We start from the raw sequence: 144,179 nt of genomic DNA on the forward strand, positions 1-144,179 counted from the left end.
ATTGGAACAACCCGGTCACTGAACTGTTCACAGTACCACACTCTGTGCCCTACCTTCCTATTCATAGCGAATCCTACTCCTGTAATACCATTTTATGCTGCTGTTGATATTACCCTACACTCATCTGACCAGAAATCCTTGTCTTCTTTCCATTTCACTTCACTGACCCGTACTATATCTAGATTGAGCCTTTGCATTTCCCTTTTCAGATTTTCTGGTTTCCCTGCCAAGTTCAAACCTCTGACATTCCACGCCCCGACTCGTAGAACGTTATTATTTCGTTCATTATTTAATCTTTTTCTCATGGTAATCTCCCCCTCTGCAGTCCCGTCTCGGAGATCCGAATGGAGGACTATTCTGGAGTCTTTTGCCAATGGAGAGGTCATCATGACACTTTTTCAACTACAGGCCAAATGTCCTGTGAATACATGTTACGTGTCTTTCATGCAGTGGTTTCCATTGCCTTCTGCATGCCGTTGATCATTGCTGATTATTTTACCTTTAGGTGCAGTTTCCCATTGCTAGGACCAGAGAGTGCCCTGAATCTCTGTCCGCTCCTCCGCCCTATTTGACAAGGCCATTGGCAGAATGAGGATGACTTCTTATGCCGGAAGTCTTCGGCTACTAATGCTGATTATTAATCAAAATTTAAGCAGCGGCGGGATTACAACCAGGGATCAAAGACGTTTCAATCATGAATCAAAACGCTACCCCTACACCACAAGTGCAAATTACGAAGTAGAATTCCTTAACTTCATCTACATCGTGGCCGTCAGTCCTGATGTTAAGTTTCATGCTGTTCTCATTTCTGCTAGTTCTCATTACTTTTGCCTTTCTTCCAGGTTGACAAATACTATGAACGGATCTCGATTTTCTTTAGACTTGCTTCCATTATCAATCGTTAAGTCAGAATTGCCTCTTTGGTGCCATTACCTTTCATAAAGCCAAACTGATCGTCATCTAACACATCCTCAATTTACTTGTTACGCTGATTATGCGATAACATTCGTTCTTGTCAGCTCTTACAGTCTTCAGAATTGCGTGGATGATATTTTTCCGAAAATAAGATGGTATGTCGCCAGACTCATACATTCTATATACCAACCTGTATACTCTTCTGTTGCCACTTACCCAATGATTTTAGAAATTCTGATGGATGTTATCTACCCCTTCTGCCTTGTTACATTGTAAGTCTTCCAAAGCTCTTTTAAATTCTGATTCTAATACTGGATCCCTTATATCTTCTAAATCGACTCCTGTTTATTGTTTTATGACATCAGTCAAATCTTCCCCCTCATAGATTCCTTCAGTGTACTCTTTCCATGCCTCTGCTCTCTCTTCTGCATTTGACAGTGGAATTCCCTTTGCACTCCTAATGTTACCACCCTTGCTCTTGATTACACCTACGATTATTTTGACTTTCCTATATACTGAGTCGATCCTTCCGACAATCATTTCTTTTTCTACTTCTTCACATTTTTCGTGCAACCATGTCGTCTTGGCTTCCATGGACTTCCTATTTATTTCATTCTTCAGCGACTTGCACTTACGTATTCCTGAATTTTCCTGGAAATTTTTGCACTTCCTTCTTTCATCGATCAAGGTGTCGTACATCCGACATTTGTATCGGCACAGTGAGTGTACTAATGTGTGCAAACTTAGCTTACCACTTAGTGCGCAAATGGGCAGAACCTCTGAACAGTCTTCTCAAGCCCAGGGTGTCAAACAGACATACTAAATAAATATGACCCTGGCCCTGTAAGGCAGCTAATATTAGGTGCAGATAGTAACAAAAATCATTAGAAATTGTGCTGTCAAGTGCTTGGAATGCATGAATTGATAAAACTGAAAGTTTGGTGTCTATTTTAGAGAGACAAAACAGCTATTCCCCTTTTTATTCTACATATAATTTGTCGACTGTTGCTTTCAGGGGTCAAGTGAAAAACAATAATCATGTTCAATTACATTTGATAATCACAAAATATTTAATTCTTGGATGTATTGAAAAGACGATTATTAAAATTGTTATGTCTACACATGAAAATTTTCTGTCACAGGAAAGAATGAATATTAAAAGTCCTCAGCAGCTCATTTAAATCTACATTTTCATAGATGGTCAACGCACTGAGTTGGTGGAGGACAAATTTACGTTTTGAACCAATGAAAAAACTCTCATGTACGCAATGTGAGTGAAGGTTTGTGTCCTAGCTTTTGATATTCAATGGTCAAAGCTTACGCAAGTTGGAGTGAGCAAAATCTAGACTCAACATTTACTGTGGCCTAATGGGCGATGGTACTTTACCAAGCGGCATCTGCAATGGCGTTGTCTCTGTGTTGGTTCTGAAATACTATTTGCCTCTCTGGGCTGACTGGATTCACTCAGTCGCAACTGTCCTGCATTCCGTAGAACGTTAATCTTTCCCTAGTCGAAATAATGGCTATTGCACACTCACTATGGGTTGGAGCGACATGCACAATTTCTTTGCCCGCAAAAATTCCCCAGGAATATTTAACTACTGCTTTTCTATCTGTCGCCACGATATGTGAAGCGTATCGTCCTCACTTCGCAGAAAGTAAACTCTTAATGCCTTCGCGTATTTCCACATACTTGTGCGGTCCGCCACGAGACGAGAGAGAGAGGGAAAGAGAGAGAGCCTTAATTTTAGGTCTCAAAATGCTTTTATATAATGGGGATCTCCCCACCGTGTCGTGTCTGTGTGGAAAAGTATGGCTTCAGCCAATCACTGTCTTGCTAGAGGTGAATAAACATTTTGATTTTTCTTTCTGGGTCGTGGCATAGCACTGTTAATGACATACAGCCACTTACCCTAGGTCCTGCCCTCCTTTAAGCTAAAGGGAATAATGAGTTGTTCTGGCCTTATCCATTTCGGCGCTGAATCTCGCTGTTCCCATGCTAATGGGATTTTTACGATATCATTAGCCACCTGCTCGGTTCGTCTGCAAAATGCATTTCGCTTTAACTTGTTTCTTTCATGCCACTGTCCATATACTAGAAGAGATCGCCTTGTTATTTTTGGGGTTCAGGAGATAAACTGCAATTGCCTTTTTTTTTTATATAATTGTTATTTTCTGAGGATCTCATACTGTATCATACCGTCTTAGGGATAAAGTTAATGTAAGATCCGTTAAAATCTGCACGTCTTACGAAGGTGAAGTATTTCTTTTGTTACCCATTGTTTCTTCGCAGCTACCTTCTTTATACTTATCTTTTTCTTCACAACTTCTGTGACTGCCTTTTCTTATGTCTATTCCTCTTCAACTGTACTGCCTACTGAGCTATTCCTAATTGCTGTATCTACAGTCTTAGACAACTACAAGCATATCTCGGCATACCTTAGTACTTCTGTATTCCACTTCTTTTGGTGTTTATTCTTCCTGACTAATTTCTTCATCATTATTACAATTGTGATCTGAGTCTATACCTGATCCTGGGTAAGCCTTACAATCCAGTACCTGATTTCGAAATATCTGTTTGACCATGATGTAATCTAACTGAAAGCTTGCCACATTGCCCGGCCTTTCTAAGAATACCTCCTGATCTTGTGATTCTTGAATGGAGTATTTGCTGTTACTAACTGAATTTTATTACAGAACTCAATCTTTCGCCTCTCTTTAATTTCTTGTTCCAAGCGATATTCATCTGTATCTTTTCCTTCTACTGGTACGTAATGGACAACCGTTTTTGCACTCATCATTCTTGTGAATGCGTTCCTTCATGATAAAGAAATCACTCGATTAGAACTGGCAGCATGTTCTCCGAACATGAACCCTATCGAACCCCCTGGGATACATTCAAAAGGCTGTTTTCGGACCAAATGACCCACCAACCAATCTGAGAAGTCCACAACGAATCGCCGTTAAGTAGTGGTATAAGGTGGACCAACAGTGGGCAGTATGCCACGAAGAATACAGGCATGCATCAATGCAAAATGGCGTGTTACTGTGTATTAGAGGTACTGGTGTAGGCTGCAATCTCGAACACAAATTCAGAAGGTCTATGTTGTAATTGTTCAACTTGGGCAATAAAGAGAGCTGAAATGTTGTTTCTATATACCTATATTCCATTTTCATGTAAGAGTCAGAAACTCCTAGAACCGCGGTGATGCATTACTTTGGTGGACGTTTGCATGTACATACTTACGTTTCTACAGAACCCTCAGTGCGCGAGCCCTACTCGCACGTGGCCAGTTTCTATCCAGTAAAATGACTTTTCTGTTACAGACGTTTAATTGTGGCGTTCTCGCCGCTGGAAATGTTCTCAAACACGTTGGACCTACAGCCCCCATGAACCATTGACCTTGCCGTTGGTGGGGAGGCTTGCGTGACTCAGTGACACAGATAGCCATACCGTAGGTGCAACCACAACGGAGGGGTATCTGTTGAGAGGCCAGACAAACGTCTGGTTCCTGAAGAGGGGCAGCAGCCTTTTCAGTAGTTGCAGGGGCAACAGTCTGGATGATTGACTGATCTGGCCTTGTAACACTAACCAAAACGGCCTTGCTGTGCTGGTACTGCGAACGGCTGAAAGCAAGGGGAAACTACGGCCGTAATTTTTTCCCGAGGGCATGCAGCTTTACTGTATGATTAAATGATGATGGCGTCCTCTTGGGAAAAAATATTCCGGAGGTAAAATAGTCCCCCATTCGGATCTCCGGGCGGGGACTACTCAAGAGGACGTCGTTATCAGGAGAAAGAAAACTGGCGTTCAACGGATCGAAGCGTGGAATGTCAGATCCCTTAATCGGGCAGGTAGGTCAGAAAATTTAAAAAGGGAAATGGATAAGTTAAAGTTGGATATAGTGGGAATTAGTGAAGTTCGGTGGCAGGAGGAACAAGACTTTTGTCAGGTGAATACAGGGTTATAAATACAAAATCAAATAGGGGTAAGGCAGGAGTAGGTTTCATAATGAATAAAGCAATAGGAATGCGGGTAAGCTACGACAAGCAGCACAGTGAACGTATTGTTGTGGCCAATATAGACACGAAGTCCACGCCTACGACAGTAGTACAAGTCTATATGCTAACTAGCTCTGCAGATGACGAAGAAATTGAAGAAATGTATGATGACATAAAAGAAATTATTTCGATAGTGAAGGGAGACGAAAATTTAATAGTCATGGGTGACTGGAATTCGACAGTAGGAAAAGGAAGAGAAGGAAACGTAGTAGGTGAATATGGATTGGGGCTAAGAAATGAAAGAGGAAGCCGCCTTGTAGAATTTTGCACAGAGCACAACTTAATCATAGCTAACACTTGGTTCAAGAATCATGAAAGAAGGTTGTATACCTGGAAGAATCCTGGAGATACTAAAAGGTTTCAGACAGATTATATAATGGTAAGGCAGAAATTTAGGAACCAGGTTTTAAATTGTAAGACATTTCCAGGGGCAGATGTGGGCTCTGACCACAATCTATTGGTTATGAACTGCAGATTAAAACTGAAGAAAGTGCAAAAAGGTCGGAATTTAAGGAGATGGAACCTGGATAAACTGAAAGAACCAGAGGTTGTACAGAGTTTCAGGGAGAGCATAACGGAACAATTGACAAGAATGGGGGAAAGAAATACAGTAGAAGAAGAATGGGTAGCTTTGAGGGATGAAGTAGTGTAGGTAGCAGAGGATCAAGTAGGTAAAAAGACGAGGGCTAGTAGAAATCCTTGGGTGACAGAAGAAATATTGAATTTAATTGACGAAAGGAGAAAATATAAAAATGCAGTAAATGAAGCAGGCGAAAAGGGATACAAACGTCTCAAAAATGAGATAGACAGGAAGTGCAAAATGGCTAAACAGGCATGGCTAGATGACAAATGTAACGATGTAGAGGCTTATCTCACGAGGGGTAAGATAGATACTGCCTACAGGAAAACTAAAGGGACCTTTGGAGAAAGGAGAACCACTTGTATGAATATCAAGAGCTCAGATGGAAACCCAGTTCTAGGCAATGAAGGGAAAGCAGAAAGGTGGAAGGAGTATATAGAGGGTCTATATAAGGGCGATGTACTTGAGGGCAATGTTATAGAAATGGAAGAGGATGTAGATGAAGATGAAATGGGAGATATCACACTGCGTGAAGAGATTGATAGAGCACTGAAAGACCTAAGTCGAAACAAGGCCCCGGGAGTAGACACCATTCCATTAGAACTGCTGACAGCCTTAGGAGAGCCAGTCCTGACAAAACTCTACCGTCTGGTGAGCAAAACGTATGAGACAGGCGAAATACCCACAGACTTCAAGAAGAATATAATAATTCCAATTTCAAAGAAGGCAGGCGTTGACAGATGTGAAAATTACTGAACTATCAGTTTAATAAGTCACGGCTGCAAAATACTAACGCGATTTCTTTACAGACGAATGGAAAATCTGGTAGACGCCGACCTCCGGGATGATCAGTTTGGATTCCGTAGAAATATGGGAACACGTGAGGCAATACTGACCCTACGACTTATTTTAGAAGCTAGATTAAGAAAAGGCAAACCTACGTTTCTAGCATTTGTAGACTTGGAGAAAGCTTTTAACAATGTTGACTGGAATATTCTCTTTCAAATTCTGACGGTGGCAGGTGTAAAATACAGGGAGCGAAAGGCTATTTACAATTAGTACAGAAACCAGATGGCAGTTATAAGAGTCGAGGGATATGAAAGGGAAGCAGTGGTTGGGAAGGGATTGAGACAGGGTTGTAGCCTCTCCTCGATGTTGTTCAATCTGTATATTGAGCAAGCAGTAAAAGAAACAAAAGAAAAATTCGGAGTAGGTATTAAAATCCATGGAGAAGAAATAAAAACTTTGAGGTTTGCCGATAACATTGTAATTCTGTCAGAGACAGCAAAGGACTTGGAAGAGCAGTTGAACGGAATGGGTGGTGTCTTGAAGGGAGGATATAAGATGAACATCAACAAAAGCAAAACGAGGATAATGGAATGTAATCGAATTAAGTCGGGTGATGTTGAGGGTATTAGATTAGGAAATGAGACACTTAAAGTAGTAAAGGAGTTTTGCTATTTGGGGAGCAAAATAACTGATGATGGTCGAAGTAGAGAGGATATAAAATGTAGACTGGCAATGGCAAGGAAAGCGTTTCTGAAGAAGAGAAATTTGTTAACATCAAGTATAGATTCAAGTGTCAGGAAGTCGTTTCTGAAAGTATTTGTATGGAGTGTAGCCATGTACGGAAGTGGAACATGGACGATAAATAGTTTGGAGAAGAAGAGAATAGAAGCTTTCGAAATGTGGTGCTACAGAAGAATGCTGAAGATTAGATGGATAGATCACATAACTATTGAGGAGGTATTGAATAGAATTGGGGAGAAGAGAAGTTTGTGGCACAACTTGACTAGAAGAAGGGATCGGTTGGTAGGACATGTTCTGAGTCATCAAGGGATCACCAATTTAGTACTGGAGGGCAGCGGGGAGTGTAAAAATCGTGGAGGGAGACCAAGAAATGAATACGATAAGCAGATTCAGAAGGATGTAGGTTGCAGTAATTACTCGGAGATGAAGAGACTTGCACAGGATATAGTATGGAGAGCTGCACCAAACCAGTCTTTGAACTGAACACCACAACAACAGATGCATTATGTACTAAGCGACTTTTATTGTTTTGTGATTGATTTTCTGTACTGTAGTATATGTTCCTTAAATGAATAAGTTGTATTAATATCACTCAACCAGCAAGATTGATTGATAAGACTTAGGTATATCCATAATTGCTCACTACAAGATCGAAATAATCCTCAATTTTGTTATTCTTTTGCCTAATTTTTAAAACTAAAACTAGTTTTTCAACATTTATTTATGAAGCAGTCTCTGACCTCCTTGAAAATATCCAACAATTTCATTTTCCCCAGAAAACATATTAAAGTGGGTTTTCCCCATTAAAAATACATGTAGCCTAGTCTAGCTTCATTACACCCCCCCCCCCCCTCACCCCTTGGGTAAGTGAGTGCCGGTACATGTAGTTGGATGATTTGATGGTAATACACTGCCGTAAAAAAAAAAAAAGAAAAAAAACAACTACTCCCCTTCAGAGGTTAGCAGTTCGCTCAGTATTTATTGTTACAACAATGCATACAGAGTACATGAAATGATCATATTTACAGATCAATAGTAAAAGCCGTTCTGAGGTAATAGGTATCGACCCATGCTGAAACAGCCCTATTAGTATGTGGTACAGCCTCCTTGGGCGGCAATGCAGGTACTGATTCTGGCATCATCGTACAGATGGCGAACATTGTCCTGTGATACGTCATATCACGCTTGCTCGATGTATTCTGTGGGACTTGTTGGCTGACGAGTCGCATGAGTGAACTCTCGTCCCATCACGAGCTCTATTGGATGGTTCAAATGGCTCTGAGCACTATGGGACTTAACATCTGAGGTCATCAGTCCCCTAGAACTTAGAACTACTTAAACCTTACTAACCTAAGGACACCACACACATCAGTGCCCGAGGCAGGATTCGAACCTACGACCGTAGCGGTCGCACGGATCCAGACTGAAGCGCCTAGAACCGCTCGGCCGCACCGGCCGGCAGCTATATTGGAGACAGGTCCGGAAATCGCGCTGGCCAGGGAAGTTGCTGCACTTCTTGTAGAGCACGTTGAGTTTGGCGGGTAGTGTGTGGACGAGCACTATGCTGTTGGAACAACACGCCACCTTCCTGTTACAAGAATGGCAAAAGAACGAATCCGACAACATTCTCCACGTACCGATCGCTGATTAGGTGAACGAGGGTTGTCGCTTGTTGCACCACAGACCATAAGGATTGCGTGGGGCCAGCGTGTCTTGAACGAGACAGAGCTCATCAGGTCTACGGCGTACGCACGAACTACCATCGCTTGCGTCGATGAAGGCTACAATTTGACCCCTTCCCAACTCGTTCAGTTGGCTGTATGAAGCACGAGTGCTTCTGGGTGGGATGGTTGTCTGCTTGCTTCAAACGTCTGCAACGCACTGAGTCTCCTGGATAGCATTTCCTATTGTAGGCAGGCACAAAAGGCGGTCTAGTAGCTATGCCTCTATGCTATCTGTTGGCGCACGACGTTGAAATCATTATGAACACAGCTACTATCCTCCAGAGGGCATACTTCGTCATCGGATCAACATTGACACTTCCCACGTGTACTAACTTATTCTGGCATTGCATATTTTATATGAAAAGTTGTGTGCAGACTTAGTTCGCAATTTAGCATACTGCTGTATACATACATAGCTCGACTTTAAGAGTGTAAATTTTGATATAGGGTAATTAAGAGTAATTTGGCCATTACTGCTTAACCTTAGTAACCGAAGTAATAAAAATGTAATTACAATGAAATGAACACCCTTAGCTGCTTACAGGCGTTGACATACGTCAACGGGGACAGATGAAAATGTGTGCCCCGACCGAGACTCGAATCCGGGATCTCCTGCTTACATGGCAGACGCTCTATCCATCTTTTTTTTATTTAGGCCGCTTTTTTTTCTAACCACTTTTTTTTCTGCCAGTGGGCATTAATTGAAATCAATAGGGAAAGTTCAAAATTTGTGCTGGAGCAGGATGCGAACCTGGACCTCCCGTTTACTAGCCAGATACACATAGCACTTTTTCCTTGTTTTATTTTTAATGTGTTTCTTATTTTTTTAATTTTGTTTTTTAAGTTTATTTTTTATTTGTTGTAATTGTAAATTTTTCTCTACCAACTTTTTTTTATATGGAAAAAGGCGTCTTTCATTTACGACAAACAAAAGTAGAATGTATATCCGGAGCAACAACAGAACAAGAGTTCCTTCTAAACTATGAAATAGAATTCGAAACTAATAGTATGATAATGGATAATAAAGAATGAAAAATGTAACCAAATCCCGCACGCCATTCCATGTGCGTGGTTCATCTGCGTACAGATTCCATGTTCCAAATTGATAAAACATTTCGCAGCGTGTGGAGCTCCATGACGGCGGTCATCCTCTGCCCGGTACTCCCCAACTGTGGGGGGGGGTTATCGAAGACACTGCGCAAATAGTTCGCAAATAGTTGTCGGTATCGGGATGTACACTCAAGTGTGCTATGACTGTCCTGGAGAAATTGCCAGTAATCAAGTACCATCTTCTCATCATCTCGAAAGAGGTAGTATATGGACATGCCTTTAAACCATGTGAGAGCGTGAGTCTTCGCAGGTGGGAAATAAGTATCCTCTGGACAAAGGAGGAGCCGTGGCTCAATTGTGTGAGGCGCGATACGTAGGTAGCAGGCGAGGATCTTCCGCACTAGCAGCCATACCTCTAACGCCGATCCACATGTTAAACGGTGTTCGTCAGTATCCACGAGGTGGCAACGTGGGCAAAGGGGGGAATCCGTCATCCCAATAGCGTGCAGTCTTTGTCGTGTTACAACCTTCCCGTTCACCACCTGGTACCACGCGGCTCGTACCCACGTGGGGAGGAACGGCTTCTGGATCGCTCTCCACACTGCAGGCCACAGGGTGGTCGGGCTTTTCCTCTCCATCACATTGCGAGGGATGGACCTTAGCAGCAGCCTGTAAACATCTCTCGCCTTGGGAGTGCGAGTGTTGGGGAGGTCTGGGTGCACGTAACTATACTCAAGAATAAATGCCGATAGGTGCGAGAGTGAGGGTGTAATGTGCGCAATCGTGACAGGTGGCAGAAGAGACGCCGGCAGCAATTCCTCTAAGGGAAACATCTTTGTGGGTCCACAATTTCATCATTGTGCACAAGTATAACGCTGTAACTCTCGCTCGTACATTTATAAGTCCCAGTCCGCCATCACGCGGAGGGAGGGTGAGTGTTTCGTAGCTGACTTTGAATAGGTGTCCGGCGGTAAGGTAACATCCAAACGCTGCTTGCAGTCTGTGTGCCATCGCTGTCGATATCGGTAGGACCTGGGCCATGTGGATCATCTTAGTCGCCACGTGAAGGTTGAGGTATTCCACACGCTATAGGAGGTCCATCCGTCGAAGTAGGTTCCGGCGAACTTCTGTGCATATTGCCTGTAGTAATCGTGCATAGTTCATGGCAGCCGTGCGGCGCACATCCTGTGTAAATGTTATGCCCAAGAACCGGATCTTGTTGACTAGTGGGAGTGGGGCTAAAGCATCCTCCTGTAGACCTCTCCCAATGGGCATCGCTGCCGACTTGGCCACATTCATGAGGCTGCCTGCTGCCAATCCATAGCGATTGATCCATTGTATCACCGAGCGTACCTCGTCACCAGATCGGACAAGTAACAGAAGGTCACCAACATATATCCTACAGTGAAATATGTAATCCCTCAATGACATGACCGAGAGCCTGTTTTTCAACCCTCCGACAAGTGGTTCGAGTGCGATCGCGTAAAGGATCATGGAGATTGGGCATCCTTGGCGAACTGACCGTCGGATCGGAAAGGGACCCGCAATCCGTCCATTCACCAGTACACGGGTTGCAGCTCCACGAAAAAGGCGCTGAAAGATGTCGAGAAAGTCAGGCGGGAAGCCCATGAGGGCCATAACGGACAGAAGGAACTTGTGGTGAACTCTGTCGAAGGCGTTGTCGAAATCAATGGAGACCAGAGCAGCTCGAAGGCGACAGGATGTGGCGATGGCTATTAAATCCCTGCATTCGCTGGTTGCCGTTTGCATGTTGGTCACCCCGCCCTGTGTCGTTTGCTCCATGGAGAGGAGTAAGGGCAGAACCTTCTTTATGCGGCTGGCGAGTAGTCGGGCGAAGATTTTATAGTCCGTGTTGAGCATTGTAATTGGCCTGTATTCCTCGACCGTCCGACCTCTGGAAGGCTTGTGTATCGGTATGAGGAGACCTTCCACGAATCCAGGTGGCACGTGGGAACCGGGGGTCATCAGTTCTTGGTACATGGTGATGCATCGGGGCATCATTAGATCGCGGAAAGTCCGATAAAACTCGAGCGGCAGTCCGTCTGGCCCGGGAGATTTGTTGAGTGCTCCCTTGTTAAGCGCGTCCTCGATGTCGTCCCGTGTAAGTCAAGCTAACAGCGTCGCCGCTGCTGCATTGTCGAGGGTGTGCGACACGTGCTGCAGTATGTCGTGCTCGTCCGCTTCCTCTGTATTCACCTCGTCGTAAAACCGGCGATAGTGATCTGCAAAGGCTTCTGTAACCGACGCCTGAGTCATTACGACCCTACCACCTGGCAATATGAGGTCCGTGATCAGCTGCTGTCGGCGTCGGCGGCTGTCGACCACGATGTGATGCATGGACGGGTTTTCTCCTTCCGCTCGGTCTTGACGTCGCGATCGCACGACGACCCCCTCCAAACGTTTCCTCGTAAGCGAAAATATTTTACCTTTAATTCGGCGGCTTTCCATTTGTCGGTTTGGAGATGGTGGTTGGCTGGCGAGTTCGCGGAGCATCGTGTAATAAAAGTCCAAAGTGTGACGATGCCAAGCTGCGATATGTTTTCCGAACTGTGTTAGCACACGCCGAAACGCTGGTTTTGCACATTCTACCCACCATGCTAGAGTCGAAGGGTATCGGGGAAGACGACGTTCGCAATCCATCCATGTGTTGGCGATAATCTGACGGCATTCCGGGGCTTGAAGACGTGCCACATTCAGCTTCCAGGGTCCTCGGCTGCGCCGTATCCGCTGCTGCTGTAGAGCGAGTGTGCATATGAAAGCGCTATGATCGAAGAAGGCAAGCGGCCAACGTTCGGCGTCCAATACTCCCGGCGCTAGAGCTCGTGAGACATAAATGCGGTCTAGGCGACTGGCTGAGTGACTAGTAAGGTATGTCGGCTCGGGACGGTCACCGTCCACTGTCTCCCATATCACGAACCAGGAGCCGAAGTTCTTGACAAGTCGAGAAATGAGGGACTTGGTCTTTGGGGTGGAGCACACAGTTAAAGTCGCCGCCGAAGATATATTGATCGAAGGGACTGATAAAGAGGGGGGCGATATCCTCCGAGTAGAACAGCGATCGTTCGCGGCGTTGGTCAGTTCCTGATGGAGCGTAAATGTTAATGATGCGCGTGCCCAGTGCTGTGATCGCCAGCCCCCTTCCTGACGGAAGGTAAGTCACGTCTTCGACGGCAATTCCGTCGCGCACTAGTATTGCCGTACCGCTGCCATTCCGGTCCGTCGGTCACATAACCGTAGAAAACGGGGAGGGCCACTATATACACTTCTTGCAACAGGGCAATGTCAACATCCGAAGAACAAAGCATCTCACGGAGCAACTGGATCTTCACTGCCGTTCGTATCGTGTTGAGGTTAAGCGTAGCGATACGATAAGCTTGTTGCCGAACCGCAGGTGCTAAGTTATGCATTAAGACTGGAACTACCTATGACGCTTCTGACTGTATTGACACCTCCGCATCCCCCCCAAACCTCACCTGCAGTCCTTTCTAGAGATCCGGCGCCAATGGCGTGAGCCCTGTTGGCGTAACTTGCATGGTGCCGTCGTCGTCGTGGTCATCCGCCCACGTCGGGGAACTCAAAGCCAGATCGGTTTCCCTAGCTTCCTCAGGACACGGCATGAGTGCTTGCACTCCAGGAGGTGGTGGGCAGCATCTGTCCTGCGTATCGGCATCCGATTTTGCCACTGTAGATACGTGTGGTTTGTCCTTAGTTCCGTTCGGTGGTGCCACACTGCAGCAAATGGCGGCTGCCTCTGTGGTAGCGTCGTCATTGAAGGTGGAGTCGTCATCCTCTGGAGGCTGTGTCGCATCCCGTTCGGAAGTTGCTCTACGCCTCCGCTTCCGTCGCTTCGGAGAGCATTGGCCGTGCGGTTTAGACGCTTCAGTCTGGAACCGCGTGACCGCTACGGTCGCAGGTTCGAATACTGCCTCGGGCATGGATGTGTGTGATGTCCTTAGGTTAGTTAGGTTTAATTAGTTCTAAGTTCTAGGCGACTGATGACCTCAGAAGTTAAGTCGCATAGTGCTCAGAGCCATTTGAACCATCGGAGAGCATTGCTTCCTGGTGTGTCCTGTGTCAGACGATCGCAAAGATTCACGACGTTCCGGCACAAAGGCAGCCGTAGGCACAATAAGCGAGTCTGCGGCCATGCTATCGTAATGTATCTTATCCGTCGACGGGGACGGCTGCATCGGAGTTGAATCCGTAGCTTGTGGAACGGGTGTGTCGTCATCGCCCTGTATTGGAGGATGGAGCCGCGACCCAACAGTGGATGTCGGCTGTCGTGGTGAAGTGGTTGCTGTCGTGAGGGCTGCTGCATAAGTCACAGGAAGCAGCGTCGGCTGCGACGGCAGGTCCGCGTCAGCCGGCGGCAGTTGAGTGATTCGACGTAGGATACATTCGGATCTGAGGTGTCCCTCCTTCCCACAACCAGAGCAGGTCTTCGGTTGCCCATCGTAGATGACGATGGCACGGCAGCCACTGATATTCAGACATGAAGGAACGTGTCTTTTAAGTTCTATTCGGACCTGGCGGACTCCGTTCAGCACAGGATATGTCTGGAATTGCGTCCAGTTTTCCGCAAATGATCATGGACCGTGCCGTAGGGGCTCAGCGCTGTCACGACGTCCTCCGCCGATAGTTCGAAAGGAAGTTCGAAAAGTCTGATCGTGCGAAGTCCCATGCCAGAATAATCGACGTGCACAGTCCCCACATTGCCATCAGCATGGCAGAAACGGAGGCCCTGTTTCGTTTCCCGAAGGATCCGTTCACATGTTGCGTCGTTGATGATCTTGACATATACGATACTACTCACAATGGACAAGAGAATGCCGAGAATGTCGGTCGCCGGGGTTTAACTTCTTCTCGTAGAAATCGTTCGACTTCGAGTGCTTTGGGCCGTGCAAATTCGTTGCGGAACGTAAATTTGAGCGTCGATTTTCTGTATTGGTGCGCCATAGTGATCTATATGCTGAGTACGGCACGCGCGAAACGGCCGAATACGATGTAAACAACACGAGCGCTCGCTCGGCGGCAGGAACACAAACAGCGCGTCCTCACCGCAGCACAGCCAAAGGCCAACTGCCCATGTCCGAAAGAACAGATACCACCTTAGTATAGATATAATAAAAATGTATTGAATCATTCAATATGGGGTGTAAAGTACTGATACAGTAAAAGTATCAACTTAAAAGTACCAACAAAAAGGTCTCAGTATCGGGACAAGAGTGCTCGATGCCAAGAAGTGCCGTACTTTTCCGTGTCTCTAGTATTGCTCTACTGGCGCCAGCAGTCCGCCGCTCGGCCGGCACGGAGGAGGCCGCGCCCTGCTGCCCCGCGTGTGGTGCCGGTCGGCGGCGTATTTATTGCGCGGCGACGGCGTGTGTATTAAAGAAGCCGTAAATCACGTCCCGCCGCCTGACAGCCGGAAACAATATTGCTGGCGATCCGCGCCGGCATCGGATGCGACTCGGACGTTAATATCTACGGCCTGCGCCGGGCGCCGGGCGCCAGAGCAGCAGAAGAAGAAGGAGCGGCCGGGAAATATATTTCCCGTCCAGCTTTCTTTTTCATAACTGTCGGGACGGCACGGGACAGCGTTCAATAACGTGCCGGGTGCCCCGTCTCGATAGCAGACTGACAGCCTCGAGATACGATGCAAGACGCCCAACTTCCGAAAAGATTCCTGCTGCTCCCATCACGCCTCGCAGTTGCTACAGTTTATAAATATTTTTTATATTAATGACAATTCTTCGGACGAGTTTCGTGTTGTCCTCCATGTATATCTATTTGGTAATAATTTTTTAATTTCTGTTCTCTGTGATCAGTATTAGGAGCGCTATTTTATTTTTTCAAGCTCCGACCGGTCGCATAATTAAAACGACAGTGAAGATAGGATGAAGCTTTATGCAGATGTTTTGTGCAGTTTCTCTAGCAGGGCCGGCCTTTGGCAAGTGCAAACGGCGCAGCCGCACAGGGCCCTACGCTTTTACGGGTCTCGTGCTAAGAATTAGGTTATATTGAAACTATCACTTGAAATGTTGGTAGTACAGTTATATTGCAAAAATGAAGTAAGATGCTTCTGAAACAACTTTTAATTCTAATACGAATGTAATATAAATGAAGTATACACCCATTATCAGACGACTACATGGCTACTGGTGTACATCACAGAAAATATCGCTGCATCAGATTCGAGGGATGTAAGGACTATGATAAGAACGCTTGATAGTAATATATATCCTTATCATCGGATCAAAACAGACCGGGAAGTGCACCTTTGAAAGTTCTCAGTAAAGATGAAAATGTAATGTACAAGATCGTGAGGACATCGTAGAGAGTCCGCAGCTCGTGGTCGTGCGGTAGCGTTCTCGCTTCCCACGCCCGGGTTCCCGGGTTCGATTCCCGGCGGGGTCAGGGATTTTCTCTGCCTCGTGATGACTGGGTGTTGTGTGATGTCCTTAGGTTAGTTAGGTTTAAGTAGTTCTAGGGGACTGATGACCATAGCTGTTAAGTCCCATAGTGCTCAGAGCCACATCGTAGAAAGATGGGAAGACTATTTGAAACAGCTAAATGACCTATGTCACAAACCAACAACTCTGGAACTTGAATCTGTGAACAAAGTAAACGAAGATGAGAAAGAACCAACAATTGTAACGGAAGAAGTAAAGAGTGCAGCAGCAGTAGGTACAGAGACAAAATCCAATACCAAAGAAACAAGGAACCAAGAAATGCAGTAAGCACAGTACAATTAGCCTCATTTCACATACAGCGATAATTATGTTAAGAATCATTAATAAAAGAGATAATGGAAGAGAATCTGGCTGAAGAACAATTTAGCTTTAGACAGAATACCGTCACAAGAGATGTCATAGGACTGTTGTGAATTTTGTAAGAGAGGTTTATTCAAAAGGAAAGGGACCTATACGCGTATGTGTTTTATACACCTAGAAAAGGCTTTTGATAACGTTGCTTGGGATAAGATTGCTTGTGTATTCGCAATCTACCGACAAAGCTTTTTTTATTGTTGTAAACTTTCTAGATCTCCTTCAAACAAGCTGTCAAGGGACGACCCTGTGATTGGGTTCACTTAGGAAATCAGATTCAATAGTGTGAACACTTATTTAACCACATAGAGTGTACAAAAAATGGATAGAATTTGTCGTACGGTTCACACAAAAAAGTAAAGAAATATTGGCATCATGTTCTAAAGAGAATTATACTCGCTATCGGCTACCTGGCTCAGTATAATAACGCATTAAAAAGAACTAGCGACAAGCTCTAAGATAATAATAGTAATTTTCTTGGTTTGACTGAAATGATAGTAGTATTCGACCCTGTTATGCAGGAATATTTAAGGCGAGTGAAAACCCAAGAAAATCATGACTACTAGCCTAAAGAGAAAACATTCAAATTGAACTCATAAATTTGCTTGCCGAGAATATGAAAAACAGAATTACTGATTTTGTAACTGAAAGTAAATATTTTTTAAAAAAAATGGTTCAAATGGCTCTGAGCACTATGGGACTCAACTGCTGAGGTTATTAGTCCCCTAGAACTTAGAACTAGTTAAACCTAACTAACCTAAGGACATCACAAACATCCATGCCCGAGGCAGGATTCGAACCTGCGACCGTAGCGGTCTTGCGGTTCCAGACTGCAGCGCCTTTAACCGCACGGCCACTTCGGCCGGCTTAAATATTTTTCAGTTGTACTTGATTGTACTCCTGATAAAAAGCTACAATAAACAAATGACATTGAATGTCAGGTTTGTAAACTTGCCAGAAGACGTTATGACTAGAAGAAAGCTTTCTCGACTTTCTGAGCGTCACTTTAACAACGGGAGGAAGGAAGTTTGACTAAAACCCTATTGTTGAAACTAAATCAACTAGGTCTCGAAATTCATGATTTCAGAGGCCAAAGTTATGATAATGGCGCAGTTATGAATGCTCAACGAAATGTTGTTCAAGCCTGAAGCCTAAAGTGGCACCATCTTAACCTCGTGTTATCAGATACTACAAGATTTACATCGGAAGGAGTCACATTTCTTGGTGTAATTTAATATGCATTGTTTTTGGCGCATGTGCTCAGAGACGAGAAGTCTTATTGATCAGAGTAGCGACTTTAACAGTGAAGTAGTTTTCGAAATACTCGATAAGAAAGATACCAAAGTATGAGATGCCCTTTTTGGGATGAGCAGTAGTACTGATGAATCGAAAACAAATATCGAAAGTAGCGGAATAATGTTTGTTCTGATGCAGTCAACATTGTTGCCAAATTTATTCATAGTCGCTGCGCCGGCCGGGGTGGCCGAGCGGTTCTAAGCGCTACAGTCTGGCACCGCGCGACCGCTACGGTCGCAGGTTCGAATCCTGCGTCGGGCATGGATGTGTGTGACGCCCTTAGGTTAGTGAGGTTTAAGTAGTTCTAAGTTCTAGGGGACTGATGACCTCCGATGTTAAGTCCCATAGTGCTCAGAGCCATATGAACCATTTGAACCATGGTGGCTGCTCTTCTTGAGTGGGCCCCCACCTCCTCTCCATACGGAGTAGATGTGGCAATGTATCATTACTGACGTCACCACCAACCACTCCTCCCCCCTCCTCGACATTCCTTCCTCTCCCCCAAGTCCCCTTCCCTACCCCACTTGTGAATTGGTGGGAAAACGACTCGATCTGTGCTTAGCTGCTGGAGGGAAGCATGTAAGGTACTCTTCTGGGAATTGTATTCATTTATTTATGTGTGTATTATCCTGCTGGACGAATTTCGAAGCTGACAATTACTCTGAAGCCTTGCTACTTGAAATTCCAGTACACACAACCGCTCATAATTGGTGGGATGATAAACAAACGCTCTCATCAAAAGCCGGATCTCACAACACGAAATGGGCTATAAATTTGAGCATAATATTATTTATTAATTTAAAAGTTAATTAAATCAATTTTGTTTCCCTTTCCAATCACGTGTGTGCATATGTTCACGTTTCTATGTGCTCTAGTCCACAATCCCACTCGGAATTGGTAACTATCCTACAGCCACTGCCCGAAGAATTGCCTCCCAAAAATTTGCAAGTGAACTGTCAACTGAAAAAGCTGTACACGCACACATACGCAAATGTTAAGAAGGGACAGGACAGCAAACTATCACTGAGTTTCCTTCTACCGCGCTAAAAGTGAAAAACGTGTACACAGGTACATTGTAAAGAGGGATAGAGCAGCAAACTCACTGAAGTGTAGGAAAGCTAATACTCAGTACCTCAACTGATTGAAAACATTTGACTGCTCTATTAGATATTGAAATTGTCGTGAAGAAGCCACCACTCGTAAACCATGGATCGTAATGCAACACACGCAATGGGAATTGGGAAAATCATTGCAATAACACAACTACCGAAAAAAATAGACCACAAAAGATCTCGTCAGGTGAGAGTGGCGTCAGCTGCATGCGTGTTCCATTCAGTGTGTGGATATAGACTATGCAGCTAAGAACCAGTCTTACCTCCTACCTCCCCCCTTCCCTCCCTCTACTCCATCCATAGGTAGGGATACAGAACCTGTTCTAGCCTGTCACTATGTCACTGATAGTACACAAAGAGATCCATTTGCTGGAAGTAATATACTGTTCCCGGTCTGAAGAAATCACTCACCGACGGAGAAAAGACTCGAAGAACAGGACGTTTCCTGCGAGCTATTAATCATATTTCTGGGAAAGATTGCCACCCCCGCTCCCCCCCCCCCCGAACAGTTTCTCCAGAAAACTCCCCCCCCCCCACCCTACAACAATAACGGTTAACACAGGTGCGCTTTCAATCGTTCTATATGTACTGGGACTATCTGAAAGTGGTCATCGGTTAAGAAAAATCAGTCTCATGTAGGAAAAACACTGAAATAATGTCCAGCTTAAACGAGATACACGCGGATCTTTATACTAGCCGTCTCGCTGTGAGCCGAACTGTCCGCTCTGCCCCAGACAGGTGGGGAACAGTGCACAGCGCTCGCTAGCCTCCGCCGCTGCATGTGGTTATAGCCCGTCGCCACACGCGTTAAAACCCGAACTACTCTGTAGCACCAAAGAAACTGGTTTAGGAATGCGTATTCAAATACAGAGATGTGTAAAAAGACAGAATACGGCGCTGCGGTCGACAACGCCTATATAAGACAACAAGAGTTTGGCGCAGTTGTGAGGTCGGTTACTGATGCTACAGTGGCAGGTTATTAAGATTTAAGTGAGTTTGAACGTAGTATTACAGTCGGCCATGAGCGATACGACACAAAATCTTCGAGGTGGTGAAGACGTGGGGATTTTCCGGTACGACCATTTCGTGAGTGTACCGCGAATATCAGGCATCTGGTAAACCATCATATCTCTGACAACGCTGCGACCTTCAAGAACGAGATCAATGACGACTGAAGAGAATCTCTCAACGTGACAGAAGTGCAATCATACCTTAAATTGCTCCAGATTTCGATGCTGGGCCATCAACAAGTGTCAGTATGCGAACCATTCAACGAAACATCATCGATATGGGCTTTCGGAGCCGCAGACCCACTCGTGTACCCTCGATGATGGCACGACACAAAGCATTGCGTCTCACCTGGTCCTGTCAACAGCGACAACGGACTGCTGACGACTGGAAACATGTTGCCTGGTCGGACGAGTCTCCTTTCAAAATGTATCGAGTGGGCGGACATGCAGGGGTATGTAGACAACTTCATGAATCCATGGAGCCTGCATGTCGGTAGGGGACTGTTCAAGCTGGAGGAGGCTCTGGAATGGTGTGGGACGTGTGCAGTTGGAGTGTAGATACGTATAGATACTAATGTAACAAGTGATACGTAAGTAAGCGTGCTGCCTGATCACCTGCATCCATTCATGTCCACTGTGCATTCCTACAGACTTGGGCAATTACAGCAGGACAATGCGACATCCCACACGTCCAGAACTGCTGCAGAGAGGCTTTACGAACACTCTTCTGAGTTTAAACACTACCGCTGGCCACCAAACTCCCCAGACATGAACATTATTGAACATGCCTGCGATGCCTCGCAATGCGCTGTTCAGAAGAGATCTCCACCCCATCGTAATCTTACGGATTCATGGACAGCTCTGCAGAATTCATGGCGTCAGTTCCCTCCAGCACACCTTCAGACAGTAGTCGAGTCCATGCCACGTCGTGGTGCGACACTTCTGCGTGCTCGTGGGGGCCCTACGCGATATTAGACAGGTGTACCAGTTCCTTTGGCCCTTCAGTGTATTTCAGTGGATCATAATTTCCCTCCGAAAGCTCATAAAAATGTGAAAGTTGTTTTAATGATTATCAGTAGCTCAGGGAGAATCAGGAGTACCGTCCGTGTATTGGCAAGTTTACGGTTGTTTCTGCGCCTGAGGTACTTCGTCCGGTATAGTACCGCTCGCGCTCGGCTCGTGTCAGTTCGTTCGTAGCCTCATAACTCGCGGTTGTGAAGTCTGTGAGTGTGTATTTTGGGCCACGTGACTGTAACGAGCAAATTAGTGATTCGTTCGCGATCTCTATCTGGCTGAAACATGCCGTACAAACTTCGAGAACTGGTTGTCACTGTGAAAACATATAGGAAGAAAGACTCATTGGTTACAACACAACGGGGATTCTGGAGAGAATTCAATGTGCGCGATGTTCCATCAGTGGCAACAATTTTATCGTTTGTAAGGAAGCTGAAGTAAACAGTGACAATCGTGAACATAGACCTTCACTGAGTGCTGAGGTTATTAATAATGTTCGAAGACCTTGGAGAAATCTCCAAGAAAATCGTTGCTTCGATTGAGCCAGGAGACAGGCATTTCATATGGCACATGTCAGAGAGCTGCGAAGAAGTCAGCATTGCGACCGTACAGAGAGATGCAAACATTGCAAGAAACGGACCATGTGAAAAGAATGCCTTACTGTCGATGTTTACAGGGGTTTCTTACTCAGCGTCCAGACATTCTCTCTGTAACTTAGTTTACAGATGAGGCATGCTTCCATTTGCCAGGTTACGTCAACACACAAAAAAGCAGACACTGGGCTGGTGTAAACCATCATATTATCCACGAAACACCAGTGCTTGATGAAAAGGTGGGAGTGTGGTGCGCTCTGTCAGCTTCCTGGATTGCTGGCCCTATTTTCTTTGATACGACAGTAGACGCTACAGTCTACACGGGCATCTTCAATACATTTGTGGAGCAGTTGGATGAAGTCTAACTAACATTATTTTCAACAAGATGGAGCAATGTGTCGTACATCTAATGCTTCCATTCAACTTGTAACCAGGTTCTTTGGTGACCTTGCAGTTTGACAGAATTTGTGGTACCCAGATCACTTGACCCAGTCCCTCAGGGATTTTATTCTAGGTGGGGTAGCACAAGCACAACTGTATATCTCCGTAAGGACATTACATACGAAATAGGCAACGTTAACGAGGATACACTTCATTTCACAGAACGTCGTGGAATATGTTGAAAGGAGTACAGTTATCCATCGATGCTTGTGGAGGGCAATTCCAACATTAAATGTGAGGACTTTTTATTTATGTGTGTAATCCCACAATTGTGTATTATTATCTAGCAACATTGCAAACATACCTCATTACTGGTTGAAATGTTATGCCTCATTAAACTAGTCCAGCTTTATATGGACCAAACTTTATGTGGACCACACTGTATTTTCGTGTGTTGTCGCCCTGTTACCTCTTCAGTTGTTTAGATTACTATTACCTGTACTAAAAAGTTTGAAACATTTCTACTGGTAACTTCCTTGTCGGTGTAGGTCAACACCTGCTCGGTATTTCAGTGGGGAATGGTAAAGATAACAATGAGGGGCTGTTCTGATTCACTGTAGTTAAATTCGTGCAGGGAGTCGTTTGCGTCATGAGGCTATTGTTATATTTTTTGTTCGCCATTATTTGTAGGTCTTGGAGTTCACTGTAGTCTCTTACTTGTGTAATCGTAGTAGTAGACACAGTGGGAGGGAACTGAAGATGAGTAAATTTATTATTTACTGCTACCATATATTTGTCCAGGTTTCGCTAAGTCACTGAAGTCAAGTACCGGAATGGTTCCTTTGAAAAGGAAACGACCGGCTTTCTTCCTTTTGCTTCGTCTCTAATATCCTCGTCGACAGAGCGTTAAACCCTAATCTAGTTTTCTTCCTTCCTTCTTACCAGGAATCTTTCTGTGCTTGTTTTACTTCTGGTACGTGAGTCTGCAGTCTGATGTTTATTCTGAAACATGCGTGTACGCCATGCTTTTCGTTTGTTAATGTTTCGCGAACTTTGAGTTTTATGTGCGTAAGTCCCACTGTGCTACATCTTGTGTTGCCATGAATGTTTGTGGCTCTCTGTTAGTAGTCGGAATGTTGCAGTTATTATTTTCTGCAGACACAGCTGTTTCTCTGGATTAATGCAGCACACGGTCTGAAGAGTCGCCGTCTCTTTTCAAATGGCGGAACGACTCGTGTGCACCGACCAGCGAAAGACGTTTAATCTGTAGTGTTTGGAGAGAGTAGTTCATAGCGGAAGTGGTTCTGTGATGTTCATGGGCTGTTTTCCATACGATGGCTTGGCCCAACTCGTTCAAATTACCTTCAACATGAATGTTCATGTTTATTTCAACATTAACGGTGACCAAGTCTCGTCCTTTCTCCTAAGTATGCTGTGGACACTCCCGTCTACCAAGATGAAATCGGCCTCGTTCACAAGGCTCCCCGCATACATTACTGGCTTGACAAACACACAGCCACCTTATCAAAACTTCGACTGGTTCGCTAAATCACTCAAACTTAATCGCATGGAAAATGTCTGGGGCTGTTTGGACCTGCGAGTGAAACGCGGCAGTCAGCGTCCCCGCAATAAGGTAGCTTTAAGGGATCACTGAGCGACTTCTACTGGATTACTAAGTCATTAAAAAAGATAGATTTCAGTTGTTTATTACACAAACTGTAAAAGATAGAAACACATTGGGCATGTCACTGATAGAGGAAGGTTTAAAGCTTTGATGTTGTTTGTTTGTAACAACATGGCGACTACACCACAAGAGAAATCATTTTATGTGCTGGAATTTACGCTAAGGCAATCCATTGTTCGAGAGCAAAGTGCATTCAGCAGGACGCCGCCTCTGTACAAGCAGAGTCGGCCACGCACGTCTGATGAAAATATCGAGCGTACACGAGATGCGTCCAAATGGAGCCCTGGGAAGTGCACCAGACTGGCAGGCCAGAAACTCCAGCTTTCTCCAACAACGATGTGGTGTGTTCTGAAACGACACCTGCACATGAAGCCTTACAAGATGCAGTTACTGCAGCAGTTGCATCCCGGCGACCATAACAGTAATTACGTATTTTGCATTTCAGTTCTCCAGGATATGGCAGAGGACGCTTTTTTGGAAAGACTCATCTCTTCGGATCAACCGACGTTTCATCTGTCGAGTAAATTAATTTAAGAATTTCGGGGCACAAAATCCTTGCGTCGTCGTCGAACATGAAAGAGACTAACCGAAATTGAATGTGTTTTGTGCCGTTTCTGTTCACAATGTTTATCGATCTTTCTTTTTTGCCGAGAAAACTGTGGCAGGAATGTCATACCTGGACATACTGAGAAATTGGTTATTTCCTCTCTTCACGAAGATTCGAGTGATTTAATTTTTATACATGACGGCGCCCTGCTTCACTTTGACGTTGTGGTGCAGCTTTATCTCAACATCATCCCAGAAGGTTCGACTGGAAAAGGTGGACAACAAAATCTTGTTCATTGTTTATGGCCTTCCAGGTCACCAGACGTTACACTTGAGATAGACTCAGTCTTTGTCCCACCTACGGCAGCTACTTTTCAAGAGCTGAGAAATCGAATTCTTGAAGCTGTCGATTAAGTAAACAGGGACCTTTGATTTGTATGCGGAATGAAATGGCCTGCTGTTTCGGCGCTTCTCGAACAACGCGTGGTGCTCATGTTGAGAGTATGATGTAGCGTAAGAGCGAACATAAATATTTGGACCTTGCTCTATCCAGTGACATGCACATTTTGTTTTTCTGTTTCATAGTATGTCTGTCACAAACAATTGAAATATGTTCTTTCTGTTTGAATCATCCTGTATAAGTGGCGATCAAAAAGTTTCCGTTCGAAACCCGTAAAGTCTAGAATCGGTACGACAATCATACAAAATCACCGTGAGCACTGAGACAATCATCTCACCGAGGCACCAAGTTGGAGGTACCCGTCTGGTGAAAGACCGTGACCTGCCGAATGAAGAAGTCTGCAACTGTTTGCTGCACATCCTCGTCCTTTATTAACATATCGAAGTCGTTAAGGAGAGAGATCAAGACTACAGAGCGAGTGCTCGAGTGTCTTACACTTGAGTTGGAGTAACCTCTGTGTCACGATATTTGCGATATGACTACGTGCGTTATCATGAAGCAGCACGCAACTTGGCGCAACATTCCGCAACGAAGGTTTTCGACAGACATGCTGCCCCATACACATTATTTAGTCTCCGATGGATGTCTACTGGTGTTTGTCCATCGGCAGCCAAGAAATGGATTAACAGCACTTTGGTACTGTCTGTACGTATTTAGTTTACAGTCCCACATTTACCGCACGTACGGCGCAAAGACGCGAATGCCACACTAATCCCTTGTCTACATGTCGGTGCTTATATACCCGCATCACAGTCGCACTACGTTGCATAAACAGTGCAGGAACGCCTGAAACGGAAACGCTTAAATGTTTTAATCGCCTCTTATAGCATGCCGTGAAGAATGTTGTGGACGCTCCTCTTCGCGTAATTGAGAGCGTTATCAAGACTAGAGGAGGTGTGGAGGTGTTTTGTGATATTAGCATAATATTTCATGGGTGATTACTTGTTCGTTTAGTTTGCCTATTTCGGTTGCAGTCAACATTTCTGTCTAGTCATGTGTTTAAACGTAAACAGCTGCGACATAACGTACTACTCAGATATACGGGGGTGAGTCAAATAAAAATTTAAATTTGTAAAAACAAATCGAAATTTCGCGCCGTTATTCTGTAAGTTGGTAAGCGTGCTACAATCAGCGTGCAGAATGGCCTGTAGGTGGCAGCATAGTGCAGATGCACACATACCGTCGCAGTATCAGTATAAAGATGGTCGCCCCACTTGCGACTTGCACCAGGGAAGAACAGCGTTCTGTTATTCGGTTTTTGCGTAGTGAAGGTGTGAAACCTACTGAAATTCATCGATGAATGAAGGTTCAGTACTGTGATGCATGTTTATCACAGCAGCAAGTCTACTAATGGAGTAGGAAGTTCGCAAATGGTGTGACTTCAGTGGAAGATGCTCCTCGTCCAGGTCAGACACAACGAATTGTGACTCCACAGAACACTGCAGCAGTTGAAGCCATAGTGAAGGAAAACCGCCGAGTGACACTGAGGAACATTGCAGAATGTTTACGGATTAGTCATGGGTCAGCACACCACATTGTGCATGATGTGCTCTAGTCTCACAAAGTGTCTGCAAGATGGGTGCCACGGTAGCTGACTTCTGAAATGAGAGAATGACGTGTTGATGCTTGTGAAGAATTTCTTCGGCGCTTTGAACGGGAAGGTGGTGGCTTACATGCAAGAATCGTTACTTGGGACGAAGCCCGGGTCCACTTGCACCAACCGGAAACGAAGAGAGCGAGCAAGGAATGGCGCCATTCCTCATCACCAAAACCAAAGAAGTTTCGAACAGAACCATCAGCGGGGAAGGTTATGCTGACTCTCTTTTGGGACGAAAAAGGCGTCATTTTGAAGCATTACATGCCTAGAGGGACCACTGTCACCAGTGCATCATACACAGATCTCCTAAAAAATCATCTGCAGCCTGCAATCAAATCAAAGCGACGTGGATTTCTGTCAGCAGGTGTCCTTTTGCAACATGACAATGCAATGCCCCACACCGCCCGTCCAACAGTTGCAATAATCACAGACCTGCATTTTGAGTGTCTTCCTCATCCACCATACTTACCAGACCTTGCCCCAAGTGTTTTCCATATGTTTGGACCACTCAAAGACGCAATGGGAGGAAAGCAGTTCCGTTCTGATGAAGAGGTACGCCACGCGGTGCATGAGTGGTTGCACAGACTACCAAAAGAATTTTTTTCTTAAGGAATTTATTGACGTTGTAAGTGCTGGAGGACTTGCATTGAGCGTGAGGGAGATTATGTTCAAAAGTGATACAGCTTTGTACCACTTCTGCACAACAAATAATATTTTCAAAAATATTTAAGTTTTTCATTTGAGTCACCCTCGTATAATAGCGGTCTGTGCCATGTACAGCAACGCCTCGTTGTCAACTGAAATATATCTGAAACCTTTTATAGAATCGGTATATGAATACAGTGAGGTGATACAAGTCATGGGATACCTCCTAATACCATGCCGGACCTCCTCTTGCGACCGAGCGAGGTGGCGCAGTGGTTAGCACACTGGACTCGCATTCGGGAGGACGACGGTTCAATCCCGTCTCCGGCCATCCTGATTTAGGTTTTCCGTGATTTCCCTAAATCGTTTCAGGCAAATGCCGGGATGGTTCGTTTGAAAGGGCACGGCCGATTTCCTTCCCAATCCTTCCCTAACCCGAGCTTGCGCTCCGTCTCTAATGACCTCGTTGTCGACGGGACGTTAAACACTAACCAACACCACCTCCTCTTGCGCTGCGAAGTGCACCAACACGGCGTAGCATGGATTCGACAAGTCGTGGGATGTCCCTAGCAGACTAATTGAGCCATACTGCCTTTACAGTCACCCATAATTGCGAAAGCTTTGCCGGTGCAGGAAGTTGTCCACGAACTTGCCTCCCTATTATGTCCCATAAATGTTCAGTGAGATTCATGTCGGGTTATGTGGCTGGCCTCATCATTCGCTCGAACTCTCCTGAAAGATCCTCTAACTAATCGCGAACGATTGTGGCCCAGTGACTTGACACATCGTTGTTTCGGAACATGAAGTCTATGAATAGCTGCAAGTGGTCTCCAAGTACCGAACATAACCATTTCCAGCCAATGATCTGTTCAGTTGCACCAGAGGATTCAGTGCATTCTATGTAAACACAGCCTACACCGTTAAGGAACCACCACCGGCTTGCACAGTGCCTTGTTGACGGCTTGGGTCCTTGGCTTCTTGGTGCCTGCGCCACACTAGAACCCTACCATCAGGTCTTACCAATTGAAATCGGGACTCATGTTACCAGGCCAATTTAGCTTCCAACCGATATGGTCACGAGCCCAGTAGAAGCGGTGCAGGTGATGTCGGCTGTTAGCAAATTCACTCTCGTCGGTCGTCTGCTGCCGTAACGCATTAACGCCAGATTTCACCGCACCGTCCTAATAGGTACGTTCATCCAACGCCCCAAATTGATTTCTGCTATTATTTCACGAGTACTGCTTGTCCGTTAGCACTGATAACTCTACGCAAACGCCGCTTCTCACGGTCGTTAAGTGAAGACTCTCGACCACTGCGTTGTCTGTGGTGAGCGGTAATGCCTGCAATTTGATATTGTCAGCACACTCTTTACAGAATGGATCTTGGAATATAGAACTTCCTAAACATTTCCGAAAATAAGTATCCCACGCGTCTAGCTCCAACTACCATTCCGCGTTCTGAGTCTCTAAGTTCCTGTCGTGCTGTCGTAACCATGTCGGACACCTTTTGACATGACTCACCTAAGTACAAAAGACAGTTCCGTCAGTGTACTGCCCTTTAATACCTTGTGTACGCGATGCTACCGTTGTATGATGTGCGTACCTCCATCTCATTAGTTTGATCACGTCAGTGTATAATTATCTCTGAATATCACTCCACTGACACACAAGTGAGCCATGTCGAGCTGGCACCAGTCTTATTTTGTTCATGTATCGTTAAGATCGATTGTGGTTGAGGTAAGCTATCTTTGCTTTTCGCGTGTCTTATCTTGCGGCTTCGGAGGCGAAGCGAGTTGGCTTTTAGCCTTAGACTCGTAACCCTCGAGATCTCGTGTCATTCGCGGGGGAGACGAGTGTCAACGGCTGCCGAACGAGTGTGATGACCGTTACACGTTGTGATGTGAAATAGGTTGGATGTTTTGCCAACATGGGCAGCTTGCAGATACAAGTTCTGTGACTTCGCTGCGAACAAAATTTGAAGGGAAGAGGTGAAGCTGTGGAACCAGCTCCTTCGTATTGTGTACCTGATATGGAGTAAGTCACCGTAATTGTTTGTTCACCGACGCACTCAGAGATTTTAAACTTTATTATTATTATGTGAGACTTTCTTGGCCTAGTTTTAATGGTGGCCGTTATTTGAAAATTTTCTCAGACGTTTTATTGTGTCTCTTGCAATCAAATGATTTTATGTTGCTGTTTTTAAAGCTTGCACTCTATTAATACAGTTGTCCATGTGTAAGTGAGTCAAAGCTTCTGCCCAGTGTTTCTATGTTTCTCAGTTGTTGGACTGTCTTCGTGATTCGGGCAGAAACTTTTAATTGTGCCAGCGCCTTGGCGGGGACCACAATGTCATCCTAGGTCAAGGCCTGGCAGTGTTTAGGAACCTGGCCACTATCGGAGTTGGTCATATATCCCCTTCCAAAGTTTAGTATTTATCTTCCTTCCGTCAAGGCGGGTTAAGCTGGTAGATACATATTTCGTATGTAAACTGTTTGTATATGAACTTGTTTTCTGAAATATTACGGACTGGCAACTGGCTAAACTTTAAACTGCATATCAGCTGCTGAGTTCCGCGTGCAGCTTTTTCTAGTAATTTTTTATTAACACGTCTGAGTACGTAAACATTTATTTTTTTAAGACCAGTGTCTCTGTTTTAGTTTTTTTTAATTAAGTGATTCTATCATGTTATGTAATGGCATCTTAGTTTGGCACTAGTGCTCAATTGTTTTTAAGTCACACTTTAGCAGTAATTGTTTCATTATATCTGTTTTTAGGGAAGTCCAATATGGGAGTTTGAAGTTCTCAAGTTTGTCAGTAACCACCTTTTCTTGATTTGGAATTGTTTGTTAGAGTACTGACTACGTTGGGTTTATAATTTTATTTGCAAAGTTTTATCTAGTGGCTCGTCCACGATTTGTAATTCTCAAATTATTTTTTTAAAGGCGTAATGCCAATAAAGTGTCTTAATTACAATGTGTGACTACCAACCATGATTCCATCCCGCTTCCTCTTTTATGGTATTTAAGACATGCTTTGCAAGTGTGGTACGACTAAGGACACAGTCACGTCGATTAAATATTTGGGCGTAACATTGCAGAGCGATATGAAGTGGGACAAGCATGTAATGGCAGTTGTGGGGAAGGCGGATAGTTGTCTTCGGTTCATTGGTAGAATTTTGGGAAGATGTGGTTCATCTGTGAAGGAGACCGCTTATAAAACACTAATACGACTTATTCTTGAGTACTGCTCGAGCGTTTGGAATCCCTATAAGGTCGGATTGAGGGAGGACGTAGAAGCAATTCAGAGGCGGGCTGCTAGATTTGTTACTGGTAGGTTTTATCATGACGCGAGTGTTACGGAAATGCTTCAGGAACTCGGGTGGGAATCTCTAGAGGAAAGGAGGCGTTCTTTTCGTGAATCGCTACTGAGAAAATTTAGAGAACCAGCATTTGAGGCTGGCTGCAGTACTGTTTTACTGCCGCCAACTTATACAGGGTGTTACAAAAAGGTACGGCCAAACTTTCAGGAAACATTCCTCACACACAAAGAAAGAAAATATGTTACGTGGACATGTGTCCGGAAACGCTTACTTTCCATGTTAGAGCTCATTTTATTACTTCTCTTCAAATCACATTAATCATGGAATGGAAACACACAGCAACAGAACGTACCAGCGTGACTTCAAACACTTTGTTACAGGAAATGCTCAAAATGTCCTCCGTTAGCGAGGATACATGCATCCACCCTCCGTCGCATGGAATCCCTGATGCGCTGATGCAGCCCTGGAGAATGGCGTATTGTGTCACAGCCGTCCACAACACGAGCACGAAGAGTCTCTACATTTGGTACCGGGGTTGCGTAGACAAGAGCTTTCAAATGCCCCCATAAATGAAAGTCAAAAGGGTTGAGGTCAGGAGAGCGTGGAGGCCATGGAATTGGACCGCCTCTACCAATCCATCGGTCACCGAATCTGTTGTTGAGAAGCGTACGAAAACTTCGACTGAAATGTGCAGGAGCTTGATGCTAGTACTGTAGAGCAATGAGTCGCATGTCAACACAAGCACCGAAGTCAACATTTCCTTCCTTCAATTGGGCCAGCTGGCGGTGAATCGAGGAAGTACAGTACATACTGACGAAACTAAAATGAGCTCTAACATGGAAATGAAGCGTTTCCGGACACATGTCCACATAACATCTTTTCTTTACTTGTGTGTGAGTAATGTTTCCTGAAAGCTTGGTCGTACCTTCTTTTAGCACCCTGTATTTCGCGGAAAGACCACAAAAATAAGGTAAGAGAGATTAGGGCTCGTACAGAGGCGTACAGGCAGTCATTTTTCCTTCGTTCTGTTTGGGAGTGGAACAGGGAGAGAAGATGCTAGTTGTGGTACGAGGTACCCTCCGCCACGCACCGTATGGTGGATTGCGGAGTATGTATGTCGATGTAGAATCACGTATCAACAAGTGTTGACTTTCAGTGTACGAATACTCGAACCTCCGTAACTTGTAGCATACGGCAGGGACGATTTCTCGTGTCGCCTGCTAGACGGGTCCGCCGCTTCCCGAGTTCACGAGCACGGGGAGGGGCAGCCCAGCAATTCGCCGGGGACGCGCTGACAGCCTTTGTGTGCAGAAGAGTGCGGAATAGGGAGCGGCGCTGAGACCGATTGAATGGGGCGCGCCCCTGTCAATCGCCGCCGCCGCCTTGCCGGCCCCGGGGATAAGTGACTGCTCTCGGCCCGCCATTCTGCGCCGCCGCTGACGAGGTGACCGCCGCGCCGGACGCATTTAGCGGGGCGGCTCCCAGGTCAGGGAGGCTGCGACAGCGACAGCTGCGAAAATCGCCCAAATCCGCGCATTGTCGCGGCTGTCATTGGGGCTAATGCGGCGTGATGGCGTGACGCGGCGCAGCCACCCCACCGGCGACCGCCCGCACAGCCTGCCCGGGCAGAGATGAGACTGACACGCGGGGGCGGGCCTGCAGCCACACAGCGTCAGCTGGATACATCCGCGGCTCAGCTCTGCCCTGCCTCGTCATTCAAGGGACGTGGATTTGTGGTCGACGAAATTAAACGAGGAGTTCTAAGCACGGAGGCATCACAGTGGAAGAAGGAGATAGTGGTGGTGATTACACACTGTGGTGACAAAACTCATGGGCTAGCGACAAGCACAGAGCGAGGTGGCGCAGTTGTTGGTACACTGGACTTGCATTTGGGAGGGCGACGGTTCAAACACGCATCCGGCCGTCCTGATTTAGTTTTTCCTAAACCGCTTCAGACAAATGCTGGGATGGTTCCTTCGAAAGGGCGCGGCCGACTTCCCTCTCCATCCTTCCCTGATACGATGGTACCAACGATCTTGCTGTTTGGTCCACCCCCCCCCCCACCCCCACCCCCACCCCCGCCCGAATCAACCAATCAACCAGCGATATACACATACACAGATGGCTGTAGTATCACGTAAACAACATATAGTAGCGCAATGTACTGGCGGAGCTGTCATTTGTAGGCGCCACGAAGCCAAGGACACAAGCCGGCAACAAGGCACTGTGCAAGCCGGTGGTGGTTCCATAATGGTGTAGGCTGTGTTTACATAGAAAGCACTAAATCCTCTGGTCAAAATGAACAGATAATTGTCTGGACATGGTTATGTTCGGCTACTTGGAGACCACTTGCAGCTACTCATATACGAGCCGAAACAACGATGTGCCAAGTCACTGGGCCACAATCGTTCGCTATTGGTTTGAGGAACGTTCAGGACAGTTAGAGAGAATGATGTGGCCACCCAAATCACCCGAAATGAATCTCAATGAGCATTTATGGAACATAATCGAGAGGTAAGTTCTTGCACAACAGCCGGCCGGAGTGGCCGTGCGGTTCTAGGCGCTACAGGCTGGAGCCGAGCGACCGCTACGGTCGCAGGTTCGAATCCTGCCTCGAGCATGGATGTGTGTGATGTCCTTAGGTTAGTTAGGTTTAATTAGTTCTAAGTTCTAGGCGACTGATGACCTCAGAAGTTAAGTCGCATAGTGCTCAGAGCCATTTGAACCATTTTTCTTGCACAACTTCCTGCACCGGCAACACTTAAGCAATTATGGACGGCTATAGAGGCAGTATGGTTCAATTAGTCTGCTACGCTGTGTTGGTGCACTTCGCAGCGCAAGAGGAAGTCCGGCATGGTATTAGTAGGTATCCCATGACTTGTATCACCTCACTGTATTCTAATACCGATTCTAAATAAGATTGCAGATAGTCATATTTCAGTTGCCACGGGGCGTTGCTGTACATGGCACAGACCGCTCTTATATGCTGGGTAGCACTTTCTGTCGCAGCTGTTTAAATTTTGATGTATGACTAGACAGAAGTTTTGACTATGACCCAAATAAGCAAACTAGACGAACAATTAATCACCCATGAAATATTACGCCATTTGTAGGGGTGGTGGCAAAGGGGGGGGGCGCTATGGGGGTTATAGGCCCCCCCTTAATGGAGTACCATCTTACACTGTATAAAATGACTTCAGAAATCAGCGAATATATTACTTCAACAGATTCAATCATTTTTTTAATAATTTTGTCGCACTATGGGTTGCAACGTATTTCAAACACATTTTAACAAAAGAATAAGAGCGGCAAACAGCTTACTATCTAAACCAATAAATATAATTTAACTTAAAATGGGCGACTTATTTATTAATATACACTGGATGTATATTAATGTACCTCTTACAATAATCAAGAAATCTAAATGCCAACACTTAAATTGCTAACCCCAGAAAAAAACTTCGAAATCGCTGGACATCTGGGTCAAATCGTATTATTTTCCCACGCATATACATTCTGTAGACGCTTTGCAGTGCTGGTAACGCCAGCGGGCGCTCGCCACCTACCGGCCAGTAGATATAAACTACACACGAGAGTTACAGGAACTTGTGAAAGCGCTCTATAGAGACGTTTATGTTCAAACGTAGTACGCGTTTGTAGTAAGGAATATGAACGTAAATTAAGTCCGTTTTAATACACATCAATGAGTAGAAGGCAAATGATATTTAAATTACTTAGTTGTCTGGCCAGCGGGGCGACGTCGCGGTGTATACGATCGCCGATTGTTGGAGGCGTGTCATTATCTCATTAAAGGAGTAAGGAAAATACAGGGTGTTCCAAAACGATCTTTACAACTTTGATCATAGCTACTTCAGAAACGTGTTAAAAGGTGATGGTTCATTTATATATACATAAATTTACAGGGCAGCATCTGATATTAAATTTTAAAAACCAACCAAAAATTGATATGATAACCGAAAAGTCCGAAAGAGAATATAAATAAAATAACTCAAACCCGGAAACTGAGTGTAAAATTCATATAACGGCTGCAACCGAGTGAAGAAACCGATTTGACGTAAAAACAATCGACTGACCAATCGATCGTTAAAAACAGACGGTTGTCCTTCCAACTCTTCGACGTGCTGTCAGCGAACACTTGTTTTTCGAGTACGATTATTGATATTACTGAAGTGTGTAATTGAGTAGTGTGACCGAATTATGCGTCGTGAAGTGTCAATTTTTTTCTGAAATAATAGTGTATTAGCGATTGGAATGAGTGAGTAAAGACGCTCCTCCAATGATTCGCAAGCTAACGGAACCTCAGCGTAGGGCCAAAAACTCTCGTAAGGAATCTCAAGCTTGGGCTACAGAATTGGAACCGTCACAGGTTTGTGCGTCTAGAGTCTACAATTTCGACAACACAAAACAATTGGTAAGGGTCAAATGGTTCAAAGTCAAATGTTTCAAATGGCTCTGAGCACTATGGGACTTAACTACTGAGGTCATCAGTCCCCTAGAACTCACAACTACTTAAACCTAACTAACCTAAGGACATCGCACACATCCATGCCCGAGACAGGATTCGAACCTGCGACCGTAGCGGTCGCGCGGTTCCAGACTGTAGCGTCTAGAACCGCTCGTCCACTCCGGCCGGCGGTAAGGGTCATATCTTCTTAATTTTAAATAATACTTCCTTCATATTACTAAGATTTTTACTAGTAATTATTAGTTTAATTAAGTAAGATTAGCGCTATTATGTTTATTCGATAACTAATGGTAAGAATACGACTGGTTGAAAACATAAAAAGTGAATTCAATTTTTAAAGACGTCAGTCATCTATAAGGTAGTGAAATATTTTCTGCACAAACCAGCGTTATTTAATTAATTTGTACTGAAAAATAACACTTTATTATTGTATTTTTTTAGTAAAGCTGGCTATACGTATTTTTGGTATTAATAATATCGAGAAAATTTGTAAGATGAGAGATGGTGGTTGCTTACTCTATGACTGAGGACACAACTGTGTATGCTGTAATGACATTTGTTTAATGTTGCAAACATTTCACAGACATACACGCTTTTACACAGTTTACAATGCGACAATGTTAAGACGGTTGTGCCGGCCGATGTGATCGAGCGGTTCTAGGTGCTTCAATCTGGAAAATGACGCATCTTGTCCTCTGAAATTTAACAAATCCTAAACAAAACAATATTAATTTATAACTAGAATTTTCTTTACAAAATTATTCTTACAATTACGTTATGATGTTGGTTAGCACTAAGATAAATCATCTGAGGAGGAGGAGGAGATTTAGTGTTTATCGTCCCGTCGACAACGAGGTCATTAGAGACGGAGCGCAAGCTCGGGTTAGGGAAGGATGGGGAAGGAAATCGGCCGTGCCCTTTCAAAGGATCCATCCCGGCATTTGCCTGAAGCGATTTTAGGGAAATCACGGAAAACCTAAATCAGGATGGCCGGAGACGGGATTGAACCGTCGTCCTCCCGAATGCGAGTCCAGTGATAAATCATCCGATTCCGGTTCAAAGTTCAGTACTATTTAGGATGACAATCAAGTCTACGGAGGATGGTTAGTTTTGTGACAAGTTGAGTGAAAGATTACCCAAGGTCGCTCAAGTTTACAGTGGACGCAAGCTGGTGAACCAACAAATTTACGCCTCTGCACGTGGTATTTACCTTAGCTGTGATGAGCTATCGTATGCATGGCCGCTCTCTTCCTCTGAAATTCCTATAAAAACTTTTAAACCTTTGCTGAATTTTCCAGCAGAAACTCTCCCTCTGTTTCTCGTTGCGCCAGAAAACAAGTACTCATCCCTAGGCTTGGAATATGGCGATATACAAGCGCATGGCTGGAGCAGCGTGCATGTTGTATTGCCCTCTCAGTTCTCTCAAGAACAAATAACTAACTGGCTGGTTCGTTTCTACGCTGTTGGAGCTAAACGACGCTGCAGCTAATTTCTAGCCGGATGTCAGCCGCTGTGAACGCAGTGTTCACACAATTTTCTCCTCTGCATCGTACAGAGCATTATACGTCTCGTTCTGCACTTGACACCTGCTCAGAGAAGAGTCCTCGAAAATTTCCGTCTTGTCTTTCTCGTAGTCGAACTGTCTCCGCACCAGGGTCCTTTCGTTCTCCGTGTCATCGCTTTTTTAGACCAATCGGGTCTGAGTCACCTGGTCGGGCAGTCACTGACTCCCAACTTGGGATGCATCATAAGTGCTTTCTGTGGTACCCCCTGTGGTGTGGCCTTCACCTCTCCTCGTGATGGCTTCCAAACCAAAACGTTTCCTCTCACTGCTTGTCTCACCTTCTGCTCATATATGTGCATTATAAGATCGGCGTGTTAATACCGTCGATTGAGTGTCATCCCTTATGCATTACATACTTTCAGGCAAATTTGCTGTGTCATATTCACCTTCCCATTACGATATATAAAGCTACGATATATAAAGGTGCGAAATTGACCTTCATTTATTCTGTCACCTTACAAATTATTCAAAGCTTTCTGTATCAACAATATCTTCCAACTTTCAGTAATAGTCTATAAACATGTGAGAGCATTTCAGAAGTTTCTAAAAGCTTTTCAGACTACTAGAAGAAAGCTTATAGGTCTGCAGTACGTAATGTGATGCGAAATATTTCCTGGTTTTGCTGTTATTAATCTGACTGCCACCGACTGATGGCACAGTGCAGAACCAACCAACGACTTTCACTGACATAGATCGCTAATGTCGTGTTAAATTTTGAAGGCTTTCTGTAGGAAAATTTTCAAACAAAACTTCCAGGAAAAGGCCACTAAATTAAGAGAAACTTAGATTTTATGTATCTTTGGACTCATAAATACCATTCACGGACCGGTTTCACAAACAAATTAGAGTTACGGTGTGTAAACTGTATCTTGCCAGTCCTGAATTGGTAGAAGGCGGGTGATGGCAGTCACTTGTTCCGGGCTGCCGGTAACATTAGGTAACTGAAACACTGCCTTAAGTAGCCATTGTTGTCTGCTTTCTGACTCTTTACTGCTTCACTGCTCTTTTACTGCTTCATTACTGTACAGAATTGCTGCAGGTAGTACCTTATTTAAGCATGTCAATACACAAGACCATTTCAATACTGTTTACCGAGGGCGCCCATACGAATGTTTGTAGGTGGATGGGGCAAGACCGAGGGCTATGGGGTAATGTTAATGTTTTGGAAGACAAAGGGTGACTTTTTAGTGGTCATAATAAATTATGTGTGAATAACGTTATATACTTTTGTGTTGAGCTACTTGTACATAATACTGACATTTAAAGCATATTTAATTCACAGGAAGAAAGACCACAGAGGATTGAAACATATTATGACCCGTATGATATACGAAGAGCTGTTAAAGGCGCCTTACGTGATGATGAGGAACTTAAGTTTTTGAAGAATACTTGGAAGCCTCGTGCAAACTTTTCTTTTCCTACTCAGTTACAAGGGAAGCAAAATCGAAGATTTAAGCATGAATGGATGAGTCAGTACAACTGGCTTTCATAGAGTAAAATGCTACGTGGTGGATTTTGTACTGCATGTGTTCTGTTTTCTCCTTCAGGTGCCGGAATCAGCTCCCAGGTACTTATTACAGCTTTCCATTATTCTAAACAACTGAAACCTTTAACTGGCTTGATAAAAAACATAAATAACTTGTAGGTGTCGTTTTTAATCGGAAACTCTTCATATACAAAACATAAATTTCAAATAGTTTTCAGGCTTGGTTTTTCAGCAAAAATTTCTGTGTTGCTGACATTTAGAGTGCTTACCAGGTTTTGTGTTTGCACTATTTTTTCTTTACTTAATTCTTTACCTAAGACATTTTTAATTTATTTTTATATGCGTTGAAAACACTGGTAAAAGAACCATTGGTCAAATAAAAAAAGGCTACAGAAGATCTTCATCTTCATGAAAACACAAAATATCACAAAATTTTCATGGAGAAGGCTACAGAGTTCACCAAGTCTATGGAATCAAGTAAAAAGGTATTGCTGTTGTCCTCGATACCAAGAAATCTTCAGTTACTGAAGAAAACTGGAAACGCTTGAGGCCTATTATAAAGACTATAGTCCTGTGAGCTAGAAATAACCTACCTTTACGAGGACAACGTGATCATGGTTTAATTCGTCAGCTAAAAGAAGAAAAAACTGATGATCTTCTAGAGGGAAAACATGGAGTGTTTCAGAGTCTTTTGACTTTTCGTGTGGATGCTGGAGATGAAGATTTAAAGCATCATTTCAGTAAATGTGGCCGAAACAGTCCTATGATAAGTAACACAATCCAAAACGAAGTCATGCATTGCATTGGTGACGCTAGACGCTATTCGCTCCTCAATATCGAGGGATGTGAAAGGGCTAAATTTTTTTAGCATTATGTGTGATGAAACAACTGATCTCACCACTAAGAAACAGGTGACATTTTGTATTAGGTACATTGACATAGGGACCTTTGTTACCAAAGAAGACTTTCTGGGTTTTACTGAGCTTAAATCAACTACCGGCACTTCGACTGCAGAAGTCATCGATGGAGAACCCAAGACACTAGGGCTGAGCTGTCAATATCTTTGTGGACAGGGCTATGATGGCGGCTCAAACATGGCTGGGAGATTTTAAGGAGTTCAAGCTCTTATTTTAAGTAAACAACCGTTGGCTATTTATACCCACTGTTTTAGCCACTCTTTGAACTTGTGTATTTCTAAGTCTTGTGATACTCCAATAGTTAGAAATGTGATGGGAATTGCAGGATCAGTTTCAGCATTCTTGTCTGCCTCTGCAAACAGAAAAAATTCCCTAGAGGCAGCTATATCACGACTACCGTTCAAAGAGTCAAAGAAAACAAAGGTGAAGGCAATGTGTGCAACAAGATGGGTGGTAAGACACGATACCCTTATTACTATCAAGGAGCTATTTGTCCCGGTCGTGACCTTGCTTGACGAAATTTCAAGTAGTCGTGAAACCAAAGCAGAAACGGCTAGTAAAGCTTGTATGTTTAGTTCTGCTGTTCAAAGAGGAGACTCCGTAGTAGCTTTAGCAACTGCAGCATATTGCTTCTCTTTAAGGGAGAGAGAGAGAGAGAGAGAGAGAGAGAGAGAGAGAGAGAGAGGGGGGGGGGACACGTTGATGAAAACACACACTATTTCAAAAATGCACCAGATCTACAGTTTTGGTGGTATGGCAATGAAATTTTGTACCACGCTTTACATGAAAGTAACACATTTACGTATAACACCCTTTTTATATATTCAACTTTTTTTAATGAAATTTGAAGTTTTATTTTCAAAAAATAATGTATGATCCTTTTTCTCAGAAAGTATTCAAGAGATTTCTACAAAAATTTCTCGGTTTCGTCTCTTTATATAGTGTAAGCTTCTCTCACGAGGTTTTTGAAATAGGTCAAATAGGAGTATTTCATAATTTTTTATTATAATTCCACAAGTACAATTTTAAATTCATGCAAAATTCCAAGCACTTTGCCCCATATCTCAGCTTGCAATCAGAATTTCAAAATTTGCTCTTGAGACACATTTATTAGGTTTACAGAAATATGTGTACAAAATTTCATAATTCTAGCATTCATAGAATCTGAGGAAAAGGTACATAAACTTTAAAAAACAAACTTTTCAGGAAACGCATTTAAAGTTCAACCTAACTTTTTTCGTTATGTCACTTCTTGAGAAGGCACCACATTTGTACTCTGGGTCGTCTTTCCCTTCAAGGCTTCTCTTCTGGTTCCTTGTTGTCTGTCTTCTTTTCTTTACCAGGTCTTCAACTGACTTTTCAGCTGCAGAGACGCGCTGTAAATCTATTTTTCTCAGGATGTCTTGAGTAAAATTTCCTATCTTGAAGCCTATTTATTCTAATACCTTCATCCTCCCGACGTTCCCATCATTAAATACAATAACTGCATCATAAGTTGCAATTCTGACAACTGTAGCAGATGCAAATGTGTTTTTAGGGCATGGTTTCCATATGAGTGAATTTAGAGACTCATTTGGATTTTGGATTTTGCCATGAACACACTTTTTTAGAAGTGCAGGATCGGCCAAAGATGATCTATAAAACCAAAGAGTATGTATCACGGCCTTCTAGATGTATCTCGCACACGTTTGGTTGAAAGTAATACACAGAGTCGCTGTTCTCGAGCTAGTACTAAAGTGCTGCTTCAAAATGTGGGTGTGGCAGGGAGGCCTCGTCACACTTTTGATTAATTTTCAAGCATTTAGGATGTGATTTCCACATTGAAACTTTGGGAAATTATTGTCTATTAGTTGTACTAACAAATAAAAAATAAATCGAAAATTGACATTTTTGGTCAATTTCATCAACGTCCCGCCTTAAGACTAAGTCCTAAAGTCTTAAAATGGGTTTAACAGCTGCCTTAAATCATGTCAATGATGTGCTTGATGTGTTCAACAATATAAGGACGGATTCGGAAACAGAATTCGGAAATATTTTTGAAGACGTTGTTAAACTGGCAGAAGATACCGGAAGTGTAATAGCAATGCCAAGAACTATTTCAACACAAACCAAAACAGACAACCTTCCTGGTTCAAACGCCAAGGAATACTTCAGGCGAACAGTATTTTTACCTGTTGTGGATCGTTTTATTGCCGAGCTAGAAACAAGATTTTCACACCATATTACCACTTGACGGTCTTATTCCTGCTTACTGTTTAAAATAGAGTGAGGATGAAGTGATCCAGGCATCCGAGGAATATGAACAGTTTTTGGAGAGTTCTTCGCTTTTAATGAAAGGAGAGCTGAACCTATGGAAGAAAAAGTGGGTTGATGAAATTAAAAGATCTGAAACAGTAACTGAAGCATTAAAGAACAGTGACAAGCAGTTTTCCCAAATGTATATGTTTTACTTCAAATATTTGGGACTATTCCTGTCATCACAAACACTCTCTACTTTGAGACGAGTAAAGACTTACTTGCGTTACACAATGGGGCAGATGAGACTAAATGGATTGACTTTTGCAAATATCCATAAAGAAAGAGATCAGAACATTTAAAATATCATTGACATATTCAGTAAAAAGAAACAGAGGTGAATGAGCATGACAAATTGGGCAGAAGACGGAAATATACAGTGAATTTTGTTACAGAATTTTTCTTATATTCATGTCAAGTTCAAGTTTTTTGATTTATGTCACCTTCTGTATCCAGAAAATTAATGAAAACTTATTTGTTGTAAGTCGACCTTTTCCATGGTTTACGTAATTTATAAAATCTCCCATGTGAAAAGAAGTTTCTTTTACCCTGAACTCAAAATCAGTTACCAAAAACTACTTTAAGCAAGACCAAATTTTACCAATTTGTCGACGGAGGCCCCCTACTCTCCTTTTGTTAAGCGATATTCCACCCCCCCCCCTCCCCCTTGACCGACTTCTAGAACCGCCCCTGATTCGGGTGAAGAGGTTTCCGATGTGATTATGGCCGCACGACGACAATTAACAGAAGTTGAACGTGGAATGGTAGTTAGAGGCATCGAACATTGCATTTCGGAGATCGTCAAGGAACTGAATTTTCCGAGAATCACAGTGTCAAGAGCGTACCGAGAATACCAATTTTCGAGGATTACCTATCATCATGGGCAACGCAACGGCCGAAGGACTTCACTTAACGTCTAAGAGCAGCGGCGTTTGCTAAGAGGTGTCAGTGCTAACAGACCAGCAACGATGAACGTTTCCGTTAGGACAATGGGGCGAAATTTGGAGTTAACCATATGAGTCCCAACAATATGAAAAAACGAATCGTGACACATAGTTAACCTTTATTAACATAGTATGCGATGAATGTAAAATGAAAGTAGCAAAAGGTAATTAGATATTTTAATGAGTTAGTCTCACTTTGAAACAACTGCGACATACAATTTGAACCACTCATCATTTGGAAGCAATCTGACATTGCTCCTACATAAACTCCCACATCTCGAAACTTCTATGAACTAAGCAAATGTCGAAAGCAAATTATAGCCCTGAACAATAATGAAAAATGGGCCCCAAATTTAATAAATTCTGTATCACAACTGTCCCAGTTGTTTTATTTCGATAATACACATAAAAGTAGTAGTACAAACTCCAGTTTACGTTCCATTAATTAAGGTACACTCGCTTTCACCGTCAACGACCTCCTCAGTATGGCCACTGTAAAAAAAAACCGCATGTAGCACAATCTCTGACCCAACTGATACTCTGAACGCCATAAGTTACTTCTACAACGCACTACGCTCGTACGGGTACCTCAGTGTACCACTACAAGTTTCTGTCTTGCAATGGCGTGAGTGGTTTCACGCGAAAGCACATGTACTTCAAAAAAATATTTGATGAAATAGTGGTTTCAGGCAGAAACCACAGGGACTCAAAGAGTTAATGGGTTATGGCAGCAGACGACCATAGCCGGGGTCTTGGCTAACAGCACGAAATCGCCTGCACCGCCACTCCAGGGCTCGAGGCCATTTCGGTTGGACTCTAGACTACTGGAAAACCGTGGCCTCGTCCGGTGAGCCCCGAGTGTGGTGCAGACCACACGAATTCAAGGACCCAGGCCGTCAACAACGCACTGTGCAAGCCGGTGATGCTTCCATAATGGTGTTGGCTGTGTTTATATAGCATGGACTGGGTCTTCTGGTCCACCTGGACGGATCATTGACAGGAAATGGTTATGCTGGCTACTTGGAGACCATTTGTAGCCATTCATAGACTTCATGTTCCGAAACAACGAAGCGCCAAGTCACTAGGCCATAATTTCTCACGGCTGGTTTGACGAACATACTGGACAATTCGTGCGGATGATGTGGCCAGCCAAATCACCCGACGTGAATCTCAGTGAATATTTATGGAACATAATCGAGAGGTAAGTTCGTGCACAACGTCTTGCACCGGCAATATTTTTGCGATTACGGACGGCTATAAAGGCAATATGGCTCAATATTTCTGCAGGGGCTTCCAAACACTTTTTGAATCCATGCCACGTCAGGGTGCTGCACTGCACCGGGCAAAAGGAGGTCCGACACGATATTAAGCGGTATGTTATGACTCTTGTCACCTCAGTGTATGTTGGCGAGAGAGAGGTAAGTCTTTAGCACCCACATTAAAATCTGTTGTGCGTCTAGTTAAAAGTGGTAATACAGCCAAAACCTAACTATCATTAAAATACCTAAAACGCACACACACCGAGAGAGAGAGAGAGAGAGAGAGAGAGAGAGAGAGAGAAAGAGAGAGAGAGAGAGAGAGACAGAGAGAGACAGAGAATCATATTCATAGTGAGTTCTTAGACTTACGATAAGAAACAGAAATTCAGTGGAATGATGTGCAGTACTGGTAAACATAGCCGGCCGCTGGTGGCCGAGCGGTTCTGGCGTTACAGTCTGGAACCGCGCGACCGCTACGGTCGCCGGTTCGAATCCTGGCTCGGGTATGGATGTGTGTGATGTCCTTAGGTTAGTTAGGTTTAAGTAGTTCTAAGTTCTAGGGGACTGATGACCACAGATGTTAAGTCCCATAGTGCTCAGAGCCATTTGAACCATTTTTTTGAAAAATGAACGTTATTTTGTGCATTCACTCACGAACAACACTGGACAGAAAGGGGTACCACTGATCATAAATCCAAAAGTTTCACTAATGAACGAAAAGGAAGTAGTTAGCGGTTGCCAGCTCAAAAGGATAATTTACATCCAAAATCCTGTAGAAGATGAGGGGAAAGAAAAACGTGTATTATTAAACACTGACGTGGCAACTAAAGGTTGCCACGTTATTTTTTTTTCTTTTTTTTACACTAATTTTAAGTGAGTATGTAATGATAAAGAAAACTGAGAAGTCCCTCTTACGTTATGTTTGGCATTTAATTTTGAAAAAGGCAATCGAGTAATGATTTGTAAATATGCAATTAAACTGTGTGTCAGTACTGAACTTCGTTACGTGAACAATGACTTTCAGTGACCTCAGCATAACGTCATCATAGAAATTTAGAAAACAAAGCAAGCACTTATTACTTTGCCGTTACTTAATTTGTAAATTGGATTTCATATTATTGTCTGAACAACTGAGCCTTTTTTACTGACTTGAACAGAATTAAATACTAGAATACGTACCAAACCAAATAGCCATGTGCTCCAAGCTATATGTAAAATAAATAAAACTTCCACACTCTTAATTTGTGCATTTCTTTGGATTTTTTCCGGTGATTGATTCTCAAACTTGAAAAATGAAATTGCTTTACTTAAGTCATATACTGAAGCTTCTGTTGTACAACAGTTAATTGAAAGTAGACTGAGGCTAAAATTCTTAAAGGAGAAATTATTCGTTAATAAACTGGCTGTAACTACTCAATTTGTTTCTTATGACACTGTTAGCATATTAGGAAAAAAAGGAACAACGATCCTGCTTGGTGACAATGTCTGGGGGCAATGAGGAAACAATAGCCCTGAGTTTTACTGATTATTATTTAAATAAATCTTATCAAATCACATTCAGTTGTGCTGCTGGGTTAGCCGTTAATAATTTCTACCAATGAACAGCATTACTTCGGTGCTGTGCATACGACGAAATTCGGAGCCGACGACGAAACTGTGTTGCTGGAACTGCTGCTGTTGTTGAAGACGGTAGCATATTATGGAGCCACGGCTAATTATAGGAACGGGCAATCGTAATTAATACAGCCTCTTCCGCCCGACCACTGTCCGTGCTCCTGCTCTAGACATCTGACCGGCGCGCGTACACAATGCCGCCGAAAACGGTACTCTCTATTCTGAGAGAGGTAACAAAACACTTCCGCACACTACAAGCGCTGGATCCGTCTCCCCTCTCTTCGCACGCTCTGCGCAACTCCCTACCCAAAGGTTTTATAACGCACAAGCATTGCTATTATCGTTGATAGTCGATGCAGATAACAACTCCTTTGACTTTTTCCCAGAGCTTGTAAGTTTCACAGTAAAACACAGATAAATACAATGAAACGTCAACAGACTTCTACCTAAATGTACACATACAGTGAAGCAATGTCCTTACTTATTAAAAGAAAGCATTTAAATTACAAATATCTACATACTATTCAGAAAAAGTTACATATCGGTAGTAGGTGCCATGCATCACGCTTTTTCGGTGTTACAACTGCTCTCATATTTGAAGGAGGTATTCAGAGTTGTCGTTCTCGTAGCAGGATGCAGGTCTGTACCCGTCGAGTCCTTCCAAACGTGCCTGGATCATTTCGAAACTCTTGACAAGCACTCTAGTCTACCCCAGTTATTCAACCTTGTTAATTGGAGTGACATTCACTACACCTTTCGGGTTGCTCCAAACACAGAAATACGTAGGGTTCAGATCAGTTAATCTTGGAGCAAAATCTCCTCCTCGTCCAATCCGTCCTTGTCCATAATGGCGAATTAGATGTCTTGTCACCATTGCAACAAAATATACCTATGCCCCATCGTTCATTTACCACAACCTTTCGCGTTGCTGTTAGGCAACATCCTCAAGCAATCCTGCTACATGACGCTGCAGAAAACGAAGATTATTCTATATACTATGTTTGGTGACATATATGGCCCAAGAAAAATATCACCTAGCATCCCATACAAATATAAAACGAAACAGCTTTAGTCACATTTATATTTATTTTATACGTGACGTGTAAGTACGGCTTCTTTTTGTACTGTTAATCAGTTTCAGTTTTCAAACTGTATTTCTATGCTTTTACATAAGCAAGATCTTACCATGTCTACTGTTGTCATATAAAACTTTGCCTGTGAGTTCAAGTACTAAATAGTGTTCATTTTAACATTCAGCTGGTTATATTTTAAATGTTAAGTAGCCTACTTATATTTACGGCTACTAGATGGCACTCTTGGTGCCATGTTCACCTGCCCGCACTTGTTAACGCGGGCGCCTCAGTCCGTTGCTACATGTGGCTTTACAAATATGAGCAGCCCATAGTGGCTCGTCTTCATGTATTCTTTTAAAATAAATTTGTGACTAAAGCCCTTCTGGCCTGTTATTTATTTTATACGTGACATGTAAGTATTGTCACTGTCTTGTATTGTTAGTCAGTACTTACAGTTTTCTATAAAAAAATTTCTTTTCCCATAAATTTGTAATTATGTTATAGGCTGCTTTAAACAGTTAAATTGTGATGAAGGCACTCTTAGAAGTGTTGAAACCTGGTTAATAAGACTAAAAATTTGTGACCGAGGGCTCATTTGTTTCAAATTTAATTTATAAACGGTCACTGAATCAAGCAGCCATGTTTAAAACGTCTGTTAAGTTTGTTCCGAGGTTGATATTTGCCTTCCACTTAAGTATCTGGGCCCTGTTTTTGGGAAGGAATTTACAAACTGTGGAGAAATAAGAAATTTTGGTCTTCCGAAATGGCGGCCTTCCACGACTCTACTGAAGAACAATGCTGTTTTAAACAGTTGTTCATGGCAACCTGTTTAAAAATTCATAACTGTAAAATTTCTGAAACGTGCAGTGTTATCACGACCATCAACTTTTGTTTTAGTAGTAACATTCTTACAGATTCCGAAATTCTCAGCGTCCACTTTTTGAATTTGAATTCTGAAATCATGGAATGTAAGAATGGTGAGGCATTCCTTCAAGACGTTTCACTTTTAATCAAGAAACGGGACATTATGAAATCGAATATGAGGAAAATTGGTGTGACACTTTCGTAAATGTTCATATATACAGTGTAGGCGTACAGCACCATGAAGTTGGTTCACCGTAAGATAAACAGGTGTCAGGAGCTTGCGTACGTTCTATACAGTCCCAAAATTGACGACCGTGTGCTTTAGGCCTTTATGTTCTCAGCGCCTCAATTGTAATGCTTCCTTTCCCCCTGGTGTGGATTTCTGACATTTTAAGTATAGACAAGAATGTATACTGTTAACGAAGAAAGGACACATTGCCAGCAAGAAAAGAAAGCATGTAGTTGTGAAAATGAGATAGAAGGCATTGAAGTTTTCGCTGTTCTTGTGGTACAAAATGGTTCGGTCAGACGTTATGTCTTTTACATATGAAATGACAGAACCTCAGTGAATTTACTGGTCTTATACTGTGAAACTGGGCAACCGCTTTGCCGCAGTGGATACACCGGTTCCGGTCAGATCACCGAAGTTAAGCGCTGTCGGGTGTGGCCGGCACTTGGATGGGTGACCATTGGAGGTGCCATGCGCTGTTGCCGTTTTTCGGGGTGCACTCAGCCTCGTGATGCCAATTGAGGAGCTACTTGACCGAATAGTAGCGGCTCCGGTCACAGAAAACCTTCGTAACGACCGGGAGAGCGGTGTGTTGACCACACGCACATCCTATCCGCATCCTCAGCTGAGGGTGACACGGCGGTCGGATGGTCCCAATGGGCCACTTGTGGCCTGAAGACGGAGTGCTTTATACTATGAAATTGTGTCATTTCATTTGTATAAGTACCTGCACCTGATTTCAGGCTGGATCCCCCATTTGTATTGGATGCTGAGGTGCTATTCCAGAACATGGCGAGTCTATGCAGTTCTGTTCGTACGTAAGGGGTATTTTAAAGTAGATTGGGTGGCAGTGAGAATTTGGATTGAGGAGGGAGGTGTGCGAGGGTTTGCCGCACACTTGACTGAACCGCTGCGCCAAGGCGACTTAGTGGCCCCGTCAGCCTTCAGCGGCGCAGCTCTTCGGACGGTATACGTCGCTGCCGATGTGTGCGCGAGAGGTGTTTACGTTAAATATGTAGCGGTGTGCCGTGGTAATACCTAGAACGAATCATGGCCTTGTCGTTCCGCAAATCGACAATGAAATTTAGTTTCGTTGACGAATATGCTCGACCGAAGGCTTACGAGATAAAACGTTATTAACGGGACGAGGTAAAAATCGAACCTGAATACACTTAGCTATAGTCAGCAGCGTGGTCTGTGTCAAGCTCATCAATGATGCGGCATGTCACGAAGTACTACTCCGACACCGACAAGGACTTCGTTTCTGTCATTCGGACCGGAATATTGGAGCGGTTGCAGTTGAACACGCTGGCATGGGACTACGAACGATCCGCGTCTTTGAACTTCCATTCGAAGTGTCAGAAGTATTGGCGCCAGACGTCCTGCGTCCTTACGCAACGGTCATATCCCATGTGGCTGAAAAATGGGTGAGATTCAAAACGTATCCTGTCCTCAATGGTGTCAGACAAATACGGATAGAACGACGAAAACATGTTCCATCACACCTGTACATCGCTGGTTGTGGGGCGATTGTCGTATGTGACGGGCAACCGAGAACGTCATTTGGGTGAGGGAAGGAGGGACACGCCGGCCGCTGTGGCCGAGCGGTTCTAGGCGCTTCAGTCTGGAACCGCGCGACTGCTACGGTCACAGGTTCGAATCCTGCCTCGGGCATGGATGTGTGTGATGTCCTTAGGTTAGTTAGGTTTAAGTAGTTCTAAGTTCTAGCGGACTGATGACCTCAGATGTTGAGTCTCATAGTGCTCAGAGCCATTTGAACCATTTTGAAGGAGGGACACGTACGTTCTGAGTGTACTTGACGAAGGTTGTTACAGCTGCCAAGGGATGATTCACCACTCCCACCGAGTCCGACTATGATCCCCACGGCCTATGTCGCGGTATTACGCACTAACGTAGCCCGCGCGATAGAAACGTACCGGAACGTACAGAGGCACAACGTGGCAAGACACGGAACGACGACGTTGCGCTGGACCGCCTGCAGTAGTCACAGGACGCCCTTTCTTCGATGCCGCTTGTGGCCCCTTCAGATACGGCATTTACGGTCGTCGGTAATTCGACGGTGCGCGATTCCGAAGTCCCCTCACAAACATCAAGAGGCCATGTTGAGCTCTGATTCCCACGCGCGGCAACGGAAACAGCGATCACCAATCGCCGGAAGAAGCGCCGAACAACCACATCCAGCAGGCAAAGCTGAAGCGTTTCCGGCTACAGAGCAGGTGACTATGAATACAGGAGAACTCCCTAGCGTGGATGTAAGGGTGGCCTGCGGGACGGTGACACGACCTTCCGATGGTGATGCTCCAGAAACAGCGGAGAAGTCCAATCCACGGCAACAGGCTACTGAGGAGGCTACGGCGCCTACAACACATGACAACTATGGGACGCTGGGAGACTGATCATGGGAACAGGTGATGCTGGAGGAACTGCTCCCACACACTCTCCCGGTGTATGGCCGCAAGAGTGCACGGAATAATGGCAGACCACGTGAGAGGACGGCGGGGGCGTCAGAAAGAAAGCAGCCTGTGTATTGAAGAATTAGCGACCGTAAGGTGCCCTATCTACGTTGACAGCCATGCAACAAGCTTATCGAAGCGTTTGTTAACATCAATAGCATTGGGACGCCGGTAAAAATCAAGATGCTCAGTGACATTATAAGAACTGCAGACTTAGACATAGTCCTGTTACAGGAAGTTCGGGTGCTTCGCCTCCGGACTTTTACGGTTACGATATTTACTGTTCTCCGTGTGACGAGAGAGGTGTGGGCACTGCGATACTGTTTAAGGAAGGGATACTTGCAGATGAAGTGGAGTATTTGCCATCGGCCCGTGGTACGGCCGTTACCATAGGTGGAATACGTTTCATCAATATATGCACCGTCAGGGTCTGATAAGAGAAGGTAATTAGCAGATTTTTACGCCCATGAGGTTACACCGTTGTCACGGATCATTTTATCAGATTCTACGCGAGAGACGGGGAGGGCCAGAGGGAGCTGGGGAACGTCATGGAAGAGACGCAAGGTGCGACTAGTTTGAAAGGGGAAGCGGACGTGTTATCTGTAATTATGTGCGAGGAGCAGGAGGAAGCGACTGCAGGAGGTGCCTCCAACCAGTAACGAGGCCCAGATGGATTCCCGTTGAAATTTTACAGTGCCTTTGTGACCATTATGATCCCGGTGTGATATGCATGTTCAATGAGCTTCAAACAAAATTCACGGAAGGACTCATGATCCCGATACCCAAGCCACATGGCGGCAAACGACCTTGTGATTATGGCCCCCTTGACCCACCTTAATAGTGACTGCAAGATCTTAATGCCCATACTGGGCATCCGTATCAAAATGTCGCTGGCGGATCGAATACATGCCGATCAGACTTGTCTTGGCGGCATCAGTAATATCCACACAGCCGCGAGAGACTATCGTGGCGTCTTCGCCCTCGCAGCTGCATGCCGCCTCCGGGGGCAATGGTTGCTGTAGATTTCGGTCATGCCTTTGCTTGAGCGTATCATGTGTACCTCGCGGGGATGATGAACAGGATGGGTGTCTATTATTCACCACTGCAGTGAGACGGCTGTTGCATGGCGCCAGTTCAGCGATGGTCATCAACGGAGGAAGAACAGAGTATTTTAAGATCTTAAGATCAGTCAGACAGGGTTGCCCCTTCCGATCCTCCTTTATGCGATCGCCTTAAAACCGTGCCTCGCAGGCCTTCGCCAACGACTTACCGGGATTTCTTTGCGGCAACTATTCAAATGTAGAGCATAGGAAGATGATATTGTGTTCCTCGTCCGGAATGAGGAGGAGACTCAAACAGCACTGGATTGGCTACAGATGTGTGGGATGGCAGCTGGCAAGGAGGTCAACTTACGAAAATCACAGTTCATGCATAATGGGCGTGGAGTACAACCAGGAACTGAAGCACCCTTACCTGTGCTACAAATCCTTCGACGTTTGGTTATCACCTTTCATAAGGATACGGCAGGAATGGTGCGAAAAACTACCGACGGCTGTTGCTCAGAGTCCGCACCTCAGTCCGACTAAACGCCCTACGGTCGATGGATATGATGCAGCGAGTATCACTCGTCAACCTTTACCTCACTCCCACGATGTGCCACCTAACACACCTTCTCCCCTTGACACGCACGATGATTATGAGGATTCAGGGAACTTTTGGATATTAAGTAAGCTTGGCATAGCTGTTTAAGGTACAGTACAACACCCTTATCCTCCCAGTGCCAGAAGGGGGCGTTGATTATTTAACGTACACGAGAAGGCGTGTGCAACGTATACTATTACCAAGCTAAAACAGGGGCGCAACAAGGATAACTGTCTTATGTGAACGATAATCGAAGAACTAGTACCAACATCGCATCTTCCACCGGTCAGTGGCGGCCATATATCGTCCCCGTCAACGTACGGGCGCACGTTCTTCGTTGAACACAGTTACATTCTGGCGCATTTACCGACGTGCCGAGAGACGACGTCGAAGGACGTGTACCGTCTGCTTCTTCGACAGATCTGCCGGAACATGGTGGGTCGGCAATATACTGCCGTTAATTGGCAAAGTGATGTGTCGCACTGTACACCATCCGCGACTACCTATAACAGTCAGGTCAACATGGTACATTGTAGTCAACGGGAAATACCCAACGAATGACAAAAAGTACATAATACATTTGGCACCTTCGCCCATGTGTCAGCAATGCGGCGTGCTGGATAGGGACGACCACCGCCTGGTCTGCGGCGAGGCGTTGGCTGTCTCGACTCTATCAAGGAAGATCATAGCGTTCATGTGGCGCACTATATATGCGGTCCGCCACGAATTCGTCTCCTGTGTTAACCTCTTCATCTCAGAGTAGGACTTGCAACCTACGTTCTCTATTATTTGCTAGATGTACTCCAATCTCTGACTTCCTCTATAGTTTTTGCCCTCTGCAGCTCCCTCTAGTACCATGGAAGTCATTCCCTCATGTCTTAACAGATGTCCTATCACCCTGTCCCTTCTCCATATCAATGTTTTCCACATATTTCTTTCCTCTCCGATTCTGCACAGAACCTCCTCATTCGTTATCTTATCAGTCCACCCAATTTTCAACATTCGTCTGCAGCACCACGTCTCAAATGCTTCGATTCTCTTCTGTTCCGCTTTCCCCATAGTCCAAGTTTCCGTACCATACAATGCTGTACTCCAGACGTAGATACTCAGAAATTTCTTCCTCACATTAAGTCCGATATTTGATATCAGTAGACTTCTCTTGGCCAGGAATGCCCTTTTTGCCATTGCTAGTCTGCTTTTTGTGTTTCCTTGCTCCGTACGTCACTGATTATTTTACTCCCTAGGTAGCAGAATTTCTTAACTTCATCTACTTCGTGACTATCGATCCTGATATTACATTTGTCGCTGTTCTCATTTCTACTTCTTCTCATTACCTCGTCTCTCTTTCATTTACTCTCAATCCATACTCTGTACTCATTAGACAGTTCATTCCATTCGGCAGATCATTTAATTCTTCTTCACTTTCACTCAGGATAGCAATGTCATCCGCGAATCGTACCATTGATATCTTTTCACTTTGAATTTTAATACCACTCCTGAACGGTTCTTTTATTTCCATCATTGGTTCCACGATGTACAGACTGAACATTAGGGGCGAAAGACTACACCCTTGCCCTACACCCTTTTTAATACGAGCACGTCGTTCTTGGTCGTCCACTCTTATTATTTCCTCTCGGCTCTTGTACATATTGTATATGACCCGTCTCTCCCTGTAGCTTAACCCTATTGTTCTCAGGATTTCGAACATCTTGCACCATTTTACATTGTCGAACGCTTTTTCCAGGTCGACAGATACTTGATTTATCCTTAGTCTGGCTTCCATTATTAACCGCAACGTAAGAATTGCCTCTCTTGTGCCTTTTCCTTTCCCACAGTCAAACTGATCGTCATCTGCGCATTCTCAATTTTTTTCCATTCTTCTGTATATTATTCTTGTAAGCAACTTGGATACATGAGCTGTTAAAGACGATTGTGCGATAATTCTCGCACTTCGCAGCTCTTGCCATCTTCGGAATTGTGTGGGTGATGTTTTCCCGAAAGTCAGATGGTATGTCGCCAGACTCATACATTCTACACACCAACCTGAATAGTCGTTATGTTGCCACTTCTCCAACCGATTTTATAAATTCTGATGGAATGTTATCTATCCCTTCTGTCTTATTTGATCTTTAGTTCTTTAAAGCACTTTTAAATTCTGATTCTAATACTGGATCCCCTATCTCTTCTAAATCTAGTCATGTTTCTTATTCTATCACAGCAGACAAATCTTCCTCCTGATAGATGCTTTCAATGTATTCTTTCCACCCATCCGCTCTCTCCTCTGCATTTAATAGTGGAATTCCCGTTGCACTCTTAATTTATCACCCTTGTTTTAACGCCACCGAAGATTGTTTTGACTTTCCTGTATGCTGAGTCAGTCCTACCGACAAACATTTCTTTTTCGATGTCTTCCCATTTTTCCTGCAGCCATTTCGTATTAGCTTGCGTGCACTTCCTATTTATTTCATTCCTCATCGACTTCTATTTCAGTATTTGTGAGTCTCCCGGAACATTTTTGTATATCCTCCTTTCATCGATCAATTGAAGTATTTCTTCTGTTACCCATGATTTCTTCTCGGTTTCTCTCTTTGTACTTATGCTTTCCTCACCAATTTCTGTTATCGCCCTTTCTAGGGATGTCCATTCATCTTCAACTGTACTGCCTACTGAGCTATTCCTTATTGCAGTAACTATAGCCTTAGAGAACTTCAAGCGTATCTCGTCATTCCTTAGTACTTCCGTATTCCACTTCTTTGCGTATTCTTTCTTCCCGACTAATGTCTTAAACTTCAACTTTATCTTCATCATTACTATGTTGTGATCTGAGTCTATATCTGCCCCGCCCCCATGTACGCCTTACTATCCAGTATCTGGTTTCGGAGTATTTCTGTCTGACAATGATGTAATCTAACTGAAATCTTCCCGTATCACCCGGCCTTTTCCAAGTATACCTCCTCCTGTTGTGATTCCTGGACAGAGCATTCGCTATTACAAGCTGAAGTTTGTTACAGAACTCAATTAATCTTTCTCCCCTCTCATTCCTTGTCCCAAGCCCATATTCTTCTGTAACCTTTTCTTCTACTCATTCTCCTACATTTGCATTCCAGTCACCTATGACTATTAGATTTTCATATCCCTTTACATACTGTATTACCCTTTCAATATCCTTGTACACTTTCTGAAAATGAGTCCATCATCATATTTTTGGCACTTTATTTTACAGGTCCGTCTTGATCTCATAATTGTCTTTCTTTTTTCCACTATGACCGGTTTCGGCTACTGCCATCTTCAAATCATCAAATATTCTGATGTAGTATCAACGTCAAACTAAACATGTAGGTACGTCCTACATCAGATTATTTTATGATCTGAAGATATAATCCAACTGAAATTTTCCCGTATCACCCGGCCTTTTCCAAGTATACCACCTCCTGTTGTGATTCCTGGACAGAGCATTCGCTATTACAAGCTGAAGTTTGTTACAGAACTCAATTAATCTTTCTCCCCTCTCATTCCTTGTCCCAAGCCCATATTCTTCTGTAACCTTTTCTTCTACTCCTTCTACTACATCTTCAGCTTGCGACGTCGGCATGTATACATGAATTATCGTTGTCGGTGTTGGCTTGCTGTCTATTCTGGTAAGAACAACCCTGTCACTGAACTGTTCACAGTAACACACTCTCTGCCCTACCTTCCTATTCATAATGAATCCCACTCCCGTTATACCATTTCTGCTGCTGTTAATATTACCCTATACTCATTTGACCAGAAATCCTTATCTTCTTTCCACTTCACTTCACTGACTCCTTTATTTTACAGGTCCGTCTTGATCACATTTTTTTTTTTTTTTACGTTTCACTGTGATCAGTTTCGGGTACTACCATCTTCAGATCATTCAGCCATTAACTAGCAAGCCTTATATAAACCCGGCCGCCGCCGCAAACGACAGTTCTCATCGGGAAGTGCCCGTGTTCCAGCTGCTTGTGGATGACTCGCCGCCCCCACTCGAGGTTACCTGGCTACTTGGCGGAAATCTTGCGACTTCACTTGGAGAGACTGAACTTCACTGAACTTGGGAATAATTACGGGACGTGCACCCCACCATGCACATTTGGACATTGGTATAACCAAACTTTAATTATGCATTACTTCTGAGTGTGAGCCTGGGTAGACGCTTGGTTAACATAATTGTTAAAAAGTGATTTGTGATTTAATAAACCAGACTGAAGAGGTTATTGTGTTATTCCTGGTTATAACACAGTTCTCTTATTTTTTTTATCAAAAATAGATCGAAAATTTCGTAGATAATTAAGACACCGAAATGAAGTCCATACTCTAAGGTGTAATCTTATGTCCAAAATCATTGAAACATGATTTGTTGCACAACACCACTAAACAACGTGTTCGTGGAGTTATTTTCCGCTGAAACTGACCCATTCAAGAATGTCTTCAGTTCTTGGGAAACGTGCTGTGGACATTTTCAAGGGATCTAAACTCTGAAGGGTGGAGCGTCTGTTAATGAAATGGTTCAAATGGCTCTGAGCACTATGGGACTTAACTTGTGAGGTCATCAGGCTCCTAGAACTTAGAACTACTTAAACCTAACTAACCTAAGGGCATCACACACATCCATGCCCGAGGCAGGATTCTAACCTGCGACCGCAGTGGTCGCGCGGTTCCAGACTGTAGCGACTAGAACCGCTCGGCCACTCCGGCCGGCGTCTGTTAATCGTTGGCTTTTCGAATGTATAGCTAATAGTGCTACTCTTTAGCGAAATGGTAGCAAGGGTTGCGAAGGAACACCTTGTGCACACGGTTGGAAGATACGTGGCCTCATTCTACATGTTGAAGAGGCTATTCTAGCAGCCATTGAGAAAACAAGGTGCAACCAAGTGCAGATTGTGGCGCACGTTTTTTTTTTTTTTTTTTTTTTTTTTGCTGTCTTATCTCTGAGGTCAAAATGGGACCATTCCAGGGCCTGGCGGAAAAGGTAGAGATCTGCCTTACTCATAGTTTCAGCAAGGCTCACAGTCTGTAGCACTGGCCCCAAACTGATTGCGGCCCCTAGTTCTGAACTGAAAGCTCGAACCACAAACTTCGAAAAAACAGAAGCCACACCCATTTACAAGAAGGGCAGCAGAAGCGACCCACAAAACTAGCGTCCAAGAACTTTGACATATTATTAGCTTGAATTTAATGAGTTATCTTGAGCAGAATCATCTCCTCCACGCGAAGCAACATGGATTCTAAAATCATATGATACTCATCTCACACTTACCTCAATAACACCATGAAAGCTGTGCATCAAGTCAATCATGACTTACGAACAGTATTTGAGTCATTACTAAACACGTGCTCATTATAAAAAGTACGATTAGAGGAGTATTAAGCAATCAGGCACCAATAACCAGACGAGACACACACAGCAACAGGCAAGTAAACCGGTTTTGAAACTTTATGAGTTAATAAACAGGAGCGAATTGTATAATATCATCTGTGTGCTTTAATACTTTAGTTTCTTGAGTTTCTGCACGTTAATTTAATAAATAATAGCCACAGTTCTCGCGTTTTCGTTTGCGTCGGAAAGTAAACCGATTTTGTGACATATTACAGGTTCATAATCAGGGGTGAATTATTTGGTTTCACCTGAGTTCTTCGATAGATGGGTTTTTGAATCTCTGTGTATTTAACTAATTTATTAGACATAGATCCTGCATTTTCGTCAGTGTGTGCAGTAGAGTTCCACAGCACTTGCTGATAGTCTGCTTATCTGTGTAGTTTCGTTTTTCCACGGTCTTTAGTATGGATGGGACTGTGATTATTGTCTGCAGATGCGAGCAGAGTTGGTGACACTTTGCTCTCCGCTCCAGGCTGTGATGGCTTCGGTTACACAGCTTGAAGTTGCAGTGTATGGGCACTACTGCAGTGGGCCGACCGTGGGGATCCAACGGACCTCCAGCTGTCAAGTCCTCCAATTGGTCCTTACCAGTGGCCAGGCCAGTTACTGCTCGCACTGAGGTTGACCCTTCAGCTGTTATCGAGTGGGAGGTCTCCCAAGGGCATAGCATGCGGCGAAAGATTTCCCACGGGGCGCACTTTAGGCCTCCCTGGTTAGTCTGACAAACAAGTTCGGGGTGCTGTCTGTGGCTGACACTGTCGCTGAGCCAGATGCTGATGCCTGTCCTGTTTCAGAGGAAACCTCTCAGCTTGATATTTGAGAGCTCCAATGTTAGGCACGTTATGAGGCCCCTTAGGGACATGGCTGCAAAGAATGGGAAGAAAGCCAGTGTGCACTTCATGTGCATACCGGGTGGAGTCATTCCAGATGTGGAACAGGTTCTTCTGAAAACAATGAAGAGCATAGGGTGTAGCCAGCTGCATGTGATGTCTCATATTGGTCCCAATGATATGTGTCACTGTGGATCAGAAGAGATACTCTCTGGTTTCGAGGGACTAACAGAACTGATAAAGACTGCCATTCTTGTTTGTGAGATGAAAGCAGAGTTGACCATTTGCTGACCGATTGCGGACCTCTGATACAGAGCAGAGTGGAGGGTCTGAATCAGAGGCTCAGACGGTTCTGCGACCACGTAGGCTGCAGATTCCTCGACTTGTGTCATAGTGTGGATGGGCTCAGGTTCCACTGAATAGGTCGGGAGTCCACTATACGCAGGAGGTGGCTACACTGATAGCAGGGACTGTGTAGCGTGGACTGGGCGGTTTTTTAGGTTAACACAAAAAGGTAATGGCTTTAGTCACAAAAGGTGCTGGCCAAACACAGGAAGAATGTAGGTACAGGAACCATGGGTATAACAGTTGTAAATTGTCGTAGCTGTGTTGGGAAAGTACCAGAGCTCCAAGCGCTAATAGAAAGAACTGATTTTCAACCCCTTATAGACACTGAAAGCTGGCTAAAGCTGGAGATAAACTTAGCCAATATTTTTGCGATGGACCTAACGGTGTTCCGAAAGGATAGGCTAAACACGGTTGGCGGTGGCGTGTTTGTTGCTGTTACAAGTAGTTTATCTTGTCGCGAAATTGAAGCAGGCAGTTCCTGTGAGTTACTGGGGGCCGAGGTCATTGCTGACAACCGACCTCCCAATTCAGATGATACAATTATTGAAATGTTCAAAGAAAACTTGAGTTTGATTTCAAACACGTATCGACTCACGCGTTTATAGTTGGTGGTGACTTTAATTTGCCCTCGGTATGTTGGCGAAAATACGTGTTTAATTCCGGAGGTACGAATAAAACATCATCCAAAATTGTCCTAGACGCATTCTCTGAAAATTGCTTCGAGCAGTTAGTTCATAAGCCCACGCGAATAGTAAACAGTTGTGAAAACACACTTGACCTCTTAGCAACAAATAATAGTTAATAACGAGCATCAAAACGGATACAGGGATTAGTGAACACAGGATTGTCGTAGCGAGACTGAATATTGTACCCCCAAAATCCTCCAAAAATAAACGAAAAATGTACCTATGCAAAAAAGCAGATAAAAATTCACTTGACTCCTTCCTCAGAGACAATCTTCACACTTTCCAAATTAATATAAGTGTAGACCAGATGTGGCATGGATTCAAAGAAAAAGTATCGGCAGCAACTGAGAGATCTGTACCAAATAAATTAACAAACGACGGAGCTGATGCTCCTTGGTAGACAAAACGGGTCAGAACACTGTTGCAGAAACAACGAAAGAAACATGCCAAATTCAAGCAGACGCAAAATCTCCAAGATTGGCGATCCTTTATGGAAGCTAGAAATTTAGCGCGGACTTCAATGCGAGATGCTTATAATAGTTTCCACAACGAAACTTTGTCTCGACCCCTCTCAGAAAATCTAAAGAGATTCTGGTCGTATGTGAAGTATGTTAGCGGCAAGACACAATCAGTGCCTTCTCTCCGCGATAGCCTTGGAGATACTGTCGAAGACAGTGCTGGAAGAGTTACTAAACACAGCCTTCCGAAATGCCTTCACAAAAGAAGGCGAAGTAGTAGTGAAGCAACTTAAATCAATAAAAGCAAGACCTCTGGTCCAGACTGTACACCAGTTAAGTCCCTTTCAGAGTATGTTGATGTAATAACTCCATACTTATATACAACCGTTCGCTGTACGAAAGATCCACACCCAAAGACTGGAAAGTTGCACAGGTCACACCAATATTCAAGAAAGGAAGTAGGGGTAATCCACTAAATTAGAGGCCAGTATCATTGACGTAGACATGGAGCAGGATTTTGCAACATACATTGTGTTCGAAGATTGTGAATTACCTCGAAGACAACGGTCTATTGACACACAGTCAACACGAATTTAGAAAACACAACTAGCTCTTTACTCGCATGAAGTGCTGAGTGCTATTCACAATGGATTAGAAACTGATTCCGTATTTATGGATTTCCGGAAGGCTTTTCACATTGTACCACACAAGCGATTTGTAGTGAAATAGCGAGCTTATGGAATATCGTCTCAGTTATGTGACTGGATTCGTGAGATCAAAGTTTGTAGTAGTAGGTGGAAAGTCTTCGAGCAAGACAGAAGTGTTTTCTGGCGTTCCCCAAGGTAGTGTTACAGGCCGTTTTCTGTTTCTTATCTATATAAACGATTTGGGAGGCAATCTGAGCAGCCGTCTTAGGTTGTTTGCAGCTGACGCTGTCGTTTATCGACTAGTAAAGTCGTCAGAAGATCAAAACAAATTGCAAAGCGATTCATAAAAGAAATCTGTATGGTGCTAAAATTGGCAATTGACCCAAAATAACGAAAAGTGTGAGGTCATCTACATGAGTGCTAAAAGGAATCCGTTAAAATTCGATTACACGATGAGTCAGTCAAATCTAAACGCCGTAAATTCAGCTAAATATCTAGGAATTACAATTACGAACAACTTAAATTGGAAGGAACACATGGAAAATGTGGGGAAGGCTAAACAAAGACTGTGTTTTATTGGCAGGGCACTTAGGAAATGTAACATATCTACTAATGAGACTGCCTACACTACACTTGTCCGTCCTCTTTTAGAATACTGCTGCGTGGTGTGGGATCTTTACCATATACGATTGACAGAATACATCGATAAAGTTCAAAGAAGGGGAGCACGTTTTGTATTATCGCGAAATAGGGGAGAGAGTGTAACTGAAACTATACAGTATTTGGGATGGACTTCATTAAAACAAAGGTGTTGCGGAACAATCTTCTCACGAAATTCCAATCACTAACTTCCTTCTCCGAATGCGGGAATATTTTGTTGACACCGACCTACATAGGGAGAAACGATCACAGTGATAAAATAAGGGAAATCAGAGTTCGTCCGGAAAGATATAGATGTTCGTCTTTGCGCGCGCTCTACGAGATTAGAATAATAGAGAACTGCGAAAGTGGTTCGATGAAACCTCCGCCAGGCAATTAAATGTGATTTTTGGAGAGTAGCCGTGTAGATGTAGAAAATTGTGACTCGACTGAAGTTGATACACAGGATGTGCGCAGCGTGTTATCTCGGACAGAGAGTCATCAACAGATGTAGTAGTAACTGCGCAGGTGCCGTAGGGAAATGTGTTGGAACTCTTGCTGTTCATAGTTAATTTTAATGAACATGCAGCCAGTATTAGTATCAACCCCATTCTTTTTGCAGACGGCGCAGTCACCTCTAATGCAGTACTATCTGAAGGAAGCAACGGAAATACTCAGACGTTGGTAATCTTTCAGAGGGATGCAAAGATTCACAACATGCTTAAATCATCAGAAACGTATCATCTTGCACTTCCACAAACGGAAAACGATGTATGCTATGACTTCAATATCACTGAGCCACAGCTGGAAGCGGTCAACTCATATAAATATATGGGTTTAGCACTTTGTAGGGATATGAAATGGAACGATCACATTGGATCTGTTGTAGGTAAATCAGGAGGCCGACATCGGTTAGTTAGTAGAATACTAAGGAAAGACAATCAGTCTACAAAGAAGATGGCTTACTTAACACTGGTGCCATCCATCTTAAAATACTGCTCAAGTGTGTAGAGCTAATAGGGGATATTGAGCGTATACAGAGAAGGGCGACAACTCTGTGCAATCGACTTCGACCACTGGCCACCTGCTCCTTTGGGGCGACGCATGTATATATAATATGCTCGATGTCAACACGAAGACGGTGTTTGTTTTTCGGTATACTGGAAGAGAGACACATGGTAAAATTTTGTAGGAGGTTCTATTACAAGGAGCGGTATGACTGGTTAAAGTTTGGATGCAGATAGTTCATAGTTTTTTCACCTACTCTACATGTTACAAAATAACGATGAGGACTACTCTCGAACATACTACGTGACTGTATAGATACTGATCTAAATCGGTAGTTTATAGTCTGATAAATGTAATCCGTGCTCTGCACTCGCTGGTAGCACACCGCATCTTGTACTCGTCCAACCCGGTGTATAAAGAGCCCAAAACCGGTCGCGTTCTAAATAAAAGAACGTTACAACTGCGGCGGTATTTTCAAAAAATGGTTCAAATGGCTCTGAGCACTATGGGACTTAACATCTATGGTCATCAGTCCCCTAGAACTTAGAACTACTTAAACCTAACTAACCTAAGGACAGCACACAACACCCAGCCATCACGAGGCAGAGAAAATCCCTGACCCCGCCGGTATTTTCAATCTCTGGTGAATGTAATGCCCTCATGCCTGACAATTTGTCATTTTAACATGGGGAATGCTTTCAAACTACACCGATTTTGCTTATAAAATTAACAGAAATCGACTGTACCTGATCTCGTGAAACCTACACCGATTTTGCGCATAAAATTAACAGAAATCGACTGTACCTAATCTCGTGAAATCAAGACTGTACTTATTATTATCTTCATAATTGCGTGTTAAAAAATAGATTTTTCTGCTCGTCATACATCATTTCATACTTCATATTCTCTAATTATAAAGTGGACACCACTTGAATTATAGCTTGTAGTGGAACATGGAAGTGACAGTGTTTTTGCCGACATGTTAGTAGACTGCGTGAAACATGCTGTCCTATGATGGTCAAATTGCTTACGAAACTAAAATGGAAGAATAGACTGCTGTTGTGAATGATTGTCTGCTGGATGTTTACACACAGGTCGGAAGAGGCGAGTTATGGATCCAAAAATGTCAGACGCCATCAGGCATACGGTTTTTTTTTTTCGGTAATCGGAGGAATCTTACATGGTTCTCTACTATGTGACTTTATGAGGTTTTGTTACAAGATATACTCTCACGATTTGTTTCATAAACGCCAGTGCGGTGTAGAATCACACTGGAAAAATAGGACCTGCCATAGTGTACAAATCGGCAATGTCCTCTTGAATTATACCTTCTTGTTATCGAAAGCTAAATGATTGTGCTTTTTTCGACATGTGATCAAATGGTGTGAAAGGCTGCATTCGGTAATGTTATTTCACGTGTCTGAAATGTTTGTAATACAGTTAGGTAAGACAGTTTATTAACAGACGCCGATCTGAACATGAGGGGCACTCTCAAGCCATTTAATTTTGTCTGTCAAACTGAAAGAAATCACTCTTACCTCTGTAGTTTGGTCATCTGTAATCGGCGGCAGTGCTGTTGTTTTTTTTTTTCACTTCGTTGGATGTCGCCAAATAACAGGAGGTGGGAGGAGAGAGAGCTGTTAAATGTATCCTGCAGTCAAGCGTAAAAACTTTGCCGATTTAGCTCATTGAAATAAAAGAAAATTCACTGCTCCTATTTTCGTGGGAAGAGGATATTTCCTATCGTTACAAATGTGTTTTCTGTTTCAGGTAGAGACGGGTCCAGTGTGTGTGTGTGTGTGTGTGGGGGGGGGGGGGTCGCCCTAAGCAGCTGTGCTCTGGTTAGGGCGCAGTTACATTCTAGACAAACAAGCAAGTTGTTCTCATCATTTATCTCTCTCTGTTTAGGGGGCGTTGCGGCATTTTGCATCAGCAACCGCCTCAAATAGCCAGCCGAAGATTCTGTTGCCACATACGGTAGGGGCTACGGTCGATTATAGGTGGAGGCATGTGGTCGTTTGAGAAGTAGAGGGAGGGAGAGCGAGTGATGAGAGCTACGACTACCTCTAATTTTGCTAGTTCCTGACTGTACATCAAAGAGAATGCACATTCAATTCAATGTTGCAGTCCTTTGGGATGACGATTCTTCCCAGTCCCCCACATGCGTTCGGTTATGATGCATTGATTACGAGTGCTAGTTTTTTTCCATGAAAATTTAGATGGGTAATTATAACAATGAAGCATTTTCCATTAGCTGTAGTAGTGTGTATTGGCTTCAATTTCCTTGGCTGCAGGGTGATTCTTGAGCAATGCAGTGGGAAGCGTCTGTAGCAAACTACAACATCAAATAGTAATAAATAGTTGGTCCAAATGGCTCTGAGCACTATGGGACTTAACGTCTGAGGTCATAAGTCCCCTAGACTTAGAGCTATTTAAACCTAACTAACCTAAGGACATCACACACATCCATGCCCGAGGCAGGATTCGAACCTGCGACTGTAGCGGTCACGCGGTTCCAGACTGAAGCGCCTAGAACCGCTTCCACACCGGCCGGCTAATAAATAGTCTTCAGCTGTATGATTACAGGTAATGTTCTTATTAAACTCCTCTCTGTCCAACACCAGCATCTCTTCAGTTAAATACCTTCCACTCCAGCCTTTTTCCCACCAGCTTGTAGGTGAAGCATAGAGTTTGACTGCGTCTGCCAAAAGTTTCGAGTGGAATTCTAAAACTTTTTCCCAGCAGGATAGAACCAGTTTTATGGCATCGTCAATTTTTGATCTGTATTGCGATTTCAGGCACGCCTTGTGTAGAACTTTGCTTATAGTTGTGTAATTAGGTCCAAACTTAATAATTAATTACATCATTAAGAGTTATCTTTACATCCGTTTCTCAACCAAAATACGTAACGTACACTAGCCTAACCTTCCTCTCCCGCATCCGGTCAGTTTCCATATAGGGGGTGTGCCCTTGTGCTTTCCATCCAGAAGAACCGGGCTTCGAGTCCCAGAAAGGGCACTGCCATTTCTAATTTCCAGACAATTCCTAGGGAGGGAGGAGGTGTGACGCCAGTACAGTCCTGGGACCAAGAAATTACCACATAAAATCGAAATTCTCACCAAAATTCAAAATTTTCGGCAATACGGTATGAGGGGGAGGGGAAGAGGTGGAGAGGGTGGAGATCTTCAGGCCGGCTGGGGAAAACGCATCTCGTCATCTGGGGTTGTGGAGTGCGGTGGGGTGAGATGAAAGGCAGTTGATCAGTTTATTTAATTTCCATATTAATTTGACATAAAAATTGCACCATTAGCCCCATCTCCATATCACTAGTGCGTTCTAGCGCAATCTGATGAGGCCATCTGCCTACAAGCACTGTTATGTTTCATTTGTTATGACATAAATCATGTAAATGGCTCTGAGCTCTATGGGACTTAACATCTATGGTCATCAGTCCCCTAGAACTTACAACTACTTTAACCTAACTAACCTAAGGACATCACACAACACCCAGTCATCACGAGCCAGAGAAAATCCCTGACGCCGCCGGGAATCGAACCCGGGAACCCGGGTGCGGGAAGCGAGAACGCTACCGCACGACCACGAGCTGCGGACAAATCATGTAAGGCTATGCTCAACTTCCGCACATTGAGAAACTGTGGTTTCAGCATTGCAGTGGTTTATTGGCATGGTGGTGTGCCCTTGACTTCTCCCACCTCTGAACAGATAGTCAGTTAGAGGGGGAATCTACAGTTCAACACCGACTCTGAAATATGATGCAACGTGACTTGGCATTATTGTCATCGTTATAGGCGAAAGGAGCGGTAATGATAGAGAAAGACATTAGGCCATCTGGGCATCGAACCTTAAGTCTATGTTTTGTGGCCACTGAGCCACAAAGGCACCTTTCTGGACAAACGATTAATAAGTTATTTACAAAACAGGAACTGTGCTTATCCAAGGGAACAAATACTAAAAATACTAACTTTTAACAAGAAGTAAGCCGGCCGGTGTGGCCGAGCGGTTCTAGGCGCTTCAGTCTGCAACCGCGCGACTGCTACGGCCGCAGGTTCGAATCCTGCCTCGGGCATGGATGTGTGTGATGTCCTTAGGTTAGATAGGTTTAAGTAGTTCTAAGTTCTAGGGGACTGATGACCTCAGATGCTAAGTCCCATAGTGCTCAGAGCCAACAAGAAGTAAACAAACAAAATGCAGTGGCATCATATGTTATTTTCTACTTAATTTACAGTTAATTCATGAGTAAATAACTTTGTTCTAACGACCAGCTTATTCGAATTACTATCCAGATAGAAATCTCTTTTCAACACAAGACTTTTCGCTTCTTTTCTTTTTCTATTCACACGGGGGTTGCTCAGCAAGTAATGCACCACATTTTTTTCTTCAACAATTCTTTATTGAACACGCGAAATAATGGTGTTTTATCTGCAGACCCTATTTTTCCACGCAGTCACCACCCCGTTCTATGGCCTTCCTCCAGCACGAAACAAGAGCGTCTATGCCCTGTCGGCACCAATCCTTGTCCCGGCGGTAGAGCCAATGCTTCACTGTGTGAAGCACCTGCTCATCGTCTTTAAAATGCCTTCCACTATAGCATCCACAAGGCCCAACCAAGTGGAAGTCCAAGGGAGCTAGGTCAGGTGTGTCAGGTGAGACATCAGTGTGGAGCTCCTCCGAACCGCCTTCTGATGACCTCACCCTCTGTGCCCAACGACTAACTCTACTTCTGTAGACAGCGGATGCTCCACAGGCTTTGCACCAGCGTTTGTGAATATTCCCTAGAGTTTTCTCTCTGCAATAGAAATTCAATGACGGTACGTTGCTTTTAACGTACATCACTTACGGATGCCGTTTTGAACCCGTCCTGCTGCTACGCTATCTGTTGGAATTGACGGAAACTTGGCACGCTCACTCAGGAGACTTCAAAAAATGGTTCAAATGGCTCTGAGCACTATGGGACATCTGAGGTCATCAGTCCCCTAGAACTTATACTTAAACGTAAGTAACCTAAGGACATCACACACATCCATGCCCGAGGCAGGATTCGAACCTGCGACCGTAGCGGTCGCGCGGTTCCAGACTGAAGCGCCAGGAGACTTCAAATAATACATTCATAACGTTTGGTATTTGTTGCATTGTTTTCGGCTGAGAAAATAAATGCAGTGCACTACTTTCTGGGCAACCCTCGTATATCAAATGTAATGAGTCCTACTATTTCACTTGCTCGATTTATTCATGAATGTCTATGGTGTGGTTTGAAGCTTTTTGGTTAATTGTAAACAATGTTTACAATTACAATCTGTAGCCTCACTCTCAATGTAAATCTCTTTAATTTTTCTGATAAAATTTTTCTTAAATGTCAGTGCGATTTTAGCAGCTGTCTGAAAGTGAGCACTGTTACATCAGCTATTATTTCACAGAAATATGCAGTTCCGCAACTGAAACAATGACCTTCAATAACATTTAATATTCGGTTATCACTTTAATATTCGTTATACTTTGGTAACACTTGGCGAATCTCAGGCATACAGCACACACGTTCTCCACAGAAAAACACGGAAAATCGTCTCCTAAAAGAAATTCTAATTTTAAATGCATCTGAAGTCTTGCCGGATCCAGTAGTGCTGCTACGTTGTGTCGAAGCTGTGAGCGCCTTTGAGGTCACACGCAGCGGTCGGAGCAGCGTGCGGGGTGGGTGAGCCAGATGAATTCCTGTTGCTGTCTGTTTCCTCACCTCCATTGCAAGGCCACGTGGTTGTTACCTGTCAGTCGGTGAGTGAGAGCCGCGTGATACCGAGTGATTGAACTGGCAGCCGCGTGTTTCCGCTTGCGCGTGCATAGTGAGTGGTGTAGACGAGCGCTGTTCACCCAGCTTGGCCACACAGCTGCACTTCTCTAGCTCTTACACAACAGCAAAATTTGTTTTCATTTTGTGCTTGACATGTCTTTCCGAGTCGATGGGTAAGAGTGTACGAATTTTCAGTCAGTAGTTATTTGAACACAAATGTTTTCATGTAAAATCCGAAAGTATTCTTCCTGTTCTAATTTAATTATTTGACTTAACATGCGATTGGAGGTAGGCGATTATATGGTATCTCCAATAGCAATGGATCAGGTTTTTCCGTTTTGTAGCCGATTGCTGTAATTGTGGGACAGAATGTTTTAATTTTAGGCACAGGACAGACTTTTGTGATAACTGTAGTTAACGGGAGACTTGATTTCGTTACAAGGTTTCTTCCTTGTCTGGGATTTTTGCTGCTGTTGAGCTGAAATGGATAAGAATGAATGATAATTAATTGAAACCCTCAGCTGTCGACAGGTGTTGTTGATATACCTCGATGGGGACAGCTGTGGTCGGCGGAAGGTGCACGTGCCCGTCGACCTGGGACCGGACCGCAGCGACGCACGGATGCACGCCAAGACCGTAGGATCCTACGCAGTGCCGTAGGGGACCGCACCGCCACTTCCCAGCAAATTAGGGACACTGTTGCTCCTGGGGTATCGGCGAGGACCATTCGCAACCGTCTCCATGAAGCTGGGCTACGGTCCCGCACACCGTTAGGCCGTCTTCCGCTCACGCCCCAACATCGTGCAGCCCGCCTCCAGTGGTGTCGCGACAGGCGTGAATGGAGGGACGAATGGAGACGTGTCGTCTTCAGCGATGAGAGTCGCTTCTGCCTTGGTGCCAATGATGGTCGTATGCGTGTTTGGCGCCGTGCAGGTGAGCGCCACAATCAGGACTGCATACGACCGAGGCACACAGGGCCAACACCCGGCATCATGGTGTGGGGAGCGATCTCCTACACTGGCCGTACACCACTGGTGATCGTCGAGTGGACACTGAATAGTGCACGGTACATCCAAACCGTCATCGAACCCATCGTTCTACCATTCCTAGACCGGCAAGGGATACTTGCTGTTCCAACAGGACAATGCACGTCCGCATGTATCCCGTGCCACCCAACGTGCTCTAGAAGGTGTAAGTCAACTACCCTGGCCAGCAAGATCTCCGGATCTGTCCCCCATTGAGCATGTTTGGGACTGGATGAAGCGTCGTCTCACGCGCTCTGCACGTCCAGCACGAACGCTGGTCCAACTGAGGCGCCAGGTGGAAATGGCATGGCAAGCCGTTCCACAGGACTACATCCAGCATCTCTACGATCGTCTCCATGGGAGAATAGCAGCCTGCATTGCTGCGAAAGGTGGATATACACTGTACTAGTGCCGACATTGTGCATGCTCTGTTGCCTGTGTCTATGTGCCTGTGGTTCTGTCAGTGTGATTATGTGATGTATCTGACCCCAGGAATGTGTCAATAAAGTTTCCCCTTCCTGGGACAATGAATTCACGGTGTTCTTATTTCAATTTCCAGGAGTGTATCTACAACATTGCATTTCTCGTCTAGCTATTCCTGTTTTGCCATTTTACACTTTCTTACAACCTCTTTTAAGAATGTGTTTCATTTTGGCTGTTTAGTTTGCAGCAATTTTATGTTTTCTCATTTGATAAATTAGATTCAACATCTCGCTTGTAATCAAAGGGTTTCTACTGGGCCTTGCCTTTTTTGGCTAATTTCATACTCTGCTGCCTTACTCATCTCCCAAAGCTATCCATTCGTCTTTTGTTGTATCTTTTCCCCCTGTTTCAGTCAATCATTGCTTAGTGCTACTTTGACACTCTCAACAACCTCTGGTTCTTTCACTTTATCCAGGTTCCATCTCCTTAACGTCTTACCTTTATGTGTTATCTTCACTTTTCCTCTGCAGTTCATAGACATTTAATTATACTGAGAGTTCATATCTGTCACTGGAAACATTTTGGAATTCAAACTCTGGTTTCTAAATATCCATCTTACTGTTATATACTCTGTCAGAAACATACCGTTGTGGCCAGGCCTCCTCTTGTACGTATAAAATTTTCTATAATGATTTTTAAACCAAGTAGCAGCAATGATTACATTGAATTCTATGCAAAATTCTACCAGTGCATTTCCACTTTCATTCTTTTCCCCCAGTCCATGTTTTCCTACTATTTTTCCTTCTGTTCAATTTTGCATATCCCAATTCCAGTCTCCTATCACAATTACATTGTCGTCTCACTTAACTGTCTGTGTAATTACTTCTGTTCCGTCATGCTTTCTTTTAATCTCTTAATTCTCTGCAGATCTAGTCGGAATATAATACAGTATTATTTTAATGGGTGTTTTGACTATTCTAATGTGTTCACTTTGCTATTCATGGCAGTTTTCCTATTCATTATTAGACCTACTCCCGTATTACGCCTTTTTAATTTTATGTAATTCTGTGATGACATGACCAGGAGCCTCTTTCTTACTACCACCGCACTTCATTTATTCCCAGCATATCTCACTTCAGTCAATTCATCTCTCTTCTTGAAGTATCTTACCTATCTAACCGGTTAATCGATCTAACATTCCATTCTCCGACCAGTAAAACGTGTTTTGTTTTTCCTGATGAAATATCCTCCTGGAGATCCGAATCATGGACTATTTTACCTCCGCCGGGAGATCCTGATTGGGGTCTCTTTTACCTCCGGAACATTTTACCTTTGACAATGTCATTATCATTAACACATACAGTAGAGCTTCACGTTCTCGGGAAATATAACGGCAATGTTTTCCCTCGCTATCAGCTGCTCGCAGTACCAACACAGTAAAGATATGGTGGCCTATGTTACAATGGCAAATCATTCAACCATCCAGACTGTTGCCTCTGTAACTACTGCAAATGTTGCTGCCGCTCTTCAGGACCCATAGTTAGAGGAGGAGGAGGAGGAGGAGGAGGGGGGGGGATACGTATTAGAACATATAAATATCAGTTGAAATTGACTCACATCGGTTGGTTTTCTTTTTAATTTGTTTTCAAAATCGTAGACAAATGTATAATTAATCATCTAATTTGTGTAACATTTAACTTATTCAGAGTATATTCTTACAAACTAGATTTGGTATTTGCTCTAGAGTGAAAAGACGAAGAAATCTAATGGTCGTACTACGCGCGAACATCCTTCGTATGGTTTTCTGTGCTAGAAATGATTAGAGTCTCTTAAATTCTCTCTATAAGTGGACTGCTTGCTCGAGTTCTTTATTCATAGCTATACTCTACGGATGGTCAGTTAGTTGAAATGATTGGAATTCGTAATATAAATAGTAGCTAGTATTTTAGTTTTTGGATTAATATTTCCGCTTATATCGTGTTGTTTAACTTTTGTGCGGACAACACTGAACGAATTTAAACTCTATTGCGAAGTTTACACTTTCATCTTGGTTCATCACTGTATACATGGATTTAAATATTTTTTCTTGCCCTGGTCTGATATTCTGTATTCGCAGATCTTTTTGTTAAAATACTTCGTTTTTTGTCGCTAAATTGTTCGCTCACATAATCATTCATTGTTTTCATAGATTCTCTCTGTACTTGGATACTCTTTCTGGTGAGTTGTTCCAGTATCTTCACTGGATTGCGTAACTCATCGGTTAGGACGAATTTGAAGGAGTGCGATGTCAAAGCGATGTCGATATTAATAGCCAGGAACTAACGAAATGGTTTTCAATATTGTCGTCAAGGGACTACTTTGGCAGAGGATGAAGCAGTGGACCTTCAAATCGATAGCAGAGTAACCATTCGTTACTTATGCTCTTCTTCAATATATTATTTATTTTTGTTAGGCATCATACACACGAACGCTGTTACGAATTTTAGGTAACTAGGAATCTTGTAACAGATACAGCAATCTACGCCATTAGCACAACCAATGGGTATGCTAAAACTGAATTTGAGGCCTGTGCAGTAATTTCTTCTTCTGCACATAGATATGGCTCAGAACTAACTTTTCGAACAGAACTGGTGGTGCAGTAGGTATACTCTATAACTGGCCATGAGTCTTAACATTAATGATACCAGCTCTTTTTTATAACATCGGGTGTGTACTTTTATTCTGGCGTACATACTGTTGCTGGACTGCTTGCGATTGAGGTTGTTAATGTACTATGGTCATTCCTTTTAAGAAATAATTTTTGTAACAATGAACATTAAATAATTGAGGCACTGAAAACCATAAGTGTCCAGAGCACAGAAACTAAATTTTGAGAAAAATATGTTTGTGAAAATCAAAATTATAGACAAACCACCAGTCTCATAGGTCTACACTGTTTTTAACCGAGTCTCAACGCCCTGTACTTGCGATGAAAAGATAAAGTATCCATCTTGTTGTGAAATATTAATTAATATTTAAGATTACATTAAATATTAATGTTAATTGACGAACTTTTCATATGTAGGCTATTGACAATACTACATTTCGATTGGTGTAAATTTTGTGTTATTAGAACCAGAACATTCTCCAAGAGAACTTTTTTCGAAAATTACTAATGAGCAATACATACTAAACTCACCACACCAAAATTATGACGTGTTGCAGCACTTGATTGTCCTTGACATCATAATTTCCGTTGAGCACATTCCGTGGCTTGAGGTTCAGAGAAAACTGCTGATAAACTTCCGATTATGAAGTACTACTAGTACTACGTACATGATGTAGACACTAAGTTATGTTGTCAACCTTAGACAACAACTGAGTAACGCATAACAACAAAATTATGCTTTGTGCTTCGGTCTTTTATGGAAATGAACGTACAAGAAATCAGTGAGGTAGCGTTTCGTGAATGTTCATAGATACAGTGAGGGGCTACAGATGCATATAAAGAAGCTGGTTGACCATGACGTCTACAGACGTCAGGATAATGAATACATAGCACAATCTCAAAATCGTTGACAGTGTGCTTTAGCCCCTTGTGGGAAGCGGAACATGATATAAGAAAATTTAATGAATTAATTCACAGTAAGATAACAATGTCAGTGAAGGGAAACTTATAATAACCAAATGAAACAAATTTTGGTATACAGATTTTATTATTTCAAGGAAGTTCTTAATTACAATACAACTTAACAACGCACAACTAAAATAATATATATTTATATATGTATATTTTATAATTGCACATGTCTTTTATTAATATCATTCTCAAAGTTACAACATTTCATATCTGTTTGTATGCCAAAGAAAAGGGGATTTGCTTATCTAAAAAAAGTGTTATTGTTCTCGAACTGACTTACGTCTCCTCTGTCTCTCATGTTTTGTTGTAGAACAAACGCCTTGCCTAAGAGCCCAAATATCGGTATAAAATGTACAAAACGAGTAGACGAAAGACATTTCTCTTCAATGCATACAAGAGTATTGAGTTTACGTTATATATACAGTCAAAAGTCAGAGAATGACACATGAGACGATACTTCATCCTACATTTCCAGGTATGAATCGAGTCAGTGTTCATGTGAAACTAAATTCAAATAAGAGATCAGAAACTTAAATACTACTAATAAAGCAGATAACTAAAAATTCTATTCTATTATTTCCTATTGTTAGAAAACGTAATTATCAAAAGAAAGGAATGGTGATAATCACATAACTAAGCTGCCTTGATTAATGCTAATGCTTCAGAAAATACCGTGCCAATTATTGCATTTGTATTTCAGTCATTTACGGTAGGAGCTTTGCACTGAGGAGGGTGAAAATATTTACCCATTGAACAATGTGGTATCACAACATTCCCATTATTGGCATCTGGGCCTTACGGAACGAGATAACTGAAAAATGTCTACATTAAATGTAGGCAAATCAGAAGGGAAGCGCCTCGCTGTTGAGTTCACTGGGTCAAATACAGCACGATAGTGTCACTAGATTTTTTTTTCAGCTACAGGACCGCATTAGCTCCTATATGTTTCCGTGCACTGATTTTGAGAAGCATAATAATTTATGGCATATCCTTAAGTACGAATCCCCTTCTACTTTATAGCTACATTGTTGCTTATTGTAAAGTACACATATTATTGCTAGGTAAGTAACACAAAAATATTTCGTGGTAAAAATATTCCAGTACAATTATATCACCTTTATAAATTGTTAGCCATAAACCTCAAACTGTCACAGTCACAACTTCTATTCCTGTCTTCGTTCACATTTCGCATATAACAAAGTCCATTTCCAAAAAACAGAAATAATACATATGCATCATTTAATGAACCTCACCAGTGTTAGTAACAAAATGATGAATCACTAGATAGCGATATGATCAACACTTCGAGTATTCAGTCTTCAAGTATTATGAGAGAATCATTTTTCTTTGTATAAGAAATACGGATGAGAATGGGGTAAAAGTACTGAAGCAATTTTAGTGTTTGCGCTATAGAGTCGTTCCTTATGTGGCTGTAATAGAAGCGTTTGTTGTTTTAAGTGCAAAAGCAACAGCGATTGTAGATATTAATTATTATCTGCGTACTATTTAAGTCAAACAGCTACTAAATTGTTAATACACACATTTACAGGTATATGAATCTGTGGATACTGTAAAAAGTGTATACTTGGCGAACTGTAAATACATATATGATAATCGTTTCTCGGAAACTGGTTATATCCCGTAATGACGCTCATCTTTGGCCTGTTTGCCATGAATCTAATAGTTGCAGAAATTCTGTAAACCGTTTATACCCCATCTTTCGTTCTCAGTGTAGCCTTCCTGGGAACGGCACTCAATGCCTTAATCTGTTTTTAACGTTGTACATCTCATAGAAATTACCTTTTCCTAATGTCTCGTACAGCTAAAGTAATCACATAAAGTATTCAAAACAACAGACAAAAAGCCAGTATTCAATGCATTTTGTGGAGCTGAACTCGGGGAAATTATACATAATGTATACCGCTGTATCACCAAAATTATGTACATTCGATACCTGACCTAGGGAAACGTCGTATAACATTAACAAACTTTATCAGTTGGAGAACTGTAAAACGGAACAGAACGTTAGTCTCATCATAAAGAGGGTATGAGGTAGGTATGTGACTGAAAGGCCTGAGTAAGGAGGTAAATACAGGTGGCAATCGTATGGAAGGTATACAGTGTCATTTTCTGAACTTTTTTTTGGTGTAACGGTTCCTTTTGTAAAGCTTTGTAGAGATACACCTCGTAAGTACAGCACTGACTTTATGAAAAATAAAAACATCCTGAGCTGTATCTTAGTCCTCTATATTTTGGTGGTATAGGTTACCAACAAGACACTGCTTTTAGCTCTAGTAGGAACGGTGGAGGAAGACAAACAATCACTTTTTCTAAAATAACTCTTCTGATAACTACGTTTTATGTGGCAACCAAAGGATGGCTCGTGTGTTAGTGTATTTATATATGTATCCATTCTTCGACTTGAGTCTGTGGGTAACATAAAAAATAGAGCAGGGACCATGCAAATAAAAAAGTTGTCTGTGGTAGGTATTAAATAAATGTTACATTAAGGTAATAGGAGTAGATAAGATTGTTATTATAGTTAAAAATTTCTGGTGTTTGCACAAATATTGTGCACAAAATTACAGAAAAGCCCCTCTGAAGGAGCCCATGCATACCGGAATATCAGTTTAGCAGATTATTGAGTAAAGCGTAACTATCTAAGGTTTTCTGCATATTTAGAAACCTCTAAAGACCTCACTTTATTTCGGGGATGGCTGCGATACGTAGTTTAATGCTTCCAGAAGTAGGAATTGACAAAAAAGAAACTGTTAATCTGCAGGCTTTAGTGATCATTGTCAGTGAAGGTAAAATTTTCTAGTTTGTTAGTCCGCGTCATATTTCTGAACGATCGACGTTTCCATCCCTCTGCTGGAATCATCTTCGGGATCTTGTATTGTTTAGCTTACCGTGAAAGCCACAAGTTCCTCAAGAAGATCTCAGCATAGGATCGAAACGTTAATAGTGTAGAAGAAATACGACGCGGCCTAGCAAAAAAGAAAATTTTACATTTAAGATACAAAGTGTTTAGCGTAGCAGAGAATGTAATGTCTTGCATCACTATTCACTTGAAGAGAAACATGTTCAAGGTGGTAATAGTAGCTAGAGGACTGAAACACTTGTTTCATTCCATTATGACAACCACCAAATAATGTTCACGAGTGGTAGTGCTGATTCTGTTTGGCAATTACTTAATGGATGAGGAGGAAGTAAAGTGTCACAGTAGCACTGTCGGAAAACGTAATACGCATAACAGCTTGAAATGTAGTCGCAGTTAATGAAAATGTTAGCTAACTGAAACGAAAGATGGTGGCATTGCGGAATGGCACGTTTGAATACGTTTAAGACGAGAGTGCATAAATAATCGTCTTTCCAGAACGAATTTGCAATATCCTCTCTGTTATTGTGTCCTATGTATGTCACAGGTATAGCTTTGTTCTCTTGAACAACAACTACGTGCAGGGGTTGTTTTCTTTCGCAAATATTATGTCAGACGCACGACGATACTCTTCTTCTGAGAATCCACAATGTCCCCAGAGTTGTGAAAAGAAACTGCTCAACTTCTCCGAGATTATTTACCGGAAACAACTGTTTGAGAAAACTTCACACACTCTTGCTTACTCATTTGCAATCTGGGATTTGTCAGTCACAAACTCCGAGGAATTTTAAGCACCTAGCTTCACCACTGCATTCCTAAAAGCTGAAAACACACGCTGCTCAATATGGAAAATGACATTTTGCAACAAATCACGTTTCACTTCTTACAAATGTTAACAACTTTCTTTACAGTCTGGAAACACATTCCTATAAAAAGCACGACCAGTTACAAAAATATTTTAATGTACCACAGTCCAGCAAGATTCTCGACGACTCAGAAAAGAACAGCACTTCAATCACTTCTTAACAAACACAGGGAATCTAATTATTGCAAAGTAACAGCGGCAGGCGGTTGCACATATCCACTGCCGTGGGCTCAACTACCGTCTCTGCTCGCTTACGTAGGCCTACGACACAGAACACTGTGCGTCGGGTTGCACTTACTTGCTAAACAGGAAGTAGGTATTTAGAATACATTTTTTATGGAAATGGTACTTTAATATATCAAATCGTTAGAAATATCACGCTGCTTCTGGAAACAACGAAGAGTAATATGAAGGCCCATTGGAGGAACGAGACCATGCCACTTAGCAATAGATTTTTAGTTTTTTGGATTCATCTTCGAAATATGATCGTCTGTCATCCTTTCTGTTACATTACAGTCTTTTACCCCATAAGTAGGTGTCTACGAAGCACGTGCAATGCACGCGTGTAAAGAACCGAAATTTGAATATTTCATCACCATTGGGAAATCCATTGGTATATTAGGTTTTTAATGGTACACAAAGTAGAGTACTAGTTGATGAAAATACATTCTTATCACTAAATCTCGTTACCCTTCTTACACTGAATATAGGATTACAAAAGTCTGCCAACGTTAGTTAGTGACAGAATGTAGTACTTCTAAATATGCCCGTTGTGCTAAAGGTCCCATTTCCACGAAGACACTATTCTCTGATGTGAATTTTAAAGTGATAAGTTTTATTTTCCCTTTGGCCCTGCCACTTATATAGTGCTGCTGTATTAACGTTTTTCTCGCTGCCTAATCTGAGAGTAATTCTAAGCATATGCTTTCATAACATCAGACCAGCACAAATCACCGAGGACAGCTTGTCATATGAGAAAATGATTCGCAGAGCTTCAGAGTTAATAACGTATCGTGAACAGCTGAATAGTAAAGCAGCCTAAGGATTAGTAAACATATTTTTTAAGAATTAATTATGGTGGTGAATACTGTAATCAAGTTGTCAAAGGCGACCAATGAAGCATCAAATCTGCCTCTCTTGTTTTTTTTTTTTTTTTTTTTTTTTTAAGAAATAAGAATATAACTAGAAAGAAACATCAATGAACCGAAAGTGAGAAAAAGTTTGGAACAAATATCTGTATTTCACGTCTGTGAGCACAAATATTGTAGGTTGTCGGCCAGCAGTGACACCTTGAGATATGCATCAAAAATAGAAATAAAACTAGTGAATGTCTACAGCTTAAAACAATAAAACAGGCCATGAAGATCATAGACGTGAAATAAATTTATCGTCAATTTTCGAATTACTGTTCCATTCTCGACCATGTCGAAACTTGTGGGACAAAAAGTTTCTTCTTAAGAGTAAAGTGCTAGATCTAGAAGTCTTTCAAGATACAAAAAATAAATGTGGAATAACATGGGCAGAAGAAAGTAAAAGACAATGTAGGGAGAAAATGCGATACTGCAAAAATAGGAATCAACATAGAACGTACGTGATCCTAGTTGGTTGGTCAATAGAGAGATAACTAAAGGTTGCAGCTACTTTTTTTAAGCTTCTTTTGGCAGCTAAAAGTATTTTATTGTAACTAGTTATTACATCATGTATTGAACTGCTTGTGGAAGTAGGTAATCTGTTTCTAACATCTACCAGAACCCTTACTATTTGAGCCTATTAATCGATTTTGTGTCCTGTGTGTATAATGTTTTTTCAAATTTTAAATAATTTAATGCATATATGGCTCGACTGTTCAATAACGTAACAATGTTCAACGGACGCTTGAAGTGGGAAGTCTTATCATCCAAAAATCAGTCGCCTATAATAAAAGAAAGTGGGCAGAGGCAGATTTTAGTTACTGGAAGTAATAGCTGCCATGTGTGATGATTGGAAAAGCTTATGTTTGAAAGACATACTTTGGAATACTAGTGGAGAAGACGGGCGTTATAGCTGCACGCTCAAAAACTAATGTGTCGTTCCCCGTATGTACTACATAGGGAAGACTATTTCGTTACAAGAGTAAACTCACATTTCTCCCTGGGCAACATAAAATCAGTGTGATCCTTCAGGTTTCCTCGGCAAAATTTGTGGTTTAGAACATTTCGAATGCGCATCAGAGTTCTTATTCCATCTTTCAAAAGATATTTCAACAATGTCCCTAGTTCTCTTCGTCGACCGAGGTGATAGTTTCGTCATTTTGTGTTTTGACTCCAGTTGACTGTGCCAACCGGTCACCGTGTCGTACTTTGCCACGTATCACCATTTACCATTTGGACGCGAATGGGTGGGACGGGGGCGCGGGGGTGGTCATGGCCGAGCACACTGGTCTCCCAGAGCTAAAGCCAGCATTTCATACCCCAGAGCTGTTGTTTGACGTTCAAGTGGGCCTTCAAATGGTCTCACGAGGCCGAGATCATCCCGTCGCAGCCTTCCCACCGAGATACAAAATTCCTGCTAGTATCGGGGAAGGAACCTAGATCCTCATAATCGTAGTCAGACACGCCAATCTCTTCGCTACACAGGCGGACTTCCCAGAGAAAGACGTGTACAACTGCTGGAGTTGCAGACGCTTTGTGGCATTAGCCTCTTTTCCAGTGGGCCCTCAGCGGTAATCGGCGCGCACGTGTCGGTGGCTAGCGTCCTCAGACGTAGACGATATGCGCGGGCTTCTTGAGGGAGCCGTTGATGGCGCCGGGGTACTGTGGCGGCGGCGGCGTGGCGGGGGAGCGGTACTGGTGCCCTCGGTAGAGCGCGGCCGCGGCGGCCGCCGAGCGCTCCTCGTCCCAGCAGGGCGGCAGCGGCCGGTGCTGGAAGCCGCCCGACATGGCGGCCGCAGCCGCTGCCGCGGCCTCCTCCTTCTTCGCCTTTATCCGGAAGGTGTCGACCGCGGACGGCGCGTCCGGCGGACGGTCCTTGCCGGACACCAGCATCAGCACGGCGCCGTTCTGCAGGTGCGAGTGGTGGTGCGTGTCGGTCGTGGCGGCCAGCTGCTCCTCCTTCTTGCGGCACCATTTCCAGTTGCCCATCACCAGCAGCAGGCCGCACGTCACCGCGAACAGCGCCATCACCACTACTGTCACGATGATGACCGCCAGCCACGACGCGTCGCATCGCACCTGCCGGGACAAACGCAGATCTTCAGTGGCAGCTACGAAGCTCGACTAGGGCCAGTTAATAAATGGCCTATACAACCAAGTAAAAAAAAAAAAAAATTTTTTTTTGTAGCAGGAATGACACCTTCAGTTCTGTATGTACACTATCTAATCACAGGTATCTGGATACACATTAGTGGACATTAATATGGGCTGTGTCCACCCTTCGCCCTTACGACAGCACGAACGATGCCGGGGACGCTATCAGTGAGGTGTCTGTGGAGGAATGACAAATCATTGTTTCTCAAGAACGAAACCAGAAAAGACAGAACGGGTATTTATTTCGGGCGCTGGGGGTTTCGGGGGGTGGGGGGGGGGGGGAGGCGGCGGCGGTGGGGTGGGCGGGGAGGGAAGCTGGTCCGGCACGAAGTCGACCGTCCAGGAGAGCCGTGCTAAAATTTGATGTTTTGAAGAGCGCGCCGCAGCGCGTAGTATAAAGCAGTCGCCACGTCTACATGTGGCGGTGGCGCCGCTGTGGCAGTCGCAGCTTTGGTGTCTCCCTCTGGTGGAAAAGGGGAAAAGTTGCCTGTTCATGTGCATTTAAGGGGCGCTATGAGCTCTGCAGTCTGTGAGTCTCGGCGAGTCGGTCAGCTGGTCAGCCGGGTCGGTGTGGGGCAGTCAGTGTCTGTCGATCGAAGTGCCAGTATGTGTTAGGCCGCCAGTCTGCTCGAGTTTGTTCAGGCAATGGACACTGGCGGTTGGATTGCTCGGTGGGTCGGTCTCTTCCCGGGGCAGTGATGTCGGGTAGCCTGAGGGCATGTTTCCTCTGCAGGGGTGGGTCCAACCGAGTGTATCGCTTAGTCAATGTCGGTCTGCCGTCTGCAGTGCCAGGATGTCTGTCGTTCGGATCGACCTTTAAGGCCGGTTGGATCGATCGGTTGGTTGGTCGTGCACTGAGACACAAAATGCCTTGTCCGTCTTGAGCGTCGGCGCATGCGAGGTCGTCACATCAGTCCAGTGGACCGCGCCGTATAGCGAGGAGTAGTGGCTTCGCGGCCGACACGAGAGCAATGGGAGTCAACCCACGACATCGGTCTGGCCGGCGCGAGCTGCGACTCCTGAGACGGGAGATCGGCGCGCCAACCTGCGTCCGTTGAAGCGGCTCGTAGCGGACGGCTCGGGAGAGCGTTTTGGGGGTGCTAAGCCAGGTCTTCGCAAGACATCGCAGTTTATTAGAAGTGATTCGTGATATGTGTTTCATTGACTTAAATTCTATTTGTTTTCTTGGTCAGTCTCTCGTCCCCAGCTTGTTCGTCTGTCTCCCGCCCGCATTTTTTAGGTAGTTAGTGTCTATCTGTCGGTCTGCCGTACGTTAATAGCTGCCTCTGTCATGTTTGGCGGATTCGGTGTTAACGAATTTATTGCTTAATGGCCGCATTCTTGAAATATGTTTTTACCCTGCCTATCATCTTGCGAGGTGGTATATGTGTAAATGTGTAATGTAGAGCATGTTGAACATTTTATGTAAGTCTGCATTTTATGGGTTTTATTTAAATAGTCATTTTAGGTTATAAGGTTTCCACCCTTCTACCGTAAGAGTCCTTAAGAAAAAATTGCACTTTCGGTGGCAAATAATTTGAGTGTTGTGTACATTTTCATCCCTTTTACGGGGTGCATAGTTTACGTGTTTGTGTGAGTTGTTAAAAAATTTTTAGTTTAAAGTAATCTGGTGTGTTGCAGATTTGCTCCAGTGTACTCTTTCAGAGGTTGTTGTGAGCGGTCATGACTACGGCCGTGTTGAAAGGGAGCAGGCAAGCTTCTCAGCCCGAAGGCTCCTACTGTTAATATTGTTCTTTCTGCCTCTATATACAATTGTAACTTGATATTTCGAGGGCGCTTTTCTGCTTATAATTTTAAATCTGTTTGTGAAAAGGCTTTTAAGAATAAAATTCACATTTGTTAAAAGTAATTTCATTTTCCATCAGTTACTTCCTGGCAACTACTTCCACGCTCACCTAGTGTGATTAAATGTGTTACTGTTCTTGATGAATCGCTAGTAAATAAAGTAAATTCTTTAAGAAAAAAATTTGAAAATAAATTCATGGTTCACCAGATATTCCACTGAGCTCACATAAGGACTTTGGACTCGTCTATTCATTTCAGAAATGTCCGCAGACTATTTACTCACAGATGCTGCTTTACGACAGGGTGAATGCAAGGAGGCTAAAACATAGGGGAGATGCTGTTGTCTATACCGAGTACAGTGCCAATTGAAGGTTGTCAGCCAGCTCTGTATCAGAAGCCTGCTTGTCCATTAAAGTGCTCTATTAAGCCAACCCACTTAGAGTTAATGCGTTGACTTGACCTACTTCATCAGTCGAAGACGTAAAGTCTGCGACTGAGTCCGCGATCATATTGTGGAACTTTATTTGTAAAGGTCCGTAGCGATCACACTGATTTTGCAATTCACTATTACCGGTTTCGGCGACAGCCATCTTCGGATCTGTTACAAGTAAAAAAACTGAGATGCGACCAACTAACTTCAAGTAGCTGGAGAAAAATCTATAAAAGGCCTGGTGATATATTAGAAAAATATTAAAAAAAATGATCAACAGCCATTCTTACCAGCCATACATACCACAAAATATTTTGATGTAGGTGTCAATGTTAAAATCTATACACGAAGGTAAATAGTAAATGCTGGTGACGGCTTGGATGCTTGTGATATTTATACAAATAACTGAAACCAGCAGAGGACACTACACCTAGGGTACATAAGTAACCAGTATCGTATATTTAGTAGTTAAAATGCAGTATGCGTAGTCCTCAACTGAAATTTCTTCACATTGCAAAATGAGCGTCTGACAATAAAACAAGAACTGACATACAATATGCGGAATCAGAACAATGCCTAAATTCCAAATAAAAGATATAAAGAGAATAATGGGGGCTCCTAGCCTGGCAAAATAAATAACACACAATTGTGTAAAAGCCAGAATGTAAAGTTTAAAAATAACATCACATCTATAAATCGAAACCTTCCAGTATGAAAAAAACAACTAAACCATAAACTTAAGTATAAGGTAAATATGGAAAGAGTGACTGTTAATTAAAAACTTGATATTTGTAACAGATCTGAAGAGGGCAGTAGCCACAACCGGTATCAGTGAGACCAAGATGGACTTCTACAAATAAAGTGAATTGACAGTCAGTTACGAGTATATGTTTTGAAACAATATACCTTCGCGGATGAATGCTCATCATCAATTATTTAACGCCAACTGTAGCTCTTCGAGCAAGATGTACATCGCAGTAAAACAGCCTAAAGTTTTATTACTGTTCTAAGTGAGATCGAAGAGCAGCACTGCAATACGAACGCTTCACTAAGACTCAGCAATTTGGCAGAGACAGGTTTCAATTTTCCGGCGAAAGAGCGTCTCCCTATATTCTAACGTCCTCTGTGCACTGTCATGCTGACAGAAACAATCTTACCCTCCGAACTGTTTCTCTGCTGTACACATTATTGTAAAATATGTTCTCTAGTTTCCACTCACCCACTGTCCAGCGGCGTTGCTCTTTACACCGCCTACAGATTCTCTCTAACTCTGCTCTTTACCCCGCCTACAGATTCTCTCTAACTCGCTAAGTACAGTAACTGTGCTAGCTGCACTACTGGTAGCACTTAGAAACTAACTCGTGATTCTTTCCGCTGATTTCATGTGATTTTTTACAACAACTCTTGGCAATGTCCGACGATCCCTGTCCGCCATTACATGAGGTCCGCTGGTCTTTGTTGAGCTCTGGTCATTCCTTCGCGTTTCCTGTCCACAATCACATCGCTAATTGTCGATTTGGGTAGCTTCAGAAGGGTTGACATGTTCCTGATGTATCTGTTACTCAGGTGACATCCAAAGTCTAGTCCACGTTCTACGCCAGCGTGCTCTCTTGACCAACCCATTGTGCTCTTACTACTTCTCTACTGACAACAAAATACTCCCTGCTTTCTTCCATACTGTCGAGTTCTCCTCTCGCGGCGTCTAATGGTCAATTCCGCAGTACATAAGGGTGTCAGTATTTTTGAACAGACACCAGGGTCTTAATTTTATTGCAGTCGATTTCAGTGTTTCATTACACTAACTTCAACCCCCTATATGACGCAAGTAAAAGAATCTGGAGATGATGTAATGGAACACAGAAATCGATTGCAAAGAAATTAAGACCTCTAATTGCAGCTGAAGGTGGCATCCCTAGTACTTAAAGCTGCACTAAGAGTTGTCGTCACATTACACATCAGAAGATGGAAGTACTGTAGGTAAGAATTTATAACAGTAGCCGAATTTGGAGTCTAAATTATGGTAATTCAGATCTCCAGTACGACTACGTTACCAGTTTCGGATCTTCAGCTTTACAATTCATACAGTCTCCGCCACCTTCGCTTTGCACCACCTCATTTCACAGATGTATGTATAGGGATCATGGAATACACTTGATGTTAGCATGTCATAATAAAAATAACTGTATATACAAAACTGCACTGACTGACAGTGTTCATGTTCATACCACAGCTGAATACAGACAATGATATGAGACGATACAAAGCGCAGATAGGGGAGATTGGGTGAACTGTAACGTTGAAGATCCGAAGATGGTAACATAGTCTTACCGAAACCGGTCATCTAAATAAATAATTTACTATAGATCTTAGCTGTATGGAATTTTTACGGATTTCGTTACACTAAGATCGCTCCTATCCTGGAAATGTCGGGAATTTATGAATAAATATGTATGGTCAAAAATTGAATTGGAGTTATATCGCACATAAAAAATGAAAATACGGAATATTTTTGAGTTTAATATATGTGCATGTTTTGAATGAATATAAAACACTTAACCTTGTGTCTTTGAAACTTAAACTTCTGTCACAAACTATTGAAGAACCATGCAAATAAGTAGTGGACTTTTCAGTCAAATACATGTACGAGTTTGGTTGTTCAAAGAACTTAGAACAATTTAAATGCAATCCAAGCAGAAAAAACAGCGACGCACCCCTAAGGAATTATCCGAATCGGTAGATGTAATGTACATTTACAAACAAATGATCACATTTTCAGAAAAATTGGATGATTTATTCAAAAGAAAGAGCTTCACAAATTGATCAAGTCAGTAACGCGTTGGTCAACATCTGGTCCTTCAGTTATTCAGCAATTATTCGGCTTGGGGTTGATTGATAGACTTGATAGATGTCCTCCAGCGGGGTATCCTGCCAAATTCTGTCCAACTGGCGCGTTAAATCGTCAAAACTCCCGAGCTAGTTGGAGGGCCCTGCCCATAAAGTTCTAAACGTTCTCACTTCGGGAGGGATCCGATAACATTCCGGCTCAAGGTAGGGTTTGGTAGCACGGAGGCAGGCAGCAGAAACTCTCGCCCCATGTGGCCGGCCATTTGTTGCTGAAAAGTAAGCCCACGATGGGTTGCCATGAAGGGCAAAAACGTAGGGTGTAGAGAGTATCGTCAACATACCTCCGTGCAGTAAGAGTGCTCTGAAGTGAAATAGTACCCACTGGTTGTCGGGCTCCATATCGGGTGACCATCAGGTTCGTATCCCTGGGGCATCCCCAGCCAAGTCTTAGGCCTGGAATCTCATTGACTGGAGCTTCGAAGTGAGCCCCGGTGAGCGGCGAAAACCTGTCTGGAGACGCCTTTGACAGCACTGGAATACCAACGTGACTGTCGCCCTCCCTTCTGCTCGACAACCAAGAGTGGTGGTCTCGGGTGCCATTCCCCGAACCTCTCTGCCATTGAGAACCTCTGGAGCATCATGGGCAGTGTCTTCCAACCATTTTGGGGTTTTGACAATCTAATGTGCCAATTAAACAGAGTTTGGCACGATATCCCTAAGGAGGACATTAAACAACTCTGTCAATCAGTGCTAAGCCGAACAACTGCTTCCATCCGTGCCAGGGGCGGACCAATTCGTTATCGACTTGCTCAATTTGTGAAACTTCTTTTCTTGAATAAATCATGCAATTTTCCTGAAACTGTAATATTTTGTTTGTCTGTACATGTGCATCACGTTCACCGATTTCCGCCCCAATTGCATAATTCCTTCGTGGCGCGTAGTTATTTTGGCTTAGAGTGTTCTTTGTGTAGGACGAGATTTTTGTTTGTTGTTTCGTACACTCTTCACTAAAAATAATGTATTTTCCCCCTTCAGCTGAAAATAATATTGAAGGCAAATAAACATTTTTATTGTGCCATTCTGTTCTGACAAAAGTAACTCGAAAAACATGTCTCGAGCATTTCTTGCCACCAGTGATGTTTGACGCAATTGTTTGAATTGTTTAGTTGGTTGGTTGGTTGTGTTGGGGAAGGAGACCAGACAGCGAGGTCATCGGTCTCATCAGAGTAGGGAAGGACGGGGAAGGAAGTCGGCCGTGCCCTTTGAAAGGAACCATCCCGGCATTTGCCTGGTGTGATTTAGGGAAATCACGGAAAACCTAAATCAGGATGGCCGGACGCGGGATTGAACCGTCGTCCTCCCGAATGCGAGTCCAGTGTCTAACCACTGCGATACCTCGCTCGGTAATTGTTTAGTACTATTTTCGTTCAAATATTATTGTTGAATTCAGTTTAACTTAAATCAGGGTATCTATAAACTTTTCCTCTAGCGATATAGTTGAATGGAATTTGGCGGTTCTAGGCGAATCCGGGACTCATGTTTACTAGGCAGATGCTCTGACCGTCAAGCCATCCAGAGGTAGTGGTCATCGCAACTGCACGACTACCCTAGCACGCCTTCCATCAGACCCAAATTCTCAGCTCATCCACACGCTACTGAAGTACTGCCCCTGGCCCATTATCGTCATTATTCGCGGCATTTCGACGATTCCCTTTAGAGTTCGAGCCTGGTGTCAACCTGCACTGAAGTGATCATTCGCCGTCCCGCCTTGTCACAATCACATCGGGTAGTAGACCATCCGGCTCATGTTTGTCTGCTCTCTGCAGAGCGCCATTACACATGCCAAACAAGGTACTGATGCTCTGGATACTAAAGCGTCGACTGGCGTGCTGACGTCATCGAGCGCTCTGGCCGCTCCCTGCCATGCTGCACTCAGGCTGCAGCCTCGTTGTTTCTCAGAAGGGTGTACGTTGGCTTCTGGCAGGGGGTGGACTTACGTCGGACTCCGGCACGTCGACGATGAGAAGGCCGCGGAGCGCCTCCGGCTCGTGGCAGCGGATGCCGTCCACGTCGAGTCTAGGTGTGATGTCGGGCGCAGGGGTGGGCGGCGGCGGCTGCTGGCTGGGCCCCGCCGTGGCGCCGGGGGCGGACAGCGTCGTCAGGTTGGCGGCGGACGCCTGCAGCGGCGGCGGCGGCGGCGGCGCGTCGCGCTGTTTGCGCGCCAGCAGCCAGAGCCAGAGCAGCGAGCAGTTGCAGTGCAGCGGGTTGCCGGCCAGCGAGAGCGCGCGCAGCCGGTCCAGCGGGAAGTGCTCGGCCTCGAGCGCGGTGAAGGCGTTGCCGCGCGCCGACACGCGCTCCAGCGCCGGGTTGCCGTGGAACAGCCGCGGCGGCAGCGACGACAGCCGCTCGTTGTCGTCCAGCTCCACCGACTGCAGCTTGATGTTGTCCACGAAAGCCCGCACGTCCACCCTGCACCGGCAGCGCAATTTCTAATAAGTACACAATAGAGTTCTCCACCCTTGAACAATAAAACCGATTTTTTTTCGTTTCATTTATAGCAAATTTAAAGACCTGTTGCCTAATTTTTAATAACAAGTCGTGTATATTACATTTCTTTAGGTTATAACACAAATGGTTCCGTATTACTAGCAAATATTGTTTTCAAAAATGGTTCAAATGGCTCTGAGCACTGTGGGACTTAATATTTTTTGTCGTCAGTCCCCTAGAACTTAGAACTACTTAAACCTAACTAACCTAAGGACACCACACACACATCCATGCCAGAGGCAGGATTCGAACCTGCGACCGTAGCGGTCACGCGGTTCCAGACTAAAGCGCCTATAACCGCACGGCCAGACCGGCCGGCAAGTATTGTTTTCAGCAACACAAAATAAAAGTAATGAAAATACTTTAAAAATGACCACAATCAGTCTCGACCGCAAAACATATATTTTATCGTAACAGGTTTCGGTCAGTTTTTGACCATCGTCAGGCTCTCATCCTATAATGGTATGTGTTGGCCGATACGGAGCGGGCGTTATAACTTCAGGAAATTCAAGTGCTGAGTTATTGGAGTTACAACACCCACTCCACTCATCGCCATCGTCTACCGTTATGGCATGAGGATCTAAAGATGATCAGAAACTAACTTAGACCAGTTATCATAAAGGAAATATTTTTGCGGTCTAGACTGTTTGTGTTCATTTTTAAAGTACTTTTCGCCAGACCGCTGTTCTCCACGAGTAAAATGTTCTCAGTAATTAATGACAATGAGTTACTATGTGTGAAAAATCGACTAGAAGAAAGGACAGGATGACAGAATATGTGCTAAGACATCAGCGACGGAGTTCCATGGTGTTAGAGACGTAGAGACTAAAGACTGTAGAGGACGAGTAATGATAAAAAAAGAAACACCTGCAATTCTGTTTTGAAAAAATTAGACATTAATTTTATCATTATTGAAGCTCCATATTGCCAAATCGTCGCCAAGGGATTTGTTTATATATTACGATAGAAATTACTGAGGTGTTGGATGACCTGTGAGGTCACATAAACTCAAAAGTTTCGTGCTATAAAACATGCCACCGTCTTCTCCTTAAATCCGAAATTCAGAAATATATATCCCGGTCGACTCCTGCCGACACCTCACGCCCCCCCCCCTCCCCCGCCTTTACCAAATTCCCTCAGTCATTCTGGTGATATTATTTGGACGTTTTCTTCATGAACACAACGACGGAATTTCTAGTCCATTCTTGTATAGGGAGCAAGTACTACGTCTGTAATGACTTAGCTTCTCCTAGTTTTACTTCCCTTCAGCGTGAAGGCCTCAGACGTTCATACCTGGCCCGTAGTCACTCTCTAACTGAAATGGACAAAAATTTTCGTTGTCTAAGTCACCCTGACATTTCCTTGTACGGATTTAGGGAAATTGAGGAAGAATCAAATCTGGACGGTCCTACGAGGATTTGAAAGCTTCTATCGCTCTTATACTCCCTCTGTCAGTGTCAGTTCAGCCAGCCGGCCGGTATGGCCGAGAGGTTCTAGGCGCTTCAGTCCGGAACCGCGCTGCTGCTACGGTCGCGGGTTCGAATCCTGCCTCGGGCATGGTTGTGTGCGATGTCCTTAGGTTAGTTAGGCTTAATTAGTTCTAAGTCTAGGGGACTGATGGATCTCAGATGTTAAGTCCCCTAGTGCTTAGAGCCATCTGAACTAGTTCAGCGTGCCAGTACATCTGTTTTAAGAAACGGCCACAAGACATGTTATAAAAACAGGTAACTGAGACATTAGTTTCATACGCAGAAAGAAGTTGTGGGAATAATCTACTGGAAAACTCGAAGGTGCGGCCTTTACCTGCGTAGTTGTCGGAGCCGGCTGAGACGCAGCTGCCGCAGCTCGAAGAGACTCTGGAAGGACACGGCCTCGATGGTGTCGAAAGTGTTGCCGCTCAGGTCGAGCTCCACGAGGTCTGCCAGCTTCGACAGCTGCGACGTCGGCACCGACGTCAAGTTGTTGTCGCTCACGTCCAGGCTCTGCAATATAAGAAGGCGGCGAGCCGCTGTGTAACGCTGTGTAAGCATACCGTGTCTGCTCAGGCTTAGTTCTTTGTTAATTCGGCAGACGGTCGTTAGCAATGTAATGTTTACAATATACTTTTTAGTTGAGAGCAGAGGCGTTTTCGTACTCTAGAGACGTTTCAGTCAGGTGGAAGAAATTAGAATTTTGAGATGGTGGCTTGGAACAGTAATGGATGCGAACAATATTTAATCGATGTAGACGATGAGTAATGCAGTAGTAACGCGATTAATGCACGAATTAGTAATATGTGCTAGGAGATTGTGTTAAGAAGGTTTCTGATTAAAAATGGATAACTGAATAAAGTTAACCATCGCATATGAATAATAATTATCATACAATGTATTACATCAAAATTTTCGTAGTTTCCGTGGGGATAATGCAGACTGACGCTAACCATGTGTATCTTCATCTGTACTCTACTAATCTCCTTACGATACGCGGCTGCGGTAGCGTTCTCGCTTCCCGCGCCCGGGTTCCCGGGTTCGATTCCCGGCGGGGTCAGGGATTTTCTCTGCCTCGTGATGACTGGGTGTTGTGTGATGTCCTTAGGTTAGTTAGGTTTAAGTAGTTCTAAGTTCTAGGGGACTGATGACCATAGATGTTAAGTCCCACAGTGCTAAGAGCCATTTTTTTGAACGATACGTGGCGGAGGGTATTTCTGGTAACTATTTTTCCCTCCCTCCCTGATCCATCCACATGGGAAGAACGACTGTCTGCCAATCTCCGAATAAGTTTCTCGATTTCTCAGTCGCGGTAATTTCGCCACATGTGTGTGGAAGAGACTAATTTGTCGTCCTACTCTTCTTAGAAAGTAGCCTACGCTACCGGAATTTGAACAATAAACCCCTCCGTCACGCACATGATCTCTCTATCTATCGTGTATCGTCTGCCACGGGAGTAACTCCGTAACGCTCTCGCCGACTAAACGATTCCGTGACGCCAAGCACCGCACTTCTTTGGATCTTTTCTATCTTTCCTTTTAATCAAACTTTGTAATGGCCCCAGACTATTGTGATCAGACAATACGCAAGGTTGTATTTTAGCCACAGTAACGAGTGCGAACTTCAACTGTTAACTGTAAAAATGCTTGTTAAGTAAACAGAGATTTATTTATGCATTTTGCTCGTTCTGAGTTACGAACATGGAGCATTCTCGTACTATTGACTATTTCAATTGAATTTAATAACAACCAAGCTGTATTTAAATCGGAACAGGACTAGATGGTTAGTACACTCTCTCAGCTCTTAAAAGTCGCCTGTTTACTTGTTTGTGAGCTCTGCACCTCGGTTGTATTAATTTTACTAGCCTTTAATTAAATTTGGGTGGATACTGGCCGTGAGAAACCGATCAGAACGGCAACTGGAAGATTATAAGTCGTACACTTGACGCAAAGCTGATCACTATTGCACAAAAGATGCCCACAGTTCATAGGGGGATATACAAAAGTTCAGACGTGAGCCCTTAATTGTAATGTGTACTCAACTACTGTGCCACAAACAGGTAAAGCGGTTCTTCAGTGGAAAACGAGTTAAGGAATATCAGAGGCTAAATGTTACTCACATTTTACTCAAATTATCGCCCTGTGTAAAGTTCAGTACATCTTTATGAGCGAAATATCTCTATCTCAGGTCATCAGAAGCCGAACTGCCCTGTTTTACGGCAGGTATTTAATGAGAGAGCTATCGCTGCTGTTTTTCAATTATCGGACCACTTTCCAAGTGTCACCACTAATCACAGAGGGGGGGGGGGGCGATGTCGTGGTGTTAAGAGTGGAGACATAGGGTGATGTGATGTTAGGTTTCGAGAAGTGGGGGAGGTATGAGCGGTGGACTGGGAGAGAGTGGGTGCACGAACCTGGAGGGACTGGACGCCGTCGAAGGCGGCGCGGTCGATGGAGGAGAGCACGTTGCGGCGCAGCGTGAGCGCCCGCAGGTCCCGCAGCGCGGGCAGCGCGCCCTCGGCGACGGCCTCGATGAGGTTGTCTGCGAGCCCGAGGCGCTGCAGCGCGGGCAGGCGGCGCAGCGCGGCGGCCGGCACGTCCAGCAGCTGGTTGTCGTCGAGCAGCAGCTCGCGCAGCTGCGGCAGGCGCTCGAGCGCGCGCTCGCCCACCGCCGACACGCGGTTGCCCGTCAGGTTGAGCGCGCGCAGATCGCCCAGCTCGGCCAGCGCCGCGCCCTCCAGCGACGACAGCTGGTTGTAGCTCAGGTCCAGCACCTGCACCGACTTCAGGCCATTGAACGTGTCCTTGCTCAGCGACGTGATGTCGTTGCGGCTGAAGTTCAGCGTCACCTGCACACACGAGAACAGCCTCGTATAAATACTCGGCACCTCATAATCAACTCAACCCTGTTGAGAAACCTTGAGACGCCGGTACACAGTAAGTGCTGAAACAGACTTGTTACTACGTGAGCCCCTTTACTAACGATAAGCACATATTCAGTCACAGCAGCAAAAACACAGCTTAAAATAATTTTAACTAAAGGCTGATGTTTAAGGGAAATAGTATACCGTGCTTAATCACCCATTAATCACGCTTTAACGGATAAGGCCACATTAGTCGGGTTACATAATTTTTGTGTCGGCATGGCAAACCAAAGCCATCCCAAATATGAAAAATTCTTCCACTAAAACAATTGAGCACGAGCTACAATTTACGACATTAATTCGTAGCTCCTACCTCAGACATGCACGAAGATTACAATTTGAAGTTCCTTTAAACACCAAGCTGCGTTACCAAAATGCCATGAGGGAAATAAACGGCACGTCTAAGAACACATAACAGTCACTGCCGCCTAGCACAGTGGCCTCCTTACAAGAACATTTGACATCAATTACAGGCCAGTAAAATAATCCAGTAAGATAATAAAAAGACATTCCCAAGGTATATTATCACGGAGACGAAATGGAGACGAAAATAACCGCAACGTAAACACCCGTCTGTTGTGGTGAGCACACCTCTGGCAGCCCGGTACCTCCGTCGTAACCAACTCCACGCTCCTCTGACATGCCGAACGCTGGATACAAGGTTCCTTCAGGCCGCGATGTTGGCAGCCCTTTTCCCGTAGTGCACCGATAGACCGGACGCCGCCAGGTACTTGTTTTAGATTCCGCTCCACAGGCCGCATTGCCACGACCAAATAGAACCAAACCCCTTGTTCGTGACGGCTCCCTCCAAAGGGAGTCACTCGTTTCAAAGCCCTGCAGTGAAATCGATTAGCCGCCACGGCTCACACTGTTTTAAAATATGCGTAAGCTATCCGTATTGCAAGAATACTTCCAAGAGTTACTGAACTCAGAAGTAGAAGGGTTAGAACGAGAAAAACAGGTGGCACTAACTTACTATGGACCAGAGGTTTTAACACTAGAACCTGCACTGTGGGAAGTGATGCCAGCCATTAAGACCTTAAAAAACGATAAGGCAGCAGGAGAAGATCAGATCCAGGCCGAACTTCTCAAGTATGGTGGAGAAACGCTGTGGAAAACAATTCATAAAATAACACTGAATATCTGGCAAGAGGAGAGCATGCCAAATGAGTGGAAAACAGCTATAATGTGCCCCATACATAAAAAGGAGATAAATTACACTGCCAGAACTATCGAGGAATCTCCCTATTAAATACTACATACAAAGTTTTCTCCAAGATTCTAACCAACAGACTTACTCCATATGTGGAAGAGAGAGTTGGAGACTATCAGAGTAGCTTTAGAAGACATACGTCAACAACTGACCAGATATTCACATTGCGCATACTACTTGAAAAACCTTAGGAACATCAAATTAACATACACCAGCTTTACATCGACTTTAAACAGGCCTATGATAGCATCTCAAGAGTGGCATTGAACAATGTAATGGAAGAGGCTGGAATACCTAAGAAGCTCATGAAACTTTCTATGATGACCCTCAGCGAAACCAACTGTAAAGTAAAAATACAGGGCGAAATCTCCAGATAAGTGGAAGTGAAGAATGGACTTAGACAGGGTGACAATATCTCCTCATTGATATTCAACATTTGTCTAGAAAAAGTCATAAGTCAGATAGAGTTAAATAAAGTAGGAACCTTCTTAAATCGTTCACTACAGTACCTAGCCTATGCTAACGATGCGGCATTACTCGCACGAAACACTGCTGTACTAGGCGAAGCCTATCAACAACTGTAGAAAGGTGCAAGGGAACTTGGTCTGACAGTCAACATCGAAAAGACCAAGTATATGGCAATGACCAAGCAACAAAACCTACCAAATCTCAGCCGACAGGGAGTTTGGAAGGGTGAGAGACTTCAAGTACCTTGGGTCAACTGAGACAAATGACATTGGCAGTGAGGTGAAGAAAGAATAGCAGCAGGTAACAGATGCTACTTTGCCTTATTAACCATGCTTAGGAGTTCGCTTCTATCACGAAAATCCAAAATCCTCATTTACAAAACAAGACCAGTTGTTATGTATGGTGCCAAAACGAGGACCATGACTGTAAATGAGGAAAGGATCCTTAGCATATGGGAGAGAAAGGTGCTACGTAAAATATATGGCCCAGTATATGAGCAAGAAGGTTGGCGCATTCGTACGAATGCAGAACTACAACACCTTTTTGAAGAACCTGACATTGTTACTACCGTTAAAATAAGAAGACTGCAGTGGGCAGGGCACGTGGTCAGAATGGAAGAAGACAGAGCATGTAAGAGGATTTTTGATGGCAAGGCTGGAGGCAGGTGGCGGAGGGGACGCCCCAGAAAGAGACGGGTGGATGGAGTTGACGAAGACATGAAAAAGCTGGCTGTCAGAGGATGGAAATCCATGGATCGGATAGAATGGCACGATACTGTGATGCAGGCCAAGGGCCTTCAAGGGCTGTAGAGCTGAGGAGTAAGTAAGTCCGTATTGCAAGACATTCGCACACAGAAATAAAAGGGTATCCGTGCAGAAAGATAACCGTTATGCACGGACGACATATCCGGATGACTGCGTTCCTCGTTCTGGACACACTTTCGGAGTCACTATGCTATCTTATCTATTACAAGTGAAACTGTATGGTTCCAAAGACCTACTGAAGTCTCGCACATCTAGGATGCACATATGCAACTCATGGGACGAAAGAAAATTGTTATTGAGGCCAGCATTGGAATCGGAATCTCTGGCTCTCTAGGCAGTTGCGCTATCGACTATGCCACTCTGGCACGGTGACTCTGAACGACTGCGGGGCCTACTATAGTTGGCCCACTTCTCAACCCCAACACTAAATGGGATGTGGTGCCAATGGGAATTTGAGTTGAGGAGGAGGCATGCTAGGGTAGTCCCTGTAGTTGTGCGAAGCTACTGTGCCAGGGTGGCCTAACAGTTACCACATTTGCATAGTGAGCAGGAGACCCGGGTTCGAATACCAGCCTTAGTACAAATTTTCATTCCTCACTTTGAGAGGTGGCATGAGCCCCCTCTCATATTTCTATCTTACGACTCTCCTCTCTATTTGCATGCGGTGGAGGGCTGCTATTCCTTCACACGCGGACTTCCCATGCAGCGTCTCTCGTCACCCGGGTGGTCCAGTGACAGGCGGGCTCTTCTGACTTTGAAAGGGTAGGCCGACAGGCGTGGGGGGTCGAGTGAATGCTTTCCGGACGCCGGCATTGTCAGGAGACGCGCCTGTTTGGAGCCGGAAGTGGCGGCTGGGCTGGAGGTTCCGTTGCTTCGCAGAAGCTTAGCGAAAATACTTTCTGGCGGGCTACCAGCGAGGCGTGGGAATGACTTATGTACCCAGGCAGCTGTGGCGGGAAAATTCCCGCGCTTTCTGCAAAATAGGACTGTGATTGGCGTGCTCAGGGCATAGCTCCGTGACGGAGCAAAATCAGCACAGAAATTGGCGCCAAGAATCTCCATTGGTGGAATGGTAGTGCCCCGGCAATGGAGTGGAATTTCCGCCGGTTTTCGAGTTGCTGATTGGAACGTAACCACGGCCACTGTCGTGGGGGCGGGAATGTTGTGTGTTCGGCCTGTACGGGTGCTCTAAGTAGTCGGCAGTCGCCTTTCGGTCGAGGACGTCGAAGCAACCAGCCAACGGCTCCGGTACGCCAGATCGTGTCCTGGCAGTCAAGAAGACAGTTTGGTAATGTATGTCCGCAGCACCGGCAGACAGGGATTTTCCTAGGTGATAATCAGAGCTCAGCAGAGCGCGCCTGTTCGTCTTTTCCTAACTTTGTTCTGTCTTGAGAAGCAGCAATTACTGTTGGGTTAGCTGTGTGTCTCTCTTGAGATTTGAGTGGCAAGGAATTGGCTCCACATACCACCTCGTCTTAAACCTCACGATCTAGTTTAGGGATAACTTCACCTTTACAGTGTTTGTATGAATCTCCAAATTTGAGCCAATTTGATGTATTATATTTCCTGTGTTTCTTTTACTATTCTGTGTTTAGTCTTAATAAATCATATTGTTATTTTGGACAGAACTTTCATTCTGTTAATCGATAGAGCAACCCTATCATTCCTCACTATGCTAATGAAACCTTTGTTTATTTAACTTATTTATCAAATTAAATTATTGCAGGTGCCAAACTCTCTTCTACTCCACTGGCAGGGTTGATTAGAGTCAGTTCGCGTATTTTTCTTATCCTTGTGCAACAGCAAAAGTCGGAGTTAGAATAGGGGGGGCTTAGAGCATGATTGACATATGTGGATTCTAATAGAATTTAGTGATAAATACACTGCTAGCCCCGGCACCTCGCATAAAATGGCGACCCTTGGCCTCGGATCTTTCCTGTGAATCTCTGATAAGCAAACAGGATTCTTAGTAGTAACATTCAATTTTTTTCCTCTACTTTTTTAATGATTAATACCCAACTTGTTTTTTTCTGGTAGTTCCGCGTTTAGTTTTAAGTAGTGGCGCATGATTACAGTTTTTGTTTTCAGTGTATATATTTTTTTGTTCATTGTTTTTTTGTGTTTCGTTGATGTGGTGTCCGTACCACATCGCACTTTGTCGGATTTGTGTGCGGTTTCTCTACCACATCAAATTGTGTTGTTAATTACAGCGTTGGAACAGCGTTGTTGATATTTTATGTCTATGTGTAAAACTACAGTGAGTAGATAATTTTACTGTATATTTTAGATAAATTTGTTTTTTCATGAATGATCACGAGAAGTAAGGCACGACTATTAGCGAGCGAAACTAAAACAAAAGAGAATAGCATAATGGATAAGAGGCAGGTTACTGACGAGGATAGGTTCAGAGATGAGATGGGCACATTTTTGGCAGCACAGGACGACAGGGTCATTGATGAGGAAGGTGATTTGGACGCGATCTTAGAACAACGTCGCGACCGTGATTATGATAGTGAATTGGAGGATGGAACAGAGACAGGCACACAGGTCGAGGCGGTAGCAGAAGTTTATAGTCAAACGAACGTGTGCAGACAGAGGCCAGCTCGGTCACGTCAGAGCTCTAGCGCCCAGGTGTCCAGAGTTACATCTCCCACGTTTGAAGAGGATCAAAAAGATGACGTAAACCCAATACTTAGCTTCCTACGATCAATGAAAGAAGAAGCTGACGAACAGCGTAAGAGGGAGAAGGAAAAAGATGAGAAACAACGTAAGAAGGAGAAGGAAGAAGCTGAAGAACAGCGTAAGAGGGAGAAGGAAGAAGAGGAGAAACAACGTAAGCAGGAGGAGGAAGAAGCTGATGAACAGCGTAAGAAGGACACTGAGGCAATAATTTCGCATATAGGGGAAATTCGTGGGGAATTACTAACAATAAAGAAAGAATGTGGAGAAGTAAAACAAATGTCAATGGCTGCACAAAAAGTAGCAGGTCTGGCCAAAACGGCAGCAATAGGGGCAATGAAAGTCGCGGAAGCAACTTCTAAACTCGCAGGGCGCTTGCGACGTACAACACAATCCCACTCAAAATCCCTAGCATTCTTAAAAACTCAAGGTAATATCGCGGTTGCGAACTCCACGAAACGAATGGAAGAAGTAGAGAGTCGGATAGCAAAACTAGAGCAAAACGGGCACACGAGCACTGCGCGTTCGGATACCAATGATGGAGTACACAGAATTGTGTCTCCGAGGAAAAGCCCGCCGTGCTCCAGCCCAGTGACAGAGTGCGGAACTAACAATGCACACGCAGAAACACCTAGTAATAGTTCAAATAATGGTAGTCCACTTAGGAGAGGGAATTCGGAGTGCCACTTCCACTGTGATACAGAGGTAGCACATCACAGTTATCAGCAAGATAGATCAGGACACTCAACAGACGTGCAAGTATCGGAAACGAGTGACAACACCAGTGCGAGGATCGGACAGGATTTTGATCACAATCACTTCCTGTCGATACTAAAATTCCAAAAGTTCAGAGATAATGGAGGGTCGGTGCATCCGAAGAGCTGGGTGACGCAGTTTACTAATTCATTACCGTCATCATGGCCAACCCACGCAAAATTAGAATTCATGTGTGGACACATCGAAGGCCACGCCGCGGAAAAGATGCGGGGTGTGGCAGCGACGTGTCGGACCTATCAGGAATTTGTTGGTGCATTCCTGCGTACCTACTGGTCAAAGGAAACGCAAGACAGGATTAAGGAGGAAATAATATTTTGTCCTGAACTGGAAGTGTCCGGGCATAGAAGCGCAACCAAATTTTTTGATGATTTACTCAAGAAGAATCAGTTTTTAGATAGTCCATATAGCAACGGAGAAATCATTAAATTTTGCTTTTCCAAATTGCCAGTTAGGTATCAACAGACACTTGTCGGGAAGTGTGGATCTGACATAGATGCATTCAAGAGTCTACTGCGCGAACTCGAAGTAGTCTTCGATAAACAAGACGCAAAGGACAGGAAGAAGGCGCAAAATAACAAATACCACGGGCCAGCAAGGGAAGACGACAACAGATCGCATAATCGGACTGGTCAGTTAGGAAACCAGGGTTACGGAAATCAAGGTTACGCTATTCAAGGTTATGGAAACCAGAGACACGGAAACCAAAACGTCAGGGAACAGGGTCAATCTAGACAAGCAATCTGGGACAGGAGGAATGACGAACGGCAAAGCGACCGTAATTGGAGAGAGCGAAATCAAGGACAACAGGAGAACCGGGAGATAGAAATTAGACCTCCAAATCCTAATGCACGTCAGAGGAGGGGGAGTCTAAGAAGGGATTGACGCTAGTCCATAGGACTCCACCACTTCTCTCACACAAAGAAGTTCGTGGAATAATAGTAGTTTAAGTGGTGTACATATTAGAATAGGCAAATGTATGAACCTTTCTTCGGGGAACAATAATCGTTACATTAATAGATTAAGATTGCTAAAGTATTAACACGCTGCGTTGTCTTGCATAAGAATTTACTGCTGCTATCCTCTTTTTGTTTATGTTCGCGATCTCCAATGTCGATGGAGTAGGAGACACTACCTTTTCATGAGCAATGTTTTTGTCCCTTCCTATCTGGTGTCCATGTTGAGGGATAATGATGAGTGACGAGATGTCGCACAAACGGGCGCATACAAGAACGTGCTCTTAGAAGCGTTCTGAGAAGTCGTGATACGCTCCATAGCGGCCACAACCAGTTCGTGAGTCGATCATACCAATGCTTGCAGGCACGCGTCAGTGCACTGCAAGATTGTGGTATATTGCGTGATTTCGAGGATGAATATGGGCAGTATAGTTTTTTTTGCAGGGCTGCGCCAGCATCGTTGTCTTGCAAGTCGGGGTGATCCTGTGAGCGTTTGACTCCAATGGTGCCCTAGACGAGAGAAATGCGAGCATAAAGCCTACCATGCCAATGTGCTCGTTGGGGATTTAGCGTGCTGCTCGTGACTGTCACAGATGAATAACCAGGGACTTATACTTGGATATTCGTGACATACTGTGTAGCTGGCGTGTGTTGGGCGACTGAATCCTCAACAGGAACCACCCCTGGCTCGGTCATATTACATTGCTTCTGGAAAGGTGTGCTTTGATCCCGAAAACCGCATCAGATAGAGAAGGAAGTTGCAACTATAAATTTATTGTCGTGTATAGCCATGGCTAACCCAGTCTCTGGAGTTTCAGTGAGGCGGAATGAAAACTCGGAGGTCATGTCGTACGGCGCGCACATCACTGTCGGCAATAGCGGCGAGCAGCGAGACATCTCAACGTGACAGGAATTATGTAAGAGTATTGTATAAAAAAAAGTAATAATAATAATAATAATAGAGAGAGTACCATATTCTAGGATAAATTAAACTTTAGGATTTTACAATAACTAGATCCTTAATATTGTGGCGGTTTTCTACCACCAGTGTTTGGCGCGCGCCTGTTTGGATGTTATTTTTCAGGTCATCAAATCACAGACCCGAGATGGAGGGACGACCGGCGAGCGAACGTAGAATAGTTGCAATAACATAATTTATTCAGAAGACATAGAATGTAGATCGTTGGCATATGGTAGTTAATTCTTGAGCATGTCTACTGTCTATCTATATAATTAATAGTAATATTAGTGCGGGCCCGCACATTTAGTTGTTCATCCATTACAAAGCATCAGTTATCACACACCATGTACATACTGAGATCGGTCTCTACACATATATCAAAATAAATTATTTCCATGTCTAGATTAGATGTTATAATGATTGCCATAGATTAATAACTATAAAAGTAAAATAAGAGTGTCTGAAATGACAGACCATCAATGTTTCATTATGTAAATTTATTATAACATAGAAGGTCATGGGAAAAAGTTAGGCATAAGATTTTTGTAAGAATTGTGCAGATGACGGGGATCGTGGCAATGCGGAGGCCGGCCGGAGCGGGAACAAGAGGTCTGCGGCTACCTGCAAGAAAAGAGCGTCAGCACCCCACCTGACGTGAAGGGCGAGCGCATCCGGTCCTACGAGCTGACAGCACGGGGCCGTGTACCTGAGGGATTAGGCGGCAGACAGCCCTCGCTGGGCCACAAGCGAAAGTGGGGCTGGCCGTTGACACTGACACGCGACCCACACGCGACAGCCTGCTAGCTCTCCGGACGCGGCAGCCGTTTGGAGGGATTCCCTGCGGCAGACCACGTTGTCGTGAGTACACGAAGAAGATCACATATCGTGTCAGAATCTGCGCCTCATGTGCCTCAGGACAGAAAGGGACGCTATATACTCACCTGTTTGGGTTTTTACAACTCACTAGCATTGGCCGATCTGCATACACAAAGCAGTATCGTGCCACACTAACAAATGTATGGTCTCATTTCTTACTTCTCCTCTCTATTAGAGAGCAGTTTTAACAATAGTCACTCCTAGTTCGATCCTGTATGGATGACCTCACACACTTGTGGAGTCACTCCACGTGCCATCATCCTTCGTCGAACTGCAATATTGGGAAACGTAAAGTTCTGTCCAGCGAGAGAAGAGACCTAGACTAGTGATGTATCCCAACGAGTAGACCTCAGAGACAATTAATCGACGTGAGGAGAGCCTATCACTGTGTCTTCCTACCGTACTGCCGTGATCATATGCGTGGGTCTGACTACAATCTCAACAGCGTACTGCAGACACTCCAGAACTCCCTATTGCTGTTGCCACAACGTAGCAACAACACCCGACGTTTAGCCTTATGTGATGTCAGTACTGTGTAATTAGTGAAGTGCTACGGATATTTCTAACAATGTGATTTAGTGCCTCATTCTCAGCACAGTCGTGAACATTGTGCAATGTGCACGCACAACTTGATGCCCCATGAACCCTTTTTTTTCTTTTCTTTCTTAAATTTCTTTCTCTAGTGTTGGTTTTGTAATGTATGTTATACCTTGTATGTGTTTGTGTTTTACACTGTAATTCTTATTACAAATTACTGTATTGTTCTCCACACCATGTTTTTTTTGTATTTTGTATTTATTGTTGTGTGTATGCGAACAGTGTGCCTGAAGTCCCCATAAACTGAAGCAGATACCACCACGGTCATTGTGAATGGACCATCAGTTCAGGGAACATTTTGTAAAGGTTATTCTTGCTGCAGGGAGACAGAATGAATCGGAGGTTGTAATTAGATTCTGAAAGCTCACAAAGAGATTGTTAACTTAAATAGTATCATGTGTGAGTGAGTTCAGGTTAGTTTAATGATTAAAATTGTTGTAACATCTTGGGCATTTAATTGCGGAGCACTCCAACTCTGATTGTAAAGAATAAACTGCTCCATATTTGGCTCAGATGCCCGGGCCATATTTAGAGCGTGAATGTCTGCGTGAATCGGTGTTTGGAAGGGGCTCCCTGGGTATGGATGTGTGATGTGAGTGTTAGTGTTCCATATTAAGAAGGTGAAGTTGGCTACATCATAAATAATCCTCCCTCTATGAGCTGCATTTTTCAGTTGCAGTGATTTTCTTTATAGAGTGCGGCATGTGAAGCCAGTTGCGAGATTGTTCTTGGGCGATTGACTCACTACCTTGCTCCTAAGTGAGCCAACCGCTCACCAATTACAATCTAAAATGGCGTAGGGGCTATGAGAGGTGGCATGAGCCCCCTCTCATATTTCTATCTTACGACTCTCCTCTCTATTTGCATGCGGTGGAGGGCTGCTATTCCTTCACACGCGGACTTCCCATGCAGCGTCTCTCGTCACCCGGGTGGTCCAGTGACAGGCGGGCTCTTCTGACTTTCAAAGGGTAGGCCGACAGGCGTGGGGGGTCGAGTGAATGCTTTCTGGACGCCGGCATTGTCAGGAGACGCGCCCGTTTGGAGCCGGAAGTGGCGGCTGGGCTGGAGGTTCCGTTGCTTTGCAGAAGCTTAGCGAAAACACTTTCTGGCGGGCTACCAGCGAGGCGTGGGAATGACTTATGTACCCAGGCAGCTGTGGCGGGAAAATTCCCGCGCTTTCTGCAAAATAGGACTGTGATTGGCGTGCTCAGGGCATAGCTCCGTGACGGAGCAAAATCAGCACAGAAATTGGCGCCAAGAATCTCCATTGGTGGAATGGTAGTGCCCCGGCAATGGAGTGGAATTTCCGCCGGTTTTCGAGTTGCTGATTGGAACGTAACCACGGCCACTGTCGTGGGGGCGGGAATGTTGTGTGTTCGGCCTGTACGGGTGCTCTAAGTAGTCGGCAGTCGCCTTTCGGTCGAGGACGTCGAAGCAACCAGCCAACGGCTCCGGTACGCCAGATCGTGTCCTGGCAGTCAAGAAGACAGTTTGGTAATGTATGTCCGCAGCACCGGCAGACAGGGATTTTCCTAGGTGATAATCAGAGCTCAGCAGAGCGCGCCTGTTCGTCTTTTCCTAACTTTGTTCTGTCTTGAGAAGCAGCAATTACTGTTGGGTTAGCTGTGTGTCTCTCTTGAGATTTGAGTGGCAAGGAATTGGCTCCACATACCACCTCGTCTTAAACCTCACGATCTAGTTTAGGGACAACTTCACCTTTACAGTGTTTGTATGAATCTCCAAATTTGAGCCAATTTGATGTATTATATTTCCTGTGTTTCTTTTACTATTCTGTGTTTAGTCTTAATAAATCATATTGTTATTTTGGACAGAACTTTCATTCTGTTAATCGATAGAGCAACCCTATCATTCCTCACTATGCTAATGCAACCTTTGTTTATTTAACTTATTTATCAAATTAAATTATTGCAGGTGCCAAACTCTCTTCTACTCCACTGGCAGGGTTGATTAGAGTCAGTTCGCGTATTTTTCTTATCCTTGTGCAACAGCAAAAGTCGGAGTTAGAATAGGGGGGGCTTAGAGCATGATTGACATATGTGGATTCTAATAGAATTTAGTGATAAATACACTGCTAGCCCCGACACCTCGCAACTTCAGTCAACATATACAGGGTGAACATTAATAAAACCGACTATCTGCAGTGACGGATTCCTGACTGGAAATGGAGCAAAAAAGATCCTATGAACATGTGTCCGGAAAGGGTCGGTGTGCGTGCAACGGCAAATCGTCCCGCAACAGAATCCTTCCCGTAGAGGGATTTCCGTTGCTGATAATCCCTGCACTCGTTGCCGGGGTTGGGATAGTAGCGGTTGTCATGCAGGACACGCACAATCGTACTTTGGCTTACACGATGTTGGCGAGCCACTTGCCTCTAGTTTATACTTGCGTTTGTCTCACTATTGTAGAACCCGGTCCTCCAGATCTGGTATAAGCACAGTCCGCCGCCTCTGTACGTTCGTCTGTCTGAAACGACCCATTATCACACAAACGCCAATAAGGACTCGAAATGTTGTAGATGTGGTTGGCGTCTATAAGGGTGGTTGTTTTGTTGTAGCCGTGCTGCCTGTCGACCGTTTCCATCTGCTTGGCCGTACACGAACACCATCTCGGATTGTTCCCTACATGAATACCGGGCCGTTTGGCTGCTTACAGTACGCTTCGTCAATCACACAGCCTGGAACACACAAGGAACACATGGCAAGTGGCAGAGGAACTTTCATTCTCCAGCGTCATCTACCGCGGCAACGGTGAATTTCGGGAGACATATTTGTAGGATCTTCCTTCCTCCACTACCACTCAGGAAACCGTCCCCGCAGTTTACTGGTTTTATTAATGTTACACTGTATACAATATGTACAAAAATTTCTAATCGGTGCACCAACATAGCTGCAATTTACTGAAGATTATATTTTCTGCTTACTTGTGTCAACAGTCCTGCAATATTTTAGAAAGAACAGTCTTATTAAATAAAAAGTCTTCTTAAACAAAGGGAACCACATAAAGAACGAATTTCGGAAATGCCTGCAACTTCTGTTCTAGAAAGTTGGTTGCACTGAACGTTGCACAATTTTCATCTTTGTGGTTAACAACGGTTGTTCTCGCAGTGAAAACTTATTGCAAATGTGGTGAATGTTGTGCAGAGACTCTTCGCGAACTCCATGGAATGATTGGCCAACGTAATACACCCAATAAATCGACGTGATGAACAGTTAAATTTCTGAAAAACGGTTCGCTTGTGGACATTAAACTCTCGAGTTATCTTCGTGTTAGATGTTCTGTGAACAACATCACTATGTGAGTGATAATTTTGGTTTAAGTATGGTGAAATATTTTCGACGACGTTCACAACAATTGGATTTCTCATAACCAGCATGCAACGAATTTTAAAAGTAGATCTTCACCTTTCACTTACAAAATTCAGTTGGCACAAGAGCTGAAGCCAAACCATCACAAAACGCGGCAAGCATTTGCCCACTGGGTGTTTGACAAACAAAGAACGGGAAACGAAAATAAATAATGTTCACTGATCAGGTGCACTTTCTACTGAATGGCTTTTTGAGCAAACAAATTGTAGGATTTGGGGCACAGAAAACCCTCGAGTAATTTTGGAGAAACATTTACAACGACCGACTGTGTGACGTGGCATTCGAGCTGAGTGCGAAAATGGGCCGTACTTCTTCCAAGATGTCGCAAGAAACGCATTAACTGTGCACAGAAAACGCTACCGCAGTATGTTAGGACTGTTTTGCTATCTGAGATGGATCGTATGAATGCTGGACAGTTATGGTCTGAACAAGATGGTGCAGTCTGTCACTTATCAATTGCAACAATAGACTTGTTACGAGAGAAATTTCCTGCCTGTGTGATTCCTCGCAGTGGTGACGTGAATTAGCGAACAAGATCTTGCGATATGACACTATGTGATTTTTTTCCGTGAGGGTATTTGAAATCTCGTATGTACATCGAGAAATCGTCATTTTTAATTAGATTACATGTTTCGATAACCCAGGATCATCTTCAGATGTAAGCAGTTGCCTCAGCAACCCGTCTTATCTACTCAGAATTACGTACTCAGCAACCCGTCGTATCTGCTCAGAACCATGTGTCAGAGGACTGATGATAATGATGTTTGGTTTGTGGGGCGCTCAAATGCGGGGTCATCAGCGCCCATACGAAGTCCCAATTTTTACACAGCCCAATTTTTGTACACAGTCCAGTCTAAACACTGTCACTAATGGTGATGATTATGATGAAATACTGAGAAAAACACATATACCCAGCCACAGGCAGCAAAAATCCCCAACCCGGCCGGGAATCGAACACATTGCAATAGGAAATACCGTGCTCTAATGTACTTGAGCTAAGTTTTTGTTCGTGTAGAGTATTTTATCACGGCTGCATTTCATTTCCTGTGCTGTTGCTATGTTGTGAATAAATCGGCGTTTTGGATCGACGTTTCAAAGGCTTGTGTTTCAAATGCTATTCGCGTTTGACAAAATTTGTTTTCTTTGTTGTTATATGTCTATGTTCGCAATATTTTGGTGAGGATAATTTTGTATAATTTTCGCATTTTGTTGTGATTAGATACTAATGAATTTCAGACGTACAACCAATCTAAATAACTTGACTGCATGCAATAATTGATCGTTTGAGTGAGAAATAGCAATAATAGGAATTTTTGACACACACAAGTAGTGGCAGAGCGTATGATACTTCGTTTCAAGGCAGTGTACTGTTAATATAACACGGTCTTTCCTTTGTTTCACTAACTGTATGTTTCAATAGAAATTTCAATATTAGGTCGTGTAGTATTTTATACATTATTTGAGAGCTAGCTGTTTGTCTACATTATCACTGCACTATGCTGCTCGGCCTCTCAAGGAAGCTTCTTTGAAAACTCCTAAGTGCGTCCGAACCCAATTTTAATAAAAGTATTCTTCCAAAAATCATTAGTTTTGGAATGGGAGGTTTGGACCGCGACCGTTTTGATTATTATCGCAATTCCGGAATCAACTACTCTACCAACGAAGTATGAGGGACTTTTAATAAATAATGCACAAGTTGGTACTACTGTGGCTTGTTTGTTGCAGTAACAATGAAACTTACATCAGATGTAGTTGGGATCTTGTTTTTATTTTTTCGCTGTGCGCTCTAACATGAAATTGCCGAGAGGTAGACCCTGTAGGGGTCTCAGGTACTGTGACTCTCGAAGACCAGAGGTCGTACATCAAGATCAATACTTCACGAGGCAAAAACCCGACGGAAATGCACAATGCAGTAAGTGAAATCTATGCTACGTTATCATTGTACCGTAGTACAGTTTCACGTTGGGTTAAATGTTTTAGTATGAATACAGACGATAATCCTAGATCCGCAAGGCCAAAAACGTCGACAGATGAAAGAAGAAAGAAACTTGTAGCATATACTCTTGAAGAAGATTGCAGTGCGGTTTGTGAGGATCGCAGTCCGACTTTTGAGGAACTCTCCGAAACCATGGGAACCCCCCCCCCCCCCCCCAACATCAGTATTCCGTGTTCACACAACTGATTTGAAGAAGAAAAATGTTCTGCGAGATGGGTCTCACACTGTTTGGTTGCTGAAGAGAAGTAGAAACGCCTGGACCTTGCAACCTTGCTCAAAGGACGATTCGACCGTGAATGTAAAGCATTATAGTGTCGAATTGCCGCTATTAATGAAACCTGGTTTAGAGACTTTGAACCGGAGTTGAAATCACAGTCCAGTGAGTGGAGAGCTTCAGATCCTCCACGCCCAAAAGAAATTTCGACGCTCAAAGCTCAAGCAAATGATGATTTTTGCTTATAATCATCAAGGAATCATCATGACATATAAAGTCCCGTTTGGAACAAGTATCACAACAGTGTATTGTCGTAACTTCACGCAAAACCTGGGCAGAAAAATGAACAAAACGCGACCTCAACTGTTCGAGGCTAGGCCGCTCATTCTCCACGACAATGTTCGCCCGCATATCAGCAATGTTGTAGCCCAAAAACTCCGCAGATACGGTTGGGAAGTATTGCCTCATCCTCCTTACAGCCCGGACATGAGTGCACCAGACTTCTTCCTGAAGTTGAAAAAGCGTATGCGTGAACTTCGTTATCTTTCTCCGGAAGAGCTTTCTACCACCGGTACGCGAGCCATTCGACAGACGAACAGAAGGGGTGTCTTGGATGGGATAATAGAGCTTCCAAGACTTTGGGATTCAGTCATAGAGAAGCGGGGAATCTATATTGTAGGGATGTAAAGAGATAGTGGAAAAAATATAAAAAAATAGACGTGTAAGTAAAAAAAAATAGCGTGCGTGATTTATGAAATGTCCTTCTTATCATTGTAAAGCACAACTCAGAAAAAACACAGCCAGTAGCACAGCTACTCACCAGCTTGGTCTGCAGTTTGAAGTTGAGCGTTCCGAGCGACGATATCCTGTTACGGGACAGGTCGAGATGGCGCAAGTTGGAGTAGAGGTCGAGTGTGAAGTGGACGTTGCTGATGCGGTTGCCCTGCAGGTTGATGCGCTTGACGTCGGGGTTCAGCTGGATGGGCACGACTTCGAGGTTGGCGTCGGTGCAGGAGGCCTCGAGAGTCTCGTCGTCGCACTGGCACTTGGACGGGCAGATGGCGGCCGCCGCAGAGTCAGCCGCCAGCAGCGACAGCGCCAGCGCCGCCCCCAGCACCGCCAGGGGCCGCCACCGACAGCTCGCTGACCGCCACCCCGCTGTCCGCCTCTGCCGCGGCGGGGGCGGCTGGCCGCTACCTGCAATCAGCGGGAGGCGCACACTACTCCACCATTCTCACGTCATGCTATAAGCGGTTTCCTTATGCAATACCAAGCGACTCTAGGGCAGCGCCTCTGGCTTTCTACATCTACATCCATACTCCACAAGCCACCTGACGGTGTGTGGCGGAGGGTACCTTGAGTACCTCTATCGGTTCTCCCTTCTATTCCGGTCTCGTATTATTCGTGGAAAGAAGGATTGTCGGTATATCTCTGTGTGGGCTCTAATCTCTCTGATTTTATCCTCATGGTCTCTTCGCGAGATATACGTAGGAGGGAGCAATATACTGCTTGACTCCTCGGTGAAGGTATGTTCTCGAAGCTTCAACAAAAGCCCGTACCGAGCTACTGAGCGTCTCTCCTGCAGAGTCTTCCACTGGAGTTTATCATCTCCGTAACGCTTTCCCGATTACTAAATGATCCTGTAACGAAGCGTGCTGCTCTCCGTTGGATCTTCTCTATCTCTTCTATCAACCCTATCTGGTACGGTTCCCACACTGCTGAGCAGTATTCAAGCAGTGGGCGAACAAGTGTACTGTAACCTACTTCATATGTTTTCGGACTGCATTTCCTTAGGATTCTTCCAATGAATCTCAGTCTGTCATCTGCTTTACCGACGATCAACTTTAATGATCATTCCATTTTAAATCACTCCTAATGCGTACTCCCAGATAATTTATGGAATTAACTGCTTCCAGTTGCTGACCTGCTATATTGTAGCTAAATGATAAGGGATCTTTCTTTCTATGTATTCGCAGCACATTATACTTGTCTACATTGATATTCAATTGCCATTCCCTGCACCATGCGTCAATTCGCTGCAGATCCTCCTGCATTTCAGTACAATTTTCCACTGTTACAACCTCTCGATATACCACAGCATCATCCGCAAAAAAGCCTCAGTGAACTTCCGATGTCATCCACAAGGTCATTTATGTATATTGTGAATGGCAACGGTCCTACGACATTCACCTGCGGCACACCTGAAATCACTCTTACTTCGGAAGACTTCTCTCCATTGAGAATGACATGCTGCGTTCTGTTATCTAGGAACTCTTCAATCCAATCACACAATTGGTCTGATAGTCCATATGCTCTTACTTTGTTCATTAAACGAATGTGGGGAACTGTATCGAACGCCTTGCGGAAGTCAAGAAACACGGCATCTACCTGTGAACCCGTGTCTACGGCCCTCTGAGTCTCGTGGACGAATAGCGCGAGCTGGGTTTCACACGACCGTCTTTTTCGAAACCCATGCTGATTCCTACAGAGTAGATTTCTAGTCTCCAGAAAAGTCATTATACTCGAACATAATACGTGTTCCAAAATTCTACAACTGTACTGTATTCCTCCACTGAGTTTCGCCTGTTAGACGTGATCGTTTTCGTTTACACATCAGCGTCAAAAATGTGTGTAATGTGAGCTGACATTTGTTTAGTTTGGCACCTGGACGGTGAAAGCGACGCCACGAAAAAACCGTAATACGGTAATAGAATGTAGGAACTGGCAATGTGAGCTACTTGTACCTGACTGCCGCAATGCACGTATCTCGGACGGTATAAATGAGAAGAGTTTGACCCAGCTAGTGGCCATGATAGATTGAAACGCTAAAGAAACTGGCATAGACATGCGTATTTAAATACAGAGATATGTAAACAGGCAGAATACAGCGCTGCGGTCGACAACGCCTAAATAAGACAACAAGTGTCTGGCGCAGTTTTTAAATCGGTTACTGTTGCTACATTGGCACGTTATTAAGATTTAAGTGAGTCTGGACGTGGTGTCATGTTGGCGCACGAGCGATGGGACACAGCATCTCCGAGATAGCGATGAATTGGGAACTTTCTCATACGACCATTTCACGAGTGTACCGTGAATATCAGGAATCCGGTAAAACATCAAACCTTCGAGATCGCTGCTGCCGGAAAAAAATTCTGCAAGAATGGGACCAGCAACGACTGAAGACAAGCGTTCAAATTGACAGAAGTGCAAGACTTCGCAGGCCATGATGGCCGAGCGGTTCTAGGCGCTTCAGTCTGGAACCGTGTTACTGCTACGGTCGCAGGTTCGAATCCTGCCTCGGGCATGGATGTGTGTGATGTCCTTAGGTTAGTTAGGTTTAAGTAGTTCTAAGTTCTAGGGGACTTATGACCTCAGCTGTTGAGTCCCATAGTGCTCAGAGCCATTTTTGGCAAGCCTTCGCACATTGCTGCAGATTTCAATTCCGGGCCATCAACAAGTGTCAGCGTGCGAACCATTCAACGAAACATCATCGATATAGACTTTCAGAGCCGAAGGCCCACTCGTGTACCCTGGATGACTGCACGACACAAAGCTTTACGCCTCGCCTGGGCCCGTCAACACCGCCATTGGACTGTTGATGACTGGCAATATGTTGCCTGATCGGACGAATCACGTTTCAAATTGTATCGAGCGGATGGACGTATACGGGTATGAAGACAACCTCATGTCAGCAGGGGACTGCTCAAGCTGGTGGAGGCTGTGTAATCGTGCGGGGCGTGTTCAGTTTGAGTGATATGGCACCCCTGATACTACTAGATATGACTCTGGCAAGTGACACGTACATAAGCATCCTGTCTGACCGCATGCATCCATTCATGTACATTGCGCATTCCGACGGACTTTGACAATTCCAGCAGGACAATGTGACACCCCACGTGTCCAGAATTGCTACAGAGTGGCCCCAGGAACACTTTTCTGAGTTTAAACACTTCCGCTGACCATCAAACTCCCCACACGTGAACATTATTGAGCATATCTGGAATGCCTTGCAACGTGCTGTTTAGAAGAGATCTCCACCCCCTCGTGCTCTTAAGGATTTTAGGACAGCCCTCCAGGATTTATGGTGTCAGTTCCCTCCAGCTCTACTTCAGACATTAATCTATGCCACGTCGTGTTGCAGCACTTTTGTGTGCTCGCGGAGCCCCTACACCATATTGGGTAGGTGTACAAGTTTCTTTGGCTCTTCCGTGCAATTATTGGTGGGCCATCGGGATGTCATGTTAGTATTCTACATAGTATCAGAAAGGCACGGACTACGACCTTACTTGTAGAGAGCCACTAATTTGAATGGCTAATGGGAAAGTGGCAGAAATGGCAACACTATTACATAAAGGTGCAAAAAATAAACAAAGACATACACTGTGAAATCAGAACAGAACGTGTTACACCGGGACCAAGGTAGCCCCTGAGGGTCGGCAACCCATATTACATCACAGAGGACGGGGTTGTCTTTGTCCAAGGCGTACCAAAGGCACCATGGTAAACGCCGGCTGCCGCGCAGGATTAGCCGAGCGGTCTGAGGCGCTGCAGTCATGGACTGAGCGGCTCGTCCCGGCGGAGGTTCGAGTCCTCCCTCGGGCATGGGTGTGTGTGTTTGTCCTTAGGATAATTTAGATTAAGTAGTGTGTAAGATTAGGGACTGATGACCTTAGCAGTTAAGTCCCATAAGATTAAAAAAAAAACACACCGGCTATTTATATACAAGATAATGGAAACAGACATTCCGAACACTACTTCCAGCAGGAGGAGCTCGAGCCACGGCCTGCAGGAAGTATCACTACGCCAAAACCTGATTCGCTGGAGACTGCTATTTAGGGGCTATAACCAGCCCCGAATTTCAGTTCACTCCGGAGGCCGACCTTGTGGACTTCGACGGCTGAAGATTACGTCTTCGTCTATGAATTTGACTTTTACTAGTGTGTAAATGTTACCACGAACGTTTGCATTACTGAGCAACTGTTTGCATTACTGAGCAACTGTTTCACCACGTATCCAGTCTAGCTTACCAAATTCCCAACCAGACTAACATTAATTATAATCTTTTAATAGTGAACTTTTGTTTGCTTCAATTAGGAGACTTTTACTGCCATGTTATTGTTACCTTTCTTTTGTTGTTCAGTCATCTACCTTAAAACTTACCTAAATAAAAGTTGTGTTTGCGAAAAATTGCGAATTGTCAGTCATAACAGAACTTGGTAAACTTAGTCGAGGTTAACCTCCCTGACATAAAAATAATCACAAAACGACCTACAGAAGCAGCATTGATTATAACTACACAAGTTCAATTCGAGAATTGTTCAGAGAGATGTATTGTTGTTGCTTTAATTTGATTTGAAAGCGGTGCTGATATTCAAGACCATAAAAGTGGGTTGAAAGCTGTGAGCTGTCTGGGGAAGTTAACCTTGCATTACTGAGCAACTGTTTCACCACGTATCCAGTCTAGCTTACCAAATTCCCAACCAGACTAACATTAATTATAATCTTTTAATAGTGAAACGACAACCTGTGATATATATATATATATATATATATATATATATATATATATATATATATATAAAAAGAGAATTTAAATAAAAAGAAATAAATCAGTTTATATTTGGAAATTTAGTTTAACATTGATCATTGAAATTTCAGAATATTGAACTTGATTCATAACTAAACTGGTGCCTTATTTAGGATTGTGAAAATGTGTGTTTGTAATCTTACGGAACACATCAAATATGGAGCAAAGATTGGGAGACAGCATACAACACTGCATTCATAAAATAACACACGAAGAACGTTGAAACATATGCAAGAGGAAATTAACCACAACCAGCCGATTCAATTTTCACCCAAAGAAGTTACGTTCGTAGCGCAATCCTGCCCGTCATGTAATTACCACACACTGGTTTACTAAATTCATACTAACTCTCTGTGAAATCTTCCCGAAAAGAATAGCTGAGGGCTACTTTGATGATTACACCACATGCTTCACGTGGTCAACTTGGTTTACACCAACAGTGTAACTCCACAATAATTTTGATAGTTAAAATAAATTAGATCGAAAAGCAATTTACAAAAGAAAAACCTCGAACTGGTTACTATCGTGTTACTGTTAACCTGATGGGTCAAACAATTGTATAAGCACGTGGTACTGGTCTCACAAAGTACACCCCAGGTGGGTTGAACATAAAGAAAAGTTGCTATATTGAAAAATATTGTCAAGACGAGACGTTATAATCTCACGCACATTCACATTTAAGATTGATGATCTTAGTTACAGTTACTGATCAACACGTGGCTCCACTCTACTCACAAAGTAGTGACAAAGCAACTACCGGAATATATTCTGAACTTCACACTCGAATTACACTGCGTTGCAATTTAAGATAACATTAGATATTTTAGAGCTAAACCTGAAATAAAGGTGATTAAATTTTCAGTTAGGCTGAACTTAAGAAATCCATTGTCCTACGGACTTAGCAGGGACGCGCGTAGCCGGAGATCTTACCACTTCAGACGCTCGCCGCGGACCAGACTGTCGTGGTCCCTTCCTGAGGGGTGGCTCACAAATACAAACGGAAGTGACCAGAGAGGCAGCTTCCTATACCAACATGACAAGAGACGGACAGGACCATACTAAGAATAGAAACCTCTTTGCTTCTAGAAAGCGTAGCTACCTGTTCCGACGTTGGTCCTACTGTTCTCTAGCAGACAGGCTTGTCTGCTACCATCAAGCATGCAACTAGAAATACGTTTGCTCATTCATTCTTTCACACAGAAGGGAAGGGGGGATGACAGTATCTTATCATATACGGTATATAAAAGAAAGCGAATATAGGTTCCGTATGAGACTGTGTGACATGAATTACATATAAACTGTGTTTTAAAGTGTAGTAGTGTGACAGATCGTTCTTGTTTATGTGTAAAAGTAACACGTTTCACTGCTCAGTCTCCTCCCAGATAGTCAGAAACACCACAGTAAATTTAGAAGTGGAATGTATGCCGTAAATGACAACAGATTTAAGAAATTAACATGAAAGCAATCCAACGGAGACCTTTCAGAGTGAATACTCAACCGTGAAAATTAGGTATAGGCAACAAAAGAGTGTTTGCTGGCGCTGCTGCTCTCCTGTAGTATCTTGCGAGCGCCAAACCAAAACGGCAATGGAATCCGAGCGTCATTGCTTGATTTGGCCCCAAGTAGCGACCGATAAACTTTGCCGCAGAATTGCCAAGCGTACCTATAGATAAGACGCGTTCGCATGCGAGACGGCCATTGGTGGACCTTCCAGAGAGGCGTTGCAGATTGTCACGGAGCGGCGCTTTGCTAGCTGGCCGGTCCCTCATTCTAGCGGGCCTACGGCTGGTGCCAACTTGCTGGGTGGTCAAGTGGCTAGCTGTCGCCTGCTGGGCTACAGAACTGGCCACTTCGGTCTTGACGCATATGTTTCCTAACATGGTGCAGCTTCTGCCGTTGTACTCGTGTGCACCTCAAGACCGAGAAGATGCTACGTTTAAACTTGAAAGTTAACAGTCGCGGCCTCATTGAATAAATTATTAATTTCTCTCCAATTGACGGCAACCGAAATCTGTTTACAGATTTCAGTTCCTCTGTATGTACGGAAATATTATTAAAAGTTTTCTTTCCTTCCTGTAATTATTTAGATACTTTAATTCGAGGTTGAATTTTTAGATACATCGAAATATTGATGGAGGAGCAGTTTGTTGCTCATCAGACGGTACTGAAGCTGTCATTTCTATTCCTCTTTATTAATGACTTCTCGACTTACCCTGTCTTCTTTGCCTTGAACGGTTACACACGCTCTCGTCACACCACGTAGCGCTATTGGAAGGATTCGTAAAAAGATGAGTTGGAAATGATGATCGAACCTCTCACGACACAATGGCAGAAATCATTGAAAGCTTATGACTTCATCCAAAATCGACACGGCAAGTGCACCTAGAATATTTTAACCCATGGTGACAGAGTTTATTAGTAACCAAAGCAAACTTGGAACTGATTTCTTTACCTGTATTCTAGCTAAGCAACCTCCTCCACGTCAACCCCCCCCCCCCCCCCCCCCGGAGAATTTTCTGAAGTACAATATGACTATGAACGGGTGTGTGATTCTCTGTTCTACCAGCTTTACATGCCCGAGAAGCATGCAGTCGGAAATGGTGGAAGACAGCCTTGGAGCTTCGTTTGCTGTTTATGTCTGCAGAATTCAAGGTCAAAGTGGAATTAGTGAGCCGTAGTCATCGCCGCTTGTTGCACATAGCTGGAGGGAATCTTAGTTTGTACACTGTACGAACATTTATTCAAAGTTATCCTCTGTGTTTTAGGGTTCTTTAAACTATGTGTGTTGGATTGTATTAGTTTCAGATAACCCCGGGTTATCTATTCGTATTCAAAATGGCTCTGAGCACTATGGTGCTCAACATCTGAGGTCATCAGTCCCCTAGAACTCAGAACTACTTAAACCTAACTAAGGACATCACACACATCCATGCCCGAGGCAGGATTCGAACCTGCGACCGTAGCGGTCACGCGGTTCCAGACTGTAGCGCCTAGAACCGCTCGGCCACTCCGGCCGGCTTGTTCGGAACTAGTTGCGTAGTTACTGTCTATAGGGTTTGAGCCCTGTTGGCAATTTTTGAATATTATATATGCTGGTTATACATAATTTATTTCGTACTGTGGCTCAATGTAACCATTTGAACCAGGAATCGAACCCGGGAACCCGGGCGCGGGAAGCGAGAACGCTACCGCACGACCACGAGCTGCGGACCCGAAAGGATAGGGAACATTCAGCCGAACATTTCAAAACATCTAGATTGCCACCTGCGGGAAAATATATACTCACAAACACATAAAACATTACTCTGGGGTCAGTAAGAAGCGCCTTTTTACTTTATCTTTTTAATTGCCAAATAACATAAAAATTATTTTTCTCCTTAAATAGATGTGACTTTCTCACTGTTGAAACAGTTTTCATTAAAAGGTGCTTATCTAATTACGTTCTTATTGTGTCATAGTGTAGGCTTTTTCTTTGCCGATTTAATGTATATCGCAAATATCTTATTGTTCGGTGTTACACACAGTACTGAACTTGTGCTACAAAAGTTGCTTCGAACCTAAAAAACAAGAGAAAAACACGTCAAAATGTAATATGGCAACATATTATATCTACTACATAATACGTTTATTGCCTGTATAAAAGGAAACATGTATTTCAGGCCACTGATGATGCTTCCCAAATAAAAGAAGCGAAACGCGTATGGCAATCAACAAACTGCCTTCATTTAGTTACACTGTATATATTTAGACAATGGCTAGGCGTGCATTGTATCTATCTGTACGACCTGTCCCATAGCAGTTACCGTACGATGAAAGCAGTATACAGATGAACGTGACATTAAATCGTATCACTCTAGTGCCTGTGAATACATGTAAGCTATTACTTCTAAGCATTTTTTCTGTCACCGCAGCTGTGACTGTAACACGCGCAGATTGCTATTAGATGCTACACACAGGACACCTGTATCGTTGCAGATGACCCAGAGCTTAGTAATCGTATCGACGTATGTAGACCTCTATGACTATCTTCGTCTGTATAAATAACCTGTGATCACTTGATAAGTATTCTGCGTGGCATGAATCTGTTCACACTGTTAACACTATTACAGTCCTAACACGAATGTGTACACTCCGTAGCACAGTTTTTTGTAGATTGACGACGTAATTAATATTACGATATGATGATCGTACCATTGTGAACTATTAACTAACGTCTTTATGTTACGTGGCTTCCGTAATGAATCCATCACTGTGTTACGGTACACTTTTATTTTCAGTGTATTGTTGCTGGTTTTATCACACGCATGATTTTATATTTCGTCTAACATGATGCTGTGACTACTTTTATGTGAGTAAGTGACATTCCATTACGTATGTGTTGATGTTAACACTTACATCAGTTAACAGATTTGTGGCATTTTAAGTCTGTAATGTTACTTATGTATTATTTTGTTTGGTAAATAGGAATCTAATCATGATCAGACGGCTGAAACTCATTGTATAAATAAAGTATTTTACCAGCAGCTCAAGGGGGTAATATGACGTTTTTCAAGTACGAGAAGAGAACTGTGATGATGACAGGACAGAAGAGAGTTTCAGTTTCGGTTAGTACTAAGCCTATGCATAGAAAGTTTTTTATACTAGAACAACGATTTTCATCGTTCATTCACTCACAAATCAACCCTGCGGAGAAATTGAATGAGCAGTATTACCAAGGCTAGCACATTCTTGATTTGACTTACGCGGGAAATAATGAAATTACTGCATTTGCTGCTGCGGTAGTGATTATCTACCTCATTGTTTGGGAAGTATATCATCAGCTGAATTGTGGAATTATACATGTCGTATCGGTTTCTATCAACGCACGACTCTGTTACACAGTAAACTGTAGACAGGCGGACTTACCAAAGTGCGCACCTCGGGCGTCACTGGGCGTTGATGCCGGGCTCTGCTGCTGTGACCCGTGCTTTAAGGAGGCGGGCCGCGGGGACCCGGCGTGGGCGGCGCCCTGGGGGCGCACGTCGCCCCACCACCGCCGTGTTGTCTGCTCATCCTCCATTCCACGGCGTCGCAGCGATCATGGGCTCCTGCAACACCAAAAGCCGTGGTATTGGCAGCTTCGTCTTCGTCTCCGTCGTTCGCGCCGGCTTGCGCCGGTCCCAGATCAAATAGCGCCCTGTAACGAACCGAAACATCTCCCGGCATAATAAGGAACCCGGAGCCGGCAGCTCTGTGCTGCGCCGCGCAGCAGTAGGGCACGTACGCGGCCTTGTTTTATGTCTGGCAACCAGATTGCGCCAGCCGCCGGCGCGGGATATGACATCCAGCATGAATTTAAATTGGGAGATGGCGCGGTGGCAGCACCGTCGAGAGATTGGAGAAACAACTGAAGGGCGAAATAAGCTCCGGAGAATGGGGGGCGGCCGCTCGATAGCCGCGGAGGAGTGCACGTTTTTATAGGGGACATAAAATAAACAGACTCCCGACACAATACGATCGGATTCCGTATAGAGACGGGCATAAACCGCTCTCCGACGGCCTGGGACCTCTTCTCCGACTTCTTCCTGCCACTGCGGCAGGCGATGGTCCCACTATTCTTGCTTCTATTTCTCGAGAATAAAGTCGGCTGTACGAAGTAACAACCTGTCTGTTCTTAGCGTATTATCACCGACACTTTAGTCGGGACGTAACGGACTGTAACATCCCTGGAAATACAAAATGATGCGAAACTGCTTTGGATCTTCTTCCTTACTTGACTTTACGAGAACTTGCTATAAAACGAATTAAAATTGTTTGACAGTTGAAGTCTGTCACTTGCCGCTACGGTGTTGCCATTCGGCTGGTGGTTATCGCTCGGTTATAGGCGACACACAGACACGGCGACTCACTTCACGAATACTGCTAATGCGTAACGCGGAGCAGTGTTGGAAGCGGCCGCCGCGAGGTATGACTGGAATGCGATACGCTCTGTCGACTGCTGATTTTAATGACCAATAACTGAACTGCGGCGGGCCATACGTTTTGTAGCCCTGAATTGAAACTCAGAGTAACGTAACCTCAACATAGTGATATGCAGCGGCAGAACTAAAACTATAATCGTTTTGTTCGCGGCGATTAAAGGTTACCTCTACGAGCAAACTCACGACGTAAATATTTCAGTTTCAGCGCTAAAAGCAAACTGTAATTTCTCGCTGTACTTGATTACTTGAAACTATCCTCACACTGGCTACACGAGTTGTTCAGTTGGTTGCAGATTATAAGCGACACAGGCGGATTCCAAGCGAACAAAAAGTGATAGGAAGGTAAACAAGAGCAAATAAAAAAGTCAGTACAATGACGAAAATGACACGCAAAGTACTAGAAATAAAAAAAAATTGCATTTAAACCAATTAACGGAATAGTCTGTTGAGTAGGTTAAGAAATAAAAAAAATAGTGCATTTGACGAGGTTCGAACCTACGACCTCCTACACGTTAGATTCATGCGGTGACCACTTTCTTTTTGTTTTTGAAGGGAACCTTCCAGGCGCCCAAACGTAGGGGTGGGGGCAAAGAGGGCAGAGGTCGCAATCCGAGGCCTGGCCACCATGTCCCGTTCCCATCCTCCAGGAACCAAGGAAAGCGTAGGGATTGTAGAGTAGAGGTACAATGAACATCGTTTATTTATTAGTTTTTTTCGTTATTTTTAAAATTTTTATTTATTTTTTTATTTTTGTCATTAATACTACCGAGAATATCAGAAACCAGCGTCACGCGAGGAGGGGGGCGCAGCAAGACGTCAGACTGAGGGGATCAACTCTTCATGACAGGAACACACCAGTTCTGTGGTGGTTTAAGGAAAACACTGCACAGGAAATTGGAACAAAATTGTCCGTATTTTGGATTGCGGACAACTGAACAATGATGTTCATTAACGAACTGCCAAAAGCCAAGTATACTTTTCTCGCCATGAGCAAACAAGTGGTGTGCTGCGGGTCCACAAATCCACCTCACAGAGTTCGTTTTCGCTTGCGGGAAGTATCCCGCGTCGGGAAAGACGAGCAGTTGAGTAGGTATCTGATGAGGAGTCTTATGGGTAATTAGGGACAACATCTGTCGCACAGAGAATGAGACACCTCTCGCCGATCTGCACTCGAGGCGGTGCTCGTCTGTGTCCATAACATCCCAGTCGGCACACAACGGGGTCTCTGCGAGGTGAATCCTGTGAAGGCGTGACCGGCATACTTGCTTCCCATTGACAGTAAGGTACCGTGCAGGCTGGACGTCAGAGTCAAGGTAAAGAGCGCACACCGATCGCCAAACGGCACGCCAGTCGACGTAGGGAAGCTTCCCACATTCGGTGACCTCTGCTGCTGAAGGAAACCACAGATCGCCCTCCTGGATGTCAATTGCGCCGGCAGTATCACTGTAAGGACGTAGCTCAGTTCAAAGAAAAAGTGACGGAAGTAAAAGAAGGGTGGCGTGACTTCCAAAAGTTGGATAGGTGCTGAGAGACATTGTGGTGCAAGGGCCTCCAGCAATAGGCTGGTAACGCATGTAGGACTAAGGCGCCGCAACGTCATGTGAGAGCCAATGAAAACGGCGACCGCTCTGTCAGGCACATGATACAGACCTAATCCTCCCCTACACCGCGGGAGAGTGAGGGTTTCGTACCTTATCTTGAACAGCAAGCCGTCGCAAACAAACGAACCCAATACCGACAGCATGCGGCGGGCCATGGATGGCGGAATAGGAAGTGTCTGCGCCACGTGGGGTATACTTGACGTCATATGTACTGTGTGCGATGCAGAAAATCAAGTGCTTGTAAACGGTTATCTAAGAGCTCAGGTCGTGGTTGGGAAAGTAGACGTCGGCGGTTGAGGGTCGAGTCCTAAGCATAGGAGAGTATCAGCTACACGCAAAGGAGCAGTACTGTCCGCAAGAAGTCCCGCACCTATAGCCATGGCGCTCAATTTGCGGCCGTTAAGGCAGTTACTAGAAGCTTCGCCGTAGGTGGTAATCCACGCCAGAGACTCCCTGACCTCAGCACCGCTACGAAGAACGGTGACGAGATCGTCTGCATAAGCAGTGCAGCTGAATACATGGCCACCGAGAGACATCTCACAGAGGCGTCGACGGAGACCGCATAGCAACGGTTCCATGGCGAATGCATACAACAATGCAGAGGGCGGGCAGCCTTGACGCACTGATCGTCGGATCTTTGTGGGAGGAGTAAAACAGCCATTGCAGAGTACACGAGACGCATCTCCACGTAGGAGACGCATTACCACATCGACGGTTGTACCAGGGTAGCCCATAATGCGGAGCACCCCTTCCAGGAAGTCGTGATCGACTCAGTCGAACGCCTGGCTGAAGTCAAGAGCGGCCAAAGGACCAGGAATACGACGAGCGTGAGCAAGAGCGATTATGTCCCGATTGCGGCAGCGGGCAGTGCGGATGTTACTGGTATCTCCCAAAGAAGTTTTATCGGGGGAAACCACGTACCGAGATGTCGGTTTAAGCCGCGCAGCCAACAGCCGGGTAAAGATCTTTACATCGCCGTTGAGTAACATCAAGGGGTGGTAATCACATATCCGTGAGGTACACGAGGCTTGTGGATGGGAATGAGGAAATCATCGAGGAACCCGTCCAGAATCGGCACTAAAGGTGACATAAGGAGAAATTTCCGTCCGCACTGGCGCCAGAAGGGAGAAATGACCGATAAAACTCCAGTGGGAGGCCATCATGGCCAGACAACCTGTTCGTAGAACCCACCTGGATAGCGTCATGAACTTCGTTCTCCGTGACGTTAGCAATCAGATCAACGGGAACCAAGCCAGAGGGGAGTCTGGAGACCGTCGTAATGTTGACAGGACAGTGACTTTGTTCAGAGTACAGCTTAACATAATGTGCATGGAGGGCAGACCCGATATCCCGTTGGATATCAAAACGCTGCCCATCATCAGTCGTAAGAACATTAATCAAATTCCTCCGACGGTGGCGTCGTTCCGCTGTGACACGATGCATAGATGGACGCTCTTGCACTAACCCATCGTGTGTGCCCGCTCTGATCATGGCTCCTTCAAGGTTTCCGCGAGAGCTGTGCCTTGGCACGATTACCCATTGCCTGGCGCTCTGGCGAATACGGCATCGTAGTACACCGGCCTTACGGAGAGCAGGCTTTGCACAGAGCACCCACCAACACAGGGCATCCTGATAGGCATCACGGCTTCGACGACAAGCTTCCCACGTGATCCCTATGAGCTGCCTGAAGTCGGGTGAAGTAAGGTGGATCGTGCTCAGTTTCCATGGTCCACGGCCGCGCCACACCCTTTGGCGGCAGATATTGATGTTGCACATTTATGCGCCATGGTCAGAGAATGCAGTGGGCCAGACTTTAGAAGCCTGTACCCCACTGACAATATCGCGGGAGAGGCAAACACGAACGAGTCCGCTTGGAGAACGGCTAGTGAAATGCATAAACCCCTGGACGATCGCCATAAACATGCTGCCAAGAATGCACTAGTCTGAGGTACCGGAGAATTGTCATCAGCGCCGAGCACGGAGAGTGACGTGGTAGTTGGTCTTTGGGTGCCTGGGCGCTGCTGAAACCGTCTTCCATGATCAATACATCCTGCCGACCCAAGAGGAGAGGCGTGGCTGTCTCTAAGAAGAAGGCGGAACGTTCACGGCGGCGACCCGAACGACCCGAACCAGATGGCGCCTAGACATTGAAGATCCTGACGCCACTAAGCGTGAGAGCCGTATCTCTGTCATCAGGGAGATAGGGGACTGCATCAGCGAGGGTACCGTCACGTAAGAGGATAGCCACCCCACTACCAGTAGGGGAAGCATGAGAGACATGTGCTGTGAAACCATGGGGAGCACAGAAAGTTGTAACATCCAGGAGAAAGAGAGTTACGTCAACGTCCACGGCATACAGCATGTCAAGGAGTAAATGGTTCAAATGGCTCTGAGCACTATGGAACTTAACATCTGAAGTCATCAGCCCCCTAGAACTTAGAACTACTTAAACCTAACTAACCTAAGGACATCACACACATCCATGCCCGAGGCAGGATTCGAACCTGCGACCACAGCAGTCGCGCGGTTCCGGACTGAAGCGCCTAGAACCGCTCGGCCACCGTGGCGGCGTCATGGAGTAAAGCCAGTTTGTGACGTACGCGGATAGTGTTGACATTGGCTGTGGCTATGCCATATGTCTGGAAGACTGCCATCGCCAGGAGGACATGCGATTCAAACACGGGAAATCATAGGGAACTCCCTGTTAAGCCCCCACGGAAGGGCACATCACTCTGAAAGGGAGGGAGCCGACCCCGCCAAGGGGGGTCCATCGTTCTGTACACTTGCAGAATGTCCATCCTCAACATCGACGTCGTTTGCCCAGGAGACAGACGTGTCACCGGGCCGGTTCAGTAGAACACGGTCAGAGGTGCACCCACAGGTAGCGTCAGATACAGAAAGAGAGGCTACCGCATCAGATGCAGGCTGGGGAAGGTCGATGTTCGGAGGTGGACGCTGACTGGAGATGGAGGCAGGGAAGGACGTCGCGTTATCAGGTGTCAGGGCTTCAGAGGACAGCGCACCATCAGTAGCAGGGTCATCGTCCTGTGCAGACTTCCGATTGACGTACTAATCAGGAGTACGGCGTTTTCTCTTCCGTTTCCTCGGCTATCGTTGCTTCCTAACTTGATGTTACGTGTCGGACTGCGGGCTGCTATCCTCCGACATGTGGCCTGATGGCAGAAAGGCGGAAGTAGGTACAGCTCCATGATCAATGACTATGGGGTCGAGAGAGACAGCTTGTGCCTACTGACAGTCGTCGTTCTTTTGTATTGCTTCCGGCAGGGTAGTAGGAGAGAGAGGCGAAACTTTCGTCAGCATCGGTGTGTGTGTTGTCCTCAGCGTAAGTTAGTTCGATTTAGGTTAAGTAGTGTGTAAGCTTAGGAACCGATGACCTCAGCAGTTTCGTCCCATAAGATCTTACCACAAATTTCCAAATTTTCCGAAACATCCATCGCGTCGTCGATAGGAGGCGACACCAGTACCGACTCATTCAGAGGGGCCGTAGCATGCAGCACTGCCACAGACGCGTAAGACAGAGGTAACAGTGCGCGCCGCAGGAAGAGCGACGTCTCCGATCGGCGTCTGAACCAGTCTACGTCGGAAACATTCAGAATGGAAATGGCCTTCCTGGCCACAACCTGAACAGGTGTGCGGCTGGCCATCGTACATGACGACAGCCCTGCAGCTGGAACGTGTTTCAGTAGTTCAGTTTTTATCTGACGGACACCATTGAGGACACGGTAAGTTTTTAACGACTTCCACGCTTCAGCCACGTGACTGACGACGTTGCCGTAACGTCTAAAAGTGGCCTCCACAAAGTACGACGGTACTTCAAACAGAATTTCGAAAACTCGCAACGTTCGGAGGTTAAATCCAGGCTGATTAACCACGACAGTCCCTGTATGTCCGTCGGAGTATCGGAACTTGAGATAGTTAGCGTGACGCCGCACAACGTCGGCGCGCAGCTCGTTATTCGCCAGCTTTATGTACAGAATAGTACTGAGGATCGAAAAATGTGTTCCGAGAACATCTTATGGCGAGAGACGCATTTCTTCCCGTATAAAGCGGCCAACCTCATACTCCTTCGGTCGTCGTGACCTAGCGGAATAGTTAATTTTATTGTCGCTTGGTGGTAAGAAAACGTCATGATAATCGACGAAGTCGGACTCTGAAACAAGCCACTACGCGGATGTAAACAAACCCGCGCTCGATAGTTAGCAGCGCAGCAGGCAAGACGCAAACAAGGCGTGTGACCCTCGCCACAGTCAAAGGCCGACTACCACTGCGCTATGCTTCACCTTGCATATAATTATTTTATTTTGTCAGCCAGTTGCAACGATGAATTGCAGCCTTCAAAATTTAAGTTTCACTCAATGTTGGGTGAAGGTTATCTAATGCAAGTCGACGTCTGCGATTATAGTAGCAGTATACGTGACGCGGAATCACGTCTTATAGCAATGTTTGGTTAGTGGTGTCTAAAACGAGTGTAATTCGTTAGCATCGTTGTGTGTGTGTGTGTGTGTGTGTGTGTGTGTGTGTGTGTGTGTGTGTACTGAAGGGTCGGGCCCTAGGTTCAGGATCCAAACGTATCAAGAAAGATAGCCGGACAAGACATTATTGTGGCACTCTGGCAACGGCGAGCGGTTCGGCCGTGACGTCGAGCGCTCCGATTGGAAGAAACCAGCTCCAACGCGTGAAGTGTCAACTATCAAGTAATTTTAATAGTATAGTGCTTAACTACAAAAAACGGAGACGAACCAGAACCAGAACTAAAGGTACTGTCAGATTATCAAAAGTCGATCTGGTACATCGATTAACTTTAATGTAATTGTTAAACGGTATTTCGTATGCGTTTTTGCTGATACTGGTATGGTATCATTCTCCGCTTAGACATAAAAAACACCATTAGGAAAAATAAGACTACGCATTAACCAGGCGAGTCAGAAAGTACTTTCCTTGCTGGGAATAACTGATGTTTTTGATGACAAGAAGGGTATCTAGTAGTAATTAATTAATTAAAGATTAAATAGTAATTACCGAATCGTGTACTCTGCCACATACAGAGAGAGAGAGAGAGAGAGAATAAGGAATGGGGTGCTTAGAATAACGCCAGGTTCAATTGAGTAAGAATATGAATGTGTACTGTGTGGAATCGTAAGACATCGCTCTCAGTTCGTGTTGGACAAAATATTTCTGTTAATGCGGTTATGACAGTTACAAGTTGTACCACTACTGACTCCATCCCAACTTTTCGGCTGATGATCAACCCTTACAACAGCCCACACCCTTTGCGAAGAACACACAATAAGAGGCGACTCTCTTTCTACCCCTGGCACTGGACTACGATCGTGCACTTCTTTATGGCCTCCACATAAGATACCACTAACATGCAGTCTCCATCAGTAACACACGCCTTATTTCATTCTTCGTGAAGAACTGTCCTTAGTACGTAAGAATATACTATGCTGTGTCATATTTTTCACCCATCTGCAGATGTGTTCTTCAGAACCGTCCTATCTGTGCTCTTTAACTCCTTTTAAAAGCTAACGTTCCAAACGCTTCACTATTGTGTATGTACTCCAATACCCTGATGACATTATCTTCCCCGACGTCCATCCCACCCTCCTTTCATCCCAACGATACCTCCAATGACATTTCAACAATTTCACCCGCTGGAGTAACAATCGCATCTTTCGATAGATATTATAACGCGGACAATAATTACAGGAAAATCCATCCGCCTGTTCTGCTCGCAAGACTTGTACCTAACAGTCCACAACTGTCCAATCCAACTAACAAAAATTCTAAACCGTTTACGACTAACACTCAATAAACAGTAACTTGGAACCTCCATATACCAAAGAAATCCAATAATATCCGAAAACTGCTAATATCACGGTTCAGTTGAACATGTGAACTAAATTTCACGATCACCGACAAACATAAGCACTCATCCGTTCCATTCCCACCTTTGCGAGTGTTGCCATCTTATAAAGTTCTCTAGCCCCATACATAACATAACTTCGCCTGTCGTACGTCTTCCCTGAAATGCAGTCCCAAAACCCAATGTGTATCACCCTCACTGAGCACGGTGAACTCTTGTTGCGCCACCGTCGAATCCAGATTTCCTTACACCTACAAACACTCCACATCAACATCAGTTTGCAGGGCATTTTTAACCACGTCCCTCTCGCAGACCGTAAATGCTCTCTGACATCTACCGAACTTATCGTCTGTAACCTGCCTTAACCATTCCAACCAAAGTGAAAACTCAAACGTACCCTCATTCTACTTGACTGAAATCCCACACAATGTCTACATTACATTTATCTGTTCCTTACCCCTTCGCGGACATGTTTACTCTTGAAATTCCGAAATCGTACATTCCAAAAGAATTCCCCAAAATGTAGTACTTCTTGACACAGACGTCTCACAAAATTATTGCGATGAGAAAAATCAGAGACAATGCTGATAATCAGGTTTAACGATAGTGGCTCTTCCGACATATCATTTGTAAACTGAACAGAAAAGGCGGGATGCTGCTATCAGAAGTACGTCCCCTCAAACCATAAGATGGCTTGCTGAGAATAGACACCACATTCTCTTCCATGTAAAATCATCTGTCATACCTTCCACACGTAAATTCCTTATATATGCGGAGTGTGCAGGGAGATGAAACTTCGTTGTTGATAAAAACACTGTGTTTCGGACCGGAAATCGAATCCGGAACTTTTGTGTCACGTAGCAAAATGTTCTAAAGAGTGATCTATCAAGACCCACCATACATTTACCTGTTCTCGTCACTGAGCACATTACCAACACCACGCCGTGTATATCATGCCCATAGCATCAGGTTACAGTTTTATATTTGTTTAACAACAAAATGTTCATCTGTGATCAATATGACAAGTCCTGCAATTGTAACATCGACAGTGGGTTACTTTCAACTGGAAAAGCACACGTCAAAAACTTTTCAGTCTTCTTTGGCATGTACATACATATCACGCTGTAGATTTGTTTGTGTGCCTAATAGTGTATACAAATTAAAGGCTGAAGAGTCACAACTTGGAAGCTGCCTATACCCCTACAACAGAACGAAAGTGAGTAAAAAATAAACGTATAAATTACAAGTAGTATAAACATGTCCCAAAAAATATAACTGTGGGGCTTTATGTACGATTTATGACTCATACATTTCCACTTGAAAGATGGTTAAAGCCAAAAGTGGCCAATAGTGGACAAAGAAGAGAATATTTGTTAATAATTATAGATGACATGGAAATAAATAACAGATCGAGATCTGTTGACGAAGCCTGTCAACGTTTGCTTTTTGTATTGCAAATATTCAGAACTCGATATGCCCGATCTTGCTACTCATACATAAACGTGTGTGGTACACTCCAGATGGACACATTCCGAGAATTTCACGAACTGAACTACACTAATTAAACATATAAATTACAAGTAGTATAAACATGTCCCAAAAAATATAACTGTGGGGCTTTATGTACGATTTATGAGTCATACATTTCCACTTGAAAGATGGTTAAAGCCAAAAGTGGCCAATCGTGGACAAAGAAGAGAATATTTGTTAATAATTATAGATGACATGGAAATAAATAACAGATCGAGATCTGTTGACGAAGCCTGTCAACGTTTGCTTTTTGTATTGCAAATATTCAGAACTCGATATGCCCGATCTTGCTACTCATACATAAACGTGTGTGGTACACTCCAGATGGACACATTGCGAGAATTTCACGAACTGAACTACACTAATTATCGGCAACTGCATTTGCAGGATCCTTAAACTTTTTCAGTACTGTTTGGCGAGAAGAAAGCAGTCTTTCTTCCAAGGTTTGCCATTTCAGTTCACGGAGTATTTCCGTAATACTCGAGTGTTGACCGAACGGAACCACGGGAGACAATTCCGTTGGGATTCCGTGAATTGCTTCGATGTCTTCCTTAAATCCGGACCTAGTGGGGATCCCAAACACTCCTTTATTAATGAGGTATACTTCCTTAGAATTCTCCCAATAAACCGGCATTGACCACGAGTCTTCTCTAGTACCAATCTCGCTTACTAGTTCCATTGTTTACTGTTTTTCAACATTACGGCTAGGTATACACCGTGTCAAGTAGCACACCATTAATAACGTATTTGAAAATTACAGGATTGTTTTTCCTATTTATAGGCATTAACTTACATTATTCTACATTTAGAGCAAGCCGCCATTTATCGCACCAAAAAGAAATTCTTTCTGAGTCATTTTGTATGCTTCTGCAGACCTTCGACGACAGCACCTTTCCATATTTGTACATTAAAGCGTCTTCAGCATTCGCAGATTGCTACTCATCCTGTCCAGCAGATTATTTATGTATACAGGGGATAAGAGCGGTCCTACCATGCTCCCCTTGTCTCTGATAAACACTCATCTAGGGTAACGTACTGACTTCTATTGCTTAAGACCTCTTTGACCTACACACAGATCTGAGAACCTAGTCCTTATGTTCTGACCTCTGTAGGTAGTCTGCAGTACAGCTCTGCAGATTTTCGGAAATCTAGGAAAGTGGAATCTACCTGTTGCTCGCAGGATATCATGCGAGAAAACTGCAACCAGAATTTTGTGCTGTTGATGCTGATTTGTGGATAGACACTTTTCTATCTTAACAAATTTACTAGACTCGAGCTTAGAACATTGTCAATAATTCTGCAGCAAATCGACGTCAACGCCATTTATCTATAATTTTACGGATCCTTTCTTTTATCGCTTCTTATATATGGAAGTTAGCTGCGTTTTGTTTTTCAGTCGCTTGGAACTTTGAGCTGGGTGAGAGATTCGTGATAAAATGCAATAAAATACGTGTGGTTAAAGTAGAGCTGCTACGGTCGCAGGTTCGAATCCTGCTTCGGGCATGGATGTGTGTGATGTCCTTAGGTTAGTTCGGTTTAAGTAGTTCTAAGTTCTAGGGGACTGATGACCTCAGATGTTAAGTCCCATAGTGCTCAAAACCATTTGAACCTTTTTTTTTCGCAGTTGCAACAACTGAATGAGGCTGAGGATGGCATTGTCGATCGCTTAGTTTTTAGCGACGAAGCCACTTTTTACACTATGGGAAAGTGAAGAGGCATAATTGTAGACTCTAAGGTACAAAACATCCTCACGAATGCATTGAATTTGAGCATGATTCGCCAAAGATAAATGTTTTTTGTGCCTTGTCACGTCGAAAACTGTATGGGCCATTATTCTTTGCCGAGAGCACTGTCACTGGAGCCGGAGTGGCTGTGCGGTTCTAGGCGCTACAGTCTGGAGCCGAGCGATCGCTACGGTAGCAGGTTCGAATCCTGCCTCGGGCATGGATGTGTGTGATGTCCTTAGGTTAGTTAGGTTTAATTAGTTCTAAGTTCTAGGCGACTGATGACCTCAGAAGTTAAGTCGCATAGTGCTCAGAGCCATTTGAACCATTTTTGAACTGTCACTGGATATTCCTACTTGGACATGTTGCAGCAATGGCTGATGCCTCGAATGCAATCGGACTCTCCGTTAATCTTTCAGCAGGATGGGGCTCCACCCCATTTTCATCGTAAAGTTCGTGGGTACCTGATCACGGAGCTGCAGCATCGATGGATCGGCCGTGGTACAAAAGGGGACAGCTGTTTCTTGAAATGGCCTCCCCGGTCACCAGATTTCACTCCGTGTGACTTTTGTCTGCGGGGACACATTAAAGATCTGGTGTATGTACCGCCTCTAGCAGAGCTTCGGGAGTGAAGCGACTGCCACAGTCGGCGATGCCATGCTGGGACAGGTGTGGCAAGAATTCGACTACCGTGTTGACCTCTGCCGGGTCACTCATGGTTCGTATATCAAATGTTTGTAAAAAAAACTTTCAGAGTTCCTGTTCAAAATGCAATATGTTGATATCTGTACAATGTTTAGTTTTTGTGCAATAAATAATTGAAAGTGTTCCCGGACATTATGTACACCCTGTATATTATGTCGTTCAGTATGACCGAAATACCGATGCTCCACTGAGAAAAAAATTCCGCTTTCGAGGTTGGCAGCTCCCAGCTGTGAAGCGGGGGTTTGTGCTCCCCGGGTCGTCTTTCTCATCGGCGCCCACTTCCCCTGCCGGCGTCTTCTCCCTGTCTTTGCTCACGCAAGAGAATGGAAATTCTATGGCATCTCACGCCGAGAAAACCCACCCCATGTCCATAATTCTGCATTACGATTTCAGTGCAAAATCAATTTTCAGGAGCTTCGGGCCTATCAGTTTTTTCGAAGGGCGCTCGTGAAATTAAACTGCTGCCCTATTTATATGTTTTACGGCATGCGAAAGCGTTTTAAATTTCTTCATAAAACACAGCACCACAATGCCTATTTCCATATTCCCTTCGTGTTATTTGGGGGAAAGAAAATATGTGCCCCAGAGCAAAATAAAATAAGCGGTATAGATGGGGTTGCGCCCTTCCTGTTACCACGGCGCGCCATTACTATGCATGTCCAAATTATTTCTTCTTATTCTGTACATCTCGCACAATAAGGCTTGTTTTGAGTTTCTGAAAGCTACATAGGGAGAATCCAATGTGACAATTTTTTTATCTACCGAAATACTGAAGCAGCTATGATTTTTAAATAGAACGACGGTATTTCATGATCGATATTACCATTGCAAAGCAGCGAAGAAAGTACAAACTATGCTGCTTTTCCAAAAATAGCTACAGGGAACAGACACTCATAGAACACATTACCGTCCACCATTCTGCGTATGAGTTTAAAAATAAATCGGAGACTCATAACAGCGGTAAATGATTTACAAGGTTTAAACAAGTTTTGCTAACCTAACCTAACCTAACCTAACCTGCGTTCGTTCATTTAATATACATTGCTGTCAATCAATCAGGACTCTGCCTCATCTACACGTACGGACACACACACACACACACACACACACACACACATACAGAGAGAGAGAGAGAGAGAGAGAGAGAGAGATACAAATGTCTGCTAAAAGAAAAGAATGACGTTTATAGTCGTTAGGAAGACTCTATATGTGGCAAATAGCATAAGAATTAATATTAGGGACTAGTAAACTGGGTCAAGTGCACGTGCTAGTAACATCGCAATGCAGCCAGCTAGTACGTTTAACTCTGCTCCTACCACTTGCTGTACCACCGCTGGCCATTCTAGATGCTAAGCTTCGTTACAGTATAACTAGCGCACGTAGTTGACGAAATACTTATTCGGTCTGTACCCCGACCTAGGGTTTCGCACTGACTTCTCACTTTTCCCATCTATATTACGCCGTTACAGTTACTGATTAAGAAGCGAATACAACCTAATTAGCTTTAAAAATAAATGTGTGTGAGTGCGCGCGCGTGCGTGAGAGAGAGAGAGAGAGAGAGAGAGAGAGAGAGAGAGAGCAGTTGAGTATGGCCTCTACTCGCTGCAAATGCACCACTGTCTCTCTGACGAGACAAGTTCTCGGTAAGAACAACTGGAAGCCATTTTTCCTCGTATTGTACATTAATGTCAGTAACGAAACGATTTCGAGAACGAGTGAATTATTCGAGAGACCATTGCGAATTCGACGAATGACCTTGCCTGCTTCTAAACGATATATTGCAATGACTTTCTGCAGATCATAAATAATGCTATAGTCGCCGAACGGAAAACGTGCGCCGTAAGTCGTAAGCCGAGGCTGAAACGGTGTGGAGTACTGTCAGTTCTCCGTAATACGTTTCATCCAGATATTTCTAATATGATGATAGGTAGATCTTTGCAGTATAGCTGGTTTATAAATTTACATTTATTTTCGACAGATCATCGTACATTCTGTGACAGAGGATACTTACCGAACTAATATCGTTTTCTATTTCACTCGCGGCTCTACTTGAGAAGCAGGATTGTCGGACTCTCTCGCTCCGAAAGCCGAAATTTCTCTAACCGGTCCCAGCCAGTGGCTTGGGCTAAGTACGAAGCATCTCCGCGGTGTTTTATGGAGAGACAGCTTGTGACACCTGATCGTGATTCGTCTATCGGAAGAGGATGTTTAGGTCGGCTGTCCTCTAGTCGCTCTTCGAGTGTGAGCACAGGGTTTCAACCGCTTTCTCCTCTCGTCATCGTCATCATGATCATCATCATCAGAATTATAATCAGCAACATTACCACCTGCCACATCAACAACAACAATAAAATAAAAACGAAACGACACTACAGACCTAGAAATTACAGTCACCTACACGAGGCTGTCGCATTAACGACACAGCACTCACTCTTCGCTAGGAAATGTGCATTGTTCGCAGAGAAGTCTTCCCAATTCGGCTTCTGTACAACTTCTCCTGGATTTTCCACGTATCAGTACCACTGGAAACTTCTTCTTCTTTTTCTTCTTCTTCTCCTCCTCTTCCTTCTCTTCATGGATTAGGCATTCGCACCCGTCTTCAGCGCGTTCTTTCCCTCGACGTGTTACCCAATGCTGCCTTGGAAAGAATGGCATTTTCCACTCTTTGCAAATGAACGATCCAAAAAATGTTTAAATGTGTGTGAAATCTTATGGGACTTAACTGCTAACGTCATCAGTCCCTAAGTTTACACACTACTTAACCTAAATTATCCTAAGCACAAACACACACACCAATGCCCGAGGGAGGACTCAAACCTCCGCCGGGACCAGCCGCACAGTCCATGACTGCAGCGCATTAGATGAACGGTCCATTTCTGACTATTATTTAATTTATAAATAAAAAAATTATGGAGTGCAGCAATCAGTCGTCCTTTTTTTGTAGGTTTTATTACGCAAATCCAGATTTCGGCTCGTGCTTAACCATTAGCAATGCAACGTTCTCTGATCTCGATGCATGTTAGTTCCCTATTGTTCGGGCTTTAGTCACAGTTCTTTGATATTTTGTTATGTACTCATTCAGTATCTGGTTGTTTCATAATATCTTCATTTCGTATCAAATCTATCCACACTGAACTTGCTTGAGGGTTAAAATTATTCAGTGGATCAGCACTCGAAACCGGAACGTTTCCTTCACTGGCGATGCTCTTAGCGGCTGTCTGGGAAAGGCGTAAAACAGCATACAATCCGTTGCAATCTGAAAGATTCATTCTAGTTACTGTACGAGTATCCCTTTATCTTTAAGTTTACAGTTATAACGCGAGATATAAGTTGAAGAAGTAATTGATTTCTTGATTCATACCGGGTGTGCTGCTTCGGAGTTTTGAGAATGAGATTCTTCGCGATATACGATCCCTTTTGTGTAGTGTCACGCACTGAGCTTTGAGAGTTAAACTTCGTGACGAATATCACTGTTCTTCAGTGAATTTTTTATCCCTTTCTTCAATTTAAATTGGTAAGAGTTCTCGACTGTCGAACAATACTCAAGGAACGACCCAACGGCGGTTTGTTGGTGATCTTTTTCATTTAAGGGTTTATCCTCTACGTCTGTTGGCGTTTTGCCTTCCACGTGGCAAGATTTCATCTAGAAAGGTATTGGTACATATCTAACGGTTGTCACTTATTGGAGTGGCTGATCGTCGATCGTGTAAGTAAACGATATCGTGCCGGCCGAAGTGGCCGTGCGGTTAAAGGCGCTGCAGTATGGAACCGCAAGACCGCTACGGTCGCAGGTTCGAATCCTGCCTCGGGCATGGATGTTTGTGATGTCCTTAGGTTAGTTAGGTTTAACTAGTTCTAAGTTCTAGGGGACTAATGACCTCAGCAGTTGAGTCCCATAGTGCTCAGAGCCATTTGAACCATTTTTTGAAACGATATCGTCTCCGTTGATTCTGGTGATATTAAATTTATTTTGACGGTAAGCTTCCAGTCATTACACCTTGTGTAGACTCCTTGCCAGTACTCTTAAGTTTCGTATGGTGCCGAAATGACGTCACATCGCAGTTCACTACTGGTTGGTCTACGATAGACTTGAGAGTTATGAATGCGATCTTCCAGGTCATTGACGCAAATCGTGAGCAGCCACCGTCCCACCACACTTAAAGTGAAGAGCACCAGGCGACACGGCCCAGTGGCTATGGCTCTAAGAGGAGTGTAATTCGAAGACCCGCCCGGTCATCAAGATTTAAATTTTCGCAAGTTTAGCTAAATCAGTCACAGTCAGCGGCAGAGCGTTTCAGGACATAGCATATTTTATCCCCTATCTTGTCTGGGGGCTCTCTCTCTAACGAACCCAACATCGATAGGAACTTTGTGTCTCAACCTTCCTTCCTAAGCTACTTCCTAAGGTCCGCCAAACGCTTATTTCAACTCTGCCGTTGTCTCCTCACTAACTACAACGTACCTCGATCCACTTGCTACAAATTTCTCTATCTAATTACGTAACAGTACCTATATTCGTGAGTCGCCTGTATTGATTATTAGACCATCGTGTGAAAATGTATTAAAGGCTTTATGGGAACCAAGGAACATGGTACCAATTTGAGCTCCACTTTTTTATAGACTTCTGGATGTCGGGTAGAGAACGTGTTGGGTTTTCACACGAATGGTGTTTACGTAATCCGTGGTCCAATCTTAAAAAATGTCATCACATGCGAAAATAAAATAGTTTACGCAATTTGTCCTTAAACACAACAGTGAAGCAGGCTTTCAGTTCTCCACATCATTATATAAGAACTTTTACCTCATGTCATATTAGCTATTTCCCTGTATCATTTTCACCCTTTTCATCTAATGAAATACAATTCTCATTTATACACTTTTTATTCAAATTACGGACCCTTAACTGGTATAAAAATTATATAACTATCTTCCTGGATCAGTGGGAAAATTTTGGTGTACTCTGTTGCAACTAGTGAAGGACAATCCTCATACCTCCGATTAGCCGAAAAATTCTGGTTGAATAAAAGTCTTGCTAGTAGGGGCGATAATTTTCGAGGTAATTAACCACGCCTTGTACTTCCCATTGACGTAGTCATTATCCTTTGCTAGTACTTAATATTTCTAGAGAGCAAGAATTTGCTATGCCCGTTATAAGGAGCCATTAACACACAAACGAAGAAGATATAGCTTGGAAAGACACGATACTGAACACAGATTGGAAATATCACTGTCAGAAACAGAATTTTCCGGAATTTTGGTGGATGATTAAGGTTTAACCCTCAATCGACTTACAAGTTGAGACGGATAGCATCTCCTTTGAAGAAGGATGGGGCAGGAGTTGGAGACGAAAATAGGTGACAGATAAACAGCTGCAGCTGCGGAACGTGTTTTGAACGACATTTCCAACAGCTGTAACGTATTTAAAACATCCATGACACGCAGCTGTTCAGTTGTTTTATTGCAACCAACATTTTCGTTACTGCACCACCATCGCGGTATCTGTACGCAACCAAGGAAAGCAAGAAACAAACAGAAGTCACAAAAGCTAATCAAATGTATATAAGTGGTATAAAGAAGTACTTACAATAGACCAGTTATTAATCAAATGTCGCAGTGTCTATCAAAATTCTGTTCCATTTAAACTGATTAGCATATACAGAACACAACCAGCTTCTTTGGGCCAAAGGTGGTGTGTCCAATTGGAAATCACAGTTACTACTAATCATTAAATAAGTGTACACATGTTATAGCGAATAAAAGAAAAGATGTTTGTTATTCTGAACAAAACAGAACAAAGTTGCAACTGATACATCTTCATACATTCAGTGTTCAAATTTATTATTACATGTTACATCCTTCGGAAAAAAAGTCGCACCTATATGTTCTATATTATTGTCACGTTGGTTCTGAGACATGACACTTTTTCTTTTTCATTACACTCTCTTCCAACTGATTAAATTTTATTGTAAAACTTTTATTCTGTTCTTGTGTCTACTGTCAATGTCTTACGAGATATTGTAATAACTTTGAACACTGACTGCATCAAAAAGCATTAGTTACACCTTTGCTTTATTGTTCATAACAGATATCTGACATTTTTTGCTGTATGACATATGTAAACGCACGGCTTGGGTGTTGGACAGAATGAAAGTCTGAGAACGAACTATTGTGACAGTTTGTTCCGATTTCTTCAGGTATCTGATGCCAAAGCCTGGGGGATGTTTCATTCTGGAAACATCCCCCAGGCTCTGGCTAAGCTGTGTCTCCGTAATGTCCTTTCTTCAGGAGATCTGGTTCTGCAAGGTATGCAGGAGAGCTTCTGCGAAGTTTGGAAGGTAGGAGACGACGTACTGCCGGAATTAAGGCTTTGAGGACGGGTCGTGAGTCGTGCTTGGGTAACTCAGTTGGTAGAGCACTTGCCCGGGAAAGGCAAAGGTCCCGAGTTCGAGTCAGGTCCGGCACACAGTTTTAATCTGCCAGGAAGTTTCAGAGACGGCATATTAATCTTGCACAACATGCATGTTTGGCGGACCAAGATCCGCTTGCGCAGGTGATTCAAAATCACCAGCATAGGATCGGTATTAAAATCTGGGCCTGGAAAATAGGTGACGACATCATTGGACTACATCTACTGCCAAACTCACTAACAGGACTTATCTACCTCACATTTGTTACAGATGATTTGCCAGTCCTACTGGATGTTATGCTACCAAATGGTCTGACGGGGATGGAGCTGCAGCACGACGGAATTCAACACACTTTGATGTCGATGTGCGGAATCACCACAACGTCGCATATCCTGATTTATCTCCATCGATGAATTGGTAGAGGTGGACCAGTTCCGTAGCCACAATGGCGCCTGACCTGAAACCTCTCGATTATTCCCTGTGGGGGTGGGAGGGGGCCGGGGAGGGGTAGTATGACGGGTAAAATGTGTGGCACAATCTGTAACGTCAGTGGAGGACCTTATTACTCGAGTCCTCTGAGCTACTGAAATGCTTTAAAGACAACCCCACTTATTGGCTCATGTGCGTGAGGTTCAGGACAGCCGATGTAGAGTCCGCACTTACTTAGGAAGTACGCAGTTCGAAACCCGTTTGTAATGTAGACAGCGCGATGTGCTACTCATGTTGAGGTTTATTGACGTAATTTGGAACGCACACCCATCTCAGAATTCGACGTTCTCCAGGGACCAAGCCGTGCGTCTCTGGACATGAGTTCCTTCTTAAAAACCATACAACATACTAAGTGTTGCTGATGTTTTTTGGGACACGTGGTATATGTAATTGATTAGTTTCTTTATTTGAATACAGATATCATGATGGTGGTGTAATACCGAAATTGGTGGTTTAATGAAAGACAACTAAACAGCTGCGTGTCATACATAAAAAAGAAAGATACTTACCTGTGTCTGGGTCTGAGTCCCATCCCTCCCGAACACGAACCTAGCGTTTTAGCTGCGCCAACTCTCTTGCTGCTTGGCGCACCAAACTACCGACGAGAAGTTAAAATGGCTCTCAGCACTATGGGACTTCTGAGGTCATCAGTCCCCTAGAACTTAGAACCATTTAAACCTAACTAACCTAAGAACATCACACACATCCATGCCCGAGACAGGATTCGAACCTGCGACCGTAGCGGTCGCGCAGTTCCAGACTGTAGCGTCTAGAACCATGCGTCCGCTCCGGCCGGCACCGACGAGAAGTGCTATGTTGTCAGATCACATGTGCGTAGAGTATGTCTGTAGTAAGATCGCTTCTGAGCGACAACCAGCCACGTCACTGAGTTTCACGTTCACGGCTTACCTACTGCCACTCCAATATGAAAACTCTGAATGTTACAGGATGTGTCGTATGTGGATTTATCTTACCCTAGTTAGGCAGTGAAGAAGCATTTCCGATTCAGCGACCGCATCCTGCATTCATTTAAACTTTCTCCCGGCTGTGAAATATTATTAAATTCTGTTTCTGGAATTTGTAAAAATTTACCTCTCTGAAAGGGGGGCGGGTGGAGTACCGTGCGACTTAAATCATTGCTGAAAATCCAATTTTAAGTGCATTAGCAGTCGACCGTGCCGAGAACGCCTTTGGCCCCGCCTCATTATTAAAAGCTGCGGGCGAAATAGTAACAAGCCGAGGGGAAAGAGGTGTTATCAGATTTCTCGCTCGCTAATGGAGAAAAATGAGCTGCTGCGCTTAAGTTGCCCTTACTGGTGCGCGCAGACAACTGAATGTTTTCTGTGCGGGGTCCTTTTAAAAGCTGCAGAATTCTCCGTAAAGGAGTCGAGTCGAAGTTGTGCGGTTGACACGATAATCTACTTTGCATTCCGTCACAATGAACGATAATCGACAGAGAGCGCACAGTGGCAGTTTTGAGTAATTACTCCCGAGGGAGGAGGAGGAGGAGGAGGAGGAGGAGGAGGAGGTGGCTGCGGTGGCGGCGGCGTTTGTGGCGAAATTATTGCGGAGATACGAATTAACTTGGCAGAGTAATGGGCAAGGCGGGGCGCAGAGATTGGCTGCCGCTTCCGCGGGCCCGACGTCACTGTGGCGGAAATATCGCATTAGCCGCGGCAGAAAAGTTGCGGCCGAGTTTGCGGAAGTCGGCAGGCGCTGTTGTGATCTGCAGCCGGAAGGGCGGGTCGCCGCTGTTTGCTTTGTGGGCGTGCTCAGTGCTCACTGTTCGCTGCTCACTTTCCCGCCACGCGTCGCGTTCGCCGGGCCGTCGCTCGGCATGTCGTCGTGTCGCGTTGCGCCGCGCGCGCGGTGTGGCCAGCGGACGGACGGCATTCGGCTAAACTGATTACGCACGGCGAGCGGAAGCTTAAACGGCCGAGAGTGGCCGCCACAGAGAGGCGGAAACTCTGCCGGGAGCGGTGGGTCGAAAATACCGCTAGCAGCACTCACTCTGCTTTATTGTCGCGTCAGCTCCCTGCTGGAGATCCTGTAGAGCAGGCAGCCCTGGTCACTAATGACGAACCGAAAAAAAAGTGGCACACACCTTAAGGCCTGTTCACTTGATAACAACAACTACATTCGCTGAAATTAAATTAGTTGATGCCAACGTATTCTGTAGACTTTCGACGTCGTAGGGAGTCTGTATCTCGCGTTTTAGTAGTAAGCGTTGCTCCATCCGGATCTTGGTGTCCACGGTTCGATTCCCAGTAGGATCAGAGATTTTTTATTCGCTCGGGGATTAGGTGTTTGTCTTGTCCTAATCATTTTACATCATCACCGACGCACGACTCGCCAAAGAGGCTTAAAACAGAAAGACTTACACAAGGCTGCCGAACAACCCCAGACAGGATCTTCCAGACAGTAATACCATACGATCATCTCATTTCTTATCTGCATAGGGAGAAATCAAGAGGCGAAATGCTAAACGTTTCTAGTGCCATTTCTCACAAAAAGCATTTTCAGTGCTGCTGTGTTCCCAGTCACTAGACTTGTTACAAGTGTCAAATCACGGAGAAAAGCTTCCTAATACCTGTATTACAATAGTTAACCCGGGACAAGGCTCAGTTGCATGTTCCTTATCTAAAGGCTTCCAACGGCACAAAAAATTGCTGTTCAATATTTAACACAGCTATTAACGAGTTATGCTAAAAAAATTAAAATGCTGTCGTAATCTGCTCATTAACACCTCTAATCCTGTGTTAAAGGTTTCACACAATAAGTCAAGTATTACAGCTAGTGGCAGCGAAACGCACGACGTAAGTCATCATGTATTAGGAAATGACAGCAGTTGGCAATTCCCAGCAAACTTTACACATACTTTCGACACTTTTTTCTTAGAAAAAATCTTTTCCGCTGACTCCCAGCCCTCCCTCTTGCCTCCATCCCCATAAAAAGATGAAAGGAGAAAAGTTTGTCACTTACTACATTTTCGTTGCGCTTGCAGTAAAATTGCAGTGTCAGGCATGGCGTTTTTGTTTATTACTTCTTTACTGCTGTCTCTATTCGCAAGAGATTTTACAGGTAGTATTCACATATACCTTTGAACATATGTGTAAACTTATATCCTTGTAGGACACAAATTTCGGGAGATACGCTGTTTTATACACGGCAGTTCGATTATTTAAAGAATTACTCGGATTTACTGGTTCGTTGCAAGATGGAGCATGGTCTTTGTGCCAAGCAGTGTTTCCCGTGGGGTTCCAAGTGCCATGCGTCTATAACTCTTCCACTTAGCTTTGGATGTTTTGAAGATGTAACACAAGTTTTTTTGCAGTTGTAGAGAAAGAGAGGTCGATAGAACAGACCTTTGTTCCACAAGATTTACACCGACTATTTGAAGCAGTGGAAGGTACGACGCAGTTACAGATATTGTGCATGCTGCTGAAACTCTGTTGTCAACGTAGCGTGCAAGATCTTTAGGTGCAGTATGACCAAAGTGTCTCACAGCCATCCATCTCAAATACCTATTACAGAGTCTTAGTCTCAAACGGAAGAATGGAAAAATCTTCAAAACAGGAGATACCATGGCTGACGTATGCCATGTTCAGCAATTGTAAAACACAAAGACCTGTCGACAATGTTGTCATTTCTTCCGAAACAGCACACGGAACTATACAGTAAACTTTGCAACATCTGATCCCAAGAATGGAATTGTGTAAGAAATACAAGTCGATAGTAAAATATTTTCCCCTGAATTTAATTTTGTCATTCTCTTGTAAAGAATTTAAAAGATATGAGAAATGATTTTTGTTCAAATATATTCTATATTTCAGCCCTCTCGTTATCCCAAATAAAACGTATTAATGTCACATGAAATAAAAGCTTTCTTATTTTTTGTTTGTTAAAACATTGCTGTCGTATCTCTGCCCTCGTATTATTACAAATGAAACGTAGTGCCTCAGTATTAATAACACTTGAATCAAAAACTTCCTTGTTGGCACATATATCCATTCAGTCCTGGGTATCGCATATAAAACGTTCTTAATAAATAATTTATTTTCCAATTAGTCTCATTATCTTTTGCAGTGATGAGGTGGGCAGCATATTTCTCTGCTATCAGAATACCTTCTCAATTTTTTGATAGAAATAAGTCAGGTACCAATGGTCTAGGGAGCTGGCACGGTAGTTCAGTGTGTTCGGTCAGAGGGCTAGCTGCCATCTGTAATAAAAAAACTATGTGAACGGATCAACGATTAACTGGAAAGGATGTCATGTGATGTCCGCGCCGAATCAATTTTTTTTTTTATTCGAGCCGAATCGATTCATAATCAAAACGTCTTAGATTCCGGGTTCAAATCCCACCGCAGGTTAAATTTTGATTAAAAATCAGCATTGGCGGCCGGAAACCACCGGCATAAGAGGTCACCCTTATTCTGCGAACGGCCTTGTCAAAGAGGGCGGAGGAGCGGACAGAGGTTCAGGGCACTCTCTTGTCCTAGGGGTGGGAAACTGCCCCTGAATGTGGAAGAATCAACAAAGATCAACGGCATGAGGATCCAGAAGGCAATGGAAACCACTGCATTAAAGACACGTAACGAGTATCCACAGGACATGTGCCCTGTAATTGAACAACTGTGAAGACGATTTCTCCTTTAGCAAAACGTTCCGGAATAGTCCCTCATTCGGCTCTCCAGGAGGGGACTGCCAAGGGGAGGTTATCATGAGAAAAAGCTGAATAATCAACGAAATAATAACATTCTACTAGTCAGCGCTGGAATGTCACAAGCTACAACGCAGTAGGTAAACTAGAAAATCTGAAAAGGGAAATGCAACGGCTCAATCTAGATATAGTAGGGGTCAGTGGAGTGAAGTGGAAAGAAGACGAGGATTTCTGGTCAGATGAGTATAGGGTAATATCAACAGCAGCAGAAAATAGTACAACGGGAGTGGAATTCTTTATGAAGGTAGGGCAGAAAGTGTGTTACCGTAAACAGTTCAGTGATAGGGTTATTCCTATCAGAATCGGCAGCAAAGCAACACCGACCACGATAGTTCAGGTATACATACCGACGTCGCAAGCTGAAGATGAAGAGGTAGAGGAAGTTTATGAAGATATGAAAGGATAATACAGTATGTAAAGGGGGATGAAAATCTAATAGACATGGGGGACTGGAATGTAGTTGTAGGGGAAGGAGTAGAAGAAAAGATTACAGGAGAATATGGGCTGGGACAAGGAATGAGAGAGGTGAAAGACTAATTGAGTCCTGTAACAAGTTTCAGCTAGTAATAGCGAATACTTTGTTCAAGAATCACAAGATGAGGAGGAGGTACACTTGGGAAGGGCCGGGTGATAAGGGAAGATTTCTGATAGATTAGATGACTGTCAGACAGAGATAACGAAATCAGATACTAGATTGTAAGGCGCACCCAGGAGCAGAAATAGACTCAGATAACAGTATAGTAGTAATGAAAAGTGGGCTGAAGTTTAAGACATTAGTCAGGAAGAATCATTACGCAAAGAAGTGGGATTCGGAAGTACTAAGGAATGACGAGATACGGTTCAAGTTCTCTAAGGCTATAGATACAGCAATAAGAAATAGCTCAGTACGCATTACAGTTGAAGAGGAATGGACATCTCTGAAAAGGGCCATTACAGAGGTTGCGAAGGAAAACATAGGTGCAAAGAAGGTAACTGCAAAGAACCCATGGGTAGGAGACGTAATACTTAAATTGATCGATGAAAGGAGGAAGTACAAAAATGTTCCGAGAAACGCAGGAATACAGAAATACAAGTCACTGACGAATGAAATAAATAGGAAGTGCAGGCAAGCTAAGACGAAATGGCTGCTGGAAAAATGTGAAGACATCGAAAAAGAAATGATTGTCGGCAGGACTGACTCAGCATACAGGAAAGTCAAAACAACCTTCGGTGGAGTTAAAACAAGGGTGATAACATTAAGGGTGCAGCGGGAATTCCTCTATTAAATGCAGAGGAGAGAGCGGATAGGTGAAAAGAATACATCGAAAGCCTCTAAGAAGGGAAGATTCGTCTAATGTGATGGAAGAAGAAACAGGAGTCGATTAAGAAAAGATAGGGGATCCAGCATTAGAATCAGAATTTAAAAGAGCTTTCAAGGACTTAAGATCAAATAAGCAGAAGCGATAGACAGCATTCCATAAGAATTTCTCAAATCATTGGGGGAAGTGACAACAAAGCGACAATGGTGTGTAGAATGCATTGGTTTGGCGACGTACCATCTGACTTTCGGAAAAGCATCATCCACACAATTCCGAAGACAGCAAGAGCTGACAAGTGCGATAGTTATCGCACAATCTGCTTTAACAGCACATGCATCCAAGTTGCTTACAAGAATAATACACAGAAGAGCGGAAAAGAAAATTGAGAATGCGCAGATGACGTTCAGTTTGGCTTTAGGAAAGGTAAAGGCACGAGAGAGGCAATTCTGACGTTGCTGTTAATAATGGAAGCAAGACCAAAGAAAAATCAAGACACGTTCATAGGATTTGTCGACCTGGAAAAAGAGTTCAACAATGTAAAATGGCGCAAAATGTTCGAAATTCTGAAAAAAAGTAGGGGTAAGCTATAGGGAGAGACGGGTCATATGCAACATGTACAACAGCCAAGACGGAATAATAAGAGTGGACGACCAAGAACGATGTGCTTGTATCAAAAAGGGTGTAAGACAAGTTTGTAGCCTTTCGCCCCTACGGTTCAATCTGTACATCGAGGAAGCAATGATTGAAAAAAAGACAGGTTTAGGAGTGGAATTAAAATTCAAGGTGAAAGGATATCAATGATACGAGCTGATATCATTGCTATCCTGAGTGAAAGAAGAAAAATTTATTGATCTGCTGAACGGAATGAACAGTCTAATGAGTACAGAGTATGGATTGAGAGTAAATTGAAGAAAGACGGAAGCAATGAGAAGTAGTAGAAGTGACAACAGCGGGAAACTTAACATTAGGATTAATGATCACGAAGTAGATGAAGTTAAGGAATTCTACTGCCTGGGCAACAAAATAACCAATGACGGACGAACCAAGCAGGACGTCAAAAGCACAAAAGCAGGCTAGCGCTGGCAAAAACGGCATTCCTGGCCAAGAGAATTCTTCTAGCTACAAACACAGGCCTTAACTGGAGAAAGAAATTCCTCAGAATGTACGACTGGACTACAGCAGTGTATGGTAGTGAAACATGGACTGTGGGGAAAGCGGAACAGAAGAGAATCGAAGCATTTTAGATGTATTGCTACAGACGAATGTTGAAAATTAGGTGGACTGATAAGGTAAGGAATGAGGAGATTTTGCGCAGAATTAGCGAGGAAAGGAATATGTGGAAAACACTGATAAGGTGAAGGGACGGGATGATAGGTCATCTGTTAAGACATGATGGAATGACTTCCATGGTACTAGATGGAGCTGTAGAGGGCAAAAACTGCAGAGGAAGACAAAGATTGGAATACATCCAGCAAATAAATGAGGGCGTCGTTTGCAAGTGCTACTCTGAGATGAAGAGGTTGACACAGGATAGGAATTCGTGGCGGGCCGCATCAGACCAGTCTGAAGACTCATAAGCAAAGGAGTTACGTTATTTTTTTTTGTTCTCCTGAAATATGTGAAATTTGGTAGTTAGAACGACTGATATTTCCACTCTTCGAATGCTCATCGTAATAAAATAATAGGAATCTGAGCTCACGGGGAAAGTTTGGCATGCTCACTTCTCCCAAGTGAATATATTATAATACAGGTTTCAAGGTCGGTATTTGTGTCCTTGGTGAATTTTGTTGCTGGCCGGAGTGGCCGTGCGGATCTAAGCGTTACAGTCTGGGGCCAAGCGACCGCTACGGTCGCAGGTTCGAATCCTGCCTCGGGCATGGATGTGTGTGATGTCCCTAGGTTAGTTAGGTTTAATTAATTCTAAGTTCTAGGCGACTGATGACCTCAGAAGTTAAGTCGCATAGTGCTCAGAGCCATTTGAACCATATTTGAATTTTGTTCTATGGATGCTAAGCCCTGGTCGACAGCACGTTTATGTGCATAACCCTTCATCTCCTACAGATGAAGACATCATCAGCGGCTTCACAGACACAAATAGCAGTTTCAGATTTAAAGTAAGCTCAGCAAGTCGGACTGTTTATGTGTATCGACGCAACGACCGGTTCGGTGCCAACTTTTCCACACTACATGCTTCATAACACAAGTTAGCGCGACTTCAGGATCTTAGACAGCACTCTGACGACTTCACG

At 44.0% G+C, this 144,179-nt stretch overlaps 1 protein-coding gene across 1 annotated transcript; it reads right to left on the minus strand.

Annotated features, from left to right (window-relative positions):
* Positions 1 to 31,727: 31,727 nt before the first annotated feature.
* LOC126210058 (leucine-rich repeat and immunoglobulin-like domain containing-NOGO receptor-interacting protein 4) lies at positions 31,728 to 116,668 on the minus strand. Its single transcript, XM_049939211.1, has 7 exons — positions 116,515 to 116,668; positions 106,843 to 107,219; positions 90,629 to 91,063; positions 88,550 to 88,728; positions 86,197 to 86,668; positions 78,680 to 79,044; positions 31,728 to 31,872 (listed from the first exon to the last, which is right to left on the minus strand). Exons 1-7 carry the CDS (start codon positions 116,666 to 116,668, stop codon positions 31,728 to 31,730), a joined length of 2,127 nt encoding a protein of 708 aa, XP_049795168.1.
* Between the last annotated feature and the right edge of the window lie 27,511 nt (positions 116,669 to 144,179).

Source organism: Schistocerca nitens, chromosome 1, assembly GCF_023898315.1.
Source record: "Schistocerca nitens isolate TAMUIC-IGC-003100 chromosome 1, iqSchNite1.1, whole genome shotgun sequence".
In the NCBI taxonomy this organism is placed as follows: Eukaryota; Metazoa; Arthropoda; class Insecta; order Orthoptera; family Acrididae; genus Schistocerca; species Schistocerca nitens.

Coding starts and splice junctions, on each gene's coding strand:
- LOC126210058 (XM_049939211.1), bottom strand. CDS start 116,668: ATGGAGGATGAGCAGACAACACGGCGGTGGTGGGGCGACGTGCGCCCC. Junction 88,729..90,628: donor ACGGCGTCCAGTCCCTCCAG/GTTCGTGCACCC, acceptor CTTATATTGCAG/AGCCTGGACGTGAGCGACAA. Junction 31,873..78,679: donor TCGGCGGCCGCCGCGGCCGC/GCTCTACCGAGG, acceptor CGATTTTCGCAG/CTGTCGCTGTCGCAGCCTCC.